This window comes from Rana temporaria, chromosome 1 (genome assembly GCF_905171775.1).
Source record: "Rana temporaria chromosome 1, aRanTem1.1, whole genome shotgun sequence".
Classification (NCBI taxonomy): domain Eukaryota; kingdom Metazoa; phylum Chordata; class Amphibia; order Anura; family Ranidae; genus Rana; species Rana temporaria.
The window spans coordinates 530,027,880-530,172,058 of record NC_053489.1 but is presented as its reverse complement, the minus strand read 5'-3'; the positions used below and the strand labels follow the sequence as shown (position 1 = coordinate 530,172,058).

General features: G+C 42.7%; 1 protein-coding gene across 1 annotated transcript; it reads right to left on the bottom strand.

Moving 5' to 3' along the window:
* Positions 1–22,578: 22,578 nt before the first annotated feature.
* NPY2R (neuropeptide Y receptor Y2) lies at positions 22,579–136,353 on the bottom strand. Its single transcript, XM_040350621.1, has 4 exons — positions 136,171–136,353; positions 134,928–135,066; positions 123,320–123,590; positions 22,579–23,903 (listed from the first exon to the last, which is right to left on the bottom strand). Exons 1-4 carry the CDS (start codon positions 136,351–136,353, stop codon positions 22,706–22,708), a joined length of 1,791 nt encoding a protein of 596 aa, XP_040206555.1. The 3' UTR covers positions 22,579–22,705.
* Between the last annotated feature and the right edge of the window lie 7,826 nt (positions 136,354–144,179).

The following is a 144,179-nucleotide window of genomic DNA, read 5'->3' as shown; positions in this document are numbered from 1 at the left end:
CTGTATGGTAGGTTAAGAACTTGAATTCAGCAATGAGTAGCAGAGTCATTACAAGAGCACAAGGTAATCTTCCAGAATCAGGTTGTGAGAATTTATTGATTAGATTCAGGTTGTGAGAATTTATTGATTAGATTCAGGTTGTGAGCATTTATTAATTACAGTAGCAATTACAGTATTTAATAGTGGCAATGGTGTTATTCAGATTGCGCAAGAGCCACTAAAGTATAAACACATATTCAAATGTTTTTTTATCTACCAAATTAGGGATGGAGGCCCCCATGTGTTTTATATACTGTAGTGTGTGTGTGTCAGGTCACTTCCTTTTGCTGTATATTCAAAGTTATTTACAGAACATATATATTCAAATGTCATTTTTATTACATAGCCTGATGTCTCCTTTTTTTCTTATCTCAAGCTCTGCACAGTTAAATGGACATTGACCACTTCAGCCCAGGAAGGATTTGCCCCCTTAATTCCCAGGCCATTTTTTGCGATACGGCACTGCGTGTGCCACTGTACCCAAAACAAATTGACATCTTTTGTCCCCCCCACAAATAGAGCTTTGTTTTGGTGGTAATTGATCACCTATTTTTTTTGTGCGCTATATAAATATAAAAAAACACATTTTTTCCTCAGTTTAGGCCGATATATATTATTTTACATATTTTTGGTAAAAAAAAACGCATAAAGCGTATATTGATTGGTTTGCGCAAAAGTTATAGCGTCTAAAAAATAGGGGCCATATTTATGTCATTTTGATTAAAACATTTATTTTTTACTAGTAATGGCAGGGATCAGCAATTTTTAACGGGACTGCAACATTGCGGAGGACAGATTGGACACTTTTGACACATTTTTGGAACCAATGACATTTATACAGCGATCAGAGCTGTATAAGCTGCACTGATTACTGTGTAAATGTCACTGGCAGCGACAGGGTTAACACTAGGGGTCGATCAAGAGGTTAAATGTGTTCCCTAGTTTGTGTTTCCAACTGTGGGGGGATGTGACTGACTAGTTTCTAACTAGAAGGAACAGACGATCTGTCCCCCCTCTCCTGACAGAATGGGGATTTGTGTGTTTACACATACACATCCCTGTTCTATCTTTCGTCCCCGGGATCACATGTGGCCGGCAGACATCACGCCCGTCAACCAGGTGCCTCAGGTCCCCCGCCGTGGGCACACGCACCTGCTAAAGCTTTTTAAAGGACTGACGTACAGCTACAGCGATTTGCTCAGGAGAGCCGACCTGCCGCTGTATAATGCCCGCGACTGGTCAGCTAGTGTTTAAATCATTAAAAATAATATTAATAATACAAAACACTGAACACATTGGTTTGTATTGAAATGTGTTAATAACATTTTCAGCTATCAGCAACTAATTCACTCCCTTGTTATCTCTCACCTTGACTACTGCAGCTACCTCCCCACTGAATTACCTTTCAGTGCATCTTGAATGCTGCTGCCAGAAATCATCCACCTTACCAAGCATTAACAAAAAAACCTGGAAGCTTTCTTTGCAGAGCTGCATCAGATATTGCACTCTCCACTTATGCCGCGTACGCACGATCCGAATTTCTGATGAAAAAAGTCAGATGATCTTTTTTCATCGAAAATTCCGGTCCTGTGTGGGTCTCATCTGACTTTTTTCCGTTGGTGTTTAGAAATAGAACATGTTTTAATTTTTTCTAATGAAAAAAAAAAAACGTTAGGAAATTCCTATCGTCTGTGTGCAACTCCGATGGATAAAAAAAACACGCATGCTCAGAATCAAGTCGACGCATGCTCGGAAGCATTGAACTTTATCTTTTCTCGGCTTGTCGTAGTGTTTTACATCACCGCGTTTTGGACGGTCGGAATTTGGTCTGACAGTGTGTATGCAAGACAGCCAAAACGGAATTTCCGACGAAAAATTCCATCGGTTTTTCGGCCATCAAAAATTCCGATCGTGTGTACGGGACATTATAGTAACTCAACCCCATTGGGATACAAACATCTACAAATACAGCTACAGAGCCTACAATCGCAGGTATTTTCTGCCCAACTTGCAGTTTCGAAAAGGATCATATGACTCGACCCCTATTGCCAACTCTGTCAGCAACTTACTTGAGAATGTAGTCTGAGTGAATACAATAGTAAGTGGTGGCATGTTGACTGTGGCACTAGTAGAGATTTAGAAGCTGGAAACATTTGTGTGGTTTGAGAATGGGCTTAGATGAAGGAAGTTCCTTTGCGTGATCATAGGGCAAATGTTCCCTTAATTCACAAAATATATACATTTCCACAGCTTTTCAGAGAATAAATTGTTTACGAGTAAAAATGGTTTATTGAGGAACAATATTTGCTACAGAGAACTTACACCCACTTACACAATGTCTTTTCTATTAAAGTGAATGTAGCAAACCCCCGAGGGAGCTGCTTTTGTTTGTTCAGTCCATTACTCTGCCTTTCAACCCCAATGAACTGTCCCAGCCCCTCTGGCACAGACACCTAGCAATGTGATTAATGGAATAACTCAGCAGGAATACACAACACAGTTCTTCTTGTAGTTTACTTGAAGAAAAGTAAAATTCAGGTTAACATTAGTCCGCCAGTACCTGTGTAAGTTCCCAGGACTTGGTTGATACAGTTTAAAGAAAACAGTCAGGAACACTATGCAAACAACAAAAGCAAAGGTAACAATATGTACAGATTACATAGACTCCCCAATAACCTTTGGTGTGTGTGGGATTCTGTGGCTAAAGGGGAACCCCAGGCCGGCCTACGATACCTCCAGTACACACCCAGTGAAATGATCTCAATACCCATGGTGTGTCCCCTTTAAGAGTAACCGCAGTAATGTCCTGGAGGCAAAGTTTTGCGTTTTATTATCTTCACCGGCAATGTAAGAGCTCTGTGGACAATATTTGGATGTGGTATTCTATGAAAAGCGTTAAAGGTTCCTGGGCAAAGAACCCTCACCAAATCCTGTACACAGTCAGCAGTCCTCCCCTGAGCGATCGATCGATCTTAGATGCAGGTGTGTCGCAGTGCCATTCAGTCCTTGAGCTGTTGCAGGGTGTCCTTCTTTAACATGGACAGTCTGTTCCTCTGGGCTGAAGCTGCATGAACAATCTGTTCCTCTGGGCTAAAGCTGCATTAACAATCTGTTCCTTGGTAGGCCGCGATTCCACACACACATAGAATGCAGATGCTCTCCTGATGAGGTGCAGGCAAAATTAGGCTCTGGCCTAGTTTCTCTGTCTTTTTATCTCCTTCCCCACAGTCCTTTTCTGCTGTCTCATGATTGGCTCAGGCTCTTCCAATAGGGAGTTTACAAACAAGCAATTCTAAGTGTCTGTGTGAAGAGAGAAGGGGAGGGGGTGAAAAAGCCCACACTGCTGCAGCAGACAGCTCTCCCATCATAGATTAGATCAGTCTGGAGAAGTGTCTGCTACATGTATGTAAACAACAAATCTATTTTTCAGTACGTTTGGCAATATGTCTCAGTGTATAAAGTTTTCTTAAGCAGTAGCTCTGATTAGATTTTCTTACCTGAAGATACTGTCAGTAACAGCACTCGTAACCTGTTGTAGAAAGACAATGCTGAGTCACTACCTCGCAATTAGCAGCAGTATTATCAGACGTCAACAAGTTAATTAGATAGGCAGCCAAATGAAAGAGCTTTCATGGCAGGCTGACAATACTGCTGCTAATTGTGAGACAATGGCATTGTCACATTGCAACTGGAAGTGCTGTTACTGGCAGAATCTCCCTGTAAGAAAATGTGCAATTTCTAGTCAATTTAAAATGTTGTAAATGTTAAATTGTGCCTTTTTGCAAAACAGCGAAAATCAAAGGAACCCAAAACTGTAAATAAGCAACCTACTCTAAAAATCTGGAGGTTATCATTTTTTACTTACAGGTTTGACCTTTCTGAAAGCCAATGACCAAATGAATAAAAAGATTGTGCTACTGATTGTTAATGTTAATCAACAATATATTTTTTATAAAAATCCGCTAAAATCATTATTAGCACACAAACATAGCATATTATACAAAATTTCTACTAAATCCAAATCTAAAATTATTGTGAGTATTAAAAAAGAAATACTTGCAAATTTTAAATTGTGTCTTTACGGTGAAAATTAAAGGTACACAAAACTGTGCCTAACTTACAGTTGCAGTGCACTTCTGTTCACCAATAATGATGGGTCGAACTATTCCCCCCCCCCCCCGGTTCGGTTCACACCAGAACTCCCAAAAGGGGAAAAAGTTTGGACCAGAGCAACAATATCTATTAACCTTTTGCCGACCGCGCTATAGACAAAAGACGTCTACAGCGCGGTCGAGTTGTTCTGGGAGGACGTCCCTGGGACGTCCTCCCAGAATCCTCCTCTCGTGCGCCCCCTGGGGCGCGCTCCCGGAATCATCCGAGAGCGCCAGGTCGCGGTCGCGCTAAATTGCCGCTGATAGAGGCCGTTTACCACGTGATCGCTCCGTCAAATGACGGAGCAATCACTTGTAAACAAACCGGCGTCATGTGATGACGCCGGTTCCTCCCTCTCCTCTCTGTACCGATCGGTACAGTGTGAGAGGAGAGGGGGGAGAGCGGGCGGCAGCACTGTGGGCTGGATCTGTGACAAATGCAGTCACAGATCAGCCATCCATCCCTGCGCAATACTCTGCAGTACCATGCAATTCCCTGGGCAATACTCTGCAATACCCCGCACAATACTCTGCAATACCCTGCACAATACTCTGCAATACCCCACACAATACTCTGCAATAACCCGCACAATACTCTGCAATACCCTGCACAATACTCTGCAATACTCCAATACCTTGCCAATACTCTGCAATACTCACCGCTATGATCAAAGCCAGGATCATTTTTATTTTATTTCAGGCTTCCCAGCCTAGAGGTGAGATGTGGGGTCTTATTGACCCCATATCTCACTGTAAAGAGGACCTGTCATGCTATATTTCTATTACAAGGGATGTTTACATTCCTTATAATAGAAATGAAAGTGATCAAAAAAATTATTTTTGGGGAAAAAAGTGTCAAACTAAAATAAATAAAGTAAAATTAACAATAAAATATATATATATTTTTTTAAAGCGCCCCTGTCCCTGTGTGCTCGCACACAGAAGCAAACGCACACGTAGTCCCGCCCACATATGAAACCGGTGTTCAAGCTACACATGTGAGGTATCACTGCGAATGTTAGAGCGAGAGCAATCATCTTGGCCCTAGACCTCCTGGGTAACTAAAAACATGTAACTAATAAAAATAATTAAAACGTCACCTATGGGGATTTTGAAGGGTGACATGTTAGGTATCTATTTACTCGTCGTAACTTCATTTTTCATATTATGCAAAAACATTGGGCTAACTTTACTGTTTTGTGTTTTTTTTAAGCACAAACCAGTTTTTTTTAAAAAACACGTGTTCAAAAAATTGCTGCGAAAATACCGTGCAAGATAAAAAGTTGTAATGGCTGCCATTGTATTCTCTAGGGTCTTTGCTAAAGAAGCATATATAATGTTTTGGGTTTCTATGTAATTTTTTAGCAAATAAATGATAATTTTTACATGTAGGAGAGAAATGTCAGAACTGGTCTGTGTGTTCCAGAACGCCTGATGGTGCTCCCTGCATGTTGGGCCTCTGTATGTGGGCACGCTGTGTAAAAGTCTCACATGTGATATTGCCAAACTCGGGAGGAATAAAATAATGTGTTTTGGGGTGTAATTTATGGTATGCATATGCTGTGTGTGAGAAATAACCTGCTAATATGACAGAAACAAGATTTTTTTTTTTTTTACAGAATGTTCAGTCTTTTTTCTTTTATAGCGCAAAAAATAAAAAAAACAGAGGTGATCAAATAGCACCAAAAGAAAGCTCTATTTGTGTGAAAAAAAAGGACAAAAATGTCATATGGGTACAGTGTTGTATGACTGAGTTATTGTCATTTAAATTGTGAGAGCACCGAAAGCTGAAAATTGGTCTGGTTAGGACGGGGGTTTAAGTGCCCAGTGGTCAAGTGGTTAATGATGTCTATGGGACCCGAAGATGAAAAATCAAAAGTCCCCATTTTGAAAGATTATATGCAAGTTATTGGCAATACAAAAACTATTGCCCTGGGGGACATGTATCAATGCAAAAAAAAGTTTTTTTAAAAATATTGTTTTTAAAGGAGTTGTGATTTAAACCACTTCAGCCCCGGAAGATTTGGATGCTCAATGACCAGGCCATTTTTTTTGCGATACGGCACTGCTTTGCTTTAACTGACAATTGCGCGGTCATGTGACACTGTACCCAAACAAAATTGCCTTCCTTTTTTTCCCACAAATAGAGCTTTCTTTTGGTGGTATTTGATCACCTCTGCAGTTTTAATTTTTTGCTCTATAAACAAAAAAGTGCAACAAGTTTGAAAAAACACAATGGGGGTTATTTACGAAAGGCAAATCCACTTTGCACTACAAGTGCAAACTACAAATGCAAAGTGCACTTGAAATTGCACTGAAAGTGTACTTGGAAGTGCAGTCGCTGTAGATCTGAGGGGAAGATCTGAAATAAGAGGAAGCTCTGCTGATTTTATTATCCAATCATGTGCAAGCTAAAATGCTGTTTTTTTCTTTTCCTTGCAAGTCCCCCTCGGATCTACAGCGACTGCACTTCCAAGTGCACTTTCAGTGCAATTTCAAGTGCACTTTGCACTTGTAGTGCAAAGTGTATTTGCCTATAGTAAATAACCTCCAATATCTTTTTATTTTTGCTATAATAAATATCCCAATTCGTTTTTTAAAAACAAAAAAAATTTCCTCAGTTTAGGCCGATATGTATTCTCCATATACGTATATTGATTGGTTTGCGCAAAAGTTATAGCGTCAGCTGATCACGTGTTTTTGAAGCCTCTGTCAGAGGCTTCTTATCACGAACGGAGATGCAGCATGTCAGATTGACACGCCGCACTAGCGATCGCCATGCTGTGTGCCCTCGCTCACACTGGCATGTTATCCTGCTGGACGTCATATGGCGCCCAGTCAGGATAACAGAACCACTTTGTGGACGTCAATGTGTTATTGGCCGTGCGGGAAGTGGTTAAAAGAGTTTTAGAAGTTCATTTGTACATATATTAAGGAATACATTATACATTATATTTTGTGTTTCTAAATATTTGTATAAGATTATAGCTACACTATTTATAGAACACATTTTATATCTGGTATTGAGACATAGGGGGTTATTTACTAAAATTGCATGGTGCAAAATCTCATGCAGCTCTGCACACAAACCAATCAGCTTCCAGGTTTTATTGTCAAAGCTTAATTGAACAAGCTGAAGTTAGAAGCTGGATACCATGCACAGTTGCACCAGATTCTGAGTGCTCCAGTCTTAGTAAATCTCCCCCATAGGGGTAGCTGCTACAAGCAGTGGCGTGAGCGTGCCACAGGCTGTCTGATACTGCGCTGCCCCGCACAGCCACAGCACTCTCACTGAGTCTGCACTTTGTTTTCATGTGAAAACACTGAAGAGATGACACTTGGTTACAATGTAAAGTAGTGAGTGTACAGCTTGTATAACAGTGTAAATGTGATGTCCCCTCAAAATAACTCAACACTCAGCCATTAATGTCTAAACTGCTGGCAACAAAAGGGCCCATTTTCGAAAATGTCTAAAATGGGCCCAAAGTGTCAATATTTTGTGTGGCCACCATTATTTTCTAGCACTGCCTTAACCCTATTGGGCATTGAGTTCACCAGAGCTTCACAGGTTGCCCCTGGAGTCCTTTTCCACTCCTCCATGATGACATCACAGAGCTGTGGATGTTAGAGACCTTGCGCTCCTCCACCTTCCGTTTGAGGATGCCCCACAGATGCTCAATGGGATTTAGGTCTGGAGATATGCTTGGCCAGTCCATCACCTTTATCCTCAGCTTCTTTAGCAAGGCAGTTGTCATCTTGGAGGTGTGCTTAGGGTTGTTATCATGTTGGAATACTGCCCTGTGGCCCAGTCTCTGAAGGGAGGGGATCATACTCGGCTTCAGTATGTCACAGTACATGTTGGCATTCATGGTTCCGTCAATGAACTGTAGCTCACCAGTGCCGGCAGCACTTATGCAACCCCAGACCATGACACTCCCACCACAAACTTGTCTTTGTCCTCCTCACCAGGTTGCCGCCACACATGCTTGACACCAGCTGCACCAAATAAGTTTATTTTGGTCTCATCAAACCACAGGACATGGTTCCAGTAATCCATGTCCTTAGTCTGGTTGTCTTTAGCATCATCTTTAGAAGAGGTTTCCTTCTGGGACGACAGCCACGCAGACCAATTTGATGCAGTGTGCGGTGTATGGTCTGAGCACTGATAGGCTGACCTCCCACCCCTTCAACCTCTGCAGCAATGCTGGCAGCACTCATATGTCTATTTCCCAAAGGCAATCTCTGGATATGACGCTGAGCACATGCACTCAACTTCTTTGGTCGACCACGGCGAGACCTGTTCTAAATGGAACCTGTCCTGTTAAACCGCTGTATGGTCTTGGCCACTGTGCTTCAGCTCAGTTTCAGGGTCTTGACAATCTTCTTATAGCCTATTCCATCTTTATGTAGAGCAACAATTTTTTTTTTTAGATCCTCAGAGAGTTATTTTTTACGAGAAGATTGTGACATATTGAACTTCCAGTGATCAGTATGAGAAAGTGAGAGTGATAACACCAAATTAAACACACCTGTTCCCCATTAACACCTGAGACCTTAGTAACACTAATGAGGCACATGACACCGGGGAGGGAAAATGGCTGATTGCACCCAATTTGGACATTTTCACTTAGGGGTATACTCACTTTTGTTGCCAGCGGTTTAAACATTAATGGCTGTGTGTTGAGTTATTTTGAGGGGACAGCAAATTTACAGTGTTATACAAGCTGTACACTCACTACTTTACATTGTAGCAAAGTGTCATTTCTTCAGTGTTGTCACATGAAAAGATAGAATAAAATATTTACAAAAATGTGAGGGGTGTACTCACTTTTGTGAGATACTATGTATAAATAAAACACACACACGTATATTATATACATGTGCATGCCCGCCCAAGCATGTAAACCTTCTTTATTTCGCTGCTATGGGCTCTAGCCCCAGATCTTTTGTAGACCTAGCAATGCCCCTGGTTACAAGGTATTCATAATTTTTTACGGATTTCTCTCTATCACATACCTTATATTATGTGTAAAGCCCTGTACACACGATCGGATATCTGATGGAATCTAATCCGATGCATTTTTTTGTCGGATATCCGATGAAGCTGACTTTCATCAGTCTTGCCTACACACCATCAGTCAAAAATCCGACTGTGTCTAAACGCTGTGATGTAAAACACAACGACGTGCTGAGAAAAATGAAGTTCAATGCTTCCGAGCATGCGTCGACTTGATTCTGAGCATGCGTGGATTTTTGACCGATGGACTTCCACACAGACGATCGTTTTTTTCTATTGTTTTTTTATCCATAGGAAAATGTTATGTTCTATTTTTTTTTCACCGATGGAAAACAAACCAATGGGGCCCACACACGATCTGTTTGTCTGATGAAAACGGTCCGTTTTCATCAGACAAACCGATCGTGTGTACAGGGCTTAAGGCTATTTTAACATTTACTTAGTCTAAAATGATAGCTAGCAGGATTTAGCAAACTGTACAACAATGTTTTTTAATGCTTTTAAACAGTGAATGTTATTAAAATCTTTTTTTTTTGGTGTGTGAATTGTTGTGTTTTTTTTTTCCTGTTAAATGTTAAAACTGGTACTTTTTAAGTTTGCCCATGCAGTTATTTTTACCACAGCTTCAAAACTGTGCATGATTTAAAATCCATACTTAATTTTAGAATTTCACAGTTACAAATGTACCCATGCAGCAGTATAAATGTAATTCTAAACTGAACAGTATAATGAGGAAACATATAAGAACATCGTGAAACCAAATAATGATATACATTTTTTTCATCTTGAATAAGACACTGAGGTGGTTTCCCATAAATTGGTGTATCAGTTGCGCAATGTGCGTCATTTGAGTTTTTGCATTTTTGAGCCTTTCCTTTATTTAGAGACAAAGAAAAAAATGGTCTTTTATACACAGTTGTTCAATATACATGAAATGTAATGATGAGGTTATTGAATTAGCCCTGACAGTGCAATGGAGAGATTTTGGTCTTTTATGAGAGGAATTCAAGCCATACAGACCAGTGACCTTGGCTGAGACTATGCAGATACCAGGGTACCATTTTAGAGCAGTGTAGGAACCAGAGAATGTGGCCTTTGTTGAGCCTGTGCAGAGATCAGTTGCCCTTGTTGTTTACATGAGAGCCGGAGGACTCAGCCACAGAGAGATTGTTTGCTGGACTGGGACTGGAGCTTAAAGGAACCCATAGCCATGAATGCCTAAAGGAAGGGAGAACCAGCGTGGACAAGATCTGAGTCTTTTGAGGACCTTTTTGGGAGGACTGAGTCACTGGGTCCTGGGTACCTGAGAAAAGCAAGCCACCAAAAGATCTGGACCAGATTCCTGTGTACCAGTTGAACCATCTGGCCAGGATTCACATAGAATCGCGTATCTTTGTGAGGGCGTAAAGTATCCTATTTACGTTACGCCTCCGCAACTTTTACAGGCAAGTGCCGTATTCTCAAACGAAAGTTGCGGCGGCGTAGCGTAAATAGGCCGGCGTAAGCGGCCTAATTTAAATGTGATAGATGTGGGCGTGTGTTATGTAAATTTTATGTGACCCCATGTAAATGACGCTTTTTACGAATGGCGCATGCGCCGTCCGTGAAAGTATCCCAGTGCGCATGCTCCAAATTAACCTGCAAGAAGCCAATGCTTTCGACGTGAACGTAAATGACGCCCAGCCCTATTCGCAAACGACTTACGCAAACAACGTAAAATTTTAAAAATTCAACGCGGGAACGACGTCCATACTTAACATTGGTACGCCTCATGTAAGCCTCATATAGCAGGGGTAACTTTACGCCGGGAAAAGCCTAACGTAAACGGCGTATCTGTACTGCATCGGCCGGGCGTACGTTCGTGAATTCGCGTATCTAGCTGATTTACATATTTCTAGGTGTAAATCAGCATACACGCCCCTAGCGGCCAGCGTAAATATGCAGTTAAGATCCGACGGCGTAAGAGACTTATGCCGGTCGGATCTAATACAAATCTATGCGTAACTGATTCTAAGAAGAGTTACGACGGCTTATCTGGAGATACGCCGGCGTAACTCGTATGAGAATCCGGGCCTCTGTGTTTATCTCTAACATTGACAGTTAATGCAATAGAGACTGCTCCTTATTTAGCAGCCTATCAGCTATCCATTGCACATGGACAGCTACACATGTGCCACCTTACAGAAGGGCCCCAATGACAGTTGGCTAATATTAACAATTAGGTGCCAGGTACTTCTGGTCACCTGTAGGGGTACCCCTTTGTCAGGAACGTATAGAACCATCCACTACTGGGGCTGTATGTGTAGCGTGCACATAAGAACATGGGTTTGTTAATGCCGGTTCTTCCTGTTTGCACCAGTTATAATTTGGTTTAGCATCACCACGGTTCAATTGCCAGCTTATGGGTCAGAGCTCATTTTATCTAGTACAGCATCTTTACACCTGTTTAATTGCCTGTTTATTGATTCATGTTTTGTTTAACTGCATTGCTTTATTACACCCTTTCAGTGCACCATCCAGTTGCGTGTGGCTCTTTTTCTGTGCATTATTATAGTGGTAGGAGACTTTTAAGCTAAAGTGTGTCAGTGGGGTCTGAGCAGCTTAAAGAGTTCTGGCAGAATAGCAGAACAGAGAACCCATCATATTCAGCAGCTCCTGCAGGAGTAAACGCTAAGCACAGATCACATTTTTGCTTACTCTGTTCAAACCCTCTTGTTTTAGTTTCTTTGCCAGTGATAAAGTAGAGAGAGCATGGATTGCAATAGATCTGTCTCCCCCTATGCTTTCCAATAACTTTTTTATATGCTATCAATTATACAGTACAACACATAGACACATGACTGCAGGGTCTCTCCCTCACCAATAACAGGGGCTGTTGCAAGCTATGAGATTGTATGGCAACATGAGATGACAATATTAGAGGCATGAACTGCCCTTTTGTGTGATTTCCATTCTTCCTCCATACTTTGGCTCCTTGGTTTCCAAATGAGATGCAAAATTTGCTCTCATCAGAAAAGAGGACTTTGGACCACTGAGCAACAAACCAGGTCTGTTTTTCTTTAGCCCAGGTAAGACGCTTCTGACGTTGTTTGTTGTTCAGGAGTGGCTTGACAAGAGGAATATGACCTTTGAAGCCCATGTCCAGGATCCGTCTGTGTGTGGTGGCTCTTGATGCACTGATTCCAGCCTCAGTCCACTCCTTGTGAAATTCTCCAACACTTTTGAATGACCTTTTCCTGACAATCCTCTCCAGGCTGCGGTCATCCCTGCTGCTTGTGCACCTTTTTCTTCCACACTTTTCCCTTCCACATAACTTTCTATTAATGTGCTTTGATACAGCACTTTGGGAACATCCAACTTCTTTTGCAATTACCTTTTGAGGCTTTCCCTCCTTATGGAGGGTGTCAACGATGGTTTTCTGCACAACTGTCAGGTCAGCAGTCTTTCCCATGATTGTGATTCCTACTGAACCAGACTGAGAGACCATTTAAAGGCTCAGGAAGGCTTTGCAGGTGTTATGGATTAATTATCTGATTAGAGTGGGACACTTTGAGCCTAGAATATTGCACCTTTTCACAATATTCAAATTTTCTGAGATTGTGGATTTGGGGTTTCCATGAGCTGTAAGCCATAATCATCACAATTATGACAAATCACGGCTTGAACTATCTTGCTTTGCATGTAATGTGTCACTCTCATATATTAGTTTCACCTTTTAAGTTGCATTAGTGAAATAAATGAACTTTTGCACGATATTCAAACTTTTCGAGTTTCACCTGTATCGTGTAGCAAAAGCACCACACTTTAACTTCCCTATTGCCAACGCTTCAGGAAAAGCTAGGCATTCCAAAAATACTACAGTGTGAGGCAAGTTCAAAATGAGGGGCAAAGGTACTAAGTAGGGGACCAGCAGGTCCTTCAGAAAATAACAGTGATATGGCCATGCAAACTGAAGGTAGGGCATGTGTGACTTTTTTTTTTCCAAATACAGCACCCTTAGCAGGTTAACTGGTTTATAAACCATTCTACACCTTCATCCTCCCAGACAGAGAACAGCCAGTTGTCTGCCAACAATACTAATCTGTCCTCTTCCCCCTCTTCCTCTCTGAGGCGGTCTGTAAACATCTTGCTCTTTCGTAAAACCATATACAACTTTTGGAGACTCCCAAGCTTGTAATTTAAAGGGACACTAAAGGTTCCCCCCTTCATCTCTGGCCCCCTCCATGTTCTCCTCATGCGCCCGCTGTGTCTTTGTGTCTTCCTCCTGTCTGTCAGGATGGAGAGCGGAGGAAGATCCCTTCCTTTTCTGAATGGGACATAGAGAGCTTTCATTACCAATCACTCTCTATGTCCTGTGATAACCTGTGTGTTACTCTGCTTCAGTTTATGAATGGAGAGGAGCCGCTCGTGCATGAGTTATGTAAATCACCTGTCACTCACAGCAGGGGGAAGAACTGACTGGGTTTTCTCAGTTAGTCAGTTTTATCTCACTGAAAAAAGATAAGCGGATTGCTCAGAGCTGGATTAACTCTTTGTGGCAAGATTGGGCATAGATAATAGGAAATGCTATACTGTACTATGTGCAAGCCTAAAAAAATAATAATTTGGGTTTCCATCAACTTTAAGGAAAATGTGCAGTGTTGCTCACTGCTACTAATTAGACCATTTACTCTTTAAAATTTGTACTATGCAGTAATGTAATTATGACTTAACAGGGCATGCTAATTAACAATTCAGTTGTTAACTGTAAAATGGTTGTTTTGTAATAATTAGTGTTATGTTGTATGCAATTGTTACAAATTGCACTAATACTGAATTCACTATTTATTTCAAATGAGAACAGCATTTAACACTTTGTTTTTTTCTTTTCTTTAATGTTTCTCCACAATGATAACTGATGATTCAGGGTTTCATTATCAAGGGGCCCAGTAAGGAGTGAATTTCTTTCCAGCAACCACAGGGGGCAGCAGCTGATGGGAGAAGAAAGTGATTATAGCTAGCAGCTATAGCAGCCACTTGCAATAATTAGAAGTAAATCCGGCAGGCTGGCTGTGTCCTAGTCGATCGGACGATCAACATGGAACATTCGGCCTGCCCACAAATGGTTTGAATCTCTGGATTTCAATGGCCGGCTTAAGTCTTGATTTGCCCAAAAACCTTTCTCAGTGCCGTTACAGGAATCTGAGGATGTGCTGTGCCACTAAAGGGTGACAGTTGACTTGGCAGACAGAACCAAATGTGGTACAGAACGGAGGTTGGGGAATGCAGCAGGCAAACCTGGTAAGGGAACAAGACGATGGTCAAGACAGAGGACAGTATTAAATCAGTAGTGATAAATCCTCCTACGTAAGTTGTACCTGTTTATATGCTGTCTTCTCTTCTCTACAGCCATCCAAAATCCAGAATTTATACAGTTTGTCTGAACTCATGCAGATAGCAGTGAGATAGGATTGAGACATCAGACAGAAATTACACTTAGCACTCTAAACTGAAACAAGTACACACTATAGGGGTATATGCTTTGTCCATATTGCATGTCAGAGGTTTGCAACCACTTTTAATAAGGACACTTACCTGTCCTAAGCGTCCGCAATGTCGGCCCCCCGAGGCCGATCCCTCGATCCTGGCAGGTCCCGGCGCTGCCATCCTCACTAAGGGTAACAGGCAGTGGAGCCTTGTGGCTTCACTGCCCTCTTCCTACTGTGCATGCGCGAGTCTCACGGTGCTTTGTGAATGGACGGCTGTTTTCTGGGATACACACAGTTCCCAGAAGGCAGCGCACCACATTCCCCAGAAGCCAACGCAAGGAGGACTAGGAAGAAGACCTGCCGCGGACTAGGAAGAGGCAGATTAGGAAGATCCACATAACAACCGTAATTTCTGGTAAGTAAAAAAGAATTTTCTACTTTTTTCAGGGTTTTGGTGTAATTTTTTTTTTTTTTTAGGGTGGACCTCCACTTTAAGTACAAAATAGCTCATGTAGAATTTATACATGTTATATAAATAATTCTTAACAAAAGTGGAATTTTCCTTCAGGATTTTCCTTCAGGATATTGAGCCGCTGTGTGCCCCCGTGGGCGCGCATCGCGGTGATCGTTGTTGCGGGGTGTCAGTCTGACACCCTGCAACACCGATCTAGGTAAAGAGTCTCTGACGGAGACTCTTTACTACGTGATCAGCCGTGTCCAATCACGGCTGATCACAATGTAAACAGGAAAAGCCGGTAATCGGCTTTTCCTCACTCGTGTCTGTCAGACGCGAGTAGAGGAGAGCTGATCGGCTGCTCCTCTGACAGGGGGGGGGTTGTGCTGATCTATTATCAGCGCAGTCCCCCCGAGGATGCCCACACTGGACCACCAGGGATGCCACCATACCACCAGGGATGCCTACCACCAGGTATGCCACCCTAGACCACCAGGGCTGCCAATCAGAAATGCATAATGGATGCCTAATGGATGCCAATCAGTGCCCACAATGGATGCCAATCAGTGCCCACAATGGGCATCACTGAAAGGTAGGCATTATTGTTTGGCACTGATTGGCATCCATTAGTACAACAAATTACAGCACATCAGTGCCACCTATCAGTGCCCACCCATGCCCATCCATGCCACCTATCAGTGCCCATCCATGCCACCTATCAGTACCCATCCGTGTCGCCTATTCATGCTGCCTATCCGTGCCCATCCATGCCGCCTATCTGTGCCCATCCATGCCGCCCATATGTGCCCATCCGTGCCGCTCATCTGTGCCCATTCGTGCTGCATATCAGTGCCCATAACTGCCGCATATTAGTGCCCATCATCAGTGCCCATCAATGCCATCTAATCAGTGCCACCTCATTGGTGCCACCTTATCAGTGCCTGTCAGTGCAGCCCCATCAGTGCCCATCAGTGAAGGAGAAAACGTACTTATTTACAACGTTGAAAGCTGAAAATTGGTCTGGGCAGGAAGGTGTATAAGTGCCCAGTATTGAAGTGGTTAATCACTGTGACAATGTTACCAAGACGGCAAGTGGAAATAAGTACAAGAGTCTTAATATCACATTACTGTTTAATAATGCTTCATATTTTAAATAACCATAGGGCATCATTAAATATTCCCCCCAATCATCATCAAGTTTGCTTCTTTTTTTATGGATATTTCTTTCATTTTCAAGAAAATAAAAATGATTTTGCAGCTGAATAATGTTAACCAAATGTGGTTATAATTTGATATTGCATTTTAGAAAGTGTCTTCAAGGGCATTTCAGTCTGTGCTTTCTGAGAATATTCGATTTCACCCGGGAATAAAAATCTAGTACAAATGAATAATTCAAGGATGATGCTCTGACATCCCATAGAAAACATCAATGTCTGCAGTTATGTATATTCTCAAGTAAAGCAGCTTTACATGAAATGTAGCAATACTGAATAGGTTTTTGGCACTGTAGTTTACTCACTTTGGCAGCCCATGCAAACAGTTTAACTTGAATAAGTAGGTCAGTTGAGAAAATCAGCAATAGATAACAACAGCATTACCATAAAACAGCTCATCTTATGTTAGAAAAATACCCGATAAATATATATGTTTTATGTATCACTATTGCACCACATGCAAGTTCAATGAAAAAAAAAAATTCATAAACAAATGTAAATACCACATAGTATATACTGTACAGGTGTACAAACTCTCTGAATACAGAAAATATACATGTATATACAGCGACATTTTATTCTCAATGAGAAATATTGCAACGTATATTTACTTTAAGCTAGCAGTGAGGCTGTATCAGGATATGAAAGATTGCCTGATCAAAATCAGGACCCCCCCATTAGAATACTGAAACCTCACAGACACTGAAGAAGAAAGAGTGGTACGGGGAGAGAGGGGTGTCGGAGGTGGTGACTAGGCACGCTAGATACTCACAATTTAGTAAATGATATGTAGTGTTATAACTAAACGCTTATAAACGCAAACGCGGAAAAACGCGGTAAAACGCCGCAAAATTTGCGGCAACAACGGGCCAGTTTTTGCGTTTGAAAACGTGTTTAGATGAGTTTGCATCTGCTTCTCGTGTGCATGGGGCCAAGCAATCCCCTGACCTGCATTAATCAAACAAACAGGAGCAGCGCAGAGATAGTGAAAGAGAATCATAAAATAATGTATTATAATTGCTACAATTCCTGGATTGCATGATTCTCACAAATCAGATTAGGTTTCTTGCAGAATTAAAAATGAATGAAAGGGAAATTCAGTCTTCACTGATAACCTGCTTTCTGTTGCACATCTAATAAGTTTAAAGCTGGTTATACAGAAGGGATCTGAATGCAGGGATGGACTGGCCATTGGGACTACAGGGAGTTTCCCGGTGGGCCGATGGCTCAGTGGGCCGGCTTCAGTGACAGCAGCCTGGGAGTTTCTCACTTCTGCCTAGTCTTGTCCCATAAGGGGGGGCACCAAACTGATTCTTTTCCCCGGAAGAAATAATGTCTAGCTTCCCCACTGGTACTGCCTATAAGAGTACCAGTATCAGCCGTTCCACTCTAATAAAGTAAAATGGCTAGTGAAGGGGGAGAGTGGGCTTGGGTGGCCGGGGGGGGGGGTGTGGGAGTTGTCTGGCCGCTGTGGGAGAGACCTGTCAAAGTGGGCCAGTCTGGATGAAGTCCAGGGCCAAATTTTTGTCCCAGTCCAGCCCTGTCTGAATGCATACATTTGTGAAAGCTTTGATCATCGGGAGGTTTGTTTATATGTAAAATATGTACTTGTTAAACAAAAGTTATCTTAGTAACTACTAGGACTAAAAATTAAGACAGAATTGCATTCTTATTTATTCGCTCCTGCTGCTGTCAGTCAAAACATGTGAGCAGGTGAGTCAGGCTGTGTGCCTGAATAGATGCAAACCGTCCAGCTTGGGATCGTGCACGCACGAGTGCCACCCTAGCAAATGAGACTACATGGGGGGGCCAAAGAGGTGCCAGAAGGGGACCACAGAAGAGGAGGATCGGGACTTCTCTGTGTAAAATAATTGCACAGAGCAGGCAAGTACAACATTTTTATAATTTTATTTAAAAACATTTTAAAGCTGACAAAGCTTAAAAATCACTTTAAAGTTATGTGAATTGAGCCTAATGAGCTGAGAATCTTAACTCAATTAATTGTGTGAACATTCCCTTTAATCTTCAAATTATGTGAAAAGCAAAAGCAAATTCCTGTTTCTTTAAACACCTAATCAAATACAGATTAAATATATCAACAGGGATTTGCTGCTCACATGACTGCATAATTAAAGTGGATTTTTACACAATCTACACAGTGAAGATTGCTAGTGCATGTGATAAATCAGTCCTAATCTGTCTTCCTAATACACACTCAACACAGAAAAAGCATGATGCCAATATCATTAAGGCCAGGTTCACACCTATGCGAATTGAGTGCGGCTTAAACTGCATCCAATACGCAGAACATTTCTAAATACATTGTTTTCAATGAGGCTGGTTCACATATGTGCGATGCATTCGCACTGCGCATTGCAGTTTAACCGTGTGCGTCTTTTAGGCATTGCGATGCGGCTCAGGTGCGAATTCAAGCCCATTATCTTCTATTGGTACGCAGCTGATTCGCAGGTGTGTTCATTTCTCTTCAGGAATTTCTCTCATTCAGCTCAATACACTTCTCCCCCACTCTCCTCTCACCTGTAACTTCTCCCAGGTCTCCAAATTCGCATCTAAAACGTTGCTAATCTGCTGAACACTTCTCTTATCTCTCTGCAGAGATAAGAGAGCTGAAATTCGCACCGCACTAGTGTGATTCCGGCCTTAAAGAGGGTTTTTTTTTCTAGCATTAAATTAAGCATAGTAGCGCGAGCTACATTATGCCTTTATTCATTTTTTTTGCCCCGTACTCACTCTGTAATCCTATAGAGAAGATTCAGACTCCCCGCGGGGAATGGGCGTTCCTATCCAGAGGGAAGATGATTGACGGCCGGCTATGGAGCGTCACGCTTCTCCGGAAATAGCCGAAATAGGACTTGGCTCTTCACGGCGCCTGCGTCTAGTCTGTGCGTAGGCACCGTATATCGCCGTGAAGAGCCGAGACCTACTCCGGCTATCTTCGGGGAGCGTGACGCGCCATAGCCGGCTGTCAATCATCTTCCCTCTGGATAGGAACGCCCATTCCCCGCGGGGAGTCTGAATCTTCACTATAGGATTAAACAGTGAGTACGGGGCCAAAAAAATAAATAAAGGCATACTGTAGCTCACGCTACTATGCTTAATTTAATGCTAGAATGTTGTTATTGAGGGTGAACCACCGCTTTAAGCTCCCTGGTCACCTATGGACTGGGATGACAGGTTGCCTTTGCACATTTAATTGTGTATTTTAAGAATAGATAGCCCAATTACCTGCTCTTAAATGGGGACAGGATTGTTTGTTCCTCCAGGAAACATGTACCTTCACCAGGCATGAAGGTATAGAACAATTCATTGTCCACAAGTAGTGACATGAAAGTGCTATTAGCATTCTTCGTCTTAAGAGTCCAGTATAGTTCTGACTGATATCAGCCTTCTAGATTTAGTTGCTTCTAGATTTAGTTGATTCATTGATGCCATCTAGCCATGGGTATACCAAACCATATTATAAGATTTGGAATTATTAAGGAGGATAAACACACATATTTGTTTACATCTGAATACTTATACTGGCGATTTAGGCACTAGTGGGCAAGGTCGCGTAGAATAGTACAAGACTGTAAAAAAACTTGTATATTATCCAAAAATTATAATATCCAAAAATATTTCAATATGTGTGGACAGTTGAACTGTCCACAGGTGTTTCAGCTCATTTTTTTGTTTACTGCAACAGAAAATCTTAATTTTGTAAGCCTTAAGCCCTGTTCACGCGATCGGTTTGTCTGATGAAAAAACGGACCGATGGACCGTTTTCATCGGACAAACCGATCGTGTGTGGGCCCCATCAGTTTGTTTTCCATCAGTGAAAAAAAATAGAACATGTTTTAAAAATGTTCCTATGGATAAAAAAACGATAGAAAAAAACGATCGTCTGTGTGAAAGTCCATCGGTTAAAAATCCACGCATGCTCAGAATCAAGTTGACGCATGCTCGGAAGCATTGAACTTCATTTTTCTCAGCATGTCGTAGTGTTTTACGTCACCGCGTTAGGACACGGTTGGATTTTTGATCGATGGTGTGTAGGCAAGACTGATGAAAGTCAGCTTCATCGGATATAGATTAGATTCCATCAGATATCCGATCATGTGTACAGGGCTTTAATGATACATGATGACACTCACTATATGACCACATAGTTGTTCTCTAGTAAGTAAATGCCTTTAAAGGGGTTGTAAAGGTTTGTTTTTTATTTTCTAAATAGGTTCATTCTAAGCTAGTGCATTGTTGGTTCACTTACCTTTTCTTTCGATTTCCCTTCTAAATGTTTTTTTTCTTTGTCTGAATTTCTCACTTCCTGTTCCTCCTCAGTAAGCTTGCCACCATCATCCAAGTGGTGGAAAGTCAGCCAGAACAGCTTCCTGAGGAGGAACTGGAAGGGAAATCGAAGGAAAATTTAGAAGGGGAATCGAAGGAAAAGGTAAGTGAACTAACAATGCACTAGCTTAACCACTTAAGGACCCCTTCGAGCTGATATACGTCGGCAGAATGGCACGGCTGGGCACATCCACATACCTGTACGTGGCCCTTTAAGCCCAGCCGTGCACGCGACCCGGTCCAAAGCGCTCGCGGGATCCGCGGATCCGATCGCCGCCGATGTCCCGCGATCGGTCCTCCGGAGCTGAAGAACGGGGAGAGGTGTGTGTAAACACACCTTCCCTGTTCTTCGTTGTGGCAGTGTCATTGATCCTGTGTTCCCTGATATAGGGAAACACGATCAATGACATCACACGTCCAGCCCCGCCCCCTACAGTTAGAAACACAGATGAGGTCATACATAACCCCATTCAGCGCCCCCTAGTGGTTAACTCCCAAACTGCAACTGTCATTTTCACAGTAAACAATGCATTTTTATAGCATTTTTTGCTGTGAAAATGACAATGGTCCCAAAAATGTGTCAAAATTGTCCGATGTGTCCGCCATAATGTCACGGTCACAAAAAAAATCGCTGATCGCCGCCATTAGTAGTAAAAAAAAAAATATTAATAAAAATGCAATAAAATTATCTCCTATTTTGTAAACGCTATAAATCAATCGATAAACGCGTATTGCGATTTTTTTTTACCAAAAATAGGTAGAAGAATACGTATCGGCCTAAACCGAGAATTTTTTTTTTTTAAATCTTTTTGGGGGATGTTTATTATAGCAAAAATTAAAAAATATTGTTTTTTTTCCAAAATTGTCGCTCTATTTTTGTTTATAGCGCAAAAAATAAAAACCACAGAGGTGATCAAATACCACCAAAAGAAAGCTCTATTTGTGGGGAAAAAAGGACGCCAATTTGGTTTGGGAGCCACATCGCACGACCGCGCAATTGTCAGTTAAAGAGACGCAGTGCCGAATCGCAAAAACTGGCCAGGTCCTTTACCCGCATAAAGGTCCGGGTCTTAAGTGGTAAAAGGAACCTATTTAGAAAATAAAAAACAAACTTTAAAACCGCTTTAAAGTGAGACTTTACTTTTGCCAAGAAAAAACATTCCCCTACCTGGTGAACTTTTTACATTACAATGTTTTTATAAACTATTTTGCAGACTCATACTCTATTAAATTCACATGAGCACACTTATTATTGTAAAAAGAATAGTGTACAGGGTTGTATCCATAACGTGTACAGAATGCCTCCAGTCCTGCCATTATGCAAGGATGCAATATTTTACATTTTTAGAAACTCTGAAAAAACCACAGCAGCTGCAGTTTGAAATAAAAAAGGTAATTTTTGATAACATTAATGATGCAAAGGCTTAATGGCAATGATAAATCAACAATTTCTGCAAAAGTGGAGCTTTCCTTTAAAATCACCGGGCTACACCTGGCGCTGTTTGTGAAAATAAGCTAGCAGCCAAACTGGCCCAGTAAATGTTGACTCAGGGAGCATAGCTAATCCTAATTGATCTAATCTGGCAAAAATATGCTCAGAGGTGTATTATTATTATTGAGCAATTTGTCTAACTTCCAGGGGTGGCATTTGGACAAAGTAGTTGTTTTGTCCCCGGTATGCCTGTTACTAAAGTTATCCATTTGATAAGCATTGCTGCATTTTAGAGGCACAATATAAAGGTCATTTGGGTATGAAATTCCTGTTTTCGGATTTTGGCTTTTAAAACGTTTTAGAATTAAAGCCACGCAGTCATTGTTCTTTCTAAAATGTACCATTCCTCAAAGACTTTTGTGTAAAGAAACAGCACAAGCCTGTGTTTGTATTTCATCAATAGTTTCTCTTACAACTAATGTCACTGACTTTGAATTTTACACCTTTAGAAGATTTCGCTTTAGTCCTTAGGTTAAATGCCATGGTTTCTTAATAAAAGTTTTTGCATTAGTCCGCTGTAGCACTATACATTGGTTGGCTGTGTAGTCTGATCATTGAAAATCGGACCATTAATCTCTTTGACTTGTAACTGCTTCTTCTTGGCTTGAAAGGCTACGGAAACCTCAGGGTGTATAGAATCCATCCTCTGCTCACATTTGAAAGCTGTAAGGAAAGCTGTTCTATAATTGTTGTTCATCCACCCATAAAGGATTGGGTTGGCAAACGTAGAACACATGGCAATCACATGAAATATTGTATAAATGAGTTTGTATTCATTTAAGTCCAAGACTTTGCTGTCAATGTCACTTGCAAGTTGAAAGGCATGGAATGGCAGCCAGCATACGGCAAACACTACTACCACCGTGACCAACATTTTGGTTGTCTTACGTCTTCTTTGGTGATAATGATCATTTCCTCCCCCTGGGCTGACATGGTTCTTCAGTTTAGTCCATATTCTAACATAGGCATACGATATAATAGCTAAAGGTAAAATATACTGAATCAACAACATTGATATGCTGTAAATAGTGCTGTAATTTAGATGTCCTCCTGGCCACCTTTCTGCGCACACTTGAATCTGAAAATCTTGTGAAATAACAATGAGGGAATATTCCTTAAAAATGGCCAACGGACTAGCGAGTGCAGCACTACAAGCCCACGTGATGCCAATAATCATAAAGCAAATTTTTGTAGAGATTTTGCTTTCTAGATGGTATACAATGCATCGATGTCTGTCAAGAGCAATCACCATGAGTGTGACCGTAGATACTTGAACAGCCAGGCCTTGAGCGTAGGTCACCAAATGGCACAATACAGTTCCAAACTTCCACTCATCCAAGAGAGTGTAGACCAATGTGAATGGGAGACATAGCGTGTTCACCATTAGGTCTGCCATAGCCAGGTTGACAATGAAGTAGTTTGTGACAGTGCGCATGGTTTTGAATTTAAAAACAACATAGATTACAAGGGCGTTACCTACCACGCCCAGCAGAATGATGGAACTGTATGCTAAGATTAAAACTATCTGGACACTGATGAATTTGGTAATGTCAATCAGCTCCGGTTTGGGAGCCATTTCGTTGTACGGTGTAGTCTGTCCTGGGACATATAGCCACGTATGCATTTCCACTTTAACATCCTCTGTACTGTTCTCTTCCTTCTCTAATACAAGCAGTCCACCTTTCATTGTGCAGTTTTCTGCTCTACAAGATTGGAATGTCCTAAAAAAAAAAAAAAAAAAAACACATAAAGGTATAAATATAGACAGGATAAAAGTCACTTTTAAGAGCATTTTCTTCAGCTTAGAATGTAGAGGTTAGATTTTAATGTCCTTTAACCATATTGACAGCTGGATAATTAAAATTCTCAGAACACCTTGCATACAACATAAGCCATGACTGGAGCTAAGGGCATCATTAATCTTGCTCATCATCTGGTCTAAAATATCTTCATTTAACAGAAGCAAACTTGCCACTAAGGACATGGACAACCCGAGACTATAATATCCTATAGATTCTATAAATATTTGCAGGTTGAAATGCAGAGAATCAGAGGGCATTGAGAAAAAAGAGGCACATTACACAGCTGAGGCCAAACAAATATCTAAATAATTTTATTTGCATATCATTAAATTATATAAATGAAACCCAGGTAAATTGTATTATGGCTATAATATTATACATTAGTAAGCACTAGAACACCACTGTTATTGTATCTAACCATTATTTGTTCATATATATGCAATATATACAAATCATTTATTATATTTTATAACTTCCTATATATTCCATACACATATACAAACACTGTTATTTGCCAGCTGAGCTCAAGGGTGCCAGAACAGACATTAGACTTCTTTGTCTAATTTTATTTTAAAGTAGAATTATATCCAAGCCTCTTTTGATAGAGTGGGCAGAGAAGAATTTACCCCCTTCCTTACCAGAGCACTTTTGCGATTTGGCACTGCGTCGCTTTAACTGACAATTGCGTACGTCGTGGCTCTCAAACAAAATTGACGTCCTTTTTTCCCCACAAATAGAGCTTTCTTTTGGTGGCATTTGATCACCTCTGCGGTTTTTATTTTTTGCGCTATCAACAAAAATAGAGCGACAATTTTGAAAAAAAACAATATTTTTTACTTTTTGCTATAATAAATATCCCCCAAAAATCTATATATAAAAAAAATTCCACAGTTTAGGCCGATACGTATTCTTCTACATATTTTTGGTTAAAAAATCGCAATAAGCGTATATTGATTGGTTTGCGCAAAAGTTATAACGGCTAAAAAATAGGGGATACATTTATTGCATTTTTATTTATTTTTATTTGTTTTACTAGTAATGGCAGCAATCTGCGATTTTTATTGTGACCATGACATTGCGACGGACACATCGGACACTTTTGACACATTTTTGGAACCATTCACATTTATACAGCGAACAGTGCTATAAAACTGCACTAATTACTGTCTAAATGTGACTGGCAGGGAAGGGGTTAACACTAGGGGGCGCTGAAGGGGTTAAATATGTTCCCTAGTGAGTGATTCTAACTGTAGGGGGAATGGACTCACAAGGGGGGACGGACACCGATGTGTGTTCCTCTGTACTGGGAACACACATCGGCCTCCTCACCTGACAGGACTGTGGATCTGTGTGTTTACTCTCACAGATCCATGGTCCTGCCGTGATTGTGGGAAATCGCGGGTGCCCGGAGGAGCGCGCCCCCTAGACGGCCGGGAAGCATATGACGTCCACCCAGGATGGGAGATCCCATCTGTGGAAGTCATATGACTATGGACGAGATGTCAAGTGGTTAAACCTTTGTCAGGGTTTTTCTAGTAGCATGCACCTGTACAGGACCTGAGGGCAAAAATAACCCAGAAAACAATATAACTAAACAAATTAATACAGTGTGTTAAACATTTATAAACCCACAGTTTATAACACACTGTATTATAACCCACTGTATTATATTAAAAGTACACTCTTAAAGGGGTTGTAAAGGTAAATGTTTTTTCACCTTAATGCATCCTATGCATTAAGGTAAAAAAACATCTGATGGTACCGGCCCCCCCGAACCCCCGTTTTACTTACCTGACCCCTCCAAAGTCCCGTGTGCGTCCATGTGATGGTCTTCAGTTCCCAGCCTGGCCGTTGATTGGCTAGGCTGGACGGATTGATAGCAGAGCACCCATTGGCTGGCGCTGCTGTCAATCACAGTTGATGACACGGCACGCCGGGGAGCGGGGCCAAGTGATACAGTCGGCGGCTATGCCCGCCTCTGTATCACGGGAGCGCGCTCGCAAAAGCTTTCCACCATGCAAGCTCGCTCGCATGAAGGTAGAAAGCTTTTGCGAGAAGGAGCCGAGACAGCCGCCGAGGGACCCCAGAAGACAGGATTAGGGGACACTCTGTGCAAAACGAGCTGCACAGTGGAGGTAAGTATAACATGTGACCCTTTAATAGAATATCTATTTCTATGATATTATTGTATATGCTCTGTTAATGGAATTTTGTTGATAATTATAAAATTCAATAAAATATTTGAAACAGAAAAAGTATACTCTTAGGCCCTGTACACACGATCAGTCCAAACTGATGAAAACGGACTGAAGGTCCGCTTCATCGTTTAACCGATGAAGTTGACTGATGGTCTGATGTGCCTACACACCATCAGTTCAAAAACCAATCGAGTCCAACATGGTGACGTAAAACACAACGCTGTGCAGAGAAAAAAGAAGTTCAAAGCTTTGAAGCATGCGTCGACTTGATTCTGAGCATGCGCGGGTTTGGAACCGATGCTTTTGCGTACTAACCATCGGTTTGGACCTATCGGTCAGGCGTCCATCAGACAAATTTTAAAGCAAGTTCTCATTTTTTGGACCGAAGGACAACCGTTCGATGGGGCCTACACACGTTCGGTTTGGACTGATTAAACGGTCCTTCCGTCCGTTTTCATCGGATTGGACTGATCATGTGTACGACGCTTTATTGTATATTTGGGAGTCTGGGACCCTTTAGAGAGAATTGCATTAATTTCCTGTCCCAGAAACTGGCACCAGGGAATACGTTCAAATCACTCCAACACGGTTACAGACGTAAAAAAGCCTATAGAAATAATAATATACACCCACGCAAACATAAAAGTGCAAACAAAATGTGAGAAATCACTTAATCAATATTATCTATCACATAATACCGGGTTATACTGTACATGTGAGATTATGTCAGTCATTTGGTGAGTGTATTTCAGTCATTGATTTAATTAATTTAGATAAATAAGGATGTTTTAAATACTACACTATGAAGTCTTCCTGCTGATTTCTGATCCCTATGTGCCTGGGTATCCGGTTGTGGAGGAGTTCCCTACACTGAGAGGATTGTTACCAACCAGTGGTTGTGTGATCCTTGGCAAACGATACTAAGCGCATTTGACAACTACGGTATGTAATTAGTGGCCCATCCCTGACGGTAAGGGTCAGTGTGTGCAATACTGTTGGTGGAGGATCTATTATGGCACTCCGATTTGGGATTTGTATCTTTGGACTCCCTACTCTGACTCTTACTTGAGCCACCCATATGGACTTTTCTTGAAGCGCTGCACCTCTATATTTATTATATAAATGTAAAAAGTGTAAAAAATAGAGCTACACGTCTTCCAGCTAAAAAGAGCCAAAGATGTACACAAAAAATATTTCAAAACTAGACCACGCTCATACAAAAGAAATAGAACTCAATAAATAATTATTAAAGCAAATGTATAATAACCACTTGCCCTCTGATAAATTTACCTCCCTTCGTGACCAGGCCATTTTTTGTGATACAGCAATTGCGAGGGCAGACAATGCTGTAAACAAATTTAATGTATGTCCTTTTTTCCCCCCACAAATAGAGCTTTTTTACTTTTGGTGGTATTTGATCACCTCCTGCTTTTTTTTTTTTTTTTTGCACTATAAACAAAAAAGACTGCCAATTTAAAAAAATAATAATAATAATAATAATATATAACACAATTTTATGTATTTATTGCTTTTATACTAGTAATGGCTGCAATCAGCCCCTTTTAGCGGGACTGCGATATTGCGATAGACAGTTTAACACTAAAAATATGCTAAATTATATGCTAAAAATAAGCACTGTCACTGTACTAATGACACTGGCTGGGAAGAGGTTAAACATTTAGGATTATCAAAGGATTAACTGTGTGCGTAACCAGTGTTTGTGTGTATTATGTGTGGCGTTTTTACTGAGGGATGTGATATTGTGATGGATTTTTTTCCGTGCTTTGCATATGCAGAGCTCGGTCTCAACTCTTTCCTCGACAATCAGAGGGTTCGGGCCAACATTCATTGGCCAGCACTCGCTGACCAGCTTCTGCTGTAACCAATCATAGCAGAAGCAGCTTCCCCTACCCGGAAGTGAAGATTACAATTTTTTTCCGTGATTCTGCACAGAACAGCTGCCCTGTAGCAGTAAATCCACAAACTGATATCATATATTTGATCCACCAAGGATGTCCTGAACATATGGACAACTGAATGCCGCAATCTCCTGTAAAGTGCTCCTGTGCCTTTAAGAAATCCTGGATTTATGCACCGAGCACTTTATTTGGAGTGGGTTTTTTTTCCTTTCTCTTTTTTACTTTATTACACATTTGCTTTATAAATTATATATTGGGTCATATTTGTTTTGTATGAGTGTGGTCTAGTCTTCAAATACCTTTCTTGTACATAAAAAAAAGAGCCTTGCAGTAGTCCTAACCTGTCCTCAGTTTATAAAAAATTTTAAAAAAAATTAGTTTTTACGTGATTGAAATTAATGAAATTATTAAAGCCAACTGATAATTGATTGACCTGCATTCCTAATAAACAATGGAAGCCTATTATGGAACAGTCACACATGAACAACAAAATATTAATTGAAAGTGTATGGTTGCTATGTAACCTATCTAAGCAAATGACTAAACCTCTTCTTTTCTTGCTTAAAAGCTGCTATGTGTACACTGCTGCTATTGTATATTTAAAGACTATTTGCTTAAAGGCTATGGCAAACTGTAAGGGTGAATGGCCCATTTTGAGTTGGATGTATGAAATGCTCTGCACAGTATACAGTTTATGTCTTGTAAATATGTAGAATTGCATCTTCCTACTGAATCAGCACACCTTTGATCTAACATCTGATGATATCTAGAGGAATCAGTAAAACATCCTGGGCCAGAATCTTGTAGTTCGGCGTATCTTTGCGCGGGCGTAACGTATCAGATTTACGCTACGCCTCCGCAACTTAGACGGGCAAGTGCTGCATTCTCAAAGCACTTGCTCCGTAAGTTGCGGCGGTGTAGCGTAAAAAGGACGGCGTAAGCCCGCCTAATTCAAATTTGGAACAGGGGGGCGTGTTTTATGTTAATAACTTGTGACCCGACGTGATTGACGTTTTTCACGAACTGCGCATGCGCCGTCCGTGGAATATCCCAGTGTGCATTTCTCCAAAGTACGCCGCAAGGACGTATTGGTTTCGACGTGAGCGTAAATGACGTCCAGCCCCATTCACGGACGACTTACGCAAACGACGTAAAATATTCAAAATTTGACGCGGGAACGACGTCCATACTTAACATTGGTACGCCGCATGTACGCCACCATATCGCAGGGGTAACTTTACGCCGGGAAAAGCCTAACGTAAACGGCGTAACTGTACTGCGTCGGCCGGGCATATGTTCGTGAATTTGCGTATCTAGCTGATTTACATATTTCTAGGCGTAAATCAGCGTACAAGCCCCTAGCGGCCAGCGTAAATATGCAGTTACGATCCGACGGCGTAACAGACTTACGCCGGTCGGATCTAATAGAAATCTAGGCGTAACTGATTCTAAGAATCATGCGCATAGATACGACCGGCCAGACTCAGAGATACGACTGCGTATCTGGAGATACGCCGTCGTATCTCTTTTGAGAATCTGGCCCCCTATGTTCATTAACTCCACAGTGATAAATCTCTCTTACCTCTTTTACAATATCTGTACCACTTTCACTATTATATGTGCATTCAAAATCTACCACTATTCACTGTTATACCTGCATTAAAAAAAAAAAACTTGTACCACAATTTACCATAAAATGTGAAACTACAATTCCAGTAGATCAGATGATTTGGCATAAATATACTAAAATCTTAGGCCCCTTTCACACTGAGGTGTATTTCAGGCGTTTTAGCGCTACAAATAGTGCATAAATAACGTCTGAAATAATCCAGAGGCGCATTGCCGGCGGTATTAACCCTTTTTCTTCCGCTAGCAGGGGTTAAAAACACACCGCTAGCGGCCGAATATCGTGGTAAATACGACGGTAAATATGACAGTATAGTAGCGCTAAAAATAGCGCCGCTATACCGCCACCGCATCTCACGTGCCCAGTGTGAAAGGGGCCTTAAAGTCCTGCGTGATTATCAATTATTTATGATACACTGAGCCTTAGCAAATTGAATATCTTCCAGTTACAGTTTAAATCTACTTTAAATGGCTCTAAAGCTAAAACATTTTTTATCTTAAAGTGGATGTAAACCCAGCTCTGAGCAATCCACTTTTATTGTTCAGTAAAAATTAACAGACTTCCAGATTGAATAAAAAGTCCTTTCCGTCCCCTTGCTTTGAGTGACAGGGTTTTTACATATATCGTGCACTAGCTTAGACGCATGCACATTCCTGGATGTTTATCATAATATAGGGGGTGATCCATAGTTCATTGTAAGGCCCGGTACACACGACTGAACATGTCTGCTGAAACTGGTCCGCGAACCAGTTTCAGCAGACATGTTCGGTCGTGTGTACGGCCGACCGGACAGGTTTCCAGCGAACATTTGTCCAGCCGACCGTTTTCCAGCGGACAAATGTTTCTTAGCATGCTAAGAAACATGTCCGCTGGAAGCCTGTCCGTCGGACATGTTCGGTCGTCTGTACAGACTCACCGTACATGTCCGCTCGGCCGCCATCCCTCGCATGCGTCGAAGTGACGCGCACGTCGCCACGTAATCAGCGCGGCGACTGCGCGGCCACGTCACCGCAGATCGTGTACGCGCGGATTTCTGTCTGATGGTGTGTACAACCATCAGACAGAAATCTCCGGGCGGACATGTCCGCTGAAAACGGTCCGGCGGACCGATTTCAGCGGACAGTCCGTCCATGTGTACGAGGTCTGAGAGGTAATGTATGTCACTCGAAGCAAGGGGATGGAAAGGACTTTTTATTTAGACAGGTTTTTATCTGGAAGTCTGTTCATTTTCACTGAACAATAAAAGAGGATTGCTCAGAGCTGGATTAACTCTGTGTGGCAAGACTGGGCACAGATGATAGGAAATCTTATTCTCTACATTGTGACATCAAAAAAAATGTTTTCAGTTTACATCCACTTTAATGCATTCCCTGCATTAAGGTAAAAAAGATTTTGCCTTCCACTTTCTATAGGGGCAGACAGAGGAAGAGTGGAGAGCACCAGTGGAGGAGGGCAGCTCTACACAATACCATTGCCTAGAGCAGGTGAGTATAACCTAATTATTATTTAATATAAACAAATTTAGCCTTTAGAAAACCTCTTGATAACATCACCCAATTAAAAAATTAAGAGATACTGACATAATGAACATTTGCTTCCTTGAAACAAATGGGAAGTACAACATAGCTCTCAACTGTCCCGGATTTTGAGGGACTGTTCCTGATTTGGAGCAATGTCCCTCTGTCCCTCTTTCCTTCTCATTGGTCCCTCATTTTAGTCTGATCAATATAGTTGTATATAAAATGCACTTTTTATCTTTCAAAAAGTGTTTCCCAGTGCTAAACATTTCACCCATTTTTTTTAACCACTTAAGCCCCGGACCATTTTGCTGGCCAAAGACCAGGCCACTTATTGCGATTCGGCTCTGCGTCGCTTTAACTGACAATTGCACGATCGTGCGACATGGCTCCCAAACAAAATTGACGTCCTTTTTTTCCCACAAATAGAGCTTTCTTTCTTGACCATACAACACGGGACACTAAGCCTTAATTACTTTTTGGGTTATTTAGTCACCACAGGTGATTGGACACTGGCAAACCCAATTAATATAGAGTCCCTACCCTATATAACCCCTCCCAAATGGAGAGTACCTACATTTTTTCATCAGTTTTAAGGTGGTTGGTCACATTCAAAATGTGCTAAGAAGAAAAATGCTCTTTTGATGGTCTGGCTGCGGAGACCTAGGAGCTATAACCGGATCCATTCCTCGGGCTGATATCAAAAGCTAAGCTAAGGTGGGTGGTACCCGGGCCTCGTGTAAGAAAAAACAAGGTTTGCCTGTAATGTCTCTATTTGTCTGTATTTGATCACCTCTGCTGTTTTTATTTTTTTGCGCCATAAACAAAAAAAGAGCAACAATTTAGAAAAATAGCTATATGTTTTACTTTTTGCTATAATAAATATCCCCTAAAAATATATATAAAAAAAAAAACGTTTTCCTCAGTTTAGGTCGATACGTATTCTTCTACATATTTTTGGTAAAAAAAAATCTCAATAAGCGTGTATTGATTGGTTTGTGCAAAAGTTATAGCGTCTACAAAATAGGGGATATAATTATGGCATTTTTATTATAAAAAAAAAATGTCACTAGTAATGGCGGCGACCTGCTATTTTTATCGTGACTGCGACATTATGGAGGACACATTGGACACTTTTGACACATTTTTGGGACCATTGTAATTTTTACAGCGATCAGTGCTATAAAAATGCACTGATTACTGTGAAAATGACACTGGCAGGGAAGGGGTTAACCACTAGGTGGCGCTGAAGGGTTTAAGTGAGCCCTAGGGAGTGCTTCCAACTGTAGGGGGGATGGGCTGTGTGTGACACGACAGTGATCACAGCTTCCGATTACAGGAAGCTGTGATCACTGTCCTGTCACTAGGAAGACTGGGGAAATGCTTGTTTACATCAGAGTTTCCCCGTTCTTCCTCAACGTGACGCGATCGCGGGTATGCCCGCGGACATAGTGTCTGCGGGACCCACGGTCAGAGTCACGGAGCGCGCGGCGGGCACGCGCATCCACGATGATGCTATATTAAAGGGGACGTATATATACGTCCTTTTGCCTGCCCGTGCCATGCTGCAGACATATTTCTGCGTGCGGCGGGCGGCAATCGGTTAATTACTGCATTTGTACATTTCAAAAAACAGTATAAAGGAAAAAAAAGCACTTGTGGGTTTAACTAATCATTTTTGTATAATTTTCTTTTAAAGGAGTGTGGCAGGCCTGTGTCCCTATGTCTACATACCTCTGCTAATAAGTGTCCCTCATTTCCATCACATGACATGAATGCTAATGTAACAACCCATGGTTGGGGAAGACTCACACTGATGGCTTGTATTCTGCTTGATTCTTCATGCTCTTACAATATGTCTAGCTTAACATATTTGTGGCCTTTAATTTTAGGAACCTCGGCCCGGATTCAGATAAAAATGCCTATCTTTAGGCGGGCGTAGCGTATCTCATATACGCTACGCCACCATAACTTTGAGAGGCAAGTCCCGTATTCAGAAAGAACTTGCGCCCGAAGTTACGGCGGCGTAGCGTATATGGGCCGGCGTAAGCCTGCGTAATTCAAAATAGGCTGGTAGAGGGCGTGTTGTATGCTAAATAGTCGTGACCCCACGTAATTGACGTTACTAACGAACGGCGCATGCGCCGTCCGTGAAAGTATCCCAGTGCGCATGCTCCAAATTACATCGCAAATAGTCATTGCTTTAGACGTGAACGTAAATTACGCACAGCCCTATTCGCGTGCGACTTACGCAAACAACGTAAACGACGCAAAATTCGACGCTGGCCCAACGTCCTATACTTAACATTGGCTACGCCTCATATAGCAGGGGTAACTTTACGCCGGAAAAAGCCTTACGTAAACTACGTAAATCAATGCGCCGGGCGGACGTACGTTTCTGAATCGGCGTATCTCGCTAATTTGCATATTCGACACGGAAATCAACGGAAGCGCCACCTAGCGGCCAGCGTAAAATTGCACACAATTATACGCCGGCGTATGCTAGTTACGTCGGCGGAGGAAGCCTATTTTTTCAACGTATCTGCCTTTGAGAATCGGCGTAAAGATACGACGGCGCAGATTTGAAATTACGGCGGCGTATCTGGAGATACGCCGCCATAAGTTGTATCTGAATCCGGGCCCTCATCTTTATTGAGCCAGACCAACGTCAGACCTGCCACTTGAAGCACTGGCATATAGGCTCTTTCTCTGTGCCAAGTCTGGAAACATGCACTTGCTGACAGCTTAAGTTCATAATTGAGATAAACTATTCAATGTTATCTAAATGTGTTCTTTATTTTATAATGGCATACAGTGCATTCTTCAGATCCTATCTCACTGATTAAGCTGGAACTCTCCATGTTTCTTTCACTCTCTTTTTGTTTTATGAAGAAAGGAGGGAATTTTATTTTCACAGCTTATCTGCTTCAGAAGTTACAGATTGCCATCTCCACTCCTCAGACATTAATGCCGCGTACACACGATCATTTTTCGGCATGAAAAAAACGTTGTTTTTCAAAAACGTCATTTAAAATTATCGTGTGTGGGCTACACATCATTTTTCAGGTTCTGAAAAACGACAAAAAAAAAAAAAAATCGAACATGCTGCATTTTTTAACGTTGTTTTAAATTATGTTGTTTTTCGTGTTGTAAAAAATGATCGTGTGTGGGCTAAAACGACGTAAAAAACCCGCGCATGCTCAGAAGCAGGTTATGAGACGGGAGCGCTCGTTCTGGTAAAACTACCGTTCATAATGGAGTAAGCACATTCATCACGCTGTAACAGACAAAAAAGCGTGAATCGTCTTCTACTAACACAGAATCAGCTAAAGCAGCCCAAAGGCGAATAGAACTTCCCCTTTATAGTGCCGTCGTACGTGTTGTACGTCACCGCGCTTTGCTAAATCATTTTTTTAAAAAACTATGGTGTGTGGGCAACATCGTTTTTAATGATGAAGTTGGGAAAACGTCGTTTTTTGGACATGCTGAAAAACAACATTTTTTTTCATGCTGAAAAATGATCGTATGTACGCGGCATTACCCTCCAATTCACCCATCCAGGTGCTGTTCTTGCCTCTTTACCAATTATTGTAAGATGTTTGTTTCGAGGTGGACAGTGTCATCATTTACTTTGTATATTTTTGTGATCAGTTGTATTTATTTCCACCTATTGATGTCCTCTTTCTTGTGCTCATTACAGAACATTTTTCATCAGCCTAATGTACACTGTTTAACTGCTTCTCGCCCAGCCAATAGACAAATGACAGCTGAGTGGGAGCTTTCCCATTCTGGGTGGACATCATATGACATAGGACGTTCTTCCAGTCACGGGCCATGCTGCAGCACAATCTGTCACCTGCTGTGTCCACTGGACACAGCGGATGCCAGATCATTGTACCTGGCCGGCTGTGGTACCATGTAATCGCTGTGACCAATTACAGCGATCATTTGTGCACAATGAATGGTTTTATTCATAGTGTACTATTGTGTTAAACTCTGTAATTGGTCACAGTGATCACATGGTACAGACATGGCCAATCACAGTCCACCTATACCATGTGATGTCACAGCTTTCACAATAGTACACAATGAATGAATGGATGCCATCCATAAAAATGAATTGCTTATAACAATAGTCATCACTGTTATAAACATTCATAGTGTAAACAAAATCCTGATTACTTCCCAAAAGTACACAGTGTCACTGTGGTAACTCTATACTGCTCTGGTCACAGTATGTAAAAACAATTTGTAAAAAAAAATATACATATTTTTTTTAACTATACATTTTTCTTTTCACATACTATCACCAGTCAGTGTCCCTGATCACCGCCACACCCGTGATATGATGATGCTGTACCGCTCTGGTGACAGCATGTAAAAAAAAGATTTGTGGAAAAACAAAACTTTTATTTAATTTCTTATTTTTGCCCTTAATTCCCCAATCCACACAGTTAATGTGGATGAGGGAATAACTCCCGCTGAGGTACTGTATTCTGAGGCCCCGTACACACGGCCGAGGAACTCGACGTGCTTGGCACGTCGAGTTCCTCGTCGAGTTTTGGGATGAAGCCGCCGAGGAGCTCGGCGGGCCGCCTTCTCCCATAGAACAACGAGAAAATAGAGAACAGACGACAGAGTTTCTCGGCAGAATCCGGGTTTTGACCGAGTTTCTCGGTGAATTCTGCCGAGAAACTCTGTCGTGTGTACGGGGCCTGACAGCGGGCAGACATCCCCTTCGTCAGAATACACTGATCAACGTGGTAGATCGACTTCTGTACAACCAGCCTGCCCATACCTGGATTAAAATTCATCCGGTCCTTGCGGAACTGGCTACATTTTAATCCATGTATGACTGGCTTAACATATATAGAATAATGTACAATACTATTTTCCAGCAAGGTTTTTGCTACAGTGGGTGACCATGTCTCTGCATGTGTGAAGTCTACCGCAGCAGAGAAATGTCACAGACTATATTAGCCAATAAATCACCAGTAATCAATGCCTGGCTGTGCTAACTTGTTTTATCTTATCTTTTGAAAAGAAATCAGAGTTACTTCATAACCTTACAGACATGGGAGTCCGCTGAACTTTTTTCAGGGGGGGGGGGCATCATTTTAAGGTCATCCATGCTCGGTCCCTTTTTGACAATGTCATATGTGTGTGTAACAGTGTGTTTGGGACTGCTGCTGTTACCTGTGGTTCTTCAGCGATCGATCATAGGCCCAGGGGAGGCACTGGCAGTGTATTCTCTCTCGTCTTGGCCACTGCATGCCACGCACCTGTGGGAGGAACCGGCGCCGCGCCGGCCGGATCGGCATAGGCATAGCAAGTAAAACATACATTTACACAGGCAGGCAGGCTGAGGCAGCCAATCACAGAACAGAACAGCCGGGATGTTAAGCAGAGGCCTGAGTGGCAGAGCCAATCCGATGCTTGGGCAGCGGGTGAGGAGGGAGGGACGGATGTGTCTGTATGTATCACGGTGAATAAGTCGGAACAACACTAAGTGAAGCCCCAGGCCCCAGGCCAGCAGCAGACTTAGAAAAAAAGTCCACGGCTTCCGCGACGGCCATTGCAACACAGGGGACAAGTTTTAACTGCCTTTTTTAGCTAAAATAATGGAGAGAGCTGTTGTGTGGCAACTTCAGCCGCACTTGGAGTCCAATAATATTTTTGATGAATATCAGTCTGGATTCCGTCCTGGTAGAGGCACAGAGACTACCCTGATTAAAGTTAAAGATGACTGCCTATGGGCCATGGACAGTGATGAGGCTTCAGCGTTAATACTGCTGGATTTGTCGGCTGCATTTGACACTGTAGATCATGCCAGACTTCTGGAAAGGCTGGTGTCTGTGGCCGGGCTTGAGGACATGGCACTGACATGGATGGCCTCATTCCTGCAGAATAGAACTCAGAGGGTAAGACTAGGGACGTATTATTCATCTAATAGCCCCTTGTCCTGCGGGGTTCCTCAGGGTTCGGCGCTATCGCCGATATTATTTAATATCTACATAAGGCCGCTACTATATATTATTCGGCGCCATAATCTTAGCTTTCACGTTTATGCAGACGATACGCAGATTTATTTTAAGCTGCCAAAAAACGAGGAAGCCCAGGTAGATTTGGCATCCTGCCTGGAGGAAATACAGTCCTGGATGGGAGCCAATTATTTAAAACTTAATGGCTCAAAAACAGAATGTATTATTATTAGTAATCAGAGCAAAACCAGTTTGACTGATTTTCCTTCTTGGCCGGTTTCGTTTATGCCTACTCAGGTTCGGGACTTGGGAATCATTGTGGATTCCAAATTGTCATTGAAGGCGCAGGTAAATCAGGTGGTAAGCGAATGTTACTACCAACTGAAACTCCTGCGTTCTACATTGCATTTCATTGACGAGGTGGACAAAGTCCACGTGATTAATGCTTTTATTGGTAGTCGGCTGGACTATTGTAACGCGCTATACATGGGGTGTTCAAAAACCCTTCTGCATAAGCTTCAACTGATCCAAAATGCTGCAGCTAGGTTATTAACGGGTGTGGGTTGTAGGGACCATATTACACCTTCTCTGAAAGCCCTGCATTGGCTACCGGTTGCTGAACGGGTTTTGTTCAAAGTGGGTTGTATCGTCCACAAAGCTATCCATAAGATAGGCCCAGGGTATTTGCAAGAAAAATTTACCTGTTACGTTCCCAACAGATCATTGAGATCTGCTGATCAGGCAAATCTGACTGTCCCTAAATTTAGAAGAATGTGGAGGGAGGACGCTGGATGCGCAGGGTTCAATATTCTGGAACTCTCTACCTCTATACATAAGACGTGAGAAGGATTTATTAAAATTCAGGAAGTTTTTAAAAACTTTTTTATTTCTTCAAGTGTATGGCCCTAATTAGGGTAAGATAGTAGTATTTTTAGTTCTTTTAAGTGTTATTATGTGGTTTTATATTGTTATCTTACAGTAATGAGAGATGTGTTTTGTACTTGTATATGTTGGTTCTATGAGCGCATCGAGGCCTTCTGGTAATGACTGCGCTCCCAATAAGCATTTTAATAAATAAATAAATAAATAAATAAGTGTCTTCTCTTACGATTCCAGGGGGGGGCAATTGCCCCCTCTCGCCCTATGGAGCGGACACCCATGCTTACAGACATTTGTTTTTACAACTTTTGGTCTCAAAATAGGAATGAAAACAACCAGCCCAACAGTGTCACTGTGGTAACACTATACTGCTCTGGTCACAGTATGTAAAAAAAAATGGCAAAAAATAAACAAATGCCCAAAAAAAAGAAAAAAATGCCAACAGTTCCTGGCAGCTTAATTGATAACCAATAAAGAGCACAGCAGGAAGATGTGATAGAGTGCATCACAAGCCTAAAGCAGGACCACAGGTTTTAAAAAGCCTTTTTACTTACCATCACATGATGTGCCAGTCCTGAGTTTTTGCTTCTCTTCTGTTTGGGTGTCTATTACATAGTTACATAGTTGGTAAGGTTGAATAAGGACAACAGTCTATCCAGTTCAACCTGTGTAGGTGTGTGAGTAGAAAAATAATTTCCCATATCCCTGTATATTGTTTTCGCTAAAATGCTCATCTAAGAGCCTTTTAAAATTATCCATACTTCCAGCCGACACCACCAATTGTGGAAGAGTGGTCAGTCTGTCTTCTAGTAGGACCCCTAGATCCTTCTCCATCCTGAAATCTCCTAGGGGTTCTCTAATGAGTAACTTGTGTTTATATTTCTACCCCCAAGTGCATTACCTTACATTTTTCAATGTTAAACTTAATTTGTCATGCAGTAGCCCACTCCATTAAATTATTCAGGTCCTCTTGTAAAGTTTCTATATGCTGCTGTGTTATTGCCCTACATATTTTTTGAGTCGTCAGAAAACACTGAGATCAAGTTATTATCCCATCCTCTATATCATTTATACATACAGTACAGGCCAAAAGTTTGGACACACCTTCTCATTCAAAGAGTTTTCTTTATTTTCATGACTATGAAAATTGTAGATTCACACTGAAGGCATCAAAACTATGAATTAACACATGTGGAATTATACATAACAAAAAAGTGTAAAACAACTGAAAATATATTTCATATTCTAGGTTCTTCAAAGTAGCCACCTTTTGCTTTGATTACTGCTTGGCACACTCTTGGCATTCTCTTGATGAGCTTAAAGAGGTAGTCACCTGGCGCAGCACCCCATCACTCTCCATCTTGGTCAAATAGCCCTTACACAGCCTGGAGGTGTGTTTGGGGTCATTGTCCTGTTGAAAAATAAATGATGGTCCAACTAAACGCAAACCGGATGGAATAGAATGCCGCTGCAAGATGCTGTGGTAGCCATGTTGGTTCAGTATGCCTTCAATTTTGAATAAATCCCCAACAGTGTCACCAGCAAAGCACCCCCAAACCATCACACCTCCTCCTCCATGCTTCACGGTGGGAACCAGGCATGTAGAGTCTATCCGTTCACCTTTTCTGCGTCGCACAAAGACACAGGGGTTGGAACCAAAGATCTCAAGTTTGGACTCATCAGACCAAAGCACAGATTTCCACTGGTCTAATGTCCATTCCTTGTGTTCTTTAGCCCAAACAAGTCTCTTCTGCTTGTTGCCTTTCTTTAGCAGTGGTTTCCTAGCAGATATTCTACCATGAAGGCCTGATTCACACAGTCTCCTCTTACCAGTTCTAGAGATGTGTCTGCTGCAAAAGGTGGCTACTTTGAAGAACCTAGAATATGAAATATATTTTCAGTGGTTTCACACTTTTTTGTCATGTATAATTCCACATGTGTAAATTCATAGTTTTGATGCCTTCAGTGTGAATCTACAATTTTCATAGTCATGAAAATAAAGAAAACTCTTTGAAAGAGAAGGTGTGTCCAAACTTTTGGTCTGTACTGTATATTAAACAGAATTGGTCCCAGGACAGAGCTTTAGGGTACCTCACTAATCACTCTAGGCCATTCTGAGTATACGTTATTTATCACCACCCTTTGGACACGCCACCATAGCCAGTTTTCTATCCAAGAACAAACCTTATGGTCCATGCCTGCAGACTACAGCTTGTAGAATAAGCATTTGTGGGGGACTGTATCAAATGCAACACATCCACCGGCCTACCTTTGTCCAGATGGTAGCTCACTTCCTCATAGAATGTTAATAGGTTGGTTTGGCATGAGCGACCTTTTGTAAAACCCATGTTGATTACTGCTAATGATACTGTTTTCATGTTACTGCATTTGACATGGACATGGACACTTCTTATTAGCTGTTCAGTTATGGGATCCTCTCAGGACCCAGAAGAGGCGTGAAGTCAGCACAACTGTCAGACTGGCCAGTGCAGGCAAATCTGGAGCAGCTGTATTGGTTGTCCCCCACCCAGAAAAGGTGCTAGTGAGGGAACCAGGTGGAAGGTTTAGGTGAGCACATCTTGGTTAACAGAGTAAGAGCTCCTTCACACCAGGTGTGGTGGCACTGCTCTGGGCAGCCTTGTTCACACACTGCACAAGACAAGAAAAGATGCCTTGTTTCATATCAGGCCAGCTCACACCACTACATTGGCAGTGTACTAGCCCTGTGTAGAGTCCCAAAAGCAAAGATATTGAGAGGTACACTACTAACCTAAAGGTAGTTATGTCCAGTCATTACCATTGGGCAGTGATTGATGTTTCCAGGGTTTAGATACATGTCCACTTTAACCAAGCCCATCTTTCATCTCTTTGTAGTGTTTCTAACTGAAATTACATTGCTTCTCTTTACTTATATGTTGTGTTTCTGGACATGCATGGTACATTGCAGTAGAAAGAATAATTTATTTTCATGAACCTTGCATGATTTTCCATAGAAGTCAAGGACAGATTTTTTTTGACTGTCCATGATATTACCTTGTATGGAGCATGCAGGGTCTGTGGTATGTATTGTACTGCAATGAGCAAACCTATAGGTGTTGAGACTCAAATCCACCATATAGAACTGTTGTTTTGTATATACACATCATACGCACTGCGCAAAGAACTACTAAAATAGAAAAACATTTTTAATATTTTTTGCAAAGCGTGACATTTTATTACCCTGTCCCGACATTAAAAACAAACTGGAAACAAAAAAGACATGGAAAATAAAGCGTTCAATTTTTTTCTAACCACTAACCTTTTTCTAACCACTAATCTTCATGACATTTGCGTAAAGCATTCATATTAGTCATTTGTAAATGAGCTGGCACAACTTTTAGGAAAGTACATAAAAGTAATTTTGGGATATGATATAGGAAAATTGTTATTTGCCTCAATACATAGCTTAGTGTCATCTTCCTAAAGTGTTTTCAAATACCACTAATGGTCCATACACACTTTTTGTACTAAAATTAATGTGTAAACCTGCGAATTAGGATGTTTTGATATTCTGTAAACTTACAGAAATACATTTTATTGGTGAGATATTCTCAAATTGAAAAAGTCCTTCCATTCTTGCATATAAATTAAAAATGTATTTAATAAGAAATAATAAATAAAAAAAATGTAAAAAATCGAATTTCTTCATCAATTTAAGCCAATATGCGTTTTTACAATTTTTATTTATTATTTATTTTTACTAGTAATGGTAATCAGCGACTTATAGCAGGACTGCGGACAATCTAGACACTAAGTGACACTTTTGACACTTTTATGAGGACCAGTGACACCAATACAGTGATCAGGTCTAGAAAATATGCACTGTCACTGTAGTTATGACACTAGCAGGGAAGGGAAACAATGGAAAAGAGTACCTCTCCAAGCCCTGCGTCCTATGCTGTGCTCCCGCCCTGTAGTACTGACAGGTGAAGACTCTGCGCTGATCCGTGGAAAAAAGAAATGTTCCTGGACTGCCGCACTCTGATAGGCGATTTATTGAAACAAAATGAACAAAGGATAAAATCCAAATCTGTATGACATCCAAAAGTTCATGCAACACTGCAATCAATGGTAGAAAGTGGACATAGGGGACAAAAAAGCTAACATATTTCACATCATGGATAGATGCTTAGTCATAGCTATGACTAAGCATCTATCCATGATGCAAAACATGTTAGCTTTTTTGTCCCCTATGTCCACTTTCTACCATTGATTGCAGTGTTGCATGAACTTTTGGATGTCATACAGATTTGGATTTTATCCTTTGTTCATTTTGTTTCAATAAATCGCCTATCAGAGTGCGGCAGTCCAGGAACATTTATTTTTTCCACTGGCAGGGAAGGGGTTAACATCAGGGGTGATTAAAAAGGTTAAATGTATTTCCTGAGAGTGCTTGATAACTGTGCCAGGTGCTTTAACTCAGGATCTCTGTGTTCCCTACTAACAGAATAGCGATCTGCCTTGTTTTAGGAAAGATAGGTAGGTCCCGGTGGACATTGGGTCCGCCAGACCCACTGATTTGCTCCCACTGTGTCACCTGTACATGATTCTGCCCAGAGGAGCAGTTAATGGCATCCCAGTCTTACTCCGTAGGGTTCAATAATGAGTTGGCCCGCTCTTTGCAGCTATAACAGCTTCAACTCTTCTGAGAAGGCTGCCCACAAGGTTTAGGAGTGTGTCTATGGGAATGTTTGACCATTCTTTCAAAGGCGCATTTGTGAGGTCAGGCACTGATGTTGGATGAGAAGGCCTGGCTCGCAGTCTCCGCTCTTTTTTATCCCAAAGGTTTTCTACCGGGTTAAGGTCAGGACTCTGTGCAGGCCATTTAGGTTCCTCCACCCCAAATTCCCTCATCCATGTCTTTATTGGCCTTGCTTTGTGCATTGGTGCTCAGTCATATTGGAACAGGAAGGGGCCATCCCCAAACTGTTCCCACAAAGTTGGGAGCATGAAATTGTCCAAAATGTCTTGGTATGCTGACACCTTCCGTTCACTGGAATTAAAGGGTCAAGCCCATGCAACCCCTAAAAAACAACCCCACACCATAATTCCCCCTCCACCAAATGATTTGGACCAGTGCACAAAGCAAGGTCTTGACAGACATGGATGAGCGAGTTTGGGGTGGAGAAACTTGACTGGCCTGCAACGAGTCCTGAGGGGCTGGGGATTCTACCCAGCACCATGGCAGAAGCTGCTACAGCTACCCGTTTCAGCAGCCTGCAGACAAATGGATGCTGTAAGTTGTAGCTGAACTTTTGCAGCAGCCCCACTATTTGCAGAGCTCTGTACTTGAATGTAGGAAGGGGGATGTGAGCTCTGTACTGGAAGCTGTATTATTCTTGGGGGGAGAACTTGGCAGTACACAGCGCACCCATCAGCCCTGCATGTAGTACACAGCGCACCCCTTAGCCCTGCATGCAGTACACAGTGCACCCATCAGCCCTGTATGTAGTACACAGCGCCCCCCTCAGCCCTGCATGCAGTACACAGCGCACCCCTCAGCCCTGCATGCAGTACACAGCGCACCCTTCAGCCCTGCATGCAGTACACAGCGCACCCATCAGCCCTGCATGTAGTACACAGCGCCCCCCTCAGCCCTGCATGCAGTACACAGCGCACCCCTCAGCCCTGCATGCAGTACACAGCGCCCCCCTAAACAATCTGGATCAAAATCAAGATGGAGTGATGGAAGAAATGATGTACAATGAAGATCAAAATATAGAGGGAAAAATGTCTATGTGATGTGTGAAGAGTCTTTCATCTCCACAGACATGGCATTCATCCCATCAACACATGTACAGGTTGGCATAAGTGGGCACAAATTTTGCACCCATTGAAGCGCAAAAATACATACACTATTGCAAATAATTGTGCAATCAATGAATAAATGCATCATTATTGCCCTTACATCAATTTGAAACACAGTGCAGATATTCCAGCTCTCCCTACGGACAAGAGGAGAAATGATAACATCAGTTATTTTGCAAGTTATTGATATTGCTGTGAAGCTACTCAGAAATCTGAAAGGCATGAATAGGAACATTTTGAAATCATTGATGCAGTGCATTTAAATGGATTTCGTTATATTTATTACATCTACATTTTCCTCCATATAAAAAAGAATAGTTTTGAGGAAGTCTTAAAGTGTTAGTTTAGGGTAGATTTCAATAAAATGCTCTTGGTAGTTAAATTAAATCTGTCATATGCCGAGAGAGAAGGCCTGGAAATGTAACAATTCACTGGTAGACATGTTTCTCTACGCCTGCCATTGTCTGGATAACCATCACAAGGTAATTAAGAATGTAGTCTGGGCACAGTCATGTTGAATAATTATCTGCAGAGTTCAGACGGAGAGCAATGTTAAAATCTCCATCTCTTACATGGCCTATTGGGGAAACTGTATTACTACGCATCAAAGAGCAGTTTTTATATGAATATTGCTAGCAGTTAGCAGTACATCCGGATATATTGGGGTGGATTTACTAGAGGCGAATAGACTGTGCACTTTTGCAAGTGCAGTTACACCACAGCATAGTAAATGAGGTAAAGCTTCACTTTACAAAGAACACTTAATCACATGCATACCTCCCGAGTCCCAACCATCCCAGATTCGCCGGGACCTTACCTGGCTTTTATATAAGTTTCCTGCGTCCCAGTAAATTAAAGCCAAGTCCCGGAGTGGAGTCCAGCAAGCAGCAGGTTTTTTTTTCAGCCGGCGCTGCTTGCTTATCGACTCTGTTACTTGTAAATTTACAAGAAACAGCACTACTCTCCTATTGGCTGCACAGACCCCCCACCCCATCTAGGGGGATTCTATCTGGCCACTCGTTCCATCGGAGCAGGGATTCCACCCAGCCGCTCGTCCCATCGGAGCAGAGGAGGGAGGGGTTAGGATTCCACCCAGCCGATCGTCCCAGAGGAGCAGACAGATGGATGCTGTAAGTTGTAATTGCAGCCCCACTATTTGCAGAGCTCTGTACTTGAATGGGGAAAAGGGGATGTGAGCTCTGTACTGGAATCCGTATTGTTCTGGGGGGGGGGGGGAATTTGGCAGCACATAGCGCACCACTCAGCCCTGCATGCATTACACAGTGCACCACTCAGCCCTGCACGCAGTACACAGTGCAACCCTCAGCCCTGCACCCAGTACACAGTGCACCCCTTATCACTGTATGCGGTGCATAACGCACCTCTCAACCCTGCACGGAGTACACAGCAGACCCCTCAGCCCTGCATGCAGTACACAGCGCATCCCTTAGCCCTGCATGCAGTACACAGCGCACCCCTCAACCCTGCACAGCAATTTTTTACAAAGAAGGAAGAGGAAGGAGGGGACGTGTCTCCATTGGACCATTTGTTCTGCTGTTCTACCTGAGGACCTGAAGCTGTTAACTATCATTTTGACGGATGTTCAGAGACAGGAAGGAGAACGGCATCTCTACAGTGAAGATTTCTTCAGAATGCAGCTCCAGAAGGTTTACCCCCCCCCCTTCTTGACCAGGCCATTTTTTGCGATACAGCACTGACAATTGCACGGTTGTGCGACACTGTACCCAAATAAAATGTATGTCCTTTTATTACCACAAATAGAGCTTTTTTTTGGTAGTATTTGGTCAACTTTTTTGTGCTATAAACAAAAAAAGCATAAATTTTGAAAAAAATGTTTTTTTTACTTTCTGCTATATAACACATCCAATAAAAATTGTAAAAAATAAAATTTCTTCATGAATTTAGGCCAATATGTATTCTGCTACATTCTGCTAAGCGTATGCAAATTGGTTTGCACAAAAGTTATAGCATCCTGCAAAATATGTGATATTTATTTATTTTAATCAGTAATGGCGGCAATCAGTGACTTGTAGCAGGACTGCAATACTGCGACAGACAATCGGCCACTACGGGCGTGAAGCCAAAAGCTGTCACGGCCGGGTGCCCACAATCTGAATGGAGGCACCGGCGGAGAGGGGGGGGGGAGAGGAGCGATGCACCAGGCGGCCGCATCGCTGGACCGTGGAACAGGTAAGTGTCTGTTTATTAAAAGTCAGCAGCTACACTTTTTGTAGCTACTGACTTTTAATAAACATAAAAAGGCTGGAACTCCGCTTTAACATCGAGGGCAATCAAGGGGTTAAATGTGTGCCCAACATGTGTTACTGTGTGTGCCGTGTGCTGTTTTTACTAAGCAATGTTGTTCTTCACTCCCTGCTTGCAGAGAGAAAAAACAGCAAATTGCTGCTGTCAGAAGAGAAGCCTGTGTTTGTTTACATACACAGAACTCTCTTCGGTAATTACCGGAGACAGACAATCGTCGGGTGCCGATGACCAATCAGTAGCTGGCACCTGCTGATTGGTTTGTGCAGCAGCCAATCGCTGCACAGTCAGGACGGAGGGAGTGCATGAGTGCGCTCTCTACCCTGATGCATAGATCACGTACTAGGTATGTGATCTGGCGCAGAGCGGCCTTCCTCCCACAAAATGTGCGGTGGGTGTTCGTAAAGTGGTTAACAAAATCTTTTATTGTAAAACTTTACAACTGAACATTATCTCTTTCAAAGTATGCACCTTATGAGTGTACACAATGCTCCCAGAGATTTTTCAATTCTTTATAGCATCCCTGGATGTATTCCAGTGGGCTGGCCTTTAAAGCCTGCGTAGTTTGACTTTTAATTTACTTATTCAAGCTTTCTTGGGTGTCCCTTCTGATCAGGTGACAAATACTTTGGATCAAGTTTTGCACACATTTGTGAACCATTGATTTGGTAATGCCCATTTCCTCTGCAGTCTTTCTGATAGTGATCCGTCGGTCACAGTAGAGAACAAAACTCACTGTATCCACATTCTGTCCTGTTTTTGACCAAGAGGGGTAGGTATCCCGATCATTGTTCATCTTGAACATCTTCTAGTCCTTCCTTGAAGGTCTTGTACCATTGGTACACTTGGGCAGATATCATCACAGCTTCTCCATAAGCTTTCCTCACACTTTTCAAAGCTTCTATTGCACATTTACCCAATTTCAGCCAAAATTGTATTGTGTACTTTTGTTCCAAACTTGCTTGCATTTATCTTAAATGGAGGACCCTCCAAATTTTTTTTTTAAAAGCCAGCAGTTACAAATACTTTTAAAAAATGAACACTTACCAGTCCAGCGTGCCCGCAAAGTCAGCAGACGAGGACAAGCGATCGCTCAGTCCTCGGATGCTGCTGCCTCCATGCTCGGTGAGGGAATCAGGAAGTGAAGCCTTGCAGGTTCACTGCCCGGTTCCCTACTGCGCATGCACGAGTATGCGGCGTGCCGTCACTGGTCCCCGCTCTCTCCTGGGAACACTGTGTTTCCCAGAAGACAGCGGGGGGGGGGGGTGACGCGGGGGGCGTGACTCCCGCGGGAGTCAATACCCGGAAGTGGTGCAAATACCTGTTTTATACAGGTATCTGCACCACCTTCCCCCTGAAAGGTGTCAAATGTGACACCGGAGGGGGGGAGGGTTCTGAAAAGCGGAAATTCCACTTTTAGGTTGAACTCAGCTTTAATATGAGGCACTTGAACAGAGTGTTACAAAAAAGAACATCTCAACTCTGACAGGGCTGGAATGCAACTGATCAGTGTTCTAACATATACCTGGCACCCCACCCCAAGTGACCTTGGCCCTTCACAGAGCCTTTCTTGAGCATAGGAACTTCATCCTTATTATATTCTGGACACCTGGTATAATAAAGACTTTTATTCTCAATATTAGCCTGAGCTTAGGCAGGAGAGAAGTCAGCTTCCATTGAGGTTTAACAGTCTGACAGATAGGATCACTGCATTAATCTATCTATTCAGCTTAATCAAATGTTATAAATAATAATACATTTTTGAATTAGTTGATACATCCACCCTTTAGGTATTACAATTGTCTTAAGCTCAAATCCCCCCTTTCTTACCCAGTTCGCTCCCCCCTTCCTTGCATGTTATTGTTCTTATCTTTTTATATATACCTTTTTTAACATTCTTTGGTCCAGTCATGTTAAGTTACTTGTCCTTGCCTCTTCCACCTCCTATTCCTCTAGTGGTAGGCAGCTGAATGAACATTGTCCTGTGAGCCCTGGGAAATGTAATGAAATACTTCAGTGGGTGGGCCCCTAAAACTCCTGGCTCAAAGGAGGTGGGTTAAATGGCGGTGGACATCATTTAAAACAAGAAAAGGATTGGCATTGGACTACTGGTGTGCACAGCCTATTGCATTAGGATGTGCACCCCAGAGCACAAACACACATGCGTGTATATCACAGAGCAATGGGCTGTGTCAGTAGAGCAAAGATTGGTGTCAGTAGGGCAGTGGATGGTGTCAGTAGTTTTTTATTTTTATAATTTTTTTATAATTTATTTTTATTTTTTTAGGAGCGTTATGGGGCATTTTGGTGAAATATCAAGGGTCTAAACAGACCCTTGATGTCTCTATTTTGACCCCTGATGTCTCTCTTTTGAGACGTAGAAATAAACTGAGGATAGAGATTCTCCAGTCCCTTTCTCTGCAGCCTGCAGTAAACATAGTTTACTATCCGTCAGTTGAGAATGAAGACATGGGCGAAACGGTACTACTTACAGTGTTCATTCAGAAAAGTAAGGTTGGTTAATGAAATATTTATCAGCCCCTTTCCTGCTCCTGAGGGGAGAGGAGGGAAGCTGGCAGCTGTAGAGTGGAAACCTTGCTCTCTCTATAAGTAGCGGTCTCATTACAAAGGTCTGACACCCACCCACCGAGTCATATATAGCTCTGCATGTTACAAAACTCATGCTTCCAGTTAACTGGAGAATAGGGATGAGCCGAACACCCCCCCCCGTTCGGTTCGCACCAGAACCTTCGAACGGACCGAACGTTCGCGCAAACATTTAGAACCCCATTGAGGTCTATGGGACTCGAAGGTTCGAATTCAAAAGCGCTCATTTTAAAGCCTAATAAGCAAGTTATTGTCGTAAAACATCTTTGAGAACCCGGGTCTTGCCCCAGGGAACATGTATCAATGGAAAAAAAGTTTTAAAAACTGTCGTTTTTTCAGAAACAGTGATTTTAATGATGCTTAAATAATTTTTTTTAAAAAAAAATTAAAAATTCCTTTAAATATTGTACCTGCTGGGTGTCTATAGTATGCCTGTGAAAACGTCTTTGAGAACCTGGGTCTTGCCCCAGGGAACATGTATCAATGGAAAAAAAGTTTTAAAAACGGACTCCTGAAAAAACGACCGTTTTTAAAAGTTTTTTTCCATTGATACATGTTCCCTCGGGCAAGACCCGTTTTCTCAAAGACGTTTTCACAGGCATACTATAGACACCCAGCAGGTACAATATTTAAAGGAACTTTTCACTTTTTTTTTATTTTTTTAATTTAAGCATCATTAAAATCACTGCTCCTGAATCTTTAGGTGCAAACTACAGAGCACACGGCCAGTACACACCAAGTAGCTTTAGGTGCAAACTACAGAGCACATCGCCAGTACACACCAAGTAGCTTTAGATGCAAACTACAGAGGACACAGACAATAAACCACGTAAGAATACTGCAGCTAGCACAATCACCTGCCTGCCAGTAAATTAGGAAGAACTGATCTAGCTAAACTATACAGTGTATAAATATATGTACAACACCTGGGATGTATATATATCCTCTACACACTGTAACATTAACTGACTAGGCTGCCTGCCTGCTCTATCTACCTGCAAAAAATGACACTCTCTCTGTCCTCTCTTAACCACTGCAACACACTACAAAAGGCCGACCTGCAGGCGGCCTTTTATAGTGTGGGGCATGTACTAAACCCCCTGAGCCATAATTGGCCAAAGCCACCCTGGATTTGCCCAATTATGGCTCTCCTGTTTTTGCAAGCTGTGATTGGCCAAGCATGCGGGTCATAGTGCATGCTTGGCCAATCATCAGCCAGCGATGCCGCAGTGAATTATGGTCTGTGAAACGTAACTCGAATTTGGCGCAAACGACCCGTTTTGTTCGTATTTCGACGAAGGATCGAACATACGATGTTCGAGTCGAACATGAGTTTGACTCGAATACTAAGCTCATCCTTACTAGAGAATTTTAGCTCTGTCTCAACAAGGGTGCATTGGCCATGATTACTGCTTCCACATAGGGAGCAAGGGTCCCACCCTGCAGCATGTGACAACATTTTTTACCTGAATATCCAATAAAGATACATAATTGAATTCTTAATGGGCCTGACTACTAGTATTATAAGTATGTGAATGTTTTATAGCCATGACCATTTGGCAGCATATGCCAAAGTTTATGCTGTAGTTGGCCTGTTGTTTATATATAATGTGACTTCTTATCTTTGGCAATCATTTAAAATTAGTTATGCTGTCAACTTTTCCTAATATCTGCAAACACTGCTGACAAGTTATTTGTTTGCTTCACTGTGTAAATATTCCTGTTACAAACATGTATCTGGATGTTTCCTGATTAAAGGCACTGTAAGGCAAATGATCTAAATTTCACAACAGGTTTGGTGAAGAATGTGAGCAGTCAACTGAGGCAGAAAAATAATAATTATATGGTGGCTTCTCAAATTAACCTTTGCTTTACTTTTTATTAATTATTTTATGTGTACATAATATTGGAACATCAACGATTGATGACATGACTACAGTATATGACCACAATCACTTAACAAGCTTGTTTCCAAGAGCTGCACAAGTCTGAGGACACCAGAATCCCAATGGTCCTCAGGAAACCAAAGAACATCTGTTTGTGAGAAAGAAAACACATGGCTTGCAAAATCACCTTAAACTCGGATTGTATCTTGAAAAAATAGAACAGAGCATCAGCATATTTCTGTCTGTGTGTCTGTATCTCAATATACTGAAGTATATGTCAATCTGAATTAGGTCTCACTGGTCAACCCTTTTGGGTGTTCTATTATAGCCGCAGACTGCCCTTTGGGCACACCTTGGTAAGTCATGCTCTTCGTTTCTTTACTACACTCCTTAAAAATTGTAATAACTGTAGCTGTGCTACAATTGAGTACTGTATACTTTAAAACATATAATCATGAGATTACATATCGTTCCAGATGTTAGAGCTTGACGCCTCCAGAGGAAGTGACTTGGTCACGAAACATGTTGAGGAAATGTCAATAGCTACATCAGTTCTGTTCTCTACACACCTGTGGAGCTTGTAATGATTTTAATGTTCTGGTGTTTAGTCACCAATGTGATTGTCAACTGTGTACCTCGTATTCTTTATTTTGTAATTTTTGTAATAAATTGTTTATTTTTACATACCAAACGTTTCTTGTCTGGGTGCCGCAACAGTTCAACCACCACTGGCAATCAGAGTTTTAGTTTGGAGTGACCCTCCAGAGGACAGAGGACGTCATTATTATAATGCCCTGCCCTGCTATGCCCAGCCCATAACAGACAGACTCAGAGAACAGGACAGACAATGGTATGTCAAAAGTGAGCTTTTACCCTACTTGTCTGATCCCTAAATTGGTATGGATGACTCCATCTCTCTGGACAGAGTAGACTCATTTTTTTCTTTTACTTACTCCTAGATTGTGAGAATGTGCATTGAACTAATGGTTTAAGCTGTGTAAAATATATAGCCCTATTTCAGATGCTTGAGTATATTATAGTGCAATTTAGCTGCAAACAACTTCAGCTGGAGGGTAAGGAGGTCATGGTTGGTCATGATTGTAAATTTTTCAGTGTGTGTGATATCTGATAGTTAGTCGTGTAAAAGTTACACACAGCAGAATAGTATCTGGATGGCATCTTTCAGAACTGTGGTGTGAGACTTAGGTCTACCTGTACCTGCTGTTCTGCTTGAATTTCCCAATGTCTTTCTCATGCTGACAGGGCTGATAAGAAGAAACCGATTTTCGGGAGCATTGTATAAGGTAAACTACCAGTGGGTGCCTATGGCTAGTTGCGGGTTTAGCTTAGGTGATACATTCCTTTGAAGGATGATTTTTCTGGAAATTAGGGGTATGCACTCTTATCGGAAGTGGACATATGCCCCAGTTGAAATCTATAAAGGTGAAACGTGTCAGACTCGGCTTATTGCTCCCCACATTGATTTCTATGTTTGTGATCACAATTTTATACTTACAAATGTATGTTGGCTTTTATTCAATAAAACCCACCCTTTGATCTATACCATTTGGAGGCTTTTACTCCCTTTATATTTTTCTTGATGAGAGGTTTTTGGTCTTTCCATCCAGTTGCCTAATATCAGTGTTCCAGCTTTACGGTAAACTGTATGATTTCCCAAAGCCGTTCTTGGAGTCTCCTGGGTTCTTTGGATTGTTCTGGAAGTCCGCCGATTCTGGCTTTCTTTGCTTGACTGACTCGTTGGCACTGACACTTGAGTCCACCACTTCCGTTAAGAGTGCATACCCCTCATTTCCAGTAGAAGATATACCATCCCTAATGGTCCATGTGTCTGCTTAGTTATTGTGTTTCATTCCTGAGCAACAATCACTTACAGGACATTTTTTATCTATGTTTGCCCACCTTTATATATTTTTCGTTATATTTGAGATTGAGATTGAATATTGTCAGGGCTGGACTGGGACAAAAATGTGGCCCTGGACTTCATCCAGACTGGCCCAGGGCACAACACATCAGGGTACAGTGCACATCAGGGCACGATACAGAGCTCAGCACATCAGGGCACAACACACCAGGGTACAGGGCACAGCACATCAGGGTACAGGGCACAGCACATCAGGGCACGGGGGACCTCAGGGCACAACACATACAGGGCACATCACATCAGGGCCCATCACAGCACATCAGGGCACACCACATTGAGGCACACCACATTGAGGCACACCACATTGGGGCACATCAGGGCACGGGCACATCAGGGCACAGGGCACATAGCACATCAGGGCACATGGCACATCAGGGCACAGGGCATATCAGGGCACAGGGCACATCAGGGAAGGATCTCTCTCCTGTCAGGACACTCACTCGGCTCCCCGGCATCCCCTCCTCTCGTCTATCCCAGATGATGTCACAAACAAATTGGGATGGACAAGAAGAGAGGAGGGGCTGTCGGAGAGCAGCGTGAGTGCCGTGACAGGAGAGAGAACATATTACACACGCTTCCTGCGCTAATCTGCATGCTCGCTAAATCTCGATCTACTCATCAGGCACCAGCTGTCGTTGATTGACGGGTAGATCGCCGCAGACCTCCGACCAGCCATCGGCCCACCGGGAATCTCCCAGTAGTCCTGATGCCAGTCCATCCCTGATTATTATCAGTTTTTATTATGTGCACAAAAACATTTGGTACATAGATTATTGTTTATTCATTTCCTTTCCTTAGCGCTACATTTTTTCACACACCTCGCTTTCACATTTTTATGTAGCAGCTGTTCATTATTCACATATTGGGTTAGCGCAGTAATACCCACCATTTACACTTTGAAGGATAATTGACTGAGAACTTGATTAATCTTAAGCAACAATTTACATTGTTTTACGCTCCTACAAGATCTTGTAGTGTGGTTTGTATGTGAAGAAATAGGATCTTCATAAAAATCCCCTTTAGACTTAAGCCCCGTACACACAGGCCAAATGTCAGGAGACATCAGCAAGTTCAATAAAAAACCAGCTGACATTCGGCCTGTGTATATGTCAGTCTGTCCGCTTGGCCAGCTTCTGTTGAATGAGCATGCTGCAAAACCAACAGCCAACCAACTCAGGGTGTCCCCTGTCAGAACACAACAGCTCAGCGGGGGAGATCGCTGTACTCACATTGCATGGTTAGTACTGTGGATCCAACCGGAGCTGTCCGTTGTTTTTTTTTTTCGTTAAACCTGCTGGGTTAAAAGAAAAAAAACTTGTAGTTTGTTCTAGGTATAAATGTGTAAGTATTGAATGTAAAAAAGCTAGCATTAGTGTAGGTCAACCATCAAAGTGACATTAGAATGGCCTCATGATAAATATGCACCCCACATATGTGTGTTCAACAAATGTGTAAACATTTACTGAGGTTCTTAATGACATCAATTTCTGCATTTATAATAGGCCTGGCACAAATCTGTGCGTAAATGAGATACACTTTTAACCTTTTATGTTAAAGATCCTTCCATTGTGTCCCTTGCTAACTTATCTACCTTTCTTCTGACTGCACAAGAATAGAAAATTAGTATAAATCAGTGCTAGTAATATCCCTAATAACTGGGAGACCTCTGCCTGTAGTCTGGTTGTTAAAAATATGGCATCAGTTAAATGAAAGAAGTTGAGGCAGTATTTTAGATCCTTGAAAGAGGAAAAATTCATAGGGGGTTGAGGTTTAAGATTCCTGCTTGGTGAAACAAACAAATAAACTTGTGCTTCCTGCAAAACTGAAAAGTTTGGGGGGGGTCGCAACCTCATGAATTATTTGAGAATCATGTTAGGGGAAAAAAACGAACAGAGCACTTGCAGTGCTTCATGTGAAACTGCAGCTGAAGACCACACCGAGTGCTACTCCTGTTAGCTAAAAACAGAAAACTGAGGCTACAATTCACACAGACTCAAAGTTGGACAATAGAAGATTGGAAAAAGGTTGCCTGGTCTGAAGAGTCTCGATTTCAGCTGCAATATTCAGATGGTAGGGGCAGAATTTGGCTTAAACAACATGAAAGCATGGATCCATCCTGCCTTGTATCAACGGTTCAGGCTGGTGGTGTAATGGTGTGGGGGATATTTTCTTGGGACAATTTGGGCCCCTTAGTACCAATTGAGATCCAAACATAAAAGGTATTGAATTACTGTATTTATTGGGGTATAGCGCGCTCCCGCGTATAGCGCGCACCCCTAAAGTTACCCGAAATTCCTGTGGAAAAAAGATGTTTTGTACTTACAGTTTTGGTGTCTTGCGCGGCGTCCATCGGCGGCCTCGTCGGGTCCGGCGTCCGTCTGCGGCTTCAGGTGTCCTCCTCGTTGGGTCCGGCGTCCTTCTGCGGCGTCCTCGCGTCCTCCCCGCTCGTTTCCCGCGCCAAGTTTGAATACTGCGCCGACATATACAGAGCGCAGTACACTCGTGTATGGTCGGGCAGGCTCGGCTACTCTCGTGCTGACGTCCAGTACGTCCAAGACCTCAGCGCGAGAGGACCGACTATACACGAGTGTACTGCGCTCGGTATATGTTGGCGCAGTATTAAAACTCGGCACGGAAAAAGCGGGTATCGGCGTATATCGCGCACCCACGATTTGCCCTGATTTTCAGGGCAAAAAAGTGCGCGTATACGCCAATAAATACGGTAGCTGGATGTCAGCAGAAAGTATTTTTTTTTCAGATGACCTCTTAAGCCTCGTACACACGATCAGTCCATCCGATGAGAACGATCTGAAGGACTGTTGTCATCGGTTAACCAATGAAGCTGGCTGATGGTCCGTCGCGCCCACACACCATAGGTTAAAAAAACAATCGTGTTAGAACGCGGTGACGTAAAACACAACGACGTGCTGAAAAAATGAAGTTCAATGCTTCCAAGCATGCATCGACTTGATTCTGAGCATGCGCGGATTTTTAACCAATGGTCGTGCCTACTAACGATCGGTTTTGACCTATCGGTTAGGAATCCATCGGTTAAATTTAAAGCAAGTTGGCTTTTTTTTAACCGATGGTTAAATAACCTATGGGGCCCACACACGATCGGTTTTGACCGATGAAAACAGTCCTTCAGACCGTTGTCCTCTGGTTAACCTATCGTGTGTACGAGGCCTTACTCTTCATGTCATCTGCCCATATCACAGCACCCAATCTCCTCTCTGTCCTAAACCGTTGTGCATAAATTTCAGGCTTGACAGTTAACTATGAAAAATTGACTGCACTCAACATTTCCTTGCCTTCTTCAGCCCAGATTCACACTGAGCTGTGGGAATGAAGCCATGCGAGTTTAGCTGAACTCGCACAATTTCACTCCCGTTTGTCAGTCGCAATTTCGGTCGCAATTACAGAGACATCTGTGAAGGTTTCTGCACAGATGCCAATGTAAATCGCAGCCTGAAATCACATAAAGTAGTATAGGAACTACTTTTTGAAATCGGTGCAGCGCCGCAGATGCAGTGACACACCAATTAGGCCGGTGCCATTGCCGGTAAATTCTGCCGATTTGACATGCGATTTAACATATCAAACTGCATGTCAAATCGCACCAGTGTGAACCAGGGCTAATGCCGCGTACACAGGACCATTTTTCACGATGTGAAACATGTTTTTTTTTTTTATGTAATTCAAAACTATCGCGTGTGAGCTCCAGAGCATTTTTCCCAATGTTAAAAATGGGCATTAAAGATTTAGAACATGCTCTAAATTTTTTCACGTTGTCGTTTTTAACGTCGTTAAAAATGGTTATGTGTTTTGGCTTTAAAGATGTGAAAAAAACGTGCATGCTCAGAAGCAAGTTATGAGACGGGAGCGCTCGTTCTGGTAAAACTAGCATTCGTAATGGAGATAGCACATTCATCACGATGTAACAGACTGAATCATCTCTCACCAAACTTTTACTAACACGAAATCAGCAAAAGCAGCCCCAAGGGTGGCGCCATCCGAATGGTACTTCCCCTTTATAGTGCCGTCGTACGTGTTGTACGTCACATCGCTTTGCTAGAGCATTTTCTTTTTCACAATTGTGTATAGGCCAGGCAGGCTTAACAATAATCGGGTTGAAAAAACATCGTTTTTTCTAGACCATTAAAAATGTACGCAGCATTAGACCTTCAGCTTGCTAAAGATTCACTTTCCTTCTCAAAAACTTCCATACCAAGGAATACAATTTACTACTAAGATAACTGACTGATGCCGCGTACACACGATCATTTTTCGGCATGAAAAAAACGTTGTTTTTAAAAAATGTCATTTAAAATGATCGTGTGTGGGCTTCACATCATTTTTCGGCTTCTGAAAAACGCTCCAAAAAAAATTTGGGTTTTAAAAAATGATCGTGTGTGGGCTAAAACAACGTTAAAAACCCGCGCACGCTCAGAAGCAAGTTATGAGACGGGAGCGCTCGTTCTGGTAAAACTACCGTTCGTAATGGAGTAAGCACATTCATCACACTGTAACAGACAGAAAAGCGCGAATCGTCTTTTACTAACACGGAATCAGCTAAAGCAGCCCAAAGGGTGGCAGCATCCGCATGGAACTTCCCCTTTAAAGTGACGTTGTACGTCTCTGCGCTTTGCTAGATCATTTTTTAAAAACGATGGTGTGTGGGCAACGTCGTTTTAATGGTGAAGTTGGAAAAATTTTGTTTTTTCTAAATGCCGAAAAACATAGTTTTTTTCCAATGCCGAAAAATGATCGTGTGTACGCGGCATCACACTCAGCTAACTTTCATCCATTGCTAAAACAGGTTACTGAATTATTATCACAATGGTCCTCTATCCCTCTATCCCGGATAGGAAAAATGTATGTAATTAAGATGGCTATATTGCCCAAGTTTTTATATCTTTTTAGAGTCTTGCCCATCCCAGTTTTATCTCATTTTTTACAGCTTATACAACGCAGAATAATATCCTTTATCTAGGGAAAAAAGAAACCTCGAACCTCTAAACCCACTTTCTGTCTCCCATAATGCTGCAGAGGTTTAGGACTCTGGGACAGATTCAAAACTTCTCTTGGCCTACAATCTTCTCATTTACTGCTCCTTTCTTTTGTTAAAAATCCCGCTTTTTACCCTGCCTGGATCACTCCTAATTCGTATTCTTTCAACGCAATACAGCTAATGTATCTTGTTTATATAATTTGATATCTGCCTCCTCCATATAGTCTTTTACTACTTTGGGTGATATATTTGGACTTCCTCAATCGGAACTGTCCCGATATTTTTTCCAACCTTATCTCAATTCCAACTCCCAACTATCCCATATGTCGTGTTTTGAACGCATTTGTATTTCTGATCCTCATGATAGAGGACTTGTTTTGTTTCTCTATAAGCAAATTTTAGCTAGTACTAACACTGGTCCCCCTTATATGTCTCCAAATGGGAACTAGACCTTAATCGCTCATTTAATGCTACTGAATTGTCTAGCATATGGTCCGCCACTAAGCCTGCTTCTTCTAATGTTGTTGCTGTGGAAACTAACTTTAAGGTACTAACCCGTTGGTATTTGGTCCCCGCTAGAATATTGAAATTTGTTTTTGAATACCCTAGAGCAGGGGTGTCAAACTCAATTTCATCGTTGGCCACATCAGCATTATACTTGCCCTCAAAAGGGCCAGTTGTATCTGTAAGATTAGATGTCCAGTGCATCCCCTTCCCATATATTAGATGTCAAGAGCCACCCCACCATCAGAAGTTGATTCCCCCACTCTCCCTTATATCACAGTGCACCCCCCTTTCCTTATGCTGCTGCTGGGAAGAAGCTGGATGCATTGCTTGAAAGCAGAAAGTAAGGGTCTGGAGGAGGACCAGAGGAGGGCTGGAACTCTCCTGAAGATGCAGGAGAGGCGCAAGGGCCACATTAAATGGCCTAGAGGGCCGTATTCGGCCCACAGGCCTTGTGTTTGACACCTATGCACTAGAGCATGTTTTTGTGGCTGTTCAGAGTCTGGCACTCTGGAACTTCATGTTTGGTGGGGTTGCCCAATTGCCCAAAAATTCTGGGAGGCAGTTTTTGACTTAGCCTCTAAAATCTTTGATACACTTATACAGCCCAATCCTGCTACAGCCCTATTAAACCTAAAAGACTGAAGGGATCACACAGAATCAATTTTGTCTTCTTTTACAGCTCCTAACAGCTGCAAAACAAACCATTGGATATATACTATATGTGTGCAAATGATCATTGGGACATGTGATTTTAATGTTACATATGTGGTGAACAGCACTTCCTCACATCAAAAATAAAGCTCATATTTCCTCTCCCACACGCCCCATCCCCTGACTTCTCTGTCAAGATCAATGGCACAACCATAAACCTATCCCTGCATGCTAGGGTGCTAGGTGTAGTACTACAGCAACACTGACATGTACAAAGAAAAATGTGTGTTTAACTACTTGACTCCCAGGCCAATTCTTACATTTCGGTCTGAAAAATATCGGAATTTATTTTGCTAGAAAATTACTTAGAACCAACAAACATTATATTTTTTGAGCGGAGGCCCTAGAGAATAAAATGGTGGATGTTGCAATATTTATGTCATTATATTTACGCATCAGTTTTTCAAACACAATTTTTGGGGAAAAAATACACTTTATTAAAATGTAGTGAACACAAACACAATAAAATATCAATTTTTTGAAATCTAAAAGATGAAGTTACACTGAGTAAATAAAGTAAATAGATACCAAACATGTCACGCTTTATAATTATACACCCCCGTGGAATGGTGATAAAATATGGTACATTCATTTCTCCAGTGGTGATGTTTTAAAAGCCTTTACAGTCTATCAGTTTAGGGCTCTTTCACATGAGCGCCCGTACAGGTCCACCTGTCAGTTTTTTTTGCGGACCTGTACGGGCGCTCTGTGTTTGATCAACTTTATTGCTATCACAAGGAATAAACAACATCTCTTGTGTAGAGCTACCCCCAGAGGTGCTTGATGAGAGCTGAGAAGAAACTGCAATGTCCACACTTTAGATGTCTTTTTCTGTGCTTTATTACCCAACGGGGCAAAACAATAAAAGTAGTAGTAGTTGAAGAAGTAGAAGGGATAATAAGTAGTAGGTTCAGGTGTACAACTTGGTTTGGAAACAAGCGATAAACTCTCGTCGCCACTCTAGCCAGAGTGGGTATACTGCCCCTGGATATGCCTCTCTCACCAGCCTATCCAGGTCTGCCACAGACCTTCCCAAAGATGGAGATATTCTCAGTCCAGAATCCTTCTCAACTCAGGATTAAGCACCCGGATCTCTCTTGAATAAACTTGAGTAAATTCAGTACTGACAGGTGACCATCATCCAGCCTTTCAGTAATGTTGCGTCCTTCAATGAAGCCTAAGGCCTCTCTTGAGATACCAGCCTCGTGCTCGGTGCTCTCCAGGACAGGTACTTCATTTGGCGGCTTCAGCGCAGGACCACTCTGTTGATATAGACCCAATCTGACTACTGGGCCTACCTGGTAAATCACGACCCTGGACCAACTTTGCCCCGGAGCCAGGAACTCTTGGACAAGCACCCCCGACCAGGAGGGCCACACACAGGGGTGGTGGGACGAATGCCCAGGGCGGACGACGATGACCCAGAACTAATGACATCTGTCCCTTAAATACTCTCCCCCAGCATGCACAGTGAGGCGATCAACCCCCACTGATTGGCCGCTGAGAAAGAATACCCAAAACACCTTGATCTGACTGACTGATGCCACCCTTGGCCTGGGTGGAACCGACTTACCAGACAACAATAGTGGTCACCTGCAGTACAGCCATAGCTGGAACAGAGGCCTGTATTTGAAAACAAATCAGTCAGAGATAACTAATCCTCTGATTACCTTCTAAATTTAAAGCAGGGTCAGTAGAGAAAAACAGCTGCCCGCTACACTTGTGATAGTGGGCTGTGACAGGTCCTCTTTATGGAGAAATATGGGGTTTAGACCCCATAGCTCTACCCTGGCCTCCAAAGCACCTGATCAAATGGGATCTGTTTGATCAGATGCTTTGACACTGGTAAATGCTTGTAAACAACAAACCGAAACTGGAAATTACAAAATCCTTGTTGCTTCCATTTTCTGACATCACAGATGGAAAAGAACGAATGTCAGTCATGATGTAAATTGTCAATCACAGCATCCAGTGTGTAGATCCACATCCACCATGATGCCCGATGCCTGCTGCCCCAACAAAAGGAAAAAAAAGCTACTGCAAAGGGGTTGATATACTAAAACTGGAGTACTCTTCGGTAAAAGTAGCGTTTGTAATGAAGATAGCACATTTGTCACACTGTAACAGACTGAAAAGTGCAAATCTTCTCTTACCAAACTTTTACTTAACACGCAGTAACAGGAGATTAGCAAAAGCAGCCCCAAGAGTTGTGCCAGTGGAATCGAACTTCCCCTGCCATTGTATGTGTTGTACATCACCGTGTTTGAGAACGAGGAGACTCTGTATTGACCGTGTGTACACAAAGCATGCTTGTCGAGTTCCTCGACAAGCCTAACAAGGAACTCGTCGAGAAAAACGATGTGTCTTTTCCCATCTCATACTTTATTCTGAGCATGCACGGGTTTCTTAGCATACACACGCTCGCGTTTCTCGTCGAAAACAAGCCCGATGAGGAACGCGACGAGGAAATTGAGACTCCCGTCGAGGAAAGAGAGAACTTGTTCTCTTTTTTCCTCGTCGAGTTCCTCGACAGTTTCCTCTATGAAAAGTATACACACGACCGGTTTCCTCTGCAAAAAAGCTCTCCCACCAAGTTTCTTGATGGATTCTTTCGAGGAAAATGGTCATGTGTACGAGGCCTAACAGTAGTGTCTCCACAGATTTTCAGATGTTAGAATGTATCAAAACGTGGTGGATTCAGGCTCTGTAGTCACATCCCCAGATTAGCATGGTCATTTGACACATTCCTGATGGTATACAGGGCAATGGCAACAGATGAAATTGTAGGCAAGCACGTTGTAAGTTTATGTTGGGACGGTGGTAATATTATCGATGTGTTATTAGACATGCCATTTAATAACTATTATGTTTTCTGCTGTATCTTATGTAAACTTTTGCAAGAAACAGCACACTGCATAGTACAGGGATAATCTGTGTGGAGCAATAGGCAAGGTTTTGTTTATGCAGAGATTGCTTTTAGAGTTTTTCATTATATGCTTTTAAGAGATTTGTATGTCAGAACTGTTCAGGATTGTGATGCTGCTGTCCATTGCACTGTACTTTAATTTTGCTTTCATTTTGCTTTTTTGTGTTTCTTTTTATTTGTATGTTTGTTTTTGTAAAACCTACAAACCTCTTAATAAAAAATATTTGATCAAAAAAACAAAACTGGAGTACTCAGAATCTGGTGCAGCTGTGCATGATAGCCAATCAACTTCTAACTCCAGCTTGTTCAATTAAGCTTTGGCAATACAACCTGGCAGCTGAGTGGTTTTCATGGATAGGTGCATTAGATTTTGCACTCTTCAGTTTTAGTAAATAACCCCCAGTCTGTCAACCCTGATGACTACTCAAAAAACACCCCAGCCCCCCCGTTTTACTTACCTGAGCCTGTTCACCTTTGTGTGTCCACGGTGCCCTCTTCTCCACGGAGTCTCGGTGTTGATTGGATAGATTGATAGCAGCACAGCCATTGGCTCCCGCTGCTGTCAATCAAATCCAATGATGCGGCTACCGGGGGGCGGGGCCAACTATATGACACGGGAGCGCGCCCGCAAGGTAACCCCCTCAGGAGAGAGCTTCCCAGAGGGGGTTAGCTATTGCGGGGAGGACCTGCAAGAGCCGTCGTGAGACCCCTAAACAGAAGGATCGGGGCCACTCTGTGCAAAACGAACTGCACAGTGGAGGTAAGTATGATATGTTTGTTGTTAAAAAAAATGTTTTATCTATACAACCACTTTAAGCCCAGCTGGCTGCTTATGTTTTATCCGGTTCTGTCTGTAACAAGCCTTCCAACAAGTAAAGAATGAATGTTGTTATTACAGTAGGTGAACCCGATTTTGTGTCAATCTCGCTCTCTTTCTCGGCGAGATTGAGCACCTACGAGCCCCATCGCGGGAGCCAGCGCCGAGCTGGCTTGCCGCGATGGAGACAGAGCCGTCATAGAAGCGACGGGAGATCCGACTTGGATTCCCGCCAATTCTACACGTGTGCGGCGTTTGTTATGAATCCTGAGGGGGAAGTCCCCGCCGGATTTTAAATAAAAATCCGGCATGGGTCCCCCCTCAGGAGCATACCGGGCCCTTAGGTCTGTTATGGGTTGTAAGGAGAGCCCCCCCTACGCCGAAAAAAACGGCGTAGGGGGTCCCCCTACAATCCATACCAGACCCGTATCCAAAGCACGCTACCCGGCCAGCCAGAAAGGGAGTGGGGACGAGCGAGCGCCCCCCCCCCTCCTGAGCCGTACCAGGCTGCATGCCCTCAACATGGGGGGGTTGGGTGCTCTGGGGCAGGGGGGCGCACTGCGGCCCCCCCACCTCAGAGCACCCTGTCCCCATGTTGATGAGGACAGGGCCCCTTCCCGACAACCCTGGCCGTTGGTTGTCGGGGTATGCGGGCGGGAGGCTTATCGGAATCTGGGAGCCCCCTTTAATAAGGGGGCCCCCCAGATACCGGCCCCCCACCCTAAGTGAATGAGTATGGGGTACATCGTACCCCTACCCATTCACCTGCAAGAAAAGTGGTAAAAACACAAATAAACCACACAGTGTATTAAAATATTTTATTTTTCTGTTCCGGAGGCCGCCCCCTGTCTTCTTTATTAGCTCTTTTACCAGGGGGGGCTTCTTCTTTGACGTCTTCGGGTGGGTGGGGGCCGCCGTCTGGTTCTCTTCCACCGCCGGGGGGGGGGTGGCTTTTAAAAAAGCCCCCACCCCCCCGGCGGGTTTCCTCCGGCGTCTTCGGCGGGGCTCTTCTTCTTCCGCTATCCCGACGGGTCTTCTCCGCTATCCGGGGGGTCTCCTTCTATATTCGCCGCTCTCCGCTGTTGACTCGTCGCACCCCGGTTCTTCGTCTCGCAGTCCGGTCCCTTCTTCCGTGCTGTACGTCTTCTCCTTCCGTGCTGTGATGAGTTCTTCTTCCGTGCTGTGACGTCATGTTCTTCACGTCTCTTCTTCTCCCGATGTTGACACGCCGGTCCTTCTCGCTGAAATGACGGATGCGCGCCTTGCATCGGACCTATATAGGCCTCACAGTCCCATCATGCTCTGTACCTACCCATGTGATACCTACCCACGTGGGTAGGTATCACATGGGTAGGTACAGAGCATGATGGGACTGTGAGGCCTATATAGGTCCGATGCACCCGCGCACCCGTCATTGCAGAGAGGAAAGGCGACGTGTCAACATCGGGAGAAGGAGAGACGTGAAGAACATGACGTCACAGCGCGGAAGAAGAACTCATCACAGCACGGAAGGAGAAGAAGACGTACAGCACGGAAGAAGACACCGGACAGCGAGACGAAGAACCGGGGTGCGCCGAGTCAACAACGGAGAGCGGCGAAGACAGAAGGAGAACCCCGGAGAGTTGAGAAGACCCCCCGGATAGCGGAGAAGACCCGTCGGGATAGCGGAAGAAGAAGAGCCCCGCCGAAGACGCCGGAGGAAACCCGCCGGGGGGGTGGGGGCTTTTTTAAAAGCCACCCCCCCGGCGGTGGAAGAGAACCAGACGGCGGCCCCCACCCACCCGAAGACGTCAAAGAAGAAGCCCCCCCTGGTAAAAGAGCTAATAAAGAAGACAGGGGGCGGCCTCCGGAGCAGAAAAATAAAATATTTTAATACACTGTGTGGTTTATTTGTGTTTTTACCACTTTTCTTGCAGGTGAATGGGTAGGGGTACGATGTACCCCATACTCATTCACTTAGGGTGGGGGGCCGGTATCTGGGGGCCCCCTTATTAAAGGGGGCTCCCAGATTCCGATAAGCCTCCCGCCCGCATACCCCGACAACCAACGGCCAGGGTTGTCGGGAAGGGGCCCTGTCCTCATCAACATGGGGACAGGGTGCTCTGAGGTGGGGGGGCCGCAGTGTGCCCCCCTGCCCCAGAGCACCCAACCCCCCCATGTTGAGGGCATGCAGCCTGGTACGGCTCAGGAGGGGGGGGCGCTCGCTCGTCCCCACTCCCTTCCTGGCTGGCCGGGTAGCGTGCTTTGGATACGGGTCTGGTATGGATTGTAGGGGGACCCCCTACGCCGTTTTTTTCGGCGTAGGGGGGGCTCTCCTTACAACCCATAACAGACCTAAGGGCCCGGTATGCTCCTGAGGGGGGACCCATGCCGGATTTTTATTTAAAATCCGGCGGGGACTTCCCCCTCAGGATTCATAACAAACGCCGCACACGTGTAGAATTGGCGGGAATCCAAGTCGGATCTCCCGTCGCTTCTATGACGCGCTTGCTGGGATGTGCTGTCACTATTCCAGTGAGTGCGAGGTGTCGGCGAGATCTCGGCACCATGTCGCCGAGTATCAGCGCGACGCTGTCGTGCTAAAAGCACAATATCACAAACACCTACTGTACATTAAATTTTCTCACATGTATTGCTCAAGTGCCATGGAACAACAATGCTTTGTTTCAATTACACTACTGCACGACATGAACGTGTTGAGTGTGAAACCATATTCCTGCAACTGCACATCAATTATGATTTTTTTTTAAATAAGTATGAGTAGGTAGACTGTCTGGGATGCTTTGTGTAGTAAGAACACTTCACATCTCTGGAAAAATGGAGCACAAGCTTTATTCTAATGTTTCATATTTTATTTTATTATCCAGGATTACACTTATGTAGGTTGAGAAAAAAAATATGTTTTTAATTGGTATTTCTAGTACATAGTGGGAAACTGTATCTTACAAATTAAAAAATCCCATTCATTAAAAAGTCAAGTATGTAATAATTAACGTCTTCATGGCTTAAGTAGCTGAATGCACTACTTGAGTATACCATATGTGGGGGCCTGTAACCATAATACTCCTCCATTTCACCTTCCTGTGTATATCACGTAGACAAAATGAAACTTGTGTGAACTGATGCCCCTATTCCTTAGAAGTTATTGGTTTCTATTTCTTAGGAATGATGATACTAACACGCGTATTTGTATTAACCAATGAAATGTAGCTGACACAACATTATTCTACGCCCCTCTTTTTTACTGTATAAAGAAACCCCCCCTAGACACGAATAAACAGAGATTGCTTTCACCAACACCCTACTTGCATGACTTATTTTTTCGTGGGTGAAATTGATCTCTCTGGGTACCCATATACACAGGACTGACTGACTGATAGCCAGGGGCTATTGAAAAGGGGCCAAGCCGGCCGCCTACACCATGGATACATTTTTATCTGGACATTATTTTGACTGATTGATCAGGACAGTGGATAGGTAAGAAGGACTGTCTTCTATTGTGTTACTAAGAAAAATGTCTGTTCAAGGTAACCACCATCCACAGTTGACAAACTCAGGAAAAAATAAAAGATTAACTTATGTTAAAGTGGTTGTAAAGTCACGGGCAAGTGCTGTATTCTCAAAGCACTTGCTCCGTAAATTGCGGCGGCGTAGAGTAAATTGGCCGGCGTAATTCAAATTTGGATCAGGGGGCGTGTTATGTAAATGTAGTGTGACCCGACGTGATTGACGTTTTTCCCCGAACGGCGCATGCGCCATCCGTGGAATTTCCCAGTGTGCATTGCTCCAAAGTACGCCGCAAGGACGTCATTGCTTTCGACGTGAATGTAAATGACGTCCAGCCCCATTCACGGACGACTTACGCAAACGACGTAACGTTTTCAAATTTCAACGCGGGAACGATGGCCATACTTAACATTGTTACGCCACACTTACCCCACCATATAGCAGGGGCACCTATATGCCGGGAAAAGCCTAACGTAAACTGCTTAACTTTACTGTGTCAGCAGAGATACGACGGCGTATCTGGAGATACACCATCGTATCTCTTCTGAGAATCTGGGCCTATGTGTGTTGATGTGGTGGGCTCACAGGCAATACTTCATAATATCTTTCAATGAGAAATGATGGACATTATGTCACTTTAATATTTTATGGAAATTTTATTGACTCACTTTGTCACTGGAGGTGTTTTTTTTGTTATTTTTGGTTTTGCATTAATTGATGGGAATTTACACAGCACAACAGTATTGGAATATACTGTATTTGAACATTGTGCTTGTAATTTTGTGCTTCTGTGAGAATTGATCACTATTTTAACAAGTAACTTTTTATTTTATCATTTTTGATTCAGTTTAAGGACTTCAGCCCCGGAAGAATTTACCCCCTCCCTTACCAGAGCACTGTTTGCGATTCGGCACTGCATCGCTTTAACTGACAATTGCGCGGTTGTGGTTCCCAAACAAAATTGACATATTTTTTCCCACAAATAGAGCTTTCTTTTGGTTGTATTTGATCACCTCTGCGGTTATTATTTTTTGTGCTATAAACAAAAATAGAGCGACAATTTTTAAAAAAATTCAATATTTTTTACTTTTTGCTATAATAAATATCCCCAAAAAATCTATAAAAAAAATGTCCACAGTTTAGGCCGATACATATTCTTCTACATATTTTTGGTAACAAAAAAAATAAGCGTATATTGATTGGTTTGCGCAAAAGTTATAGCATCTACAAAATGGTCCAAGGTTATCAGTGGTGTACCCCAAGGTTCAGTGCTGGGACCCTTACTTTTCAATATATTTATAAATGATATTGGGTCTGAGATCAAAAGTAACATTTCTGTCTTTGCAGATGACACCAAGCTATGCAGTGGAATAACGTCCTTGCAGGATGTCGCCAATTTACAAGCCGACCTCAATGCTCTGTCTAATTGGGCGACTGAGTGGCAGATGAGGTTTAATGTTGATAAATGTAAAGTTATGCACTTAGGGAATAAGAATATGCATGCATCATACATGCTAGGGGGAGTACAACTGGGGGGATCTGTAGTGGAGAAGGATCTGGGGGTTTTGGTAGATCATAAGCTCAATAATGGCATGCAATGCCAAGCTGCGGTTTCCAAAGCGAGCAAAGTCCTTTCTTGTATTAAGAGAGGTATGGACTCCAGAGACAGAGATATAATTTTGCCCCTGTACAAATCATTAGTAAGACCTCATCTGGAATATGCAGTTCAGTTTTGGGCCCCAGTTCTCAAAAAGGATATCGGAGAACTAGAGAAAGTGCAGAGAAGGGCAACCAAACTGATAAGAGGCATGGAGGAACTCAGCTATGAGGAAAGATTAGAGGAACTTAATTTATTCACCCTTGAGAAGAGGAGAATAAGGGGGGATATGATCAACATGTACAAATATATAAGAGGTCCATACAGTGGACTTGGTGTTGAGTTATTCACTTTACGGTCAACACTGAGGACAAGGGGCACTCTTTACGTCTAGAGGAAAAGAGATTTCACCTCCAAATACGGAAAGGTTTTTTCACAGTAAGAGCTGTGGAAATGTGGAACAGACTCCCTCCAGAGGTGGTTCTGGCCAGCTCAGTAGATTGCTTTAAGAAAGGCCTGGATACTTTCCTAAATGTACAGAATATAACTGAGTACTAAGATTTGTAGGTAAAGTTGATCCAAGGTAAATCCGATTGCCTCTCGGGGGATCAGGAAGGAATTTTTTCCCCTGCTGTAGCAAATTGGATCATGCTCTGCTGTTTTTTTTTGCCTTCCTCTGGATCAACTGTGGGTATGAAGTTGGGTGTATGGGATTGTATTGTGTTTTTTTATTTTTTTTGTTTATTTTTTGTGGTTGAACTGGATGGACTTGTGTCTTTTTTCAACCTGACTAACTATGTAACTATAGGGGATAGAGTTATTGCATTTTAATTTTTTTTACTAGTAATGACGGCAATCTGCGATTTTTATTGTGACCGTGACATTGCGACGGACATTTCGGACACTTTTGACACATTTTTTGGGATCATTCACATTTATACATCGATTAGTGCTATAAAACTGCACTGATTACTGTGTAAATGTGACTGGCAGGGAAGGGGTTAACACTAGGGGCGCTGAAGGGGTTAAATATGTTCCCTAGTGAGTGATTCTAACTGTAGTGGGAGGGGACTCACAAGGGGAGGAGACCGATCCGTGTTTCTCTGTACTGGGAACACACGTCGGTCTCCTCACCTGACAGGACCGTGGATCTGTGTGTTTACACACACAGATCCATGGTCCTACCGTGATTGCGGGCAATCGCAGATGCCTGGCGGACATCGCGGCCACCGGGCACACGCACCGGGTCCCGAGCGATGCTGCGGGCGTGCGCACGCCCCCTGGATGGCCGTGAAACCCAGAATGTCATATGACGTCCACCCAGGATGGGAGATCTTGGCACAATTCCACAACACATGTTTGCAGGGGTGAATCTGTGGTGTATTTATTTTAAAATTTACGACACTGGCTTTTTTTCTCTTGAACAAGGATTGCCCGATCATGGGACTGTTCAAAGTGATTTAAAGTAACTGGCGCCCCAGGAATAAAGTGGTAATTAAAGTGTTACTAAACCCAGAACCTGCATTCACTATATTAGGTCTCACACAGTACCACAGAACATGGAATTACAATTGTTTTAGTAAATATAAACTGCTAAATACCTTTTCTCATCAGCAGTGTATAGCAGACTTGTGACTTCTATCAGTTCTTTGTAAAGCTTGTAGGAGGAGTTTTCATTTACCCCATGATTGTCCTATCAGGCTTCAAGACCCCTGATTCTCTGTCTGGACAGTGCTGATTCGCCCTGTGCCGACCACATGCACCCTCCCGAGACAAAAAAAAACTCTCTAGCAGTACACAGCAAACTGAACATGTGCAGCCTGACTCCAAACACTGTCTCTTATCCGGACTTGTCTAGGGGGACAGTGCAGGAGAGGGAGGATCTATGCATACACAATCAAACAGCCTTTTTACACAGTGGGCCAGATTCATGCACATTTGCGGCGGCGTAACGTATAGCATTTACGTTACACCGCCGCAAGTTTTACGGGCAAGTGCTTGATTCACAAAGCACTTGCCTGTAAAGTTGCGGAGGCGTAGCGTAAATCCCTCCGGCGCAAGCCCGCCTAATTCAAATGGGGCGTGGATCATTTAAATTAGGCGCGTTCCCGCGAACTTACTGCGCATGCTCCGTTTTGAAATTTCCCACCGTGCTTTGCACGAAATGACGTTGCACTGACGTAATTTTTTAAACGTCGACATAAATTACGTCCTTTCCTATTCACGGACGACTTACGCAAAAAAAAAAAAAAATTTAATTCGACGCGGGAACGACGGCCATACTTTAACATGGCAAGTCTAAATATAGGCCAAGAAATAGCAGCTTTAACTATACGCCGGGAAAAGCCAACTAGCGACGACGTAAGAGAATGCGATGGCCGCGCGTACCTTCGTGAATCGCTGGAAAAAGCTAATTAGCATACCCGACGCGGAAAACGACGCAAACTCCACCCAGCGGGTGCCAAAGTATTACACCTATGATCCGAAGGCGTACGAAGCCGTACGCCTGTCGGATCGAAGCCAAAAGCCGTCGTATCTCGGTTTGAGGATTCAAACTAAAGATACGACGCGGCAAATTTGAAAATACGCCGGAGTATCAGTAGATACTCCGGCGTATTTCTTCTGTGAATCTGGCCCAGTGAGTATAACAAGCATGCAATTCTGCATATACAGACTGATTTTACTGGTGTGGGTTTAGTAACACTTTAACTGTTACAGGTGTTGCTGCTATTATAAACAAATCACGCTGCCAAGTGGCATGTATGCATTGCTGGGTGCTTGTGTATACAAAGTTTTCATCTTAAACCCAGGGACAAGAAGCACTTGTATTGTGTTCTGTGCACCACCTCTTAATGCCATGTACAGTGGAACCTTGTATTGCGAAAAAAGCGGTTAACGAGTATTTTGCAATACAAGCAAGCAATTCTTTTTTTTATCCTGACTCGGTTTGCGAGTGTTGTCTTGCAAAATTAGCAGGATTCAAGCCTCTGCGGTTTTCATTACCGCATTTGGCAAGAGGTGCTGGGGCGCCGGTGACACTCGGAGGGTTCGGAAATACACTCTGAAATACTCAGTTCCCCTTTCCGAGGGTTCTGAATGCAGCCGAATTGTCTCTTAGTATTTCCGAGTCTCTCCGGCACCCCCCACCTCTGGTCATATGCGGTATTGCATGCCATAGAAGTCAATGTGGAACAAATTATTTTTGTTTACATTGAGTTCTATGGGGAACCTTGCTTTGATATACGAGTGCTTTGGATTACAAGCATTCTCCTGGAACGGATTATGCTTGTAATCCAAGGTTCCACTGTATTTGTAACCTGAAAAGGCCACTGTACTAAAAGAACAAAAGCAGGGGAAGTGTTGCCCATAGCCACCAAATCCACTGCATGTTTATACTAGAGAAGACTGACTGCTAGTAGTGCATTTCTTTCATTTTTTTTGCAACAATTTATATACATTAGTCCTGCTTCACGGCTAAAGCTATATTACATTGGCTAATGATACACTATCAATCAGCATAATCACATGCAATTCTAAAAAATCTATTTCATTTGAACTTTATAGCACTGTTGAGTTACTTCTGTAAATGCTAGGTGGCATAGCCGTCACGGAATTGAATACGTTCTGAACCACATCATTTTCAGAAAGGGTACAGAAAAGATAGACTTCATATTTCTCTCATGACAGGTTTCCTTTAAATATTGCATCCCAACAACTGCTACTCATCTGAATATCGATGACTCTTGTGGAGATGCAAAAGGTTTCTTTTTTTATAAAAACACCACTTCAGCCACTTGACCTCTTATCCCCTTCATGACCAGGAGAATTTTTGACTACTCAGCACTGTGCTACTTTAACTGGCAATTGCACAGTCATGCAACACCTTACAAAAATCAAATTTAAATTTATATCATTTTTGCACACAAAATAGAGCTTTTTTTTTGTGGTATTCGATCACCACTGGGTTTTTTTTATTTTTATTATAAAAAATGAAAATATAAAAACAATATTTTCTACTTTCTCTACTATCCAACAACAAATGAAATAAAAAATCTTCATAAAATTTAGGCAAAAATGTATTCTGCTACATGTCTTTGGTAAAAAAAAAAGGCTCTAATAGGCTTCAAAATAGGCTGGGCTGTGTGTTACGAAAGCGATTGAATATTCGCTATTGAAACACTGATCCTCCTCCTGGCTAGCCAGGAAGCTGGTCTGAGACCCGTATCCCGATTGGCCAAAAAGAGTTTACAGATTTGTCACTGAGGAGGAGGGAGGAAACCGAAGCCGCCACTGCCATGATGCCCACGGAGTGCAGGGGAGAAAGAAGCCACTGTGATGCCTGCGGAGAGCAGGGGAAGCCGCTGGTGAAGCCCCCCCAAAAGTCACTGTTTCCTGCCCCCCAAAAAATTACCATCAGTCGTCACTGGATAATACTGTACACTGACACTGTACCATTGACACTTGCTGGGAATGGGTTAACATCTAGGGGCAATCAAGAGGTTAACTGTTAGACAAACAATGTGTAATGTGTGTTGCTTGTACTTTCTGATCTGGCTGTTTTTTTTTCTCCCTGATTTCCAGGGAAAAGAAACAGCCAGATCGCTGTTCCTTTGCACCCAGAGTTCTGTGTATTTGTAACACAGAACTATGTGTGCGATCGAACACAGCCGATCAGCAGGTTTCAGCCAAAATCATTGGCTGAAATCTACCGGCCAACTTTTGCCATGTCCAATCACAGCCCAGGTTGACAGGGGGCGCGCATGCATGCCCCAAAACGGAGAAGAAGGTTGGTCATGTACGTGACTGTGCCTATACCTGCCACCTGCTCGCAGTATATTTACTGTGAGCATTTGACAGATGGGTAAAACAAAATGTTTTCTTCTATAAGTACCAGAGCTAGTTATACTATATCAGCCATTCCCAAAATTCCATCATACCTTATTTAAATAACAGATCAGACTGCCTTTAGCCAACCATACATGGATCAAAATGTGTCCAGTTCCACAGGGACCAGAGGAATTCCGGTCCATGTTTGGGCTAGCTGGTTGATCTCCTAGCCTTTGTGTAATTTACCAAACTATCAGTGCTGCCGGCTATAGCCAGCAACACTGATCAACTCACCCCACCTGTAGAATACAATAGGAAGGATTCCCCCGTCACATTGAATCAGCTATTTTTTATTTTTTTATGCAACCCGCTGGTTGCATAAAACAATTAAATAATGTATGGCCTCCCTTAACCTTCTAGTCTCATTAACTTACATGAGACTAGAAGGAAAATTAGGGCGGGGAGAATGTGATTACGTGGTTCACACAATAGTGAAAGAACGAGACGTTTATTACATAAACTGAAAACAGTTTCCTCTGTGACACCATGGTGTTTTTCCAGAAAGAAGAGGACAAGGAGAGGACATCTATTAAAGGCGCATGCAAAACTACAAGAATAATGTAGGCGAATACACCGGTGAGCAGAATATTTTATCTACAACCAAACAGAACTAAGAATAATGCATTAGAACCACAAACCACTCAGTCTTTTCTTTTTCAAAAGTATTTGAGTTACATTAGGAGGACTGTGATTTCAATTTATATTCAGAGCTTCTATCTTACATAATTGATAAAGGAAGGAGGGAAATTTACTGTATATCTAAATACATAGTTACATAGTTATCTACAACACTACGGAAGAATGTGCAGTTTGTTTCGTTCCAAATTGAAATTCAGACGAGTTTTTGTTTTTTTAGAAATTAGGATGTATCTAAATTTCTGAATTACAATAGTACCAAATTCAAACTAATCCAAATAAATTTTAATTTTAATCTAAATTTAATAGTTTAATTTAATAGTTTTCTAATCAATTTCAAATAGTTTTCGAATTCAAAAAGTTTTTGACTTCGAAACGTTTTTGAATTTCAATAGTTTTCAAATTCGCATTTGAAATGTTTTTGAATAGTTTTCCAATTTCCGAAGAGAATAAAATAGAATAGAAAATAAAGCAATATAATAGAAAAACAATTGAATATAATAGAAAAGAATATAACAGAAATTAAAAGAATATAATATAAGAGAATAGGGGAAAACATAACTAAATGGAAAATATAAGAATAGGAAAAAAGAGAATATAATAGAATAGACTATAATAGAATAGAAAAAAATAGGATTAAAAACAATAGAATAGAATAAAATCGAAAGAATATAACCATTTCCCAAAATTCAAATAGAATCAATTCAAATTTGAATAGAAAATAATACATTAGAATAGAATAGAAAATAACAGAATAGTATAGAAAAAAACAACATAACAGAAAAGAATCAAAAGAATATAACCATCTTCTGGAATTCAAATTTCGAAAAAGAATAATTTTGAATTTGAATAGAAAATAATATAATATAAGAGATTAGGATAACATAGAAAATAATAGAATAGAATAGAATAGAATAGAAAATAAAATGATAGAATAGAATATAGTAAACAAATAGAAAAAGAATAACAGAATAAATAAATAAACAAATAAATAAAATACAAAGAATATAACCATTCCCCCCCCCCCCCCCAAAAAAAATGTCTCTATTATATTTTCTTCTGTTCTATTCCTTTGTTTTCTATTCTGTTTTATTCTCTTTGGAAATTGGAAAACTATTAGAAAACTATGCGAATTTGAAAATTATTTAAATTCGAAAACTATTCGAAATTAATCCGAATCGAATCTAATTAGGATTCCGAAATTTCAAATTAAATAAACAAAACTAATTCTGAAAACGAATGAAACAGGTTAAACAAATTTACCTAAATTAATTTATGTAAATAACGAATTGAAACAAAATTTTTTTTTTTTTTTTTTTCGCTCTGCACATGTCTATTGTTCATGGCAAATAAATGCATTTTAAATACAGTGCCTTGCAAAAGTATTCACCCCTCTTGCCATTTTTCATGTTTTGTTGCCTCACAACCTGGAATTAAAATGGATTGTTTGAGGATTTGCATCATTTAATTTACAGAACATGCCCACAACTTTGAAGATTTTTTTATTGTGAAGCAAACAACAAATAGGACAAAATAACACAAAGAGTTAATGTACATAACAATTTACCCACCTAAAGTCAATACTTTGTAGTGAACAACCACAAACCATTAGAACAACCATAAACCACTCAGTCTTTTCTTTTTCAAAAGTATTTGAGTTACATTAGGAGGACTGTAAATTCAATTTATATTCAGAGCATCTATCTTACATAATTGATAAAGGAAGAAGGGAAATGTACTGTATATCTAAATACAAATAAAACAATGCTATTGTATTCTGTTGCAAAGCTATGAACAGCTGCCACACCTGATTTTTTTGGAGTTGCATAGTTACCTACAACACTACAAAATATTGTTCATTAGACATATGCAGTTAGTTTCGAAATTCAGACAAGTTTTTGTTTTTTTAGAAATTAGGATGTATCCGAATTTCCAAATTACAATAGTACAAAATTCATGGCAAATAAATGCATTTTAAATACAGTGCCTTGCAAAAGTATTCACCCCTCTTGGCATTTTTCATGTTTTGTTGCCTCATAACCTGGAATTAAAATGGATTGTTTGAGGATTTGCATCATTTAATTTACAGAACATGCCCACAACTTTGAATATTTTTTTTTGTTTTATTGTGAAGCAAACAACAAATAGGACAGAATAACAGAAAAGGTTAATGTACATAACTATTCACCCCCCTAAAGTCAATACTTTGTAGAGCCACCTTCTGTGGCTTTCACAGCTCCAAGTCGCTTTGGATAAGTCTCCATGAGCTTGCCACATCTTACCACTGGGACTCCTACTTGAAAAATGACTCCAGCTTCTATAAGTTGGATGGTTTGCACTTGTGAACAGCGATCTTTAAGTCTGACCACAGATTTTCTATTGGATTGAGGTCTGGGATTTGACTAGGCCATTCCAACACATTTACATGTTTTCCCTTAAACCACTAAAGGGTTGCTTTAGCAATGTGTTTGGGGTCATTGTCCTGCTGGGAGGTGAACCTCCGCCCTAGCCTCAAATCACACACAGCGTGGTACAGGTTTTGCTCAAGAATATCCCTATATTTAGCACCATCCATCTTTCCCTCAACTCTGACCAGTTTCCCATCCCCATAGCATAATGCTGCCACCACCATGTTTCACTGTGGGGATGGTGTTCTTTGGGTGATGTAATGTGTTGGGTTTGCGCCAGACATAGCAATTTCTTTGGTGGCTAAAAAGTAAAATTTTAGTCTCATCAGACCAGAGCACCTTCCTCCATACATTTTGGAAGTCTACCTTTTCGCAAACTGAAAACGTGCGATTTTGTTTTTTGCTGAAAGTAATGGCTTTCTTCTGGCCACTTTGCCTTCAAGCCCAACTCTACAGTATGGAGCATATGGCTTATCGTCTTCCTATTTACAGAAACTCCAGTCTCAGCTGTGGAACTCTGCAGCTCCTCCGGTCTGTGAGTTTTGGTGTGCAGCCGTCTCTTGGCAGGCTTGCTGTTGTGCCATGTTCTTTCCCTTTGGTTATGATATATTTGATGGTGCTCCAAGGGATCATCAAAGGTTTGGATATTTTTTTTATAACCTAACCCTGACTTCTACTTCTCAACAACATTGTCCCTTACTTGTTTGGAGAGTTCCTTGGTCTTCAAGGCAGTGTTTGGTTAGTGGTGCCTCTTGCTTAGGTGTTGCAGCCTCTGGGGCTTTCAAAAATGTGTGTATTTATATATATATTAACAGATAATGTAACACTTAGATTGCACACAGGTGGACATCATTTCACTAATTATGTGACTTCTGAAGGTAATTGGTTGCTCCAGAGCTTTTTACTTTCAATAGATTTTGAGTTTTCCAAATATAGAATACAATTACAGTATGACCAAAGGCTGTGTCTACAACATCAAAACATTCAACAAATAAGGCAAAATGTCAGCAACAAGGCCTCTAACGACTTCATATTGCCCGATTGTAGGCTGATTAAAGAAAATATACGAGCTTGCTAAGAGGGGGAGGAGGAAAAAAATGAATATAGTGGTCACTCACTCAGGGGAGTCCTACATGTCCCGGGCACCCCTAATGGGATCATTCTGTCCCCCGGCCAGGCCCCCCCCAATCCACCCCCTCCAATAAAAGCATACGTAAGAAAATTTGTGGGTTCGAATTTGACTTCAGTGCACTTCTAGCTCGTACTTAAGAATTCAATTAGGCCTATAGTGTTGCCAAATTGTTTTTATAAAAAAACTAATATAAAACATTACCCTTAAGTCAAACAACTATCTTAAAAGGATAAGAGGTAGGAAAGAGAAAGAGAAGTGGGGGGAAGGAAAAAAGAAAGGGAAGGGAGCATGTGCCTAACTAGAGCTGGAGGATGCAGGTTGCCAAGCTTTTTATGTACTTCATAACAAAAGGGGTAAATACATACGCACATGGCAATTATCAGTTTTTTAATTCTGAAAAATAGTTTTATGTATATATTTTTCTAATTTTACTTCACCAACTTAGACTATTGTGTTCTGATCCATCACATATAATTCAGATTAAAAAAAAACATTGAACTAACGGCTGTAATATAACAAAATAGGTAAAAATCCAAGGGGGGTGAATACTTTTGCAAGGCACTGTAAATACTGCTAGTTTTCTCATGGCGATCTTTACCTCTACTTGAAATTTATTTGTCACTACTTTTTCTCCTTATATACAATTTATTGAATGTTCTGTTAGTTTGATGCTCGAAGGTGAGAAAAAAAATGTAGCTGTTATAAATCAAGATGAAAAACGCTTCAACACATACAGCCAGGCATTTATTATATTTAAAAGTTAATTCTTGGATGTTTAGGATTGTCTCCTTAAACAGTGGGAACTGATATAACCTCCTCAGTCATAAAGTGTGAAAAGACAGGGAATGTTGCTCATTTTAGTATAGTGGGTAGTGACAGGCGAATTTCCTTTTCTCTGCTCAGCTGCAGATCTGCTTTGCAGCATAGAGTATGCTTACAGAGAACCAGTAATAGACTGGCTTTTTGCAATAATCGGAATATTCACTAACTGTACAGCTGTGCGAACTTACAACGTACTTGTGAAAGATGTACATCCTCCTATTATTTAGCTTTACTTACTTTATCTTCACCCTTGAGTGTCAGGGGTTTAGAGATAACCTGAAATTTGCCAATTGATGTCCTGTCAACTTCATGGCCTCAAACTCAGGCAAAAACAAGGCCTCAGGCACACAGGCCATCTTTACAGCTGCTGTTTTTGGCTTCAGGCTAAAAACGCTGAAAAACACTACTGCAAAAATGCTGCAAAACTCATTGGAATGTAGGCCGCACCTCCCCCTCCCCCCGAAAACCTCAACAATGACACTTAAATAATTAAAGACGCTCAACATATCAATTTGGCATATAATTGGCCGTGGTACGTTTATTGGTGTAATAATAAATAATCATAATTTTATACATTTTTATTAATTCATAAAAACTCTCAACTTGCAAATAATAAATACAAAAAAGCTCAAATATAAAGGGTGATGAACCACATATTTGTGCTCACGACAAGGGTGGTTGCTGACTCTGACCAACTATAGCGCTAAAAATAGTGCCTGCAAAGCGCCTGTGAAGCGCCTCTCCTGTCACTCCAATGTGAAAGCCTGAGTGCTTACACATTGGAACAGTGCGCTTGCGGGATGTTAAAAAAAAAGTCCTGCAAGCAGCATCTTTTGAGGGCCCTGCCCATTGAAATCAATTTAGCCGCTAGTGGGGGTTAAAAGCGCCTCGCTAGCGGTCAAAAAGCGCCTCTAAAACAATAGTAGAGCGCTGCTAAAAACTAGCAACACTTTACCAAAGTTCCCCCGACAGGCACAGTCGCAGGGGCAGACTGACAACTCATGGGCCCCCGGGCTTACAGATGGCCACAATGCTAGGAGGCAGTGCAGAGGCGGGGCAGCTAAAATCTCTGGATTTTTACATCAAAAGCATGTCAGTTTCGGATATATCAGGGACAGATGTAAAAAAAACACAGATTTTTACATACTGTCCCTGGTTTTACTGAGCCTGGCAACCCTGATGGGGGCCCCCTAGTGGAATGGGGCCCTCAGGCAGTGCCCGAGTGACTCAATAGTCAGTCCGCCCCTGCACAGTCGGAAGAGCTGGGAGAGGCATGCTGGATCGGACTGGGAGTGTGCAGTCTGAGATGGATGTAGAGCCAGTGGGAGAGACTATGATGTTACTGGCTGTGAAGTCAGGCCGCTGTAGCTGGGAGGGCTGGCAGGGTCTGCAAAGGGCTGACTGGGATCAGTAGTCCATCAAAGAGGGCAGCAAGCACCAGAACTTTCTTTTGCTACACTATAGGGGTCCACGGTCCCTGCCTGTAATAAGGAACTTTGCTAAGGCCTGGCTGAAACCAGTGTCAGGCCTAACCATGTGCTAGTTGTGCCTAAAGAATTGTGCTGGAGGGAGGGAGGGAGGGAGGGAGGGAGGGAGAAGGAGAGATGGTCTGCAGCAAATGTTGTGCAGGAACAAAGTATCTAAACTGTCCCAAACCATGCAAGAATCTTTTTCTGGGCATCCCAGGAATTCCTTAATTTCATCCAAATTCGAATCCCTCAATAAAAATACAAAAACAAAGCTGATGGACTTGTTCATTGTCTTGGAGTGTCTGGAAGTGAATCCCGGGCTGGGCAGGGTGACAGTTGGGCCACAATCACTTAGCAGCCCCTTACGGGGGTACCGCTACAGTAACATCAAGGCTGGTTACCATGGACAACACTCCTTATAATTTTTTTATTTAAAAAAAAAAATAAAAAAAAAAAAGCTGAAGTTTAGTCTGCTTATGTTTTTTTGTCTGGTTCCTACATTCCCCCCTCATTAACATTCTAACTTTCTTGTAATATTGCTTATTTTAGACTTTTTTTCTGCTGGTACTAGGAGTCAGAAGTATTCTCTCTAAAAATATTACAGCACCCCCACCTCAGTACTCCTCTCAAGAGCCTTCAACCCTAATGGGCTGGTTCTTCAACCCTAATGGGCTGGTTCTTCAACCCTAATGGGCTGGTTCTTCAACCCTAATGGACTGGTTCTTCAACCCTAATGGGCTGGTCCTTCAACCCTAATGGGCTGGTCCTTCAACCCTAATGGGCTGGTTCTTCAACCCTAATGGGCTGGTCCTTCAACCATAATGGGCTGGTTCTTCAACACTAATGGAAAAGGTTCTTCAACCCTAATGGGCTGGTTCTTCAACCATAATGGGCTGGTTCTTCAACCCTAATGGGCTGGTCCTTCAACCCTAATGGGCTGGTTCTTCAACACTAATGGGCTGGTTCTTCAACACTAATGGGCTGGTTCTTCAACCCTAATTGGTTGGTTGTCGAACCCTAATAGGCTGGTTCTTCAACCCTAATAGGCTGGTTCTTCAACCCTAGAAGGCATTCATAGGCGGGCTGCATTGAAGGAATAAAATGGGAGAGCCACAGACAGCAAGACTGGGTAGGAAAGAGATAGATGAGACTGGAAATCCTCCACCTAGCAAATTAAGAATGTTCTATCAGACTTCCTGCAGGTTCTGAAGAACACTGTGAGAATCTCACAGGGTGCAGGGAAGTCACTGTAAGCAATTTAAATACAGGAAAGGAGACTGTACAATTATGCAAAGGGAAAAAAAAGTAAGGCTGGAGTTCAACTTTAAAGCGGGGGTTCTTTTTTTTTTTTAAGATGTGCATCTACTGGTTTTAAGTTTGTTAAGCGTGTACTCACTTGTCTGTAATTTCTATTCATCCGCACTGTCATTCGGCCATAAATAATGTTTTATAAAATTTCATCCAGGAATGTTCCATCTTGCTTGTGGGCATTGTGAAGCCCACAAGCAAATACTTCCGGGAATCGGTGAATGCTGATATCCCAGCATTCACCGCTCTATCCCGCACATGGGCAGTGTTGACGGCGAGCAGCGCCGTCAACACTTCACGGTTGCCATCACAACGGGTAAAATCCCGCGAGATTTCGTGTTTCTGCGTTATTACTAGTCTCCTGGAAAGCATTACGCTGTGCTCCCAGGAGACCACGCCCCCTCCCGCCGGAGACAGACCAGGAAGTGTCTGCATATAACAAGAGATTAAAGGTATTTCAATGCTTTAAAAAAATTTAGATAGCGAAATGTTTATCTACACAATAAGATCTTCTGGTTAAGTTCTAGTTTACTTTAGATTTAGGGTGAATCTCCGCTTTAAGTTCAATATGAACCGAACAAAGTATTTCTTCAAAATTCTGGATAAATGTTGTTTATGCTTTGATTAGAACATTGTGAACAAGTCATTTTTCAGTAATATCAGTCTGTGCACAATCACCAGCTGCTGGTGCTCTAATTTTTATTTCTATCATTTGATAACAAATGGATTGGTAATGAAATTTCTATCCTTAATACTGTCCAGTCCTGCTCAAAGGACATATAATTAAAAGACAGAAATGTGCACTGGTAGAAGAAACCACGTGAGCTTCTGTTTTTCATGATGAGGTACCAACATTGAAAAATTGGTTACTACCATAATAGTTACTATTTATACCTTTATATAGATCTTATTAAATGATAAATGTTATTCCAAGAATTGTTAATTACATTTGTCATTACTGTTCTTTCATAATGCCTATGGGCTGGATTCACAAAGAGTTACGCCGGCGTATCAGTAAATATGCCGACGTAACTCGGAATTTAAGCCCGTCGTAAGTTTAAGTGTATGCTCAAACTGAGATACACTTAAACCTAGCTAAGATACGACGGCCTGCGCCGTCGTATCTTAGGGTGCAATTTTTCCGCTGGCCGCTAGGTGGCGCTTCCGTTGATTTTGGCGTAGAATATGTAAATGACTAGATACGCCGATTCACGAACTGAATCACGATTCACGATTGCCCGTTGCATTAAAGATACGCCATTTCCGTAAGGGGTACGCCGCGTAAAGATAAATCTGCCCCCTAGGTGGCGTAGCCAATGTTAAGTATGGCCGTCGTTCCCGCGTCGAAATTTGAAAATGCTACGTCGTTTGCGTAAGTCGTCCGTGAATTGGGCTGGACGTAATTTACGTTCACGTCGAAACCAATACGTCCTTGCAGGGTACTTTGGAGCAATGCACACTGGGATATGTACACGGACGGCGCATGCGCCGTTCGTAAAAAACGTCAATCACGTTGGGTCACCAATCATTTACATAAAACACGCCCCCTCATCCTCATTTGAATTAGGCGCGCTTACACCGGCCCCATTTACGCTACGCCGCCGTAACTTAGGAGGCAAGTGCTTTGTGAATACAGCACTTGCCTCTCTGACTTACGGCGGCGTAGCATAAATACGATACGCTCCGCCGCCTCAAAGATGCGCCGATCTATGTGAATCCAGCCCTATATGTACATGCCTGACGAAGGGGTCCTGCGTGACTCCGAAACATTGCACTCTCCCTATGTTGTGATCAGGCACTAAACTATCCATTTGGATGCTATTTATGTCAATCCATGATGTGCTGGCAAACATCTTCATTGTGACTTGAACAAGTATCCAGCTGGTTGTTGCTGCAGCACCCAAATTTGGGAGCTCATCCAGGAATGTGTGCGATGGGAATATGAAGTATTATATGTACATTTGCACTAGAATACTACAGGAGGTTGAGCATCAGTTAGCCTGATAATATTGCCTACCACAGACCCACTGTGTGCAACACACACCACTTATAGGCTTACTTCGAAAGCTCCTTTGGATGTATTTCTTCTGTGGATCACAGAAGTGCAGTTTGTTCTGCACTCCCGTGACCTGTTTTCAGCAGACAACGGGCTGAAGTCTGCTGTCTGCTGATGTCACAGAGCCGGTTCAGACTTGGGAAGGATCGCAAAGCCCTCTGTCAGCTGATGTCACAGAGCCAGTCCAGGCTTGGGAAGGATTGCAAGGCCCTCTGTCAGCTGATGTCACAGAGCCGGTCCAGGCTCAGGAATGATCGCTACCATATGATCCGCCCACATGCCTGGACTCGAACTGGCCATAGACGACCGCTCCCACCCCCTCCGCGGTCCAGCGCTCCAGTGAGCGAGAAGAGGGCAGAGCAGAGAGCTAGTGACTGACAGTAACCGCTTCTCTGCTCATGAAGCTGTGAGAACTGAGTGATCAGCAGTGTTTGATCGCTCAGTTCTCACCCTTCGAGCCGGCGGGGGAAAGATGCGGCATCGGACTAATGCTGCATTCACCTAGGTAAATATGATTCTGCAAAAAACGAAATTCCCATACTTCTCTTTTATTGTGACACACAATAGCAGCCATTTAGAATTATGCCTTATGAAAGGGCACCATTGATTTTTGTGTTATGGTAATAAAAACTGTTGTACCTTCTGTAGTAAACATAGTAAGTCTAAACATAGATAAGGCACACATGAGCTGCATATTTTAAGTATAAATCAACTCACAACCTTTTTATTGCTTAGGATAGAGAAGGGAAGGGTTAGAACCGGTGTCAGATATTTACTTTGGTGTTTTTGTTTAGGACTTTTTTACATGATTTGATCATTCTGAAATCATCCAGAATTGATTGACAGTCGCATGTGATCTGCAGTTGAGCAGTTTCTGACCTGTATTTGACTTTTTTTAAGCTACTTAGGCATTACAATTGACTTGTATGGGGAAAGAAACAATTCTGACCCAAACAAAACTCAATAATGCAGGCTCTGAATAATTGCATAGTTGCCCAGCTTTCATCAATATGATACAATTTGGAGTAACTTCAGTGCCATATAAGTACCGATGCGCTAGGGCACAAAAAAGGATGATGGCATTTGTTGCTATTAACAGGGCATTGCAAATTAATCATTCTTCTTTCCTTAGGTTACAGCACCACCCTGGTTTTTACAGTGAATGTCCTAATTTAAGGTGACCAGATTTTTTAAATGAAATACGGGACATTTTTTATTGGCAAAAGGTAAACTATTTTATAAGCATATTTTGCTCAAATGATATATGCAATGTATGTGCTATGTGTTTATGGAATGATAGGCCCAGATTCACAAAGAGTTACGCCGGCGTATCAGTAGATAAGCCGACGTAACTCGGAATCTAAGCCGTCGTATGTTTAAGTGTATGCTCAAACTGAGATACACTTAAACCTAGCTAAGATACGACGGCCTGCGCCATTGTATCTTTGGGTGCACTTTTTCTGCTGGCCGCTAGGTGGCGCTTCCGTTGATTTCAGCGTAGAATATGTCAATGACTAGATACGCCGATTCACGAACGTACGCTTGCCCGTCGCAGTAAGGATACGCCGTTTCCGTAAGAGATACGCCGCGTAAAGATAAAGCTGCCCCCTAGGTGGCGTAGCCAATGTTAAGTATGGCCGTCGTTCCCGCCTCGAAATTTGAAAATTTTACGTCGTTTGCGTAAGTCGTCCGTGAATGGGGCTGAAAGTAATTTCCGTTCACGTCGAAACCAATACGTTCTTGCGAGCAATGCACACTGGGATATGTACACGGACGGCGCAATGCGTCGTTCGTAAAAAACGTCAATCACGTTGGGTCACCAATAATTTACATAAAACACGCCCCCTCATCCTCATTTGAATTAGGCGCGCCTACGCCGGCCCCATTTACGCTACGCTACTCCCCTGTAACTTAGGAGGCAAGTGCTTTGTGAATACAGCACTTGCCTCTCTGACTTACGGCGGCGTAGCGTAAATACGATATGCTACGCCACCGTAAAAATGCGCGGATCTACGTGAATCCAGCCCATAGTATGTTATATACGTTATTTTTCAAATTTCTTCCATAAATGAAGATAAAAAAAAAAGATACTGCTTTGAATTTTTGGCAGAGTTCAGGAGTGCAGTTCAATGCAGCCTGACCAGTGCCCAGGGATGCAGCCTCATCTGTGCCCAGGAATGCAGTCTCACCCTGTGCCCAGGAATGCAGCCTCACCTGTGCCCAGGAATGCAGCCTCACCTGTGCCCATAAATGCAACCTTACTCGTGCCCATAAATGCAGCCTCACCTGTGCTTAGGAATGCAGCCTCACCTGTGCCCAGCAAAGCAGCCTCACCTGTACCCAACAACGCTGCCTCACCTGTGCTCAGCAATGCAGCCTCACCTGTGCCCAACAACACTGCCTCACCTGTGCCCAGCAATGAAGCCTCACCTGTGCCCAGGAATGCAGTCTCATCTGTGCCCAGGAATGCAGCCTCACCTGTGCCCAGGAAATCAGCCTCACCTGTGCACAGCAATGCAGCCTGACCAGTGCCCAGGAATGCAGCCTTATGTGTGCAGGGGATCATAGAAGAGAGGATCTTCACACAGATCCTGGGCAGGTGCTGAAGCAGACAGGGGGCAGGCCACCCTGGGTGCCACACCGGGGGGTGTGTTAGGCTGGCGTCTCCCACTGAGTCAACTTTAATTTGGTTCGCTGGACGCCCGTCGTCCCAGAAATCCCACCTCCTGGACAGCACACATGTCCCAGCATTGAAAAAGTGTGCTGTCTGTCAAAGGATAAAAACCAGGAGGTGGGACTTGTGAACACAAGAAAACAGTTTAACCTCTTAGCGCCGAGAGTATACAAATATGCAGCCTCTGGGTGGGTGGGTCTTGACGGCAGGAGGCCACATATTTGTGTAACAAAATGTAAAACAAACCTGTGTTGAAAGCACGCACCCTGCATGCTCCTGGCAGAGTTACCCATGCCGGAAAGCAAGTAGCAATCAGAAGCTTTTCGCTCATGTAACCGCTGTGACAGCCAATTACAGTGGTCACGTGATCATAAACACCGCCTTCGGGCATTGGAAACCCCTTAATGGGCCGGGAGGTGCCGCCATTAGGATTAAACACTGGAAATCAGCCTAAAGCTGAACTCCAGGAATTTCAGCCAATTTGTGTTAGCATACTATGAGTTACATCCAATAAGGGGCATGCCACTTTGTGGACTTATCTCCTTTATTTACATCTGAAAGTTTTACGAAGCTAGGGGAGCTCTGGTAACACTACATTACTGAAATTCTGATGGGAGAGATGCTGTCTTTTACTACCCAGCATCGCTGCCCACCTCTTCCCTCTGCTGCCCATTCACAGGAGCCTTTGTATCCTCAGTCCTATGGGCTGGTTCTTGATGGGTGCATGTCAATTCGCAGGAGATGGCATTCTAGGCAGGCTGCATTTGCATGACTGAAATACAATTAGATAAATGGGATGGCCACAGACAGAAAGGCTGAGTAGGAAAGGTTAAATGATGCTTGGCATCCTCCACTCAGGAAATTAAGCAGGCAGACTTGCTGCAGTTTCTAAAGCACACTGTGAGAAGCTCAAAGTGTGAAGGAAAGTCACAGTAAGTAATTTAAGTACAGCATAGGATAATGTAAAACTATGCAAGAATAAAAGTAAGGCTGGAGTTCACTAACATACCATGTGTTAATCTGTTTATGACTCACTTTGTAATAGAAGGGGTCAATTGTTTCCTGTGAGCCTTTGATATAAACCGTATATATAAGAATGTTGGATATTTTCCAGAAACAGATGATGGTATTTCACAATCCCAGAAGACAGTAAATAAAAAATAAAAAGTAGAGAGAGACACAACTCTCCCAAAATGTGGGATTTTAGTGAGAGACACCAATTGATGGGTGCAAGGCCCTGATTAAGCACAACTGTGCGAAACATGTTGGCCATCTGCATATATGAAATATCTTGTTTCTGAATTCTTCATGGTCTATGTAAAATCCATTATCATATTTTAATGTTATTTATAAATTCGTATACTTTTTCAATAAAATGTTTCTAGTGTGCTCACCTTTTAACAGAATTGGTGTCTCCCCCTAAAATCCCACATTTTGGGAGAGTTGTGTCTCTCTCTCTACTTGTTTCTTTTTTATATCCTTTGATATATACAATTGGTGGTGGATTTAAAGACACAGTACTTCTAAACAGTGGCGGCTGGTGCTCTATTTTTTTGGGGGGGCGCAAACAAAACCCCAGTCAACCCCCCCCCCCCCCCCCCCCCGCCACTCGCAGACAATGGGACCTGCAGACAGACAGAGAGACAGATAGATAGATAGACAGACAGATAATAAAACAAATAGATAGATAGATAGATAGATAGATAGATAGATATAGATAGATAATTAGATAGATAAATAGATAATTAGGCAGATAGCTATAGATAGATAGATAGATAGATAGATAGATAGAGGGAGGGGGAGGGAGCGAGAGATAGAGCTATATATAATTAGATAGATAATTAGATAGACAGACAGACAGATAGATAGATAGAGAGACATAGCTAGATAGAGCTATAGATAAATAGATAATTAAACAGATAGATAGATGGAGGGAGGGGGAGAGAGATAGAGCTATAGATAATTAGATAGATAGATAATTAGACATACAGATAGATAATTAGATAGATAATTAGACAGACATATAGATATAGATAATTAGATAGATCGATAGATAGATAGATAGATAGATAATCAGACAGACAGATATAGATAGATAATTAGATAGAGAGCGATAGATAGATAGATAGATAGATAGATAGACAGACAATTAAACAGATAGAGACAGAGAAAGAGAGAGAGAGAGAGAGGGAGAGCGATAGATAGATAGATAGATAGATAGATAGATAGATAGATAGAGCTGTAGATAGATAAAGAGATAGAGCTGTAGATAGATAATTAAACAGACAGATATATAGATATAGATAGATAATTAGATGGATATAGATAGATAGATAGATAGATAGATAGATAGATAGATAATCAGACAGACAGCTAGCTATAGATAATTAGATAGACAGACAAATAGATAGATAGATAGATAGAGACATAGAGATATATATAGATAGATAGATAGATAGATAGATAGATAGAGACATAGAGCTATAGATAGATAGATAGATAGATAGATAGATAGATAGATAATTAGACAGATAGATATAGATAGATAATTAGATAGATAAATAGATAATTAGGCAGATAGCTATAGATAGATAGATAGATAGATAGATAGATAGATAGATAGATAGATAGATAGATAGATAGATAGATAATTAAACAGACAGATAGATATAGATAGACAGACAGATAATTAGATAGATAAATAGATAGATAATTAGACAGAGGTAGCTAATAGATAGATAGAGACATAGATAGATAGAGACATAGATAGATAGAGAGAGAGAGAGAGATAGATCTATAGAGAGAGAGAGATAGATCTATAGAGAGAGAGAGATAGATCTATAGAGAGAGAGAGATAGATAGAGCTATAGATAGATAGATAGAGACATAGAGCTATAGATAGAGAGATAGATAGATAGAGAGAGATAGATAGATCTATAGATCGAGAGATAGATAGATAGAGCTATAGATAGAGCTATAGATAGATAGATAGATAGATCTATAGAAAGAGAGATAGATAGATAGAGCTATAGATAGATAGAGCTATAGATAGATAGAGCTATAGATAGATAGATAGATAGATAGATAGATAGATAGATCTATAGATAGATAGATAGATAGATAGATAGATCTATAGATAGAGAGATAGATAGATAGATAGAGCTATAGATAGATCTATAGATAGAGAGATAGATAGATAGATAGATAGATAGATAGATAGATAGATAGATAGATAGATAGATAGATAGATATGGCTATAGATAGAGAGATAGATAGATAGATATGGCTATAGATAGATAGATAGATAGATAGATAGATAGATAGATAGATAGATAGATAGAGAGAGAGAGAGAGAGAGAGAGAGGGAGAGAGGGGGGGGGACAGGCAGGACAGTCAGATAGATTAGATAGACAGACAGAGATAAGAGATTTGTAAAGCACAGCTGCAGGACGCAGGCACTCTAAGCCCTCACACACATACAGGAGATGTGAAGCACGGCACCCTCCCCCTCCCTCCTGTCCTCTCTCAGTCCGATCACAGTACAGGCTGAGCATACAGCATAAGGTGCTGGACATGATGGGGTGGACAGGGACACTGGACAGGACAGACAATGAGACAAATAAAGTATTTTAATAAAGTTAATTACCTTAGAATCCTCCTGGAGTCAAAACCGACAGTAACACTGCCCTGGGGAAAGCACCGCCCATTTCCTTCTGCAGTGAGGAAGCAGCAGGACCCAATTAGAGAGGAGAGTGGAGACACTGGAGAGTGATTGGCTCATGGCGCACAGCACATAGCCACAGAGCTTAAAAAAAAACTGCAAATGAAGCGTCTTGCCTGCTGCATTGGCATGACGCTTCAATGATGCTATAGCAGTGCTCTGAGTCTTTGACCGGCGCTCACCCTGAACATGCACCGTCTTAAAGGACCTTTTTTTTTTCTTAAAGGGCCCAAAAAAAATTTTTTTTTTTTTCATTTTTTTTTTTTTTTTTTTTTTTCTGGCTTTGGGGAGAGGGGGGGCGGCGCCCATGCGCCCCCTATGGACGGGCCGCCACTGCTTCTAAATCAAATGCTGGTCTGACTGAATTACTTGCTAAGCAGGTCATGCACATCAGATGAGCTGTAGTAATAACACAGAGGATCGTTGGTGACTAAAATTATACTACTTATTCTAAATGTTATTTGATTGTTTAACTTATTACACAATAAGGCCCAGATTCTCAAAGGACTTACTATGGTGCAACGCAATGTACGCCGTAGTAAGTCCTAATCTGGGCCGTCGTATCTATGCGACTGATTCTTAGAATCAGTTACGCATAGATATCCATTAGATCCGACAGGCGTAAGGCTCTTACGCTGTCGGATCTTAAATGCAATTTTTTTTTTTTGCCGCTAGGTGTCGCCTCCGTCGTTTTCCCCGTTGAGTATGCAAATGTGCAAAATACGCGAATTCCCGAATGTACGCGCGGTTGACGCAGTGAAGTTACGCCGTTTACGTTAGATTTGCGACGCGTAAAGTTGCCCCTGCTATATGAGGGGCAACCAATGTTAAGTATGGCCGTCGTTCCCGCGTTGAAATTTTAAAATTTACGTTGTTTGCGTAAGTCGTCCGTGAATGGGGCTGGACGCCATTTACGTTCACGTCGAAACCAATGACGTCCTTGCGACGTCATTTGGAGCAATGCACCCTGGGATATTTTCCGGACGGCGCATGCGCAGTACGTTCGGCGCGGGAACGCGCCTAATTTAAATGCTCCACGCCCCCTACCCGGCTCATTTGAATTAGGCGGGCTTGCGCTGGGTGATTTACGCTACGCCGCCGCAACTTTACAGGCAAGTTCTTTGTGAATAAAGCACTTGCCTGTAAAACTTGCGGCGGCGTAACGTAAATCAGATACGTTACGCCAGCACAGTTTTACGCCCATCTACGAGAATCTGGGCCTAAGAGTTTTTTTGTCTTTTGGTGCGAGTATATTTGTGGGTCTAATCTGTGAAGCAAACCGGATATTTATGTCGGATATTTATATTTGAATGTTGGTTTGACTCAGAGGCATTAATAGTCGTTTCTATCTGGTGAGTCCCTATTTGATTTGTAGAGAGTTCTGAAAGCTATTTATTGTGTTTAAACCTGAGTGTAATACCAATTTTGTTTGAGGACTAACTCTGTAAGAGATACAAGACTAAGACTATGGAGGTATTCTTTTCTTGGAGCTATAAAAGTAAGGAAGACAGCAATTGGAGTGGGAATTCTACACAGGATCCATCCGAGTGAAATAAGAAGATGGTCATAACATCTATTATAACCATCCTTCGGGAGTGTGTCTTGACCTACTCATAATTAAAGGGTCAATTCAATTCAGCGAGCCTCTAAATTGTGAGCACAGTGGTGGAACAATTGGGGATTTGGAGCTTTTCGCTTTTATTGATCACATCACAGACTTTTTTGGAGTTATAAACTGTTTTCACTTTTGAGAATATAAATAGTAGCTAATGCTGGTTTATGATATCTGAGAGCACTGGAGAGTGTAATTGTATTGGCAGCTGGCAACACATGTTGGGGTTTGGTCTTGTATTAGTACATTTTGGGATAGTTACAGCCTGGAGTGTTAGTAATCTGTTTCAAATATCAATGAAAAAAATAAATTTAACCCTTACCGCAACGTAACCCCATAGCTAACTCTTACCTGATCCATAATACAGTTGCTAAAAATATCACATCAATCATATCCTAATAATAAACCCACATTTCCAACATAAATTAAATAAAAAAGTTGTGCTCAAAATATTTTATGAACGATTTGTATTAAAATGGAATTCTGAGCAAATCATAGAAAAACATAACTATATATAGTTACTCTTTAAAAAACAATAAATTTAATTTAAATTGGAGGTTCCATCAAAAAAACAATTTTGCTTTAAACTGTAGCTTACGACTAAAAATGAAAAAAAATGAATTTTTTTTTTTACTCATCTGGAAATGCCTGTTGCTATGCGGTCCCACAAAATCTGCCTTTGAAACCACCTAGGATTCTGACATCATCTCCCTCTAATGCTCCTGGGAAATGTGTGTCATCATCTCCCAGGATGCAGTGCGCTGTCCAATTATCACTCCCCATCCAAGACTTCCAGGAAGTAAGTGCCTGTAGGTTTCACAATGCCCACAAGCAAAATGGCAACGGTGTAGATATAGTTTTATAAACTATCTTTTTTGAGTATCTATGTGGATCGGCGGCGGATTGTAAAATAGTAAGTGACCTGATTTATATTATACAAATGCAGAATGAAAGGACATACATTTAAAAAATGCTAATTGTGGTTGGAACTCCGCTTTAAATACTAATGTAAGTACCAGAATATATCATTGCATCAATTTCCTGGAATCCTTGGTTTGGTAAAATTCAACCTGGATGAGAGAGGGAATCATTGTTAGCGGATACATTTTCTATTGCTTTCTGTCTAACACTGTAGTATACTTACGTTATGGGCAACCCTGTCCCTCAGTTATTACCACAACCCAGCAGTCTTCCCCTGCTCCCCACATGTAGTCCACCACTACATCATCCTTGTGGGGGGAATAAGAACTTACCTAATCAATCGCCATCCTATGTTCATGAAGATCCCACCACTCCATTTTACCTATGTGCCGAGGGGAGTTAGCATAGAAGAATAACTACTCCTCTGTGGCCTTTTTGAATGAATGAATGAAAAACGTATAAAGCGCGGCGCATGCGAACTGAATCGCTTCTGGGCGCTAGTTGTTCGTGTCTCATGACATCAAAAGAGCAGAGTTTTGATCTGTCTTCTGAAAGTCAGGTGGTTTTCCTCCAACCGAATGCTGGTTGGTAAAGCGTTCCATAGTCTAGGACCCTGAAAAGCAAACCTTCTTTCTCCTTTGGACTTGTATTTGGTTTTTGGTACCCTGACCAGATTTTGGTCGGTGGATCGCAGAACGCGATTCGAATTGTGAGGTTCTATCTTGTCGCAAAGATATTGCGGAGCCTTCCCATGGATGCACTTATGTGTCAGGCAGAGTGCTTTAAATGCAATTCTGTCTTTTACTGGCAGCCAGTGAAGGGTTCTCAACGAAGGTGAGATTGATTCCCATTTTTTTTTCCCAGTCACCAGTCTGGCGGCCGTATTCTGAACGACTTGCAGACGGGAGATTTGGTACTTTGGGAGTCCGAGGTACAGGGCGTTAGCATAGTCCAGTCTGGAATTCACGATTGTTCCCACCACGACTGCTACGTCTTCTTTGGGGATAAATGGAATAAGTCTGCGTAGTAGGCGCAACAGATGGTGCGCTCCGCTGACTACTGACCCTATTTGTGCGTCCATTGTCATGAAGGTGTCGAAGATGACCCCGAGACTTTTGACTTTGGAGCTAGGGGTGATGATTTGGCCCAGAATGGGCGGGGGTGTCCAGGTTGTTGCCAGTTGACTCTTTCGGCTGGCGTGAAACATAAGGAGTTCTGTTTTTGAACTGTTGAGTTTAAGATAACTCTTTGTCATCCAGTTTTCTATCAAAGAGAGACATTTCTCTAAACTGGGATGATGATCCTTTTTGTTGCAGATGCGAAAATACAGTTGCGTATCGTCTGCATAAGAGTGATAGAGTAGTTCTTGGCTACTGATAATATCAAAGAGAGGGCGAAGATAGATGTTGAAAAGCTCCGGTGACAGGGGGGATCCTTGGGGGACTCCACATGACACCGTGCGCTTTTCCGACGTGAAAGAACCCAATTTAACTGTTTCAAGAAAGGAAGAAAACCATGGTAAATCACCTTCTGCGACTTCTGCTACCTTGGCTAGTCGCATCAGTAACAGTTTGTGGTCTACCGTGTCAAAAGCTGCGGCCTCAAGGGCATCGTCCCATATTTTTGTTGCCTTGCTGTATGTGCGGAACCTGAGCTGTGAGCTTGGGGACATAGCACCTATCCCCTCCACCCCATTTAATCTAGGAATCTCCTTTGCCCCTTTGACCCTCTGCCAGCTGTTTAGCCCTAGTCTGCCATGCTGCCCTGTGAACCACTGTCCTGTAAACCACTTTGACCAAACCAGCTGCTGACAAGGCATGTGCTTGCAATCACGCTGTAAAAAATAACATAAAGGTCCAGTTTACTTCTAGTCTACTCACATTGTTGTCAATCAAGCCTCCATGATGGGAAGTACTTGGATACCCGACACATTTTGACTACTTTTTGGATTGTTTTCACTGATTTTTATTAGAATAAAGTTGTACTGTATCTGGGCCTCCTAGCAGTGGTGTGCTATTTCAATTTCCATTTTTGTTTAACCGATTCCTGCTTATACTGCGGCAGGCTGGCCCCCCTGCACAAGCCGTCGTAGCTTTAAGTCGACTTTTTAAGACGCCTCCAGCGGCTCAGGAGCCGATGCTCGTTACAGAATTAGAACGGAGATGTGTGTGTGTAAACGCACAAATCCCGGTTCTCTCAGGGGCGAGGAGACTGATCATGTGTTCATAAGTATGAACACTGATCTCTCTCTTCCCCTAGTCAGTCCCATCCCTCCTACAGTTAGAACACACAATAGGGAACACAGTTAACCCCTTGATCACCCCCTAGTGTTAACCCCCTTCTCTGCCAGTGTCATTTATACAGTAATCAGTGCATTTTTATATCACTGATCGCTGTATAAATGACACTGGTCCCAAAAATGTGTCAAAAGTGTCCGATTAGTCCGCCGCAATATCGCAGTCCCAATAAAAATTGCAGATCGCCGCCATTACTAGTAAAAAAAAAAAATAACAATAAAAATGGCATAAATCTATTACCTATTTTGTAGATGCTATAACTTTTGCGCAAACCAATAAATATACGCTTTTTGCGATTTTTATTACCAAAAATACGTATAAGAATACATAGCGGCCTAAACTGAGAAAAAAATAGTTTTTAAAAAAAAAAATTGGATATTTGTTATAGCAAAAAGTACAAAATATTTTTTTTCTAAATTGTCGGTTTTTTTTTTTGTTTATATCGCAAAAAATAAAAACCGCAGAGGTAATCAAATAGCACCAATAGAAAGCTCTATTTGTGGGAAAAAAAGGACATCAATTTTGTTTGGGTACAACGTCGCATGACCGCGCAATTGTCAGTTAAAGCGACGCAGTGCCAATCGCAAAAAATGCTCTGGTCATTAAGCAGCCAATTCTTTCGGGGTTGAAGTAGTTAAACTGTTTGTTAACCCAGCATTTCATATTCCTGATATGTTCCTGCTGTACCATGTACTTGTATGAAGTCTCCAGTTCTCTTTGTATTGCTTCCTTTGTGTGAAAACCCTGGTGTTCCTGCCAGTCCCTCTGCTTTACTATTAAAAACTGAGCACACTAAATAGGAGAGCACACCATGGTCAGTTCTCTAGATTTACTGGGAACACAGCCTGCTCTCATCCAATGATCAGACTTATCCTGACACACCCCCTCTACACAGCCTCTCACAGAGGGGAACAGAGGGAACTGAGGTTATGTGATCACTTATAAAAAAGGGGGGAAAAAATGATTTACATTATGTTTTTTATATCTATACACACATGTTTTGCCTTTCATTTCAGTTTGAACCCTTCTGTGGCCAGACCCTGAGCTCCGTGTTTGCACTCAGGAGGCCAGGCCATTTTTGCAATTTTTCCATCGTTTTTTAATTTTTCCCTTACAGCTTCCAGAGTTTGTTAAAGACCCCCCCAAACCATATATTTTCTGAAAGCACATGACTAGTAGAATACAAATAATGTGCTACTGATTTTTAGGGCACAATGATATTTGTGCAAATGTTTATTAAATCAATATTTTCATTAAAATACACTAAAATCATTGTTAGCAGATAAAAACACAGTACATTTTACAAGTCTCCTACTAAATATATAAGCTTAACCTGTTTTGAGTTGATATATAACAAATATTTGGAATTTGTAAATCACATCGTTTTGCAAAATGGTGGAAACTAAACATACGCAAAAATGTAAATAATCACATTTTTCGAAAAATCTGAAGGAATTCATTGTTCCCTTACAGCTTTGAAAGTTTGACCCCCCAAACTATATATTTTCTGAAAGCATAGGACCAGTAGAATAAAAGAAGGTGCTACTGATTTTTAAGGCCCCACAATATTTGTGCAAATGTTTATCAAACAATATATTCGCCAAAATATTTCTAAAATCATTTTCAGCAGATATAAACACAGCTAATTTTACAAAATTCCTGCTTAATTCCTACTTAGGGGTGTACTAACTTTTGTTGCCAGAAGTTTAGACATCAATGGCTGTGTGTTGAGTTATTTTGAGGGGAAAGCTAATTTACACTGTTATACAAGCTGTACACTCACTACTTTACATTGTGGCAAAGTGTCACTTCTTCAGTGTTGTCACATGAAAAAAATATAATTTTTTTTTTTTTTTAAAGTGTATTTTGTGCGTGTACTCGAGAGAGGAGCCGGACTGCAGGAGTTGGGAGTAGGCAGGCCTCCCCCAGAGGCAATCTGCCACCTTTCTCCATGCCCCGGGTGGCAATGGCGGGTGTGTGAGCGGGTCCTCCCACACAGCCCACCCTACCTGCTCCGCTTTGAAGCCCAACGGGGCAGAGGGACTCCCTATAAGGGAGTGAGAGGATTAGCCCGCTCAACCAGCCCCGTTAGTCCTTCGCCTCTCTTTTAGAGACCGCGTGGTCAAAGTGCGTGTGTGTTAACCCAATTTCGAGTGCGTGTGTAGGTGTGGTGGTTTTTTTGTGGGAGGGTGGTGGGCGTACTAAGCGCAGGCTTACCTCGCATAGCACACCCACCGGGAGCCGGGCTGAGACCACCAAACTCAATTCACATGTAGCCGAGACCGGGAACCGAACCCCTAGCTGCAGAGGTGAATGGCTTGTCAGCGCAGTGCCAATCGCGTTGAGCCACCGCAGCTCCCTCATAAAAAAAATATAATAAAATATGTTCAAAGTAGTAGTAGTTACATAGTTGTAGGGGTGTACTCACTTTTGTGAGATACTGTATGTAAACTGTCTAAAAATGGATTTTCTCGCAATGCATGTCCCCACATGTCATCGGACAGTAGCATGTTGCAATGCACTGCAAACATACAGTATAGTACAATAAAGTTTTCTTAAGTTAAGTGAAGTTAAACATAAAGAATAAAGAAACAGTGTAAAAGGGTAGTAGCAACGTATTGCACTGCTCCTACACATGTATGCACATTCAGGTTATACAGGACAGAATGGAGATGGGCTGGCGTGAACGGGGCTTCCATGTGCTGTTTCCCCTTGGTCAATCAGCTGCTGTTAAACAATGCAACTTGGTTATTACCTATTACCAATTACCTATCTGATAACTGCAGTATAGAAAAGGGGAGTCATGTCTAGATGATCCTCTGTAAAGTAAGACAATTCCCATATACAGTTGTGCTTATAAGTTTACATATCCTGGCAGAATTTATGATTTCTCAGAGAATATGAATGATAACACAAAAACATTTATTTCGCTCATGGTTAGTGTTTGGCTGAAGCCATTTATTATCAATCAACTGTGTAAATCATAATCACAACAGAAACTAACCAAATGACCCGGATCAAAAGTTTACATACCCTGGTGATTTTGGCCTGATGACATGAACACAAGTTGACACAAAGGGGATTGAATGGCTATTAAAGGTAACCATCCTCACCTGTGATCTGTTTGCTTGTAATTAGTGTGTGTGTATAAAAGGTCAATGAGTTTCTGTACTCCTGACAGACCCTTGCATCTTTCATCCAGTGCTGCACTGACGTTTCTGGATTCTGAGTCACGGGGAAAGCAAAAGAATTGTCAAAGGATCTGCGGAAAAAGGTAGTTGAACTGTATAAAACAGTAAAGGGAGATAAAAAGATATTCAAGGAATTGAGAATGCCAATCAGCAGTGTTCAAACTCTAATCAAGAAGTGGAAAATTAGGGGTTCTGTTGAAACAAAACTACGGTCAGGTAGACCAACTAAAATTTCAGCCACAAGTGCCAGGAAAATTATTTGGGATGCAAAGAAAAATCCAAATAACTTCAGGTGAAATACAGGACTGCCTGAAAACATGTGGTGTGGCTGTTTCAAGATGCACAATGAGGAGGCACTTAAAGAAAGATGGGCTGCATGGTCGAGTTGCCCTGAAGAAGCCATTACTACTCAAATGCCGCAAAGTATCCCGCTTACAATACGCCAAACAGCACAGAGACAAGCATCAAACTTTCTGGCACAAAGTCATTTGGAGTGATGAGATGAGACCAAAATTTTGCTTTTTAGCACAACCATAAATGCTATAACAAGGCCTATGATGAAAGGTACAGAGGTGGATTGCTGATGTTTTGGGGGTGTGCGAGCTACAAAGACACAGGAAATTTGGTCAAAATTGTTGGCAAGATGAATGCAGTATGTTATCAATAAATACTGGAGGAACATTTGCATTCATCAGCCAGGAAGCTGCGCATGGGAAATAATTGAACATTCCAACATGACAATGATCCAAAACACAAGGCCAAGTCGACCTGTCATTGGCTACAGCAGAATAAAGTGAAGGTTCTGGAGTGGCCATCTGAGTCTCCTGACCTCAATATCATTGAGCCACTCTGGGGAGATCTAAAACGTGCAGTTCATGCAAGACAGCCCAAGAATTTACAGGAACTGGAGGATTTTTGCCAATAGGAATGGGCAGCTTAACCTCCCTGGCGGTATGATTATTTCAGATTTTAGGTGCTGAAAGCGGTTCCATTATTTTGCATGGAAATTTGGCGTTTTATATTGTAGGCCTGCAATTCTTAGGAATAACTTACTTAAATCTGCCCAAACATGAGTCTAGTAGACATCCCGGGTATAAAAAAAATTTGAAACACAAAATCATAAATTATAATATAATAAATACATATAAATAATTATAAAAAATAATATAATAATAATAAAAATTATTACTTTTATTAAATTTTTTGATGACAAATTTTCCCACAAATCACTATCGCTGAATTCTGCAAGTGATTCTAATTTATTATCGCTGTTTTCTAGCTGGTCTAAAACCACTTTTGACATAAAGGGACACTTTTGGTTGCCATGGACAATCTCCAGTTTCCAGGCAGAAAGAACAGTTTTTATTAAATAAAAGTACATGCAGGGCACTGGGCAGACCACTAGGGACATACAGATTACAGTATACTGTATGTATTGTGTTTATTTACTTTAAAATTTGGCGCCGATCTCCCCCCCTGTGCATCATAACATCGCAGGGAATGGAGCTCGGCGGCACTTAGCACTGTGAATCAAGCAAGGAGGACACAGCTCGATCACACAGCGGGGAGGCATCGCAGGATCCAGGGACAAGGTAAGTAACTCTGCCTGTGGACACTGCGAGGCGATCCTGAGTCTGGCTCTGGGTTCTGCTTTTGGTCCTGAAATTCCACCCCGAGCAGCAATCAAGAATACTGCTCAGGGGGTTAACCATCTGAGAAGATAAAGAGCCTCATCCACAAATACCACAAAAGACTCCAAGCTGTCATTGATGTTAAAAGTAGGCAAAACACGGTATTAAGAACTGTAGTATGTAAACTTTTGATCAGGGTCACTTGGGTAGTTTCTGTTGCCATTATGATTTAAAAAGAGTAAACACAGTTGATTAATAATAAATAGATTCAGCCAAACACTATAAATGAGTGAAAGAAAAGTTTTTGTGTCATTCATATTGTCTAAAAAATGGACAAGAAATCATAAATTCGGCCAGGGTATGTAAACTTATGAGCACAACTGTATATTGTAGCTGTGTATTTAGTTATTAAGCTGGAATTAAACAATAAAAGAAGACATCTTTTGTTTTAAGTGGAAGGAGAAATCTATACAACGGTTCAGTCCCCAAGTTCATCAATCACTCTTATTAATTGTGCTGCTACCTCCAGAATTAAGTACTGTCCACAATGCATTGTTCTACAAAAAGGTACAGTATTCACATGGGTTGGGGAGGGACCTTCAGGGCGCAGAATCTAGACCACAAAGCCAAATGTGATACATGCACACTGTCATCAACATCCAAATGAAACTTATAGCTCTGCAGGAAATATTTATCATAGGCTCCAGCAAGAATAAGGGGGAGAAGAAAATAGAAGACAAAGCAGACACAAAGCAACTGAAACCCTAATGAAGGAGCACACCTTACTAAAGACAATATTCATACTGAAAAACACCATCTATAATAACATGCACATTTTTTCCTACAGGAATTTAGCAGCAGAAAACGAGATAAAACGTTTTTGCATGCGCATTAGCACTCAGTCACGCATCTGCCGTTAATGCATTCTATCGGCCAGAATGTTCATTTATTCTGTCCATTAGAATATTTTAACACGTGAACAAACGCGCATACAGTATTTATTCTTAGGCACGTTTGAGAATTTTTTATGCTCATAAGCTCCTCTCCTAAACGCGATTTTGGTAGGGTTTTTTCCTGCATGTAAACGCCCCTGCTTTTAAATCCATGTAAATGACTATAGTGTGCATGGACACATAGGCTAACATGGAGGAGCATTTAGCGGCAACAAAAAATAAATATGCTCAAATACCTGTAAAAAGCAGAATTTATGAACTTAAGTATGCGTGAGCCATAATGCAGGTCTGTATTTATTTCTGAGGTTTCTTTGTTTCAGCTGTAAGCCTGGACTCTTGACAGCAGTCTGTTAAATTTCTATGCTAAATTAACATCGAACAACCACAGAACTCCACTAAAAGCACTTTAGTAAATCACAATTTCGCTGATGGAGGAAAGCAAAGAGCTTGGAACTTATGTCATTATTTTTTTATATAGTATATTATATATTGGAAATTGCAGTGATGATTGCATAAAGCTTTGTAAACATACATTTTTGGATTAGACCTCTCTTACTGAGAAAAATAATTATGAGATTTGTGAGGATCGGTATTTAGTATTGACTGGAGATGCACACAGTTTCTCACCCTTCCCCACTCTACTTTTGCTGAAATAGGGATAGAAATCCTGATGGAGATTCTAACCCTTGTCTAACGGGATACAGGCAGCATAAAAAATGATGTTATAGCATTCCACTCCATTCAATACTAAAATAAAGTTTTGGCTAAATATACATTTTGACGGCAAGGTTTTTTAGCTGGTTTAAAAGATTGAGTTTGGTTCAAAGAGACACTGTCAACTTGCCAAGGGCAATGTAAGTGTCTGTGAAAGTCCCTCCCCCAACTCCTTTATATTCACCTCATCTGCACTCTCTTATAACTCCTTAAAGCGGGAGTTCACCCATAAAACAATTTTTCCCCTTAGATGAATGCTCGTTTTGTCTAGGGGAATCGGCTAGTTGTTTTAAAATATGAGCCGTACTTACCGTTTACGAGATGCATCTTCTCCGGGTATGGGTCTTCGGGAGCGGGCGTTCCTTCTTGATTGAGTCTTCCGAGAGGCTTCCGACGGTCGCATCCATCGCATCACTAGTAGCCGAAAGAAGCCGAACGTCGGCTTCTTTCGGAAAATCGTGACGCGATGGATACGACCGTCGGAAGCCTCTCAGAAGACTGTCAATCAAAATAGGAACGCCCAGTCCCGCAGCCCATACCCAGAAGCGGCGGAGATGATGCATCTCGTAAACGGTAAGTACAGCTCATATTTTAAAACAACTAGCCGATTCCCCTAGACAAAACGAGCATCCATCTAAGGGGAAAAAGTGTTATGTACGGGTGAACCCCCGCTTTAATCCTCTGCAACTGATGCTGAGATCCATTGCGTTGATATAAGGAAGATTGAGTGCATGACTGTCCCTGAAGAACTGTGTGTGCGTATATTCTGCAGCTCATAGTCTGGTGCATACCCAGCCCAGATAGCAAGCAATTGAGCTGCAAGTTTGAAAATGAATTGCTAAGCTATTGCTAAACTTGCCAGGTTTCACAAGTTTGTTGCACAATTGCAGCAAGTCTGCATTTCATGACTCCAGATCAAATTTCTTTGCAAACGTGGTCCAGTTATGTTGTGCATAGTCATCCCACCACAGGGGTCACTGTGACTTGCAGAGATCCTGCTGTAGACTCACTACCGCAACTTTGCTCTTGCTAGAGACTTGCCAGAAAAATTTGCGACAAATTGGAAAATGTCAACTAGAACTTGTGCTTCACGTTCTCTGCAAGTGTACAACTTTCCAGTAAAAATGTGCAGCAGCTTAACAGGACTTACATTTCAACACTGAAATGACTTTCCAGTTAAAATGTGCAGCAAGTTAACAAGACTTACAATTCAACACTGCAACATCTGCAAATCTGCTGCAAGTTCTGGTTCAGTTATGTTGTGCTATAGTCATCCCACCACAGGGGTCACTGTGGCTGAATTTTCAGGCTGTAGACTGGCAGAGCTCTTGCTGTAGACTCACCACTGCAACTTTGCTCTTGCTAGATGATTTGCCATGCAAATTTTCTACAAATTGGAAAAGTGTCAACTAGAACTTGTGCTTCAAGTGCTCTGCAAGTGTACAACCTACCAGTGAAAATGTGCAGCAAGTCAATAGACTTACAATTCAACACTGCCACAAATTTGTACCAAGTTATCCTTGCTATCTGGGTAATTCTGCCATACCCCTGCAAACTGACCATGAGGCGTCAATGGCATTATTTGAGCACTCCATGTCTGTATTGCTGAAAGAGGAGAACAGAGGAAGGTTATAGCAATGCATAAGTCCTTCTTTCTTGTATGGAAGAAGACTGGTAGTTACAAAGGGAGGAAGAAAATGGGAGCTGAGAATGGGAGGAAAACGGGGTTCAGTGATTGATAGCACTCCAGAGGAAGCCACACTCCAGGGAAGGGACAGCTAATGCATAACTGTGCTGCTTGCCACAGGACACTTTTTACACATCTGTACCTGAAGTCTGATATTCTTTTACTTTCAATAGATTTTTATTTTTCAAATAAAAGAAGAAAAGTATAGTATGACCAAAGATTGGGTCTACATCATCATAACATTCAATGAACAAGGCATAATGTCAGCAACAAGGGCTCAATTGATTTCATATTGCCCAATATGAAGTCTGATATTCTAAGGCGAAGTATATAAGTATATAGTTGCGTTGGCTAACTTTTCAGAGGCAATTGACAGGATGATGAGAATGCGATATGTTGCCTTCTCACCTCCTGTTTAAATCCTGAAAATCCCACACAACTGTGCTGCAACTGCCTGCATTAAGTGCATTCATTTGAATAGGTTGCGATTGGTGGAGGTACTTCCTGCCAAACACAACAGGGGTGCAATCTCCTCCATCTGCTATTTCACCTTCGGGTGTCGGTAAGACTGTGGCTCAACCAACTATTTTACCATCCCTGACAGCAAGTGCTGTAGCTGTACTATTTTGAAAAAGTTGGGAATATGGACATGGGCAGTGGGGGTAGTAGGGAAAGTAAAGTAGTGGTGACAAGGGTCTGGTATGGATTTGGGGGGGGGGGCCCACACCATTTTTTTTTGGCATGGGATTTCCCCTCAAGATCAATACCAGACCCAAGTTGTACTCATCTCAAAGTCGGATCAAAATCGGATCCTGTTCATTAAAGTGAATGGAATCAACATTCGGATCCAGGTCAGATCGAAGTCACTGGGCAAAGTAGGATCGACAGTTTCACGACTTTCATGTCGCACCAGTGTGAACCGGGGCTCAAAATTAATCTTTTACACTAAGATTTAAACCTTAAAATTGAACCCTTGATACTAAATTCTTGTGGTATTTTTGCTTTAAAAATAACAAACATGTTATACTTACCTGCTCTGTGCAGTGGTTTTTCTTAGGGCAACCTGGATCCTTCTGTTCTCCTGTCGAGTGCCCCCACAGCAAGCAGCTTGCTATAGGGGAAACTGAGCCGACATGGAGCTGCGGTTCGGCCCTGCCCCCTCTCTCTCCTCATTGGCTAACTGACTTTGATTGACAGCCACGGGAGCCAATCAGGAGGGAGGCCTAGGCACTTGTAGACATCACTGGATCTAGATGGACCTCAGATAAGTATTAGGGGGGCCGAGGGGGCTGCTGCACAGTGCTTTTAAACTGGGGCAGTGCGCTTGCATGACGGAAAAAAAAATCCTGCAAGCAGCATCTTTGGGGCAGTGTAGGAGCGATGTATACATTGGAATGAATGGGCAGCGCTTCCCAAGCAGCTGAAAATCGCTTCAGAAGTGGCGAAACACAGGCACGTTTAACACCTTCTTCGGCTGCTAGTGGGGTTAAAAGAGCCCCGTTAGCAGCCAAAAAACCCAGCTTAAAAAGCGGTAAAGCGCTGCTAGTTTTAGCGCTAACGGACCCACTGCCCCAGTGTGAAAGCAACCTAAATTACGCTCAACCTCCTCTGTTACAAAGCGTCCTATGCTTTAGTGTCTGTGTTTTGTAAAAAATATGCCCATTTCTACCATATTTCACAGTGCTACTCGGCGCTCACATGACTCCTCGCTGCTAGCCCCCTCTTTGACTGACACCATGGCTCTCGTCTCATGCTGACTGATGTCAGGGGGGGTTCTTGGCCCTTCCCGCTCTAGCTGTCAGATCGGGAGAATGAGCAGCATGGAGACAAGTGAGCACCGAGCGGCACTGTGAAATAAGGTGGAAATGGGCATATTTGTTTACAAAGCACAGACACTGGAGCATAGGACACTTTCTAACAGAGGGGATTGCCTGTAATTTATTAAGTGGCTTAACAACCACTTTAAGTTTAAGTATTAAGTATAAGAAAAAAAAAAAGTATAACTTAAAGGAGTTGTAAAGGAAAACATTTGTTTTGCTGAAATGACTGTTTACAGGGTATAGAGACATAATAGTTAACTGATTCCTTTTAAAAATGATTAAAAATAGATAAAAATCAATCATATAATGTACCTACAGTTTTAGTTTCGTTTTTGCATGCTGTTTCCTGCTTCTGTGATGTACAGAGACTCAGAGCCAATACAGGGCAGTGATGGTTTGTAAACGAAACTGATTGGTGTTGAGGGGTTTTAGACACACAGTAATCACACCTCCTTGATTAGTGACCACAGAGAGTAAGCTCCCATTACTGTTTTCACCAGGAAAAAGACAACCAGGAAGTGTTCAGAACAGAGAAGGATTACAGCAACATCAGAGCAAAAACGAACAATGAGGACAGGAAACCAGGACTGCAGTAAGGTAAAGGAAGCTATTTAGTTAAAAAAAAAATCCTTTAGTGACCCTTTAACATTTAAACTGCTCACTACAGCTAATGTAACCTTAGACACTGAAGTAAATTTAAATAAAAGACCCCTACTCTCATGACAAGCTATACTATTTTGCTGTTACCACTGTCATCTGGATATTGTCAATTCTGTAATAGTAAGAAAGCAACAGACTTGAAATGTATTAAATTGTACAATAATATTGTTGTATACACATTCTTGATCAGAACATTCGTACAGCCAGTGAAAAAAGATCTTTGTAATTGCTCTGGAGTAAACCGGTGTTACTGATTACAGCCTTTAACACTGTGGCAGTATAATCAATAATACCTGTATTAATTCAGAGCAAAGAGGATTACGTTTTTTTCACTGGCTTTTGATTGACAGTGGAACTTTTACTTTAGTACCTAAAAACTAAAATAGATGCTGAAAACTAATGATCCACACTACTACAGTATAGATATAAAAAGTTTTCTCAATCTGTCCAAATATGTCACACTTGCTCCAAAATGAACCTGTACTTTACCAATGCAGGAAAAAGCAACACGTTTACTTAAAGCGGAGGTACCACTTAAAAAAATATATATATTAAAAGGCAGCAGCTACAAATACAGCAGCTACTTTTAGTATATGGACACTTACCTGTCCATGGTGCCCGCGATGTCGGCAGCAAAAGCCGAGCAATCGCTCGGCTCTCTGCTGCCCCCGCCGCCATCCTCGGTGAGGAAATCAGGAAATGAAGCATTGCGGCTTCACTTCCCGGTTTCCTACTGCGCATGCGCAAGCCGCGTTGCGTGTCTTCACTAGTCCCCGCTGTGTTCTGGGACCTGTGTGTCTCCCAGAAGACAGCGAGGGTACAGAGTAGGCGCCGGAAGTGGCGTAGATCACCGAGGTGATCTATGCCAGGAAGTGGGAGCAAAAACCTGTATTAGACAGGTATCTGCTCCCCCCTGAAAGGTGCCAAATGTGACACCGGAGGGGGGTTTTCAAAAAGTGGAAGTTCCATTTTTGGGTGGAACTCCACTTTAAAGTGGATCTAAACTGTAAACCAAAGATTTGCTGCTATAGCACAGAAAACAAGCAAACAAGCTTCAGGTTTGAAAATGACTTGCTAGACTTGCCAGGTTTCACAAGTTTGTTGCACAATTGCAGCAAGTCCACATTTGCATGATTCCAGATCAACTTTCTTTGCAAACATTCTGCAAGTCTGCTACACGTTTTGGTTCAGTTATGTTTTGCAAAAATCATCCAACCACAGGGGTCACTGTGACTTGTGGGGCTCTTGCTGTAGACTCAACACTGCAACTTTGCTCTTGCTAGAGACCTGCCATGCAAATTTGCTACAAATTGGAAAAGTGTCAACTAGAACTTGGGCTTCAAGTGCTCTTGAACTTCTGCAAGTGTACTTGCCAGTAAAAATATGCAGCAAGTTAAAGCGGGGGTTCACCCTTAGAGGGCACTTTTCCCCCTTAGCTTCATGCTCGTTATTACTAGGGGAATCGGCTATTTATTTTAAAATATGTGCAGTACTTACCCGTTTACGAGACGCATCCTCTCCGTCGCTTCCGGGTATGGGCTTCGGGAATGGGCGTTCCTTCTTGATTGACAGGTTTCCGAGAGGCTTCCGACGGTCGCATCCATCGCGTCACGATTTTCCGAAAGAAGCCGAACGTCGGTGCGCAGGCGCAGTATAGAGCCGCACCGACGTTCGGCTTCTTTCGGCTACGAGTGACGCGATGGATGCGACCGTTGGAAGCCTCTCGGAAGAATGTCAATCAAGAAGGAACGCCCGCTCCCGAAGACCCATACCCGGAAGCGACGGAAGAAGATGCAGCTCGAAAACGGGTAAGTACTGCACATATTTTAATATAAATAGCCGATTCCCCTAGACAAAACGAGCAGGAAGCTAAGGGGAGATTTTTTTTTTTTTTTTAAATGGGTGAACTCCCGCTTTAAGAAGACATACAATTCAACACTGCCACAAATGTGTGGCAATTTATCCTTGCTATCTGGGAGGGTTAGGGGTTCTCTACAACTGTTCATTTTTCCTAAACCGCAACTTGAAAAATAAGACAAGGCATTGTAAGTCAGTACAAGAAAACGTTTCTGTTGCAGAAAGTCTACAGGTAATACTGGTAACTAGTTATTTTCACTTTGCCTGCCTTTTTTAGGCAAAGCTTCCAGAGTTCAGTCCCTCTGTGGTGCATACTAGCACACTATGACATAACATAAAAACATAACCTTTAAAAAAAAGGTAATAAACTCTACTATTACTTCAAAGGATGACTCTACTTTCTTGGAAAAATAAAAAATACAGTTGCTGTTATTAACTTCTTTACGAATGCCCACCATAGATATACTGTGGCAGGGCGACCCCTCTGCATCAGATTACGTACCTAGTAGGTGATCTGACACTTCTGGGTCTGGGGTGTGCCCGCGCACCGCCGGCAGCCCATTCACGCTGTGATTACTGTACATGCAGTGGGAGCCCAGCAGCGTTTACCATAGACTCGATGCCTATTGTTCAGTACACAGGCAGAACGGCAATCTGCCTTGCTTACACTTGTAAACAAGGCAGATCACCGTTCTGTCATTAGGGAAGGCTTTGATCCTGTGTTCCTGCAAAGCAGTGACACGGATCTATACCTTCCCTTAGTAAAACCCTTTGATTGATTGGCTCTTAGGAAGAGGAAAGCCTCGAAATGCATTAGCCTGCTGTACCATTAGATCTTTTACCTGTTATGTGAAAGGCTCATCGTTATGGGCTGTCTTGTATGAAAAGTTGTAATACATGTGTTTTTGTGAGTATATTACTTAACTTTTTATCAATTAAAGACTTTTACTGAAGATAATGCACTAGGCCAGTGCACCCTCTGTTTTATGTTGTAATTTCAACCCTTTGATTGCCCCTGATATTAATCCTTTCCCAACCAGTGTCATTAGCACAGTGACAGTGCATATTTTTTTAGCACTGATCACTTTATTAGTGTTAGGCCCCGTACACACGACCAAACATGTATGCTGAAACATGTTCGGTCGTGTGTATACATGTTCGGTCGTGTGTAGGCGCGAGCTGGCCGAATTCCAGCAAACATTTGCCCGCTGGGCCTTTTCCCAGCAGAAAAATATTCCTGGACGTGTTTTAAAACCGTCCGCTGGAATCCTGCCCGCTCGGTCATGTACGGTCGTCAGTACAGACCTACCGTACATGTCCGAGCTCCCGCCGTCCCTCGCATGCGTCGAATGACTTCGACGCATGCGTGGAAGCCTTTAAATGGCAGGCCCGCCCACGTCGCCGCGTCATCGCCGCGTCATCGTCGCGGCGACGATGCGGACACGCCCCGCGTATTGTTTACGCGCGGACTTCTGTACGATGGTTAGTACAGCCATCGTACAGAAGCCCTCTGGCAGACATGTACGGTGAAAACGGTCCGACGGACCGGTTTCATCGTACATGTTTGCTCGTTAGTGCCCGGCCTCACTGTTAAAAAAAAAAAAAATCCAATAGTTTGTAGACGCTATTACTTTTGCGCAAACCAATCAATATATGCTTATTGGGATATTTTGACCAAAAATATGTAGCAAAATACATATTGGCCTAAATTGATGAAGAAATTCGATTTTTTTTTTAATTTTTGGTTGGATGTGTTTTATAGCAGAAATTAAAACATCTGTTTTTTTTTTCAAAATTGTTGGTCTTTGTTTATAGTGCAAAAAAATAATAATCACAGAGGTGATCATATACCACCAAATGAAAGTTCTATTTGTGAGGAAAAATTAACAAAAATTTTATTTGGGTACAGCGTCTCACGACCGCACAATTGTGAGTTAAAATAACGCATTGCTGTTTGGCAAAAAATGGCCTGGTGATGAAGGGGGGGGGGGTAAAAATTCCAGAACCAAAGTGGTTAAAAATGTACTTTCTCTTCACACTGAAGAATTTTTCTTAAAGTAGTTCTAAAGCCTAAACATTTTTTACTGCATTCCTAGCATTAAGGTAAAATATGTTTAGGCATAATATCTCCCCCCTCACCAAACCCCCCCTCCTCCTTTACTTACCTGATCCCTCTTTAGATCCAGCGCTGTGCACGTCTGCAGCTCTTCTCTCCCCTCACTTCCTAGTGTCACTGACTTCATTAAGGCAGCGGGAGCTGCTGTCAATTTAAAGCCAGTGACCAGGGAGCAGGGAGATGGGGCCAAACCCCACCCTTTGTGTCTAAAGAAGCAGACCGTGAGACTTGGGAGCAAGCCCACATAAGTGCCCCTGTCAGGGACATGGCCGTCACAGAACTGGCAATGTTGCCCAGAACCTTCATGGACACCCACATAGGTTCCCGAAAAGTGCACGAGTGCGTGCCACGTATCAGCATGCGCCGGTGTGCATTGGCGGACATGCACGTGCAATACTGGACGTGCGCAAGTGGTGTGACAGACGCTGGCGTCAATGGCCCTATTTAAGCCAGCCTGTGACTACAGGACATTGCTGGATTATCTCCTCAGCTCCTAGTATACCTTGACCTTGCTTCCTGATCTGTGCCTACCCGTTGTGACCCGGCTTGCCTTGACCTCACTTCCTGATCTCCACCCTTGGCCTGCTTCTGGACTCTGATACTGCTTCCTGATCACCTGGCTTGACCTTCGGCTTGTACCTAGACCCTGCTTGTGTATAACCTTGGCTCGCCCCTGTGTATGCTCTGGACTGACTTATCTGTGTGCGACCCCTGGCCTGGCTCCTGGTTTCTCTAACCGTGCTTCTTTGGGCACCACTCTCCCTGTTCCTAACTCCAGTGGCGTGCTGCACTCAGCCGCAAGGGGAGCCCTCTTAGCATCTCGATCTCTATACATGCACCTGACAGCCCCCTTAGGAATCAGCTTTCTATAGGGGTAACTCGCTGGGGAGGAGGAGCACCAGCGGGGGACCTGAGAAGAGGAGGTTCAGGGCCACTGCAGAGAACATAAGTAAGTATAAACCTGTTAATTTATTTATTTTTAAATGCAATTATAGTTTGTAATCATTGTAATGTCTTGTTTTGATAAACCAAATTCAAGATGCTGTATACTTTGATAATTACAAGTGATGAGACCACTATAAAAATGTCTTTCTTCATTTGTCATTTTTTTTTCTCTTTTTCCCCTTTTCTCTTTTTCCCCTTTTAACTGAAACCCCTTCATCCCTTTTGTAACTTATTTCCCTCTCTTTCCTTCTTTCATTTTTCTTGCTTTATTGACAGTATCCAGTGCTTTGAAAAAGTATTCAAACCCCTTGAAATTTTCCACATTTTGTCATGTTACAACCAAAAACGTAAATGTATTTTTTGTGGATTTATGTGATAGATCAACACAAAGTGGCACATAATTGTGAAGTGGAAGGAAAATGATAAATGGTTTTCAATTTTTTTTTTTTCAAATAAATATCTGAAAACTGTGGCGTGACAGACTTCAGGTAAAATCACTGAGCCAATCACACAACAGAAAATTACATTTCTGGGGAAATTCAGTACACCAATGGTGCACATAACAACTCGAGGCTGTCATTGCATTGAATTTACAGTAAATGATGGCTTCAGATTGTAAAGGAAAGTTTTTTTGTTTTATTTTTTACTATAAATGTTATTGCATTATAGTAAAGACAGTGCCATACAATACCATAAACAGTACAAATATTTGTCAGAAAAGACAAATTATTGTCCACCAATATCAACTAGAAAGAAAAAAAAAGCATCCAGAGGATATCTTGTATATCTGGCAAATTAGGCTCGGGGAAACCCAAATCCAGTGCATTTTATACAGTGCCTTGAAAAAGTATTCACACCTGTTGAAATTTTCCACATTTTGTCATGTTACAACCAAAAACGTAAATGTATTTTATTGGGATTTATGTGATAGATCAACATAAAGTGGCACATAGTTGTGAAGTGGAAGGAAAATGATAAATGGTTTTCAATTTTTTTCCCAAATAAATATCTGAAAAGTGTGGCATGCATTTGTATTCAGCCCCCTACTCTGATAGCCCTAAGGCTCCATGCACACTGAAGCTGATAAAAGCTATAAAAAAACGCCAGTAGCTTTGCAGGGAGCCTTTCAACGTTTTTTAGCATTTTTGCAATAGCTTTAATCAGCGTTTTTGAGAGTAGCTTTTTTCTTTTTGAGCGTTTTTAAGCGGTTTTGGGCAATTTTGAGCGTTTTTCTGCATTTTGCGTTTTTTTGCGTTTTTTCCCGCCGAAAAACGGCACTTTGAACGCAAATTTCGGGCGTTCAGAAAAAAAACAATAAACTCCAAAGCTCATTAACACTAAAAAAGCGCCCAGGTGTGCATGGGCACATAGGCGAACACAGAGTTCAAATTAAAAAAGCCAAAACGCCAATAAACTGCAGTTTATCAGCTTCAGTGTGCATGGAGCCTAACTAAAATATAGTGGAACCAATTGACTTCAGAAGTCACCTAATTAGTAAATAGAGTTCATCTGTGTGTAATTTAATCTCAGAGAGACTGGCAGGAACACCAACAATTTTACATAAAGGAAGCAATACAAATAGAAAAGGATACATCTTACAATTAGGAAAACATTCCTTGTTATTTTTTTTTTCTATAAAAACAATATATTAGTTGTACCAAAAAACTGGAACTAAGCCACAGAACCTCATATGACTGGATCAAAGAAATCAGTCTATTTAAATAGCAAGATTGCATTAAAAAAAATTTGATCAAAATAGCTAAGCTAAAAAAAGAAATATTTGCAATAAAAGACTATAAAATGCAAACAGACATCTAGCAGCACTGGAGACAGATGAAGTATCAAAAAAAAGTTTAAAGCCAAGTTTAGTGGTTTATGTTAGAGCCCAACTCAGAGCTAGCCTGCAACACGGACAGTAATAGATCGAAATTAGCAAAAAGCGACAAGCCCCTAAATAGCAGCTTGGGTATGTGAAATGAATGAGATACCATCCTTGGAAAAATTGATCTTAATAGACGAAAAATCGATAAAACAAACCTTAAACACATGGCAACAATGGGAAGAATTTCGAACCACCACAACATTTATACAAAACGTATGAGTTAAGCTAGACCGGAACCCACCTACCCCCCCTCTTTTTTTTCTCCCTTATTCTTTAAATCAGTTTTTTGTTTTTCTTGTCTTGAGTGGTATGCTGGATGTTAGTTCTGTTTTGTTTTTGTGTATGTATTTATATCTGTTATATTTGTGTTATATTATCTGGTAGTATTTTTGAAGTTGGGGTATGGTAAATTAGAAAAATGGTATAGAGATTACCCTAACATATTAGGCCTATCTGTTGTGGTTGGAGCAGAGTATAAACCCCTTAGTAACAAATAGGGAGAGTAATAAGTAAAGTATCTAGAGGCATAGGGTTCCTTAAGGGTGGGATATATATAAAACACGATAGGATTTAATGAAAACCTTTTAAACAGTAAAACCTGGTCCTAAGATATAGGGTTGGCCCGATGTTTAAACACAAATGTATCAATTATTTAGATTTGCGATCCAGAGGTGTTGAAATGGGCGTAAAAAAGAGTGGAAAAAATATAATAAGATGGAGGAGTATCTCTGGTATATTGATTTTTCTTTATGTATCACAACATTCAATTTTGTAAGTGTTTAATGTGTGTTTGTATATCTTGTTAAAAAATTTGAAATTATTAAAAGAGAAATTGTAAACAACCTAAATCTAGCCCAAGAAAATAAATCTGTCTGTCCCCCCAGCATATATAGAATATATAATTATTTTTTTTCTAGATCTAATAGACAGGATTATCTATGGTCCTCCCAACTTTCTCTTAGCTAGTTTTGATATTAATGAAAGGTACTCCGATCCCACTGTATTTCTGCCCCTCTTGCAGACATTATCACATATAATGAAGGACCACTAGACAGTAATAGACCCCCATAGCAAAACTGTCTATTACATTGTCAGAAACTAGATCACCTGCTGGTGGCACTGTGGTTCTCGTACCTGAAGTTTGAAGCTCTGATGTCCACCAAAAGGTGTCTACCAGTAGCCAGCAGATCCCAGTAACTGTCCGCATCTGATGCTGGCTGCTAGGAAAGTATTTAGCCCCTCCTCTAGGGTTCCAAAGTGCTAACACCATTTTAAAGCAGGAGCATTTAAACACGGGAAAAAAAGATCTGGGGAGTTAAAAAAGGTGTTAAAGCAGAATACAAGTTCTGCTGTCACATATTGCGAGCAGGCAGGCTCTTTTTTTGCAAATTCAAACATGTAAAGTACCTTCTGCAATACAATAAACCTATCTGTTTGATATGAAAACTGAGTTGCACATGTGCAGCTCAGCTTACATTGCCAGCATGGTCTCTGTGTGCTTGGGTAACTGACTATCTGGCATGTGGAGGAGTGACATGTAGTGTTGCTCACGAATATTCGTATTGCGAATATTCGGCTCGAATATGGCATATTCGAGTATTCGCGATATATTCCGAATTTCGCTGTGAATATTCGCTATTCCGAATATTCGGATTTTTTTAATTTTATTTTTAGAACAGATCACATCCTAGAGATCTGCATCGACGTATAAAAGCATTGCTGGTATGATTAGAGACCTTGGGCAGAGTAGCTGAAGCGATCATTTTATATTGCCGAAAAATCGCAATGCGATTATTCGGCAATAGGAATATCGCGCGATTATTGTTTTTGCCCTATCTTCCGCATCAGAGCCAATCAGAGTGCTCCTACAGCAGTTGTCGAAATTCCGCAGTAAATATCGCATTCGCATTTTGCGAAATTTCGATAAAATATCACAAATATTCTGAACCAATCAGAGTGCTCCTACAGCATTTGTCGAAATTGCGCAATAAATATCGCATTCGCATTTTGCGAAATTTCGACAAAATATCACGAATATTCTGAGCCAATCAGAGTGCTCCTACAGCAATTGTCGAAATTGCGCAATAAATATCGCATTCGCATTTTGCGAAATTTCGAAAAAATATCAAGAATATTCTGAGCCAATCAGAGTGCTCCTACCGCAGTTGTCGAAATTTCGCAATTATTTTCGCATTCGCAATAGCGAAAATTCGCAATCATTTCATTTCGATAAAATATCACGAATATTCGAATTTAGCGAATATTTCTCGAATATTCGGCTGTATATTCGTGATATATCGCGAAATCGAATATGGCGTATTCTGCTCAACACTAGTGACATGAAGGCCAATAAAGATGACTAAAGACCAGCATCCAAAAGCAGATCTCAGCAGAGAAGGGGAAGGTCAGGTATGTTTTTAGCTCTTTAATGCTTTAATACTTTCCAGATACTTTCTCCCGCATTTGGAAAACTTAAATGCAGAAGTACAAGTGTGACAGTAGCCTAAGATAAAGTTAAAGCGTGTGTGCCTTTAAAGCTGAACTTACCCCTAACAGTTTGATAGAAAATAATGTTCTTTAGCATGGAACAAACATACCACGGTAATAATTATGCTACCAAAATTAGTGTGTGCTGTAAATTGCATTGCTCCTGTTTCTTCTTGCTGAAGGCTTCCATTTTGCTGAGGCCCAGGGTCCCTGAACAACAGTAAATCCTAAAGCGAACTAAACAGATCAATTTAACAGTTTAAAAATCAGTTCCATTCCTGGAATGTTAGGACTGTCACATTTGCTTGTGTCCTCAACCAAACTGTCAAACAATCGAATGGCTGGTGTCATAACTGATCACATGTGCAGCACCATGGCAGTTACAGATCAAACAGAAGCAACTTCCTTGGCTGTAAAGGATAGGAGAGTTTATTTTGCTTTAAGGCTGTCAGCAGATCAGCCTCCACAATTTTGTTAGTGCCTAAAAATTAAGCGCAACTGAGCATGTGCAGAGCAGGGTGAGACAGTGCATTACTGCATTTTAAACAGTATAGGCACTTATTTTTTATGTTTTAAATTCTGGTTACACCTGCAAAAGGGGCCTGCCTACCTAAATGTAGCAGGACCTAAGGGCCAGATTCACGTAGCCCGGGCGCAACTTAACTTTTCCGATTTAAGTTACACCGCCGCAAATTTTCTGCCTAAGTGCCCGATCCACAAAGCACTTACCTGGAAATTTGCAGCGGTGTAACTTAAATCCGTCCGGCGCAAGGCGGACCCAATTGAATGGGGCGAGTCCCATTTAAATTAGGCGCGCTCCCGCGCCGGACGTACTGCCCATGCTCCGTCGGGTAAATTACCCGACGTGCATTGCGCTAACTGACGTCGCACCAACGTCATTTGCTTAGACGTTAACGTAAATGGCGTCCAGCGCCATTCACGGACGTCTTACGCAAACGACGTTGATGTTTAAATTTCGACGCGGGAACGACGGCCATACTTACCATGGGGCTCAGCCCTAGTTTTACGCAGCGTAACTCGACGGAAACGACGTAGATTTAGATCGACGGGCCGTTCTGGACGTTCGGGGATCGCCGTAAGTCTTCATTTGCATATTCTACGCCGGCCGCAATGGCCTCGTCACCTATCGGCCGGCCTAGAATTGCATCCTTAAGTTTCGACAGTGTAATTCAATTACACCTGTCGGATCTTAGGGCTAGCTATGCGTAACTGATTCTATGAATCAGTCGCATAGTTAGAAACAGAGATACGCCGTCGTATCTCGTTTGTGAATCTGGCCCTAATTTTCTGACTAAAGTTCCACTTTAAGTATTAGATTTAGGAGTAAAGGTTAGGTTTATTGGTTAAGTTTAGGAATTTTGCTTACTTTTACAGGATACTGTTAAGGAATAGGTAAGGGGAAGGTTTTGATTTAGAAATTCACTATATTACCAAACGTATTGGGACGCCTGCCTTTACACGCACATACATTTTAATGGCATCCCAGTCTTAGCCTGTAGGGTTCAATATGGAATTGGCCCACCTTTTGCAGCTATACAGCTTCAACTCTTCTGGGAAGGCTGTCCACAAGGTTTAGTAGTGTGCCTATGGGAATGTTTGACCATTTTTCCAGAAGCAAATTTGTGAGGTCAGGCACTGATGTTAGATGAGAAGGCCTGGCTCGCAGTCTCTGCTCTAATTCAACCAAAAGGTATTCTATCAGGTTGAGGTCAGGGCAGGGCAGGCCAGTCAAGTTTCTCGACCCCAAACGCGGTCATCCATGTAGAAGACATGGCTGCAATAGTTTTCTATTTTTTAGGCTTTTTTTCCCTTTTTATAATCACCAGGTGATCCTTATACAACCATAATGACCAGAAAAGAATCAGGAAGTGGGTTGTATAAGGTATTTACTGGCAGAGAAAAAATGCCTGAAGTTCCGCTTTGAGGATTGATTAGCTGCAATGCATTACTTTTGGTTTTTGATTTAAACTACAGACACAAAAACTTTCATTTGAATATATGTTTATTGGTTAAAAGTTTATACTCTGGGCAAAATGCTTACTATATGCAGGGCTTGGTGAGCACCTGGCCCAATACCTGTTGATATCCCTAGGGTGATGCAATTTGACTCTGTAATTGTGTGCTTTATTTTCCTTCTTTACCTCTATACAAGAAACTAGTGACTGGCATGATCCGGATACACAAAAAGAATTGGCACAAAACACAAGCATTGGTGTGTGCCTACAGGACTCAGGCGGCACTAATAAAAACAAGATGTTTCAAGTTTACAACTTTATAAGAATATCATAAATTTAATGTGGTAATCCATAATGTCCATACATGGATTATACTTGGAAGGCAGCTCAGTGGGAAGCAAGAAGCAGCTTGGGAACAACTGGAGAGGAAACACAAGCGCCAATCTGAGTGTAGCGTGCATTGTAATTTAATAAAGTTAAAAGAACTGCTACTCACAAGGATAAAAACACCAAGAACATTGAGCACTGAGGTGCAGCCACGTCGGTGGCGTGGGACATCAGGATGGCCACTGCTGTATAGACACTCAGAAGGACAGGGTCGGTGCATTTCGATGCTTCCTGGAAAGCACATGGGACCCATGATGATGAAGGCCTGAAGAAGGAGCACATGCTCCGCAAAACGCATCACATTTATCTTGCATCATGTCCAGGAAGTGACATCATCGGTCCCCTGTGCATTCCATAGCTTCAGTTCTGAGTACCAGTTTTTTTAACTGTATTAAATTACCATATATGCTGCACTCAGATTGGCGCTTGTGTATCCTCTCCACTGGTATGGTCTGGAGCTGCGTTGTTCACTGGTGCTGGCATAAAATGTAGGGTTGACTGTTCACTCTGCTTTAATGATTTAATGTTTGTAACTTCATTATGAAAATAATTTAAAAAATCTATATAAATACTGGGGTAGATTCAAGAAGCAATTGCTCCTGTGTAACCATAGGTTACACAGCCAATTGCTTACTTGCCCCGGCGTAACGAGTGCTCCTGATTCAGGAACCTCGTTACGCCGACTGCAGCCTAAGATCTGCGCGGCATAAGGCTCTTATGCCCGCATATCTTAGGCTGCATTCTTGCGGTGGCCGCTAGGTGGCGTTCCCGTTGTGCTCAGTGTATAGTATGCAAATTGCATACTAACACCGATTCACAACGTTGCGCGAGCCCTGTGTACGCAATTTACGTCGTTTACGTACGGCGGTTTTCAAGCAAGGCTGCCCCTGCTATTAGCAGGGGCAGCCCATGTTACGTATACCCGTCGTTCCCGTGTCGCGAAATTTGAATTTTACGTAGTTTGCGTAAGTGAATCGTGAATGGCGCTGGACGCCATTCACGTTCACTTTGAAGCAAATGACGTCCTTGCGACATCATTTGCCGCAATGCACGTCGGGAAAGTTTCCCGACGGAGCATGCGCTCTACAATTGGCGCGGGAACGCGCCTAATATAAATGATTCCCGCCCCCTACGGGATCATTTAAATTGCGTGCTCTTGCGCCGGGCATTTTGTCGGCGCGCCCACGCAATTTACGGAGCTTCTGCTCCGTGAATTAAGGGCAGCGGAGCAAATTGGCGGGGGCGCAGGGCAAAAACGTTGCCCTGCGCCTCCGTAAATAATGCGCAATTCTACCTGAATCCGGGCCACTGTACATATATATTTCTCAATAGCCAAAAAGGATAGAAATCCACTTTGTGTGTACCCAATGCCTTTGCAAACCCAGATACATCATCTCTGTGCCTGTGCACAGAGCAGAGCTGTGGGAGGGGTCCATCACTATTTGCACCACATTTTCAAGACAACATGCACATGCCTAAATGTAGAGACACAAGGCAGTGAGAACAGAGACAAATGTTGAGACTGAAGGCTGAAAGAACTCTTTCCAAAAAATATTTGAGGGGGTCAACTGACTTCTGGCAAAGAGAAGACGGGGAAGGGGATGAAGGAGGAGAGGTGCCAGGAGGCATAAATATTGGCAGCTGTGGCATCAACAAGAATAACAAGGAAAAAGCCTTGTACACACGACCGATTTTCCCAGCAGGAAAACTGCCAGGAGAGCTTTTGGCCAGGAATCCCGGGAGTGTGTATGCTCCCTAGCAGTTTTCCCGACAGGAAAACTACTGGAAAAAAATAGAGAACCTGCTCTCTATTTTCCCGTCAGGGATTTCCGGCAGAGTGTTTCCTGCTGAGAAAACCGGTCGTCTGTATGCTTACCTGAAGGGGAATTAAACCGCGCATGCTCGATAACAATTCAACGCATGCGCAGTAGCATAGAACGTAATTTAGCCTGCTCGTCGTAGTCTTTGACTTCACTGCGTTCTTGCCATTCAAAAGAACTGCGGGTCTCTTGTGTGGCCATGTGTATATATGGCTTTTCAAGGCAAGCTTGGCAGGAATCCCATCTGGAAAACTGACGGTTTTCAAACAGATGGGATTCCTGGCCGTGTGTACAGGGCTTTAGTGTTTGGTCTTTGTTAAACATATAGAAAATACATTTATTTATTTTATTAGTATTGTCTGCAGTGGGGTTTTGGTAGTTCTCTGTGGTTCTATGTGATTCAAATTATTTAAACAGATAGTGATGGCAGGAGGGAAATTAATAATGTGGGACTACCCAGGTTACAAAGAAGGGGGCTGTTTTTGCCATCTAGTGTAGACGCAGTAAGGTGCCAAGCTGGCATACTGGCACTGGACTTGTGAAGGGGGGGGGGGGTATTGTTCAATGTCATTTTCACACATAACCTTGCCTGGCTGGAGATGACATGGAGTCAACCACCTCTCTATCTGCAAGCAGCTCTAGCCATGTAAAGCTTCTGTGCTCCAGACATACAAGCTGCAACACAGCATGTCAGTATTTAGTCTGGTATGTTGCATATGCTTCGGCCACGTGAGGGGAACTGCTAGTTCCCAGGACGTGAGGGATGAGGCCATTAAGGGAAAGAGGGTACAGGTGACTGAGCTGTGGTCGGCATCACCAGCTCAAGTGGTGTTCCCCTCCTGCATTCTCCCCAACCACCAGAAGATTGACCCAGTCATAGGCGTGCGCACAGGGTGTGCCAGGTGTGCCCAGGCACACCCTAATCACTCTGTGCAGCATAAATTCCCATAAATACTGCCCTAGCTCCCCCCTTCCTCCCGCCCCGCTGCTGGCTTCCCTCCTTTCCTCTCCCAGCGGCTGTTGCTGCGGGGATGTTTTAGGGTGAATGGGGGAAGGGTTCAGTAAATATGTAATTTACTGACCCCTTCACTTTTTGAATGAACAGTGAGCGATCGGTACTGTTTGTTTGAGCTTTGGGGTGCACACCCTAATGCAATAGGCTGCGCACACCTATGGACCCAGTATATACTGTAGTGTCCCTGACCAAACATGTGTTTATAGTTATGTGTACCCTACCAATGGCAGCATGGTCCAGTGACATAGACACATTTCATTCAACATGCATGCTGGAAGAGATGGCTTTCTTGGCTGGGAGTCTGGATACTTGCCACCATAGAAACAAATGGAAGTGGGTCAATTCTATGATCTGGAATGGGAGCAGCTGCAAGGCCAGAAGTTTTGCTAAGATGGCATTAAGATGCTGTGTATGGGGGGTTCTTCTTCTGCAGCAATTGTGAAATAGACACCTGCCATGGGAGAGAGATATTGATGGAGATGGTGGGGCAGGTGTAGAAGGATTCTGCAAGGTTTCAAACCTTCACTTGACCCACCTCTGAATGAACCCATGACCATATCACTAGAGGTCACAGATGTGTGGAACATGCAGCAGGAGGATGTTGTGGCGAGGGGTGAGATGTAGCTAGTGAAGAATGAGGAGGAGAATAAGGAGGAGTGTGGGTCTTTTACACTCCACAGTCATGATGCTTTTTCCATATCCTCAGTATTGTACAAGATCATTCTACTGCTTCAAGTCAGTATTAATGTGATCAAATCATCCCGACAACAGACTGATCTACATTTCAGAAGAGGGAGGCTTTCTCAACCACTCAACTACCCCCTCTGTTATAAAAAAGCAGACATGTCCATAACTTAGATGGTGTGGTCTGACCACCACTTTGTCCTGCAAAACCTGCTTGCCTCCTACTAACTTAGCAGAAACGTTGCCTCTCACTTTAGCCCTGCCTGATTTTTAATAGAGAGGATAGTCTTATTTAAAGGTAGCTATGGCTATAGGGGGAATACATATTAGTTTTTTGGGGGAACACTACTTTACTGTACAACAATGTGTTGCAAACAAAGAAAAGCTTTCCCTGCGTCAGCAACAAGTGTATGTCCCAAAATAAAAAAAATACCCTGGCAAAAGAAAAGAAAACAAACAAAAAGTTAATCCTAAAAAAAGACTGTTGGTCTTTGAACTGCTGTGCCACTGGACAATCTGTACGAAGTTGAGGACTTTCGCTTTTTTTTTTATAGCTTTTAAATCTGTTGGGGCTGCTACTTTCACCGGCCAATTTATGCCTATTACTGCCAAAACTACCTAAAACAGCCCTTTATTGATTAAAATTAATCCGTTTAGGGTATTGCTGCTGTATTTAAGCCAACTAAAAAGTAAAAAAAAAAAAAAAATGCTCAAAAATTGTAAAACAAGATTTTTATGTTGTTAAGGCTGTCCATGAAAATTGTACAGTTCCGTAACACTACATACAGTTAAAAGGCATCCCTAAGTATGTAATTTAAAGGATTGCTGTTTTTTCCATGTTACCCTAAACCAGGGATCCTCAAACTACGTCCCTCCAGCTGTTGCAGAACTACACATCCCATGAGGCATTGTAAAGCTCTGACATTCACAAATATGACTAGGCATGATGGGAATTGTAGTTCCTGAACAACTGGAGGGCCATAGTTTAAATACCCCTGCCCTAAACGTTGCATGTAAAGGAAACTCTTCCCACTGCATGGCATTTAAAAAAAAGTATTTTGCTTACTTAATTGTCCCCCATGGCGGTGCCCAGATCCCCATTATTTTTTTTTACACTAGCTTGCCTATTAACCTTGGAGATTACAAGAATTTTGTTTTAAGATTCGCTCCCCAAAGATTTCAATAGGATCCACGGTCAAATTCAGGTTTTGCAAATGTTAAGCAGAATTTATCAAACCACCTGAATTGAACCTGCTGGTTTGTCCATCCCTAATTTAGGGGTTTGGTTAGCTTATTAAAGGTCAGGGGTTTTAAAGGTCATGTTTAAGTATTGGTAGTAAATATTAGCATTGATCTCCACTATAACATGAATGCCCGTGTTCTAGTATGCTTTTCGGTATTTGGAGACTGCCATAGCAGGGTTGAAGCTACTTCCAGATAAACTTTATTCTAAAGGAGTATTTTTAGTGCATTTAGTTCATAGACCTTAGTGAAGATAAAACACCAATCCAATCTGCACAATGCTGCATGCAGGAAAAGCCAATACAAATAATATATATATATATAAAACTCAACGTGTGTGTATGTATGTATGTATGTATGTTCCAGCATCACGTCCAAACGGCTAAAGATATTAACATGAAACTTGGCACACATGCTACTTATATGTCAGCAACAAACATAGGATAGGTGGTTTAACCCTTACCCACCCCCATTTGCCGGGGTTTTCGGGGTTTTCCTTTAAAGTCCCATTCAACTCTATGGGAAATACATGTTACTTCATAACTTCCAAACGGCTGTAAATATTTCGATAACACTTGGTCACATGTTACTTATATGTCCACTTAAACTATAGGATAGTTAATTTATCCCTTAACTACCCCCATTTGTGAGGGTTCGGGGTTTTTGTTTAAAGTCCCATGCAAATCAATGGGAAATGTATGTTCCCACATAACTTCTGTACGCCTGGAGATATTTCAATAATACCTGGTACACATATTACTTATATGCCAAATAAAAATATATGACAGTTAAATTAACCCTTACCTACACCCTTATAAAAGATGGGTATATTTATATTACTATGATTTTCCTCCCCAAAAGGTTAAGATAGGAAGACCGGGCAACGCCGGGTATTCAGCTAGTATATATATATATATATATATATATATATATATATATATATATATATATATATATATATATATATATGAAAAAATTCTGGTTCATGGCATCATTACCTAATATGGGAGCATTCCCTTTCTATAAATACAAGTTGGGAATGGGAAGTGAATGGGGCATTTAAAAATGCCCATAGCAAATATGCCCAACCTGTATTTATAGTAAATATAAAAAGTTTATGGCTATATTATGGGAAAAAAAATCACACAATTTGCCTATGGGGTGTCAGTAACATTCATGCAACATAAGCATTTAAAAAAAAATAAAAAAAAATATGACAATTGCTACAGATGCCAGTTTTTTATTCTTATTCTATGTGTAATGTCACACAAAATTGCTATTTGTTGTCAGATTCTTTAAAATGTTTATCACTTATATATGCATATGTATAGTTTTAGTAAACTTTAGTAAAGTAAAATATGTATTTTTTTTTCTAAGAAGCTATTAAACCTCTGGCAGTACTTCACTATAGAGGCAACAGTGTGACACAAGTATTAGTAGTTAAAAGCTTGAAATACACATACCAATGTGATGAAACGATTCTACACAAATCGGACAATGTGATTGAATCTTTGAATTGTTGAAAAGACACACAATGCTTTACCAAAACAGGAGAGTGCAAAATCTGGTGAAGCTCTGCATAGAAACCAATCAGCTTTCAGTTTTTTTTTTTTTTTTTGTCAAAGCTTAATTGAACAAGCTGAGTTTAGAAGCTGATTGGCTACCATACACGGCTGCACCAGATTTTGCACTCTCCAGTTTTAGTAAATCAACCCCAACGTGTTATCAATCAATTCTGAGCAAAACTGTTTGATTTCTTTATTTATTACTGGTACTAATATAGCGCCATCAATTTACGATGCGCTTTACATATTTGATCAAATTTATTTCAATTGGTCTGGATAGAAAATATGATAATAGAAAAGCAGGTAGATTGCTCTGATGCTTACATTTATGACTCTTTGGACATTTTTTTTTCTATCTGCTGACTATATTTTTATCCTGGACAGTAAATCAATTGTAATCGTATATAAAATTGTTCAGTGTGTGGCCACCACATCATATAATAATAAATTATTGAAACTCAAATCCTATATTCCCCATTCACTTTTAAGAACAAAATCTAGACGCACAAGTCTATATTTTGGCTAATTATCCTATGCTAAAAGACATAATGAAATGTGTAAGGCACAATTAACAATTGATGGGAATCAAATGAACTGACATTTGTTTTCTATGGGTAAATGCAGTTTGATTTTGCTCTCTTTTTTGTTGCTCTTTTGTGCAAGCTCAATATGATTTTATTTTTGTTTTCTTAAGCATGAAAAATGTGTTAATTTACAGAGCCTGTGTTTATATATTTATAGTAAATAATTAAAATGCACTGCAGTGTTTACATAACAGAATATGCACTTGTTATGGAGTATTAAATATTATTTTCTCTCTCTAATATGAATGGATACAAGATAACATCCCCCATAGGATGAAAAACTACAATTGGGAAACCAGCTACCCAAGGAGTGGATACAGACAATTGGGTGACCCATAGTGGGTGCTGGGAAGGAGCTGCTCTTACATCTGATACACTATACATCATGAAGAATAATTGCCTTGTACAACTTACAAAGTCAGCTTTCTTTTTGGGATGTGGAATAAAAGTTCCTCTTCTTTAATCTTCTTCTTTTCTAGGTGAGATAAAGCGCTGCCTGGAGGTGACAGTCCACATTCTCCTGGATGGGTCAATGTAATGACAGCAGGCTTCTCTCCATAGATTGATGTATAGATAGAAGGTGAAGATGTCCCCTTGTTATAGGTAAGGGGCAGTGAGAGAGTGAGGAGTTCTCCCAGCACAGAGCAGTCCTTCTCCTCCACTCCACACTGATCTGCGCTCACTGCTCAGAGCTGCTAATTAAAGTCCTTGGGAGTCACCGAGTCGAGGATGCATAAGAAGGAGCCAGTCAGTGCTCGGGCTTCTACTGACAACAACACACCTCCCACCCACCCAGACACAGAGCCATCTATCTATTATTGTACAGCTCTATGGAAAGTCAGGAGACATGGTCTCTGGGACCGCTCTGGTCAAGTGGATGGTGGTGAGCACATACACAAGACAACCCTGTCCAGGGAGCATCATGGGTACTGGAACATTGTCTTCCTCCATGTCACAACTTCCTCAAAGTCTTCAAAACATCCACACATCCGATCATTCCTACCATTCCTTTCTCTAACTTCTACCTTCAAATCATCAGGATTACATTCACTGAACACACACAGCATCACCGATGTGCAGGAATCGCTTTCTCTCTCTCCCCTCCCAGTCCCTCTTCATCCCTCTCTTCTTCCCTCTCCTTCTCTCTCTCCCCTCCCAGTCCCTCTTCATCCCTCTCTTCATCCCTCTCCTTCTCTCTCTCTCCCCTCCCAGTCCCTCCTCATCCCTCTCTTCATCCCTCTCCTTCTCTCTCTCTCTCCCCTCCCAGTCCCTCTTCATCCCTCTCTTCGTCCCTCTCCTTCTCTCTCTCCCCTCCCAGTCCCTTCTCATCCCTCTCTTCATCCCTCTCCTTCTCTCTCTCTCCCCTCCCAGTCCCTCCTCATCCCTCTCTTCATCCCTCTCCTTCTCTCTCTCTCTCCCCTCCCAGTCCCTCTTCATCCCTCTCTTCGTCCCTCTCCTTCTCTCTCTCCCCTCCCAGTCCCTTCTCATCCCTCTCTTCATCCCTCTCCTTCTCTCTCTCTCCCCTCCCAGTCCCTCTTCATCCCTCTCTTCATCCCTCTCCTTCTCTCTCTCTCTCCCCTCCCAGTCCCTCCTCATCCCTCTCTTCATCCCTCTCCTTCTCTCTCTCTCCCCTCTCAGTCCCTCTTCATCCCTCTCTTCATCCCTCTCCTTCTATCTCTCCCCCCCAGTCCCTCCTCATCCCTCTCTTCATCCCTCTCCTTCTCTCTCTCTCCCCTCCTAGTCCCTCCTTATCCCTCTCCTTCTCGCCCTCTCTCTCTCCCCTCCCAGTCCCACTTCATCCCTCTCTTCATCCCTCTCCTTCTCTCTCTCTCCCCTCCCAGTCCCTCTTCATCCCTCTCTTCATCCCTCTCCTTCTCCCCCTCTCTCTCTCCCCTCCCAGTCCCTCTTCATCCCTCTCCCTCTCTCTCTCTCCCTCTCTCATTCTCTCCCTCTCTCATTCTCTCCTTATCTCTCTCCTTTCATTCTCTCCCTCTCTCTCTCCCTCTCTCATTCTCTCCCTCTCTCCCCCTCTCTCTCTCTCTCTCTCCCTCTCTTTCTCTCCCCTCTCTCTCTCCCTCTCTCATTCTTTCCCCCTCTCTCTCCCCCTCTCTTTATCTCCCTCTCTCTCTCCCTACCCCTCTCTCTCATTCTCTCCCTCTCTCATTCTCTCCCTCTCTCTTTATCTCCCTCTCCCCCTTTCTCCCTCTCTCCTTTTCTCACTCTCTCCCTCTCCCTCTCTCTCTCTTTCTCTCTCTCCCCTCCCAGTCCCTCTTCATCCCTCTCCCTCCCTCCCTTCCTCCCTCCCTCCCTCATTCTCTCACACTTTCCCTCCTTCTCTTCATCTCTCTCTCTCTCCTTCTCTATCTCTCTCTCCCTATCACTCTTCTTCTCTCTCCCTCTTCCTCCCGTCCGTCTCTCTCTCTCGCTCTCTCCCTCTTCCTCTCTCTCTCTCTCTCTATCGCCTCTCTCGCCCTCTCCCTCTCTTGCCCTCTTTCTCTTCCTGTCCCCTCTCTCTCTCTCTCTCTCTCTCTCTCTCTCTCTCTCTCTCTCTCTCCTTCTCCCCTTTCTCTCCCCCCTCCCTCCCCCTCTCTCTCCCTCTCTCTCCCCTCCCTCTCCTCTCACCCTCTCCCCCTCTCTCTCCTCTCCCCCTCTCCCCCTCTCTCTCCCCTCCCTCTCACCCTCTCCCCCTCTCTCTCCTCTCCCCCTCTCCCCCTCTCTCTCCCCTCCCTCTCCTCTCACCCTCTCTCTCTCCCCTCTATCTCTCCCCCTCCCTCTCCTCTCACCCTCTCTCCCTTTCTTCCTCCCTCTCGCTCTCCCTCTGTCCCTCTGCTTCTCTTTCTCCCTCTTCCTCCCACCCCTCTCCTCCCCAACTCTCTCTCCCTCCCTCCCTCTCCCGCCCTCCCCCTCTCCTGCCCCCTCTCCTCCTCTCTCCTTTTCTCTCTCCTCTCCCTTGCTCTCTCCCTCTTTCCCTCTTTCTCTCTCTCTCTCCCCCTCTGCCTCCTGCCCCCTCTCCCTTCCTCCCTCCCTCCCTCATTCTCTCACACTTTCCCTCCTTCTCTTCATCTCTCTCTCTCTCCTTCTCTATCTCTTTCTCCCTATCACTCTTCTTCTCTCTCCCTCTTCCTCCCGTCCGTCTCTCTCTCTCTCGCTCTCTCCCTCTTCCTCTCTCTCTCTCTCTCTATCGCCTCTCTCGCCCTCTCCCTCTCTTGCCCTCTTTCTCTTCCTGTCCCCTCTCTCTCTCTCTCTCTCTCTCTCTCTCTCTCTCCCTCTCTCTCCTTCTCCCCTTTCTCTCCCCCCTCCCTCCCCCTCTCTCTCCCTCTCTCTCCCCTCCCTCTCCTCTCACCCTCTCCCCCTCTCTCTCCTCTCCCCCTCTCCCCCTCTCTCTCCCCTCCCTCTCACCCTCTCCCCCTCTCTCTCCTCTCCCCCTCTCCCCCTCTCTCTCCCCTCCCACCCTCTCTCTCTCCCCTCTATCTCTCCCCCTCCCTCTCCTCTCACCCTCTCTCCCTTTCTTCCTCCCTCTCGCTCTCCCTCTGTCCCTCTGCTTCTCTTTCTCCCTCTTCCTCCCACCCCTCTCCTCCCCAACTCTCTCTCCCTCCCTCCCTCTCCCGCCCTCCCCCTCTCCTGCCCCCTCTCCTCCTCTCTCCTTTTCTCTCTCCTCTCCCTTGCTCTCTCCCTCTTTCCCTCTTTCTCTCTCTCTCTCCCCCTCTGCCTCCTGCCCCCTCTCTCTCCCTTCTCCCTCTTTCTCTCTCCTCTCTCTCTGCCCCATCTCTCTCCCCCTCCCTCTCTCCCCTCTCTCTCTCCCCCTCCCTCTTCTCTCACCCTCTCTCCCTCCCCTCTTCCTCCCTCTCCCTCTCTCCCTCGTGCTCTCTCCCCTTTCCCTCTCCTTCTCTCTCTCCCTCTTCCTCCCGCCCCCTCTCCTACATCTTTCTCTCTCCCCCTCCCTCTCATCTCACACTCTCTCTATCCCTCCCTCTCTTCTTCCTCACTCTCTCTCCTCTCCCTTGCTCTCTCCCTCTTTCCCTCTCTCTCCCTCTTCCTTCTGCCCCCTCTCTCTCCCTTCCCCCTCTCCCTGCCCCCTCTCTCTCCCTTCCCCCTCTCACTGACCCCTCTCTCTCCCTTCCCCCTCTCCCTTTCCCCCTCTCACTTTCCCCCTCTCTCTTCCCCCATCCCTCTCTCTCCGCCTTTTCTCTCTTTCTCTCCCTCTCTCTTTTACTCTCTCCCTCACCTTCTCCCCCCCCCTCTCTATTTCCATTCCTCCCTCTCTTCCTACCTCCCCCTCTCCCCCTCTCTGTCTTTTCCCCCGTCTGTCTCTCCCCTCTCTTCCTGTTTCCCCCTCTCTCTTTTTCTTCCTATCTCTCCCCTGTCTCTCTCTCGCTCACCTTCCCCTCTCCCTCCCCCTCTCTCTTTCTCTCTCTCTTACCTCCCCCTCTCTTTTTCTCTCCACCCTCTTTCTCCCCTTTTCTCCCTCTTCATGTTGCCCTCTCTCTCTCTATTTTTCTCTCCCTCTTCCTACCTCTCTCTCCATCATCCCATCTCTGTCTCTCCCTCTTGTCATCTCTCTCCCTCCTATCATCTCTCTCTCCCCCTCTCTCCCGTCCTCTCTCTCCCCCCTCACCCTCCCTCCCTCTCCTCCCCTTTCTCTCTCTCTCGCTCTCTCCCCCTCTCCCTGTTTCTCTCTATCTCTCCCTCCCTCCCTCACCTCCCTCTCCCCCATCTCTCTCTTTTTCTCCCTCTTCCTCACTCTCTCTCCCTCTTCCCACCTCTCTCTCTCTCACTCCCTCTCACTCTCTCCCCCTCACCTACCCCCCTCTCTCTCTCTCTCTCTCTCTCCCCCCATCTCTCTCTCCTCTCTCTCCCTCTTGTCATCTTTCTCTCTGTCTTATCATCTCTCTCTCTCCCCCTCACCTCCCCACCCTCTCTCTCTCTCCCCCCTCACTCTCCCTTCCCCTCCTCACCTTTCTCTATTTCTCTTTTTCTCGCTCTCTCTTCCTCTATCCCTCTCCCTGTTTTTCTCTATTTCTCCCTCCCTCACCCCCTCCCCCATCTCTCCCTCTTTCTCTCCCTTTTCCTCACTCTCTCTCCCTCTTCCCATCTCTCTCTCTCTCTCTCTCTCTCTCTCCCCCTCACCTCCCCTCTCTCTCTCTTTGCCCCCTCTCTCCCTCCCCCTCTCTCTCTCTTTCTCTCCCCCTCTATCTCTCTCCACCTCCCTCCCTCTCCACTCACCCTCTCTCCCTCTCTTCCTCTGTCTCGCTCTCTCCCTCTCTCCTTCTCTCTCTAACTCCCTATTCTGCTCTCTCCCCTCCCTCTCTCTCTCTCTCTCTCTTGCTCTCTCTCACTATCCCCCTCTCTCTCCCTTTCCCTTTCTCTCTCCCTCTCTCTCCCTCACCCCTCTCTCCCTCTCTATGTTTCCCTCTCTCTCTCATTCTTTTTCACTCTCTCCCCCCTCCTCCATCCCCTTCTCCCCCCTCACCCCCTTCTCTCCCCACTTCCTCACCCCCTCTCCCCCCTCTCTCTCCACCCCTCATATCTCTCCATCCCAATCTCTCTCTCTCTCAATTTCTCTCTTCTTCCACCTCTCCTCCTTTTCTCTCTCTCTCTTCCTGTCTTTCACTCTATCTCCCCCTCCCCCTTATCCTCATTCTCCCTCTTCTCTCCCCCCCTCTCATTTCTCTCTCTTCTGTTCTCACCCCCACTTTCTCTTAGGCTCCATGCACACTGGCATAAAAATTGCTTCTACCACTATAGGAGTTTTGCGCTGTGCTTGTAAACGCAGCTCGTTGTTATCCTATGTGTCCATGCACATTAGGCTGATTAGAAGCTTATTTTAAGTTCAATATTTAGAGGCAGGAAAAATACTCTTCTGGTTTGCGTTTTTTGCACACTTTTTCTATCTCCCTCTCTTTCTGTCTCCCCCCTTTCTCTTTTTCTCTTTCTCTCTTTGTCTAGAAATACCCATTAAGGGTCGCTTCACACCTGAATTGCATAGGAATACGATTTGCGTTACTGTAGGATTCCTATGCAGTTCAGCGTGGTGCAATTTTTCAGCCCAATCATTTGAATAGGCTGAAATTGCACTGGATCGCACAAAAAGTAGTGCATGCAATGCCTCTCAAAAATGCATCACGCTAAATTGCATGGCACTGCAGCACCTGTTTCATCCAGTACAGGCATACGCACTGAGTTTGCGACCTGCATTTAGGGAGTCATTAGGTATATATTTACACCCACATACACCCAGTGTGTTTTAAACACAGTGCAGAAAACATGCACAGAATACTCGTTTCCCGTGCTGTGTTCTGGCTTGAACAAGTCTTCAATGAATAAAGCAGCATGCTGCAGAATAAGCAGTGCTCCAAAACAGCTAAGACGCTAACACACTTACACTCATTTGTTTATTAGCTAATTATTCAAAGTGAAAATGGCTACATTTACGTTACTATTCACTTGCAATACTTTCATAGCATCAAAATAGGTGTATGGATTGTTGGCCTGGGAAATAAATGGTTAAATGATACTGTTTTCTTTTAGCTTAGGGAGGGTCTTATGATGTTTCACTGAAATTTGGGAGTGTATATAGCCTAGAGATGTGTTTTTCTTCAAAAAACGCTGCCTAACGCTAGCACTAAAAAACGTGCAAAAACGCTAATGCCAAACGCGGTAAAAATCGCATTCTTAACGCTGATTTTTCCAGGAGTCCTACCTAGCTTTACAGCTCGTTTTTAAAAACGTCCATGGAAATGAGGCCACAAAGTCAGGGACCAGCAGATTAAAAAGAGCAGATGAGACCATAGGAAAGTTTAAGGACTAGAGTAGAATAGATACTCTGAACTTACATTTTTTAAGCTTTACTTGTATATTATGGTCATCTCTTATAAATAAGAATATAGGCAGTTTGAACACAAATGCAGCGTACACACGATCGGACATTCCGACAACAAAACTGTGGATTTTTTTCTGACAGAATGTTGGCTTAAACTTGCCTTGCATACACACGGTCACACAAATGTTGTCGGAAATTCCGAACGTCAAGAACGCGGTCACGTACAACACTACGACGAGTCAAGAAAAATGAAGTTCAATGATTCCGAACATGCTTCGAATTGATTCCGAGCATGCGTAGGATTTTTGTGCGTCAGAATTGCATACAGACGATCGGAATTTCCGACAAGCTATTTTGTTGTCGGAAAAATTGAGAACCAGCTCTCAAACATTTGTTGTCAGAAAAATTCTGACATCAAATGTCCGATGGAGCATACACACGGTCGGATTTTCCGTCAACAAGCTCATATCGAACATTTTTTGTCGGAAATTCTGAGGTGTGTACGCGGCATAGGAATACATAAGTGAATTATTTCCTGCATCTTTGTTCTCAAGGTCCTTCCCTCTCTCTCTATCTCTCTTTTTATCACTCACTCACACTCTCTCTCTCTCTCTCTCTCCATCTTCCTCACTCCCCCTCTCTCCCTCTCCCTCTTTCTCTCTCCCTCCATCCCTCCCCCCCCTCACCCTCTTCATCTCTCTCCCTCTCCATCTCTCTCACTCTCGCTCACTCTATCTCCCTCTCTTTCCCTCTCTCTTCATCTCTCACTCCCCCTCTCTCTATCTCTTGCCACCCCCTCTCTCTCTCTCTCTCTCCATCTCCCTCTCTCTTGCTCTCTTCTTCTCTCGCCCTCTTTCTCTTGCTATGTCCCTCTCTCTCTCCCTCTCGCCCTCTCCCTCCATATCTCTCTCTCTCCCCTCTCTCTTCTCCCTCTCTCTCTTCCTCTCTCTCTCTCTCTCTCTCTCTCTCTCTCTCTCTCTCTCTCTCTCTCTCTCTCTATATATATATATATATATATATATATATATCCCCCTTTCTCTCTCCCTCTCCCTCCCTTTTTCTTACTGCTCCCTCTCTCCCTCTTTCTCTCTCCCTCTCATTTTTTTGTGACTGCAGGGACATTCTGGGACAATGCATCCTTATTTCCTATCACCCTTCAATTGTATATATTATGATCTTCTCTTATAAATAATAATATTTGAGTGCACACAAATAGTCTGCAGTTATTAAAGAACAAAGGCAGTTTGAACACTAGTGAATAATTTTCTGCGGCTTTGTTCTCAAGGTCCAGAGGAAAAAGAGATCTATACATTGTCTTAAACCAAATCATGATAAATGTGCCTTAAATATCAGGAATCCAAGATCACATGTGACAGTGCTTAGTAATATGTCTTTACATTACCAATACACTATGGGGTAGATTCAGGTAGGGAGCGCATATTTGTGTGCGGGCGTAACGTATCCTATTTACGTTACGCCTCCGCAACTTTGACAGGCAAGTGCATTATTCACAAAGCACTTGCTCCGTAAGTTGCGGCGGCGTAGTGTAAATTGGCCGGCGTAAGCCCGCCTAATTCAAATCTGTAAGATGTGGGTGTGTTTTATGCAAAATCATTGTGACCCCACGTAAATGACGCTTTTCATGAACGGCGCATGCGTCGTCCGTGAAAGTATCCCAGTGCGCATGCTCCAAATTAAGCCGCAAAAAAACAGTGCTATCGACGTGAACGTAAATTACGCCCAGCCCTATTCGCGAACGACTTACGCAAACGACGTAATCGACGGAAAATTCGACGCTGGCCCGACGTCCATACTTAACATTGGCTGCCCCTCATATAGCATGGGTAACTTTACGCCGGAAAAAGCCTTACATAAACAGCGTATCTGTACTGCGACGACCGGGCGTACGTTCATGAATAGGCATATCTAGCTGATTTACATATTCGAGGTGTAAATCAGCGTACACGCCCCTAGCGGCCAGCGTAAATATGCAGTTAAGATACGACGGCGTAGGAGACTTACGCTGGTCGTATCTTAGAAAAATTCTGGCATATCTGATTCTTTGAAACAGGCGCCAAGATACGACTCCTCACACTCAGAGATACGACGGCGTATCTGGAGATAGGCCGTCGTATCTCCTACCTGAATCTGGCCCTATGTCTCCAGTTTTACTTTATCCCTTGATTAATAATGTATTATATGCTCATCATGGAATCAATACATTGCTCTTTCCTCAGATACAATAATAGTCATTTCCTAATGCCAGCTTGCTATCCGATCGTTTATTTACAGTGTACAGATTATGTGCCCATGCTGCAATCAAATTGCCAGGAGGATTAAACTGCCAAGTACAACGTCTCATGAACAGCATTATCCATTTTATTAAAATCCTATTCCACGCAGTGCCCAGCTAGGGTAAAACACATGTTCTACAAAGCAGTGCTGCCTTATCTTCTACTTAAGACTTACATCTGAACTCTGGGATAAATAAATATTTTGTCTAAGTACAAAAGGCGTGTGTATTCTTACTTGAATCTTAGTGTGCTTTGTGTATTTCTTTCAGATCTGTGCAGTAATCCAGTGTGAATATTTACTTCTGTGCAGGAGCTGCCTGTAATTAAGCCATTAGTGCTGCTCTCTCTTCTTATGCAGGATGACTGGTCTTGCATGTGACACCCCCCAGCTCCTGTAGTTTTCTGGGTGGTCCTGCTGGGTCCTATCCACAATTCTGCACTCCGCACTCAAGCTATTTGAAGCCCAAGCTATTTGAAGCCCAGTTATTTTTTTATAAGATAATAGCTGGGTTTCCAAAGGCTTTTGGGGCATGCAAAGTGGATTTATATTGTTATAGCTAGATTCACATAGAGTTAAGTTTAAGTGTATTCTCAAACAGAGATACACTTAAACCTATCTAAGATACGACGGCTTGCGCCGTCCTTTCTTAGGGTGCAATATTTAGGCTGGCCGCTAGGTGGCGCTTCCATTGCGGCGTAGAATATGTAAATCATTAGATACGCCTATTCACGAACGTACGCCCGGCCGACGCAGTACAGATACGCCGTTTACGTAACGCATTATCAGGCCTAAAGTTATTCCAACAAATAGTTGGAATAGTAATGTTATAGTATGGCCGCCGTTCCCGCGTCGAAATTCGAAAATTTTAAGTCGTTTGCGTAAGTCGTCCGTGAATACGGATTTACGTCATTTACGTCCACGTCAAAACCAATAGGCCCGTGTGGCGTACGTTGCCGCAATGCACACTGGGATATGTAGGCGGACGGCGCATGCGCCGTTCCAAAAAAAACTCAATCACGTCAGGTCAAGCCCCATTAACATAAAACACGCCCCCTCAGCTAAATTTGAATTAGGCGCCATTACGCCCGCCCGATTTACGCTACGCCGCCATAACTTAGCAGGCAAGTACTTTGTAAATCATGTACTTGCCTCGCTAACTTACGGTGGCGTAGTGTAAACACGATACGCTATGCAGCCGCAAAGTTAGGACACCCTCTCTGAATCTACCTATTTGTGTCTGTAGAGGTGTAGCAGCACCCTCCTAGAGTAGGATGCCAGATACATTTTACTTTTGGCTTCTGCTGTAATCAAGGTTGGTATGTTCAGGGTTTCACAGGCTGGGGGTTTGATTGCTTCCCTCTGCCTCTAGAAGATGTTTAGAGAGCTTAGGAAGGAATAATTCAGGTAACCAGCCTAAATATTAATCAGGGCCTAGCCAATTTCTGGGGAGCCGTGCTCAAATGGTGGCTGGGGAGGCTGATAAATAGTCTAAAGCCCTAAAGATATTTAGGTAGATTCTGAAAGAGTTAGGCCGGCTTATCTACAGATAAGCCGACCTAACTCTGAATCTGCACCGAACCATGTTTAAGTGTATTCTCTAACAGAGATACACCTAAACATATCTAAGATAGGATGGCTTGCGCCGTCCTATCTTAGATTGCAATGTTTTGGCTGACCGCTAGGTGGCGCTTCCATTGCGGCCGGCGTAGATTATGTAAATGAGCTTGTACGCCGATTCACGAACGTACGCACGGCCGCCGCAGTCGAATTACGTTGTTTCCGTATGAGATAGGCCGCCTAAAGTTAGAGCTATGCTCTAGTGGAATAGTAATGTTAAGTATGGCCGCCGTTCCCGCCACAAAATTCGAAATTTTTACGTCGTTTGCGTAAGTCGTCCGCGAATCGGGATTTACGTCGTTTATGTCCACGTCGAAATCAATAGGCCCGTACGGCGTACTTAGCCGCAATGCGCACTGGGAAATGTAGTCGGCCGGCGCATGCGCAGTGTAAAAAAACGTCAAAAACGTGAGGTCAAGCCTTATTACCATGATACATGCCCCCCTCCAAGTCATTTGAATTAGGCGCCCTTACGCCCGCTCGTTTGAGGCTACGCCGCCGTAGATTAGCAGGTAAGTAGATTGAAAATCACTACTAGCCTAGTTAATTTACGGCGGTGTACCCTAAACAGGCTAGGCTAGGCCGCCCTAAAGTTAATCCAATCTCTCTGAATCTACCTAATTGTCTTTCACAAGGAAGGAGAGCTCCAATCCCCAGGGAGCTATTGCCCTTGATGCAGCCTGTTTTACTTTTCTGTGAGGTCTCAGGGGTTGCAGAGCTGAGAACTGGAAGTATCTGAAACTGACTAAAGGACTTCACTAAAGGGATCTGATCTGAATGAATTGATTCCTGAAGGCTGTGTGCTTTTTGGATATAAGTGCCAGAGGTGGCTTGCGCTGAGATAGCTCTCATAGGGTCTCATACGGGCAATTCCCCATCCTCAGTAGTGTCCTGGACTGTGAGAAGAGTTCCCTCCTGTACTGTGCAGTGTTCCTGACATTGCATGGGTACCAATTGCTGTGCAGTGGAGCAGGGTAATTAGATGCCAAAGAGACTTGCCTCATGATCCCCAGCTGTGAAGTCTTAGACTGTCCAATATTAACAGTTGATTAAGGAGAAGACTGTCCTCTAATTGCTAAGTACTAACTGTTATGTAGTAACCTATGCCCTAATCCCTCTCCTGTTACAAGTTTTACCAGCGATAAATCACAAAAAGTTGGAGCCAAAGTAAATAGATTATTGCTTAGGTGGCTGGTGGACTCTGTACTGTAATGGACATTCAGTGCTGCTGGAAGCAAAGCGACAGATAAAACAGCGTGTCTGTCCACAGGCTTTTGTTGACCGGCTGACATTTATCAAAATGAATCATTCCTGGATTAACAGCAGCTATAAAGTCCCTGATGACGATGTTGCTGATTAAGTGTTTTTGGGATGTGGAATCTGTGCAAAACTGTCTAGGCTGCCTAGATTTCTGGGTGGTGATTTTATCCTGAAGACATTTTTGGTATAGATTTCATAGGCACAATTAATACCCATGGGACCTAGGGTTACAGTGTGAAGGCACCACCAACACCAAAAGTCCAATTTTTTTGCACCTGTTACTTCAATCCAAAGTCTGCGAAACAGACAATGGGGCAGATCCAGGTACATCTGCGCCGGGCGCAGCGTATCTAAGATACGCTACGCCGCAACTTATCTTTTTTAAATCGAATCCTCAAAGGATTTGCGCCATAGTGTATCTCTCGCGGCGTAAGGGCGCGGAATTCGAATGGATGTAATGGGGGCGTGTTTTATGTAAATACGTCGTGACCCGACGTAAACGACGTTTTTTTTAAAACTGCGCATGCGCCGTTCAGGGGGGTATCCCAGTGCGCATGCTCAAAATTAAACCGGAAGCAGCCAATGCTTACGACGGTGACGTCATTCTACGCAAATTCCTATTCGCGAACGACTTACGCAAACGACGTAAAAAATAAAAAATTGTACGCGGGAACGACGGCCATACTTAACATTGAGTATGCCTCAGTATAGCAGCTTTAACTATACGCTGGAAAAAGCCGAATGCAAACGACGGAAAAAAATGTGCCGGACGGACGTACGTTCGTGGATCGCCGTAACTAGCTAATTTGCATACTCGACGCGGAATTCGATGGAAACGCCATCTAGCGGCCGCCGAAATATTGCACCTAGGATCCAACGGCGTACTAAGACGTACGCCTGTCGAATCCATCTGAGATGCCGTCGTATATTGTTTTGTGGATACAAAACAAAGATACGACGTGGGAATTTTGAAATTACGCCGGCGTATTTTCTTTGTGGATCTGCCCCAATGTATTTTTCATTGATACATGCCCCCCAGGGCAGTATCCGGGCCCCCATACCCTTTGTATTCCCAATAACTTGCATCTAAGCTCTCAAAATGGGCACTTTTGATTTTTCCAGTTAAGGTCCCATAGACTTCAATGGGGTTCATTATTCGGCCCCCGAATTTTCACAATGAATTTTAACGATGTTCGAACCGAACAGGGGGTCGTTTGACCTATCTCTATTGTCTATTTTAAAGGGTAACGTCACACATTTTCCTTTTACTTACCAGGGTGACAGAAAGCTGACACCTATGCACTGCGCAGGCATCTTTTTCATGGAGCTCTTCACTCTTCATTTCTTCATGCAGCACTTCACTCTTCACTTTTTCATGGAGCTCCTCACTCTTCACTTCTTCATGGAGCTCTTCGAATGGCACAGAAACCTTGGACAAAGGAGTGGCTGTGGACATGGTATACTTGGATTTTTCAAAAGCATTTGACACAGTTCCCCACATGGCTAATGTGTAATGCCCTGTACACACGATCGGTTCATCCGATGAAAACGATCTGATGGATTTTTTCATCAGATATCCGATGAAGCTGACTTTCATCGGTCTTGCCTACACACCATCAGTTAAAAAAAATGATCGTGTCAGAACGCGGTGACGTAAAACACAACGACGCGCTGAGAAAAATTAAGTTCAATGCTTCCGAGCATGCGTCGACTTGATTCTGAGCATGCGGCATTAGGGTAATTCTACAGGCCTGGAAAAATCAGTTTGTAAATAGATAGAAAACAAGCTAAAAGACCGTATTCAGAGAATAGTGGTTATTAATTCATACTCTGAATGGTCTAGGGTTGTTAATGGTGTACCCCAAGGTTCAATGTTGGGACCCTTACTTTTTAATATATTTATAAATGATATATAGTCTGGGATTAAAAAAATAATTGCAGTCTTTGCAGATGATACCAAGCTGTTTAGTGGAATAACGTCCTTTACAAGATGTCTCCAATTTGCAAGCTGACCTCAAAGCACTGTTTATTTGGGAGGAAAATTTGGTAAATAAGGTTTAATGTTGATAAATGTAACATTATGCACTTAGAGGCATGTATTGTACATACTAGGGGGAGTACAACTGGGGGAATCAATGGTGGAGAAGGATCTGGGTGTTCTCGTAGATCATAAGCTTAATAATGGCACTCAATGCCAACTGCAGTTTCCAAAGCAAGTAAAATCCTTTCTTGTATTAAGGGAGGTATAGACTCCAGAGAAAGAGATATCATTTTGCCCCTGTACAAATCATTAGTAAGACCTCATCTGGAATGGAGCTCAGCAATGAGGAAAGATTAGAGGAACTGAATTTATTCTCTCCCAAGAAGAGGAGATTGAGGGGGATATGATCAACATGTACTGTATAAATAAATAAGTGGTCCATATAGTGAACTTGGTGTTGAGTTATTCACTTTAAGGTCCGCACAGAGGACCAGTGCTGTATTCTGGCCTAGACCGACAAGGCCCAGGCCTAGGGCGGCACTTTCAGGGGGGCGGCCGGCCGACCGCCTCCCCCTCACGAAAATGGCTCTCGCGCCCAACTCCCGCACCCAGGGCCACTATTAGGAGAGTACTGCTTAGTAGTGCAATGGCTTGCACCGGGTGAGGAGGGGGCCAGGAAGCAGTTTAAATAGGAGCCACGGCAAAACAAATTAGATTCTTAAAGTCTCTTTTCTCCCTTCGGCGTACAGAAAGGGAAAGGGGGCGGGGAGAGTCAAGCTGTACCCTTCACCACCAGAGAGCCACGCTGTACCCACACTACCAGAGAGCCACGCTGTTCCCGTACCACCAGAGAGGGAGCTACGCTGTAACCGCTGTACCCGCATCACCAGAGATGGAGCCACACTGTACCCGCACCACCAGAGAGAGAGCCAAGTTGTACACGCACCACCAGAGAGGGAGAAAGACCGAGCCATTGCCAGGATACAGACATGCTACACTACTGACTAGAGTCACCCCGGGCAACCCAAATTGAGAGAACGTCCAGCTAGAGGGATCACTGTTGCAATTTTGCTGGGTCTGGTAAGAGGGCCTGTTGGCCATTATCCATTGCTATTCCCAGGGACTGAGCCATTAGGAAGTGCCTAGCCTGCTATTCTCTAGGCCTTATTGACTGCCACAACATCCCTCTCTTTCCTTTTCCCATGGCGTCCTTCTCCCACGGCGTCTCTCTGTCCCTCTGTCCTCTTCCCACAGCGTCCTTCTCCCACGGCGTCCCTCTGTCCTCTTCCCAAAGTGTCCTTCTCCCACGGTGTCCCTCTGTCCTCTTCCCACAGCGTCCTTCTCCCACGGCGTCCCTCTGTCCTCTTCCCCCAGCATCCTTCTCCCACGGCGTCCCTCTGTCCTCTTCCCCCAGCGTCCTTCTCCCACGGCGTCCCTCTGTCCTCTTCCCACAGCGTCCTTCTCCCATGGCGTCCCTCTGTCCGTCACCCACGGCAACCCTCTGTCCTCTTCCCACGGCGTCCCTCTGTCTTCCTCCCATGAAGATAACGGGGTGGGTCTTAAAAAGGAAGGGGTGTGGCTTTGACAGGAAGGGGTGGGTCATATTTAAATTAGGGGGTACGCAAGTTTAGTCAGGTCTAGGGCAGCACGAAACCTAAATACACCACTGCAGAGGACAAGGGGGCACTCCTTGCATCTGGAGGAAAAGAGATTTAATCTTCAAATATACAATGGCTTCTTCACAGTAAGAATTGTGAAAATGTGCAATAGACCACCTCAAGAGCTGGTTCTGTCCTGCTCAGTAGATTGCTTTAAAAAAAGGCCTGGATTATTTCTTAACCACTTGCCGACCGCTGCATGCCAATATACGTCGGCAGAATGGCAGCGGTAGGCAAATGGGCGTACCTGTACTTCCCCTTTAAGAATTTGTGCGGCGGGTGCGCGCAAAAAATAAAAACCGCAGAGGTGATCAAATAACACCAAAAGAAAGCTCTATTTGTGGGAAAAAAAGGACATCAATTTTGTTTTGGTGCAAAGGCACACAACCACACAATTGTCAGTTAAAAAAACGCAGTGCCAAATCGCAAAAAATGGCCCGGTCATTGGGCAGCCAAATCCTCTGGGGCTGAAGTGGTTAAATGTACATAACGTAATATAACTGCGTACTAACATTTATAGATAAAGTTGATGCTGGGAATATCCGATTGCCTCTTGGGGGATCAGGAAGGAATGTTTTCCCCTGCTGGAGCAAATTGGTTCATGCTTTGTTAGGTTTTTTGCCTTCCTCTGGATCAACTGTGGGTATGGGATTGTGTATATAGGATTGTAATTGTTTTCCCCTTTTATTGGTTGACCTAAATAGTCATTTTTCCAGACTAACTAAGTAACTTTTCTTCCATTACTAGGTTACTGTACTTAGTTACTGTACTTACCTTCCTTATGATAGTGAAAATGGTTAAGATATTTTTTTTTAGGGTAGACAATTTTAAAATGATGACTTCTGCTTTCTCCATAACAGTGGTTATTTCTGTGTTTGTGGTGCAAGATTTGAAAGCATCTTCAAACTCATGAAAACAGGCAGATCAGCAGAAAATATTGTTCTTAATGGTTGATGAGCTGATCAGAAGATCTGCTTATGGCTTTTTGCTGACATTGCCATCTCTAGCGCTTTCACTTAACATGACATCACAAGTGACTTTAACTGTAACCCCAGAAAATTAACTAACGCTGATGATCATTTCATTTTGTCATGTTACAAAAAACTTGGGTGGGGGAAGTCCTTTTTTTAATGACAGCCTCAGCTACCCTGCACTTTTCTGCTGGTGGCTCCAGTGTCTTTTGGGGTCTTATTTTGTTTCTTATGACGCATACACACGGTCGTTTTTTGTGATGAAATAAAACAACGTTTTTTTATCATGAAACAAAACAACGTTTTTCAAACTTCATTTTAAAAAACGACGTTGCCTACACACCATCGTTTTTTCAAAATGTTCCAGCAAAGCGCGGTTACGTTCAGCACGTACGACGGCACTCTGTTCTATTCAAGCTTGCGTCATAACTTGCTTCTGAGCATGCGCGGGTTTAAAAACGTTGTTTTAAACGTCGTTTTACCCACACACTATCATTTTAAATGACACAAAAAACGACGTTTTGAAAAACGACATAAAAAATTGAAGCATGTTCGAGGTTTTTTTGGTCGTTTTTCAGAAGACATAAAACAACGTTTTCCCCACACACGGTCATTTTAAATTAAGTTTTTAAAAATTTTGTTTTTTTTCATCACAAAAAACGACCGTGTGTACGCGGCATTATTATTATTATACAAGATCTTTATAGCACAAGCAATGTTTAAGATATCCTGGCAGACAGTACAATTACAATACAATTCAATACAAGACAAGAGGGTAAGAGCCGGTTCACACAGGGGCAACACTACTTTCAGCACGACTTTGGGAGGCAACTTGAACAGGACTTGAGTATGAATCACAACGCGATTTACAATGCGACTTGAAGTTGCCTCCAGGAGGGGGAACTTGATGCCAAATATTAAATAGGGTTCCCTCTCCAATAGCATACCAAGCCCTTAGGTCTGGTATGGATTTCAAGGGGAATCCCCTACGCCGAAAAAATGGAGTGGGGGTCCCCCCCAAATCCATACCAGACCCTTATCCGAGCACAGCAGACCGGCCGGTCAGGAAAGGGGGTGGGGACGGGCGAGCACCCTCCCTCCTGAACCGTACTAGGGGGCATGCCCTTAACATGGGGGGTGGGTGCTTTGGGGCAGGGGGGCGCCCTGTGGCCCCCCCACCCCAAAGCACCTTGTCCCCATGTTGATGGGGACAAGGGCCTCTTCCCGACAACCCTGGCCGTTGGTTGTCGGGGTCTGCGGGCGGGGGGCTTATCGCCAGATTTTAAGAAAGTGCCTGTTTGCTGACCGTCATTCAGAAAAGGTGATCCCTCACGAGCTAATCTCCCACAAGGCTTATATCCATGCCATATGCCATAAAAAGTGTTTGGGGGCGGGGTCCTGCCCCAGGGGACATGCATCAATGCAAACAAATGTTTTAAAAACTGCATTTTTTTGGGGAGCAGTGATTTTAATAATGCTTACAATAAAAATTAAATATTCCTTTAAATATTGTGTCTAGGGGGTGTCCTTAGTCTGCCTGTAAAGTCTGCCTGTAAAGTTGCGAATCTTTTCGTACCACAGCAAAATGTAATTTCTAAAGGATAAAGGGTAATTTAAAACTGCTCACGGCTGTAATCTATTGTAGGTTACCGGAAATATACATACATTTTTTTTTTTTTTAAAAGCAGCATTGGTTCTCCCCCCTCCCCTGTCCAGTACCAGGCCATTTGTGCCTGGTATGAATATTAAGGGGAACCCCACACCAAAATGAAAAAAATTTATTGTGCGGGGTCCCCCTGAAATCCATTCCAGGCCCTTCAGGTCTGGTATGGATATTAAGGGGAACCCTGCGCCAGAATTAAAACAAATGGCGTGGGGGTCCCCCCAATATCAATACCAGACCATTTTTTAAGCCTTGATGGGGACAAGGGCCTCTTCCCTACAACACTTGCCCGGTGGTTGTGGGGGTCTGCGATATGGTGGCTCTGGGGACATGAGACTGGCAAAGAACTGGCTTGGGTGATGACAGTAGACTTCTGGACTGGTAAGTGTTTGTAAAAAGTCGGCAGCATATTAGTATTTGTGGATGCGGACTTAAAACATTTTGAGAAATGCCTGTAGTTCCCTTTTAGTTTGCTTTAGTACTGTGGATAATAAACAATTGCCACTGTGTTTTCTTTTTAAATAAAACACTCTAATTGCCTTTACTGTATTTCTTCCAGCTGGGTTTCAGTTTATCAGTTTGTGAAATAGCCCATATAAGTCACTGGTTTGTGAATGTCACTAATATAATTCCAGATAGGTTTTTGATCATTTGCACCTTCTGCAGTTGTATAAGTTTACAAGTTTTAGGCCTAAATAATTAACTGTATTCTTGTTTATTTGCTTCTGCTTGGCAATTTCTAGTTCTTCCTGTGAAGATTCCAGTAATGTGTATAATTAGTCATGCAATAATCATTTGCGAAAAAGCAAAATTGCAAAAAACAGCAAACTGTTCAAACTTTTAATACATTTCTAAGATATTTTAGCAATTGTAGCAAGTAAAAAGTACATACATCGCTGGCTAGTTGCAGTGATTTCTCATGATGGTTGATTAATAATTCAGAACGGAATTCCATAATGGCTAGTCTAAAATTCTTGTCTAACTTCTTGGTCAGAGGTGTAAGTAATTAGAACCTTTAGGGCCCCAGTGCAAGACCTCTGGTGCCAGGACCTTCCCTACAAGCCCGGGACCCTTCCCACTGATTCTGGGGCTCTTTACTTCAATCACGGGGCCCTTTATTATGGTCCTGCAGTGGGACCCTTTCACATGTTCTACAGCAGTCCCCCTTCCTGCCGTCTTGGGTAGGGTTTCCACCTTTTCTACAAGCTAAAACCTAACAATTTTTTTGTAATATACACTATACATATAGTTTGTCATTAAATAACATTTCTAATTATATGAATTTAATGACAGGTGTCCCCCCTTACATCAGGGTCCACAGAGTTCCCCTTTTGAATCCACAAAGTTGAGTTCCCCTTTACATCTGAATCTACAGAGCTCCCCTTTACTTCTGAACTCGCAGAGTTTTTCTTTACATCTGAATCTACAGTACAGAGCTCCCCTTTACATCTGAACTCGCATAGTTCCCTTACACTGTAAGGAGGAACGCTGCAGACTCTGGTGTAAAGGGGAACTCTGATAAAAGGGGGTCTCTGGTAAACATCATAGTTTCCAGCATTCCCCTGTAATCAGGGTTCCCAGAGTCCCCTCCTTACATCACAGTCCACAGAGCCCCTCTTACATCAGATTCTGCAGAGCCCCTCCTACATCAGCGAGCGGGCTTTCAGTGCTAGTTCTGATCAGTGTAATAGAGAGTGTAACATGACACTGTGAGGGAACCTCAAAAGAAAGGAAAAATCTTAAGATGATGCCTTTTTGGCTCCATGTGAGTGCATCATCTTAAGATTTTTCCTTACTTTTGAAGTTCCCTCACAGTGTCATGCTATATGCACTTTCCATGTACCTTTTATTTTTCCATGACACATATTGGCTGCTGAGAGCTGTCCTAGGAATTAGGAGAAGGTGTTTATCAGCCTCCATATCCAGTTTTGATCTGCGACTTTGCTTAGCTGTTTGGACAAACAGCCGGGAGGTGAGCTGCTAGTGCACTCAGAGGTTGCTATCACTGAAGATTTTATCTGGCACACTGCATCTTGGGTGGAGGTGTTTCATCTAGACACTGCTCTGTGGATCATTACTGGACTGCTATACCTGTTTTTATGAATGGGACTTTTGCTATCAATTTATACTTTTCGCACCATTCCATCTATTTTGTGTTTTCATGCATATATCAGTATTCACATTATGAGGCTTTACTGTTAACCATTCAAAAGAAAGAAACCCCCCCAAGTGGGACTTTAAAGGGTAACAACTCAAAATACAAATAACATAACTTTCCCATGAGGATCCAATAGGATCATCAGGGGCTAATATCCAGACGGGATCACACTATATAATGCAAATAACATCATTTGAAAATATTATACATTGATGCATTAAATATCTGTATATACAAACATTAAGAGAACATGGGGATTACATAGTATCCAGATCATACCCATCACTGCACTGTATAGGCTCTTGGCTGAACTGACGTGTCCCCCAGTGGAGGCAAAGATAAACCCCCCCCCCCCCGAAGGTCACAGGACACACGGGCTCCCAACAGATCCCGAGCACGCCGCCCAGATGTGGGCAGAAAAGTCGCCCAACCGCCTCCTGAATAAAAACAAAGTATAATATAACTCCTAATTCTCAAAAAGATCCCTTAAATTAGCCAGGCCATCAGCAACCAACCCCACTATATATTACAAAACTTTTATTTTTATCAGTTCCTACCTGATATTACTGGAACTGATTTAATTCCAAGACTGGCCACAGGTGTCATTCATAAACAGCATTAGGCAAGTAATACCCTCAGTAATACTGTTATCTGTTCAAAGACACACAAACATGCATACCATCTGTATTGAGGAAAATGTGAAAAAGTGTCCCCTTACAACCATCTAGTAGTAGGGTGTAACAGAGCAGGAACGTATGTTCCCAGAGTATTACCATAGCCAAGCTGTCTAGAGTGTAAAAAACATCATCGCCGTCAGCCATGACAAACAGGCCGATCAGCGATGATGGTTA

What these genes read in the sequence shown, in the direction of transcription:
- NPY2R (XM_040350621.1), bottom strand. Translation starts at nt 136,353, where the DNA reads ATGTCCACAGCCACTCCTTTGTCCAAGGTTTCTGTGCCATTCGAAGAG. An exon ending in AATGATTCATTTTGATAAAT is followed by an intron (nt 123,591 to 134,927) that starts GTCAGCCGGTCA and finishes AGCAGCTCTGAG; the next exon opens with CAGTGAGCGCAGATCAGTGT. An exon ending in CCAAAAAGAAAGCTGACTTT is followed by an intron (nt 23,904 to 123,319) that starts GTAAGTTGTACA and finishes TTTTTTTTTTAG; the next exon opens with GACATTCCAATCTTGTAGAG.